This window comes from Podarcis vaucheri (assembly GCF_965113315.1).
Source record: "Podarcis vaucheri genome assembly, chromosome: 10".
NCBI lineage: Eukaryota > Metazoa > Chordata > Lepidosauria > Squamata > Lacertidae > Podarcis > Podarcis vaucheri.
The window spans coordinates 66,708,815-66,851,764 of NC_138748.1; the positions used below are offsets into that span (position 1 = coordinate 66,708,815).

Below are 142,950 nucleotides of genomic sequence, written 5' to 3' on the forward strand. Positions count from 1 at the left end.
TCCGGTTCCCAAGCGAACACTTCCCTTCCCCGCTTCTGTGTTGCGTGGCCCAGCCCCTCAGAACGCCTCTTGGGCTAGCGCGTCATTCCCCACTCGCATTCATTCTCCTGCCTCCCCTTGCCCCGAACGGAATCCGGAAGTGTGTGCGCGCGTGTTGTGCGTGCGCGCTCTCGCCCGCCCGCGTTGCGTGCCTGCGCGTTTCACCTTACCTCTAGGGCGCCTCCCTCTCCTGTTTCCCCGTCGCTGCTGCTACGGACGACAAGATGGCGGCGGCGGCGGGCCCAGGCTTCGGCCCGGCGGGCGCCCTGGAGAGCCGCGTCCTGGCCTACACCCTGCACCGCTGGAGCAGCTTCTCCTCCACCTACCTGCCCGAGTGAGTCTCCGCCGCCACCGGCTTGGCGGAGGCCAGAAGGGCCTGGCCGAGGGAGGGTCGCTTGGGGCTGCGGGGCCTCCCTCCTTCCCTGTGGTACTTATGAGGGAGAAGGCGGAGGAAGGGGGCGCCCCATTGAAGAGGGGCTCCGGGGAAGGAGGGAGAAAGCTTGGGGGGGGGGAGGCTTTCTGTGGGGTGGTGGGTCTTTGGGGAGGTTGGCCTTCAGTAGACGGGGGGATTCTTTTTTTCTTGGGGGGTGGCCTTCGGAGTTGTTCTTGAGGGGGAGTTCACATGGGGGGAATTAGCCATGGGAGTTGCTTTTGAAGAGGGGTGGTCTTCAGAGTTGTTCTTGGGGTGGGGGGTCTTGGGGGGGTTCCTTTTGGGGGGCAGGCGGCCTTCGGAGTTGTTCTTGGGGTGGTCGTCTTTGAAGGGGTGTTCTTGGGGGGTTCATATTGGGGGGTTCGTCATGGGTTTCTATTGGGGGGTTCGTCATGGGAGTTGTTTTGGGGGGTCTTTGATGGGTTGGCCTTCAGAGTTGTGGGGGGGCCTTTGAGATTGTTCTTGGGGTGGTCGTCTTTGAGGAGGTGTTCTTGGAGTTCACATGGGGGGACTGTCATGGGAGTTGTTCTTGGGGTCTTTGAGAGGGTGGTCTTCAGAGTTGTTCTTGGGGTGGGGTGGTCTTGGAGGGGGTTTGTGGAAGGGGGCCTTCAGAATTGTTGTTGGGGTGGTCGTCTTTGTGGGGGAGTTCACATTGGGGGAGGGGCTAGTCCTGGGAGTTGTTTTTGGGGTGGATTTGGGGGTTCGTTTTAGAAGGGTTTGTCTTGGGATGGGGCGGCATTTGGGCTTCTTTTTGCAGTTATCTTGGGGGTTGTTCTTGGAGGGGCTGGCTCTGGAGGGAGTTGGTCTTGGGGCTGGTCTTGCTTAGGAAGGAAAAGGCTGGTCCCTGCTGCAACAGGATGCAGAGTTGGGTCTCTCTGTGGTTAGGAAGCCTAAAGGTTGTCATTATGAAGGGGGCAATATGGTAGGGTGTGTTGGTTTTTTTTTGTTGGAGTGGGGGTCACATGGGGGCAGACATGGATGAGAGTACCTATGGGACCTATATGTGCTTCCTGGGCATAGCTGTCAACATTTTCCTTTTTTCAAGGGAAATCCCTTATTCCGAATAGGATTCCTCACAAGAAAAAGGGAAAACTTGGCAGCTATGTTGCTGGGTCTTGAGGCACCTAGAGAGTGAAGAGCCAAGGGAGAGGGCTGTTATAGGGGACTTGGGGTGGGGTAAGCCACCCACCCTTTCTTTCCCTTTTGTTATAGGAACATGGAAAGAGGGCAGGCTTACACCAAGTAGGAGCATTGGTCTGCTGCCTACCTCAGTGCTGTGTGCACAGACTGGCAGAGGCTAGTCAGGGTTTTAGGCCGGGAGTCTTTTCCCAGTCCTATCTGAGAGATGCCAGAGATTGAAGCTGGGGTCTTAGTATGCGAAAGTCCCACCAAAAAGAAGTGTGTCACAGGAGCAGGATTTGGAAAGGGCTTTTGTTGTTGACAGCACCCAGATTATGGAACACGTTGACCTGTGAAGTGTGGTTGGCCCCCTTCCTCACTTTTTTCTGCAGGTTATTGAAGACCTCCTTATTCTGGAAGTTTTTGACAATGGCCTTATTTTATCAGATAGTTGGTTTTTTTCAATGCCATGGTTGAACAAGGCAGCTTCTGACCTTGCTCCTTTATTCTGTAACAGTTTGATATTCTGTGAAATTGCAGTGTTATATATGGCTCCAGCTATCCTGTGTGGTAGTTTTACACCAGAAGTGAAAGATAGAAATGTTTATTAAAACAAACAAAATTGGGAAAATTGAGGGGCTTGGGCAAGTAATTCAAGCACTTGAAAAAGCTCAGTTGCAGGTCTGCATTTAGAGTGAGGCATCAGGTGGGTGGGTTTCATTAATGTCCCCCCTTTTCTCTCTCCATTTTTCTAGCGCTGGTGGAAGCTGTGTTTGGTTCTGGTTTCATGAGTCTCTTAAGGAAGGCATGGCTAAAGGTGGAAAGGAAGTGAGCTGGGCATGTGGTCTGTTGCCAGAATCCCCTTGTGATGTTTTGTTTTTAACTGCCATTTAATGGGGCTTGTAAACCCTGGTACTGTAATGGGGAAGCAACCTGCAAACTTGGTGCATTTGATGGAGTGAGCTTCCATGATCCAGGCCAGGCAGCTGAAGATCTAACAGTTAAGTTGCCTTTTAAGGTACCACAGAGCCATTGGTGACTCTGTGTATCTTTTTGCTCCCTGCAGCAGATCTAACATCTTTGTACCTCTGAAATGTGTGCATTGAAAACTGGCAAAAGGGGTAGTGCAGTATTGTGCTGGGGAGGTGAGAATGTTGGTAACCTTGGTTCCTGGTCCTGTATGAAGCAGATGCAAGGAGCAGTGAAGATGTTGGAAACCACAGGAGGAAACAGTGTCCTTGTGCTCAAATCCTGCTTGCTGGTTTCCCACAGGTACACAGTGAGAACAGGATGCCGGACTAGATGTGCCAGTGTCCTGGTCCAGCAGGCTCTTATGTTCTTAGGGCAAAATAAAGCAGAGTGTTCTGAGTAGGCTACTAAGGAGCAAGGAGCAAGGGATGCAATGGGGAGAGCTATGCAGAGATATGGAAAGACAGGTATAGTAGGGGTTGGTTGATGTGCAATGTGAGAGGAAATTTTGATTATGTGTGGGCTGATTTATGCAGACACAGGATGTGACAGAGTAGGACAGTAGACCTAATTAGTGGTTGTGGTGTGGGGAGTAGTGATATGGTGATATAGGGAGCAGAGGGCATGAAAAATGAAATCATGGTTTGCAGGAACAAATGGGCTGTCCTTGAAGGTCCCAATTGCTGCTGCAGAAATTTCACCTTGTTGCCAGAATACCCGTGAAGTGTACCACAGATGCACCATCTCCTTTGCACTATTCATGCATGAAATCTGTTTTGAATTTCTGCAAACGTTTGTTCTCTAAATATTTCTAATTGCTTTGCGAAATATTGTCTTGTCTCTTTGTTATGCCCAGTATGGCAGGTCTTGCTAGATCATTTGCAGGTTCAATTTGCTAGTCTGCCTTGAAGGGCATGTTGTTTCACTTCCAAGTTGACAAGGACCATGAAATTAGATGCTTGATGAAAACATAGGCTTCTCAACCCTATGTTTCCTTTGTAAGAGAAATGGGGGGGGGGAGGGCGGCGGCATTTTTTTAGGGGAACCTTGGTGGTGATGGTGGGAGAAGGTCGTTTAATCCTTCCCCTGCTGACTCTGTCTACAAATGCCAATCCAGGATGTTTTAAAATCATGCTGGATTCTGAAAACAATTGATTCCAGATTGTGGGGATGGGTGGACTGGCCTTTGAAGAAGGGGGGCATTTGCAGGGGACTGCTGATGGACGCAGGTGGGATTAAACTCCCCCCCCCTTCCTCTTGTTCCCCACAAGGCATTCCCCTCACCCACCTTTTGCATTATAATCAAACTTGGATTTGCTGATATGTCAACTTCCACTCTGAGCAGATGCTTTGGAAGTGAGGAGAGGCAGATGGGTCGAAAGTGTGGCAGGAGTGAGGCGTACAAGACAGAATCAGAGTTATCTGGTGTGTAGAGTTAAAGCAGGGGTCAGCAACCTAAGGCCCATGGGCTGGAAGCGGCCCGTGGAGGTAGTTTGACTGGCCCATGAGCCGTCCACGAACCGAATTGCCTGCCTGCGCACAGCGCTAAGCCGACACAGCACAGTACTAAGCCAGCACAGCGTGGCCCAGGGACTTGCTTCCACAGTGCCGGAAATTGCATCAACACAGACGCCGGAAATCACTCACATGTGCACACGATCCGGCCCACAGGGGGATCTCCGTGGGACCAATCTGGCCCAGGCAAGATAAACCTTGCTGATCCCTGAGTTAAAGCCTGATGAAGGACATTATAGGGTTATGAGTAAGAGTAAGGGTTATGAGTAAGATGGCAGGCTAGGTATGGAGTAGGAGAAATGAAAGGCTATTTGATGGTAGGGTAAATTTGTTTTGCTGTAGCAAAATTGGAAAAGTGATTGGTAAGGTTAGAGCCAACAATAAGAAATGTTTAAATTTTCTGGTGCCAGTTACCCTAGTTTGTGTAGGATTTCCCCCCTACACAAATTAGGGTAATTAGCATCAGAAAAATATCGGTTTTCATCATATCCCCCCCCCATGCCCTAGAGAGTGATCTAATTTGGCATGTTTATTTTACTTGTATTTCCTAAACAAAGCTAAAAACTTGGAAGCAGCCAAAGTTGCCTAATGTTTTGTTTAACCACCCATTCATCATTTTTAGTGAACTTATGAAATGGAAAGGTTTCCATGAAAAAATAAAGGACTGGGAATTTTTCCATCCTAGGCCACTGCTTAAAGCAAATGGGTTGGTGAATGGAATGCTAAGGGAAGAAATACAGATATAACATATGTGTAACCCCTTAGAGTCTGTCCCCAACTGAAATGAAATTTGTAAGATAGCTGTGCGAAAAGGTACTGGTTTTCAGAAGAGGACCAGAATGGATGCCTCTGACGCTGAGGCTCTGGGTAAATGGGGAACGAAGTTATCTAGTACTTTGACTTGTGCATGTAGCCTTTGCATGACTACTGCGGCTTGTGCATGATTAGTTTACATTACAACATAAGGGTATTAGCATCCACTCTCATTGTCTCTCTTAAAGCTGTTCAACCAAAGCAGGTGGTGAAAAAGGGGGCTTTTAACATTAATTAGAGCTTGATTCTCTCTTTAATATTTGTAGACATACTTTGGGGCTTGGGGAAGAGTGATGATTGTGTCCTTTTTACCACTCAGCTCTGCATGGGTGTTTGCGCATGAGCGAGAGAATGCAGAACTAGATTCCTGTGACATTAGTTCACCTTTCACTTTTGGACTCTGAAGTGAACTTGGACTTGCATGTCTGTGTGCTGCAAGTGTTTTCTTACTTGATGTTTACTGTTGTAAGTGAACTCTGGACTCCATGTGTATGGGATTTTGTCTTAGACAAAAGATGCCTTGAACTGGGAAGCTATTCCTATTTGTTTTGCTCACTTGCATGAAGGGAGGAGTGGTGGCGCTGAGTGCACAGTCAGAACTTTTATTCATATCTTGGCTTGTGCCTGATTGCGGCCACTCTCTTTTTCTATCCAGACTCATGTTGCATGACCGTGCATTTAGCACTTGCTTTTCAGGCCTTGCTCTTTAAAAAAAGAAACTGTTGTTCTATTTAATGTCATTGTACAGTTACTGAGCCTCAGTCCTTTTCACCATCAATCTTTTATCAGCTATGACGTTCAAGTTTCTGGAAGGTTATTGACAAATGCACAGTTGCATGGAGTAGGCAATGAGATACCCAGTGGAGTGCAGTAATGATCTCCCTTTGAGAGTGGTGGTTTGGGACGCAACTCAAACACAAACAATGCAAGTAAAAACAAGGTGTCTTGTTGCTTAGGCTGCAGAAAAAATATTAGCTCGCAAATGGCAAATGCAAAGTGCTAACAGTACGAGGGGGAGGCAGAATTTTGAAATGGATGTATAGGAACAGGAGATGGTGTGGTTCAGAGATGTTATTTAACTCTCCCGGTGCTTGAAGCTTACACAGAGTTAATGCAGTTCCCCAGGGACGCGTTTTGTTGGGAAATTTTGCAGAAATTGCATCTACGTTATCTTTGTGGCCTTGCACCACCGTGTTTGGGTTTGGTGACGCTCTGGAGGCTTCCTAATAATATGTTGAGGTACAGTTTGTACAGATTGTATTGGTTATCTCAAAGGGAATTGCTGCTGTACTGAGAGCCATGTAAAAGCTAAACCTGCTAGTACGGGTGACTGCCGTGGTCCACATTTAGCCTTTTACAGTTCTCACGTGAGCCATATTCTGCCCCCATAACACTGAGGGACCAGATTCAAATATGGCGTTGTCAGCACTCATTGGCTGAGCAAAGTGAGATTTTTAGTTGGGCTTGTTTAGCATCCTCTCCTTATTTTTTGTTAAGACAACAAATGGTGAGAGCATAGAATAGAATTTGGTACAGATATTCTGGAAGTACCGTATTTTTTGCTCTATAAGACTCACTTTTTCCCTTCTAAAAAGTAAGGGGAAACGTGTGTGTGTCTTATGGAGCAAATGCAGGCTGCACAGCTATCCCAGAAGCCAGAACAGCAAGAGGGATTGCTGCTTTCACTGCGCAGCGATCCCTCTTGCTGTTCTGGCTTCTGAGATTCAGAATATTTTTTTTCTTGTTTTCCTCCTCCAAAAACTACGTGCGTCTTGTGGTCTGGTGCGTCTTATAGAGAGAAAAATATGGTAGGTTTCGAGTACAAATACCAGCTTGATCTCTGCACTCTTTTTATTGGAAGAGGAGGAATGTTGCAAAACACACTGATAAAATTTCTGCCTTGAAAATGGATTTTAGAATGAAAACAATGTTTAATTTTTAGCAATTCTTAGTTTCTACTTCAGCTTAATATCCTAATTTCAAGGAGACCTGGGAAGGTGTTAAGCACTGCTATCTCCTTTGAGCATTGGGAACATCTTGCGTGGTGTCAGTCCTAGTTGTACCTTTGTGCTAAATTCCATGGTAATGGAGTTGGAGTACTGGACATTATAGATGGGTTTGGCAGCCAAAGAACATTTAGTTTGTTTCAGTGGTGTGGAGTGGAATATTTTTCCATTGCTTAATTTTTCTGCAGAAGACGTTAAGTTTCATGAGTGCATTGGTAACAAAGAATGGATTCCAGTCGCAAATAAATGTTACGTTGCATAAGCTTGTCAGGTCCAAAGGTTTTTAGCTTTGTTTATCAATTACAAGTAAAATAAACATGCTAAATTAGACCACTCTCTAGGGCATGAGAATTTTACAAAGCAAATTATGCTAATTTGCATAGGATAATTTCCCAGAAAATTTTCTAGTTCAAAATTTTCCAGACTTGAAACACCAGAGGAGGGAATATTTCAGTAAGAACTATCAAAATTGCTAGTGGAGGAACAACTGCTGTTTCTTGGCAAGCTGAATCACAGAGGTGCTTTGTTTCAGATGCATATTTGCTTTGTTTTACTTTTTCCATCTTGTATTTTTCAGCAGTGTGATCAGAAATTGCAAAACTTGAAATTATCAAGTCTTGTGTTGTCCTTTTAAATCTGTGGACAGGTTTCTGAAGGCTGTCATTTGGGGGCTGGTTCACTGAATACTTCTCCCTGCAATTTACCACCCTGTAATTTCTTGTCATTTACCTCCACACATTTGGCATGGAGAAACAAATAAGCACTAAAATGAGATAAATATTTGGTTTTGCCCATGACAATATCTCGGTCAGTGCCATGGAAGCTCAGAAACTGTCTATTTGTTTAGCTAGCACATTCCCCGCTTTTCTAAATGGGACACAGGGTAGTATATTTATCCTTGCAAAAATGATGCAAGGTTGAGGTAGATTAGGCTTAGAGCTTCATCACAGGAGTGAGAATATGAACGGAGGCTTCTCTGATCCAAGCATCTGTACACCTGTGTACAGGAAGGGCTGTTTCTTGGCACTTCTTTCTGGGATTTCCCAACACAGCATTCTGTGTTCCTCACTGTAATCTTTGTAAATACTGTATGGCGCCAATAAAAGGTAGAAGGAATTGAGGGAAGGTATTTTTCATTTTACTACTTGCACAAAGCCAGCAGAAGAATCCATAAAACAACACACAGCAAAACCTGCCTTGATGCCCTTAAAGAAGAGAAAAAAATTGTGTGGGACTGGCTACGGCTGTTGCCCCTTAGCTGATCTGTGTAGGTTTGCACACCTGAGACTGTCTTCTGGAAAAAGTTTTGCTTCTGTCAGTTCATACGTAATAATTTTAAGTTACTTATGTTAGACTAGAGAGTTAGATAAAGTGATGAAAGGGTGCATTTTCTGTTGGATAAATTCAGCTCCGGTCCTCCGAGCTGATACGGCTCATCTTGGCTTGAGCCCAGCAGAGTATAAAACACCTAGAGTCCGCAACAGAAGGATGAGGCAAGTATGGCTACATTGCTACGCTTTATTACTAAGCTATGCTGAGAGCATACAAATATACATCTTGTCTCTGTGTGAAGCAGAGAGCAACTCCAACAAAAAAACGACAGTACAAAGGAAACAGGAAACCAGTAAACGTCACATCCCGTCTCCCTTTCCCGTGGGAATCCAACTGTATCTGGACTGTGGAATGAAAACATAGTCCTGTGACTACCAGCAGCTGCTCAGTGAGCGAAACAGAAACCAACATTTTCCTCCTTGTTATAAACACATCTTGCTTTTCGGTTTTGGATCAAGTTTTTGCTCTGTGCACCTAAGCAAATCAAGAACTAAGGCAGTGGTTTCCCAACTTTTTGGACCTGGGACCTACCTCCAATCCATACCAGCGTTTGATAACCCATTTCTCAATTTTTGGCCGTATATTTATATGGTGGTAGTGGTGGTGTTGTGACCCATTTTGGTTTAGATTGTAGCCTGCTAGTGATTCCTGATCTGTCAGTTGAAGTCCAGTGCTGTAGGGTATTCTAGCAAGATTGGCCTAAGACCAGAGACCACAGAAAGTAGATATTGCATAATATCACAGCAAGAATACAGCAGCTGCTAGTTGATCTCTCAAAATGTCACAGAGTGTCTGGCAGTAAGGCTGTGTTGCTTTTGCTAGAACTTGAGATGATGACTCTGTGCCAGGAGCTATGAGACAGGGAAATACCAATTGCAAACCTGGCCTTACCTGAGTTGCAGTGTTGACTTTGATTGCTGTTTTCAGCCATGCTCCAAAAAACCCACCCTTTTTCTTTTTCTTGTAACTGAAAGTAACCCAGGTGCCATTATTTATTACTAATAACTAAAGTGCTGTGTCATTGGCATATATAATAAATATACAAAATTAAAATAAGCGTATAGGAGCTGAGGGAGAAAAAAGTTTTCTTGAAAATTGTAGGCTTCCTAACATACAGCTGTTGGTGTCACCATGTAAATGAGGAAGATTTATTTTTTCGGTCCTTGTTATGTATGGAAGATTTTAATGACTTAACGATTCTAATCAATTATGTCTGAGAACACCATTCAAGATTTTCAAAGGACAAGATTTGTTACTTGAGTGCTTCTTTAGTCAATTCCATTTCTTGTCTCCATTGCAAACATGCCAGTGTGTTTGAAAAGTAAGAAAATTGCAGCGATGCTGTTTTCTTCAGCTGTGCCTTCAGAATAAATGGTGAAAAGCTTATTTTCTAACAATTTAGGGGCCTCACTGGTCCCCCCCCCCAGTATTAAAAATGAGCACATTGACAGCTCTCTGCTTGGCACTGGGAGTTGCAGATGTTCCTGGATCATCTCATGTTTTTCATTTCTTCTAATAAGAATTCTATTTTATCCACGATAAAACCCTCCAGGTACATTAGACTGGGAGCTATGTAACTTGCCAGGGCCACCCTGTGGTCTTCACGGTTGAGAGAGAATTTGAATATTCTTACTAGGAGGGCTGCAGACTTTTCTTTTTTAAAAATGAGTTCTTGGTCTGGGGCACCTCCAGCTATGGTCACCATTTGAGGCCTTCATGGACGTCGTGTTGATGACCTTGGCCTGCATTCAGAAAAAAACAAATCAGGTTCAGGGCCAAGTAGAGATATGAACTACTGAGCCACAGCCTTTCAGCTTACCACCTGCAATTTCTTGGACCACAGTTTGAGAATCTCTTTTATATGCTGCTTCTGCTATGGCTATCTTCATTGCATACAGATAAAACTCACTAAGACCCCCAAAACATAACCTTTTAGTACATAAAGCATTCTTACAATTAAGAGTGCGGGATTTTTTTTGAAAATGACTGAAGGGTGTGTGGATCTTTTTGAAGGAGATGCATTACTACTTAGAAGGGTGCACGCTGATATTTTAGCAATTGGAAATCTCTGGCTCCCATGCGGATACCAGAATTAAGGCAGACTATAAAATGCCCCATAAAACAAATAGCAGTGATTTGAGCATCACGAAAGTACTGCATAAGAAGGCTTAAGAGCCAATTGAACATTGTTTGGCTTTTTAAAAATAAGATGATGTCTGTGTTGTGCTAATTTAGAGCTCTGTTGCGGATGCAAATGCCAGGCCTAAACAATTATCTGCGAGAGATGCTTTTATTAGGCATGGATCTTCCTGGAAACCTTGCCTGCATAGGTTGAGGCAAGACCTGGACGAGAGCTCAAAAGATCTTGCTGCAAACAAGACAAGCTTCACCCGCTCCTGTTGCTTAAGTCTTAGTTTATAGAATACTTGCACAATGCTGTCTTCTAATCTTGGTTGGCTGATAGTACTCTGCCCCTGTATCTGAAGGCCCAGGGTGGGTAGCAATCTGTGTTAAACCTTTAAAAATAATTATACATCTGTGTGTGGTTTTCTCGGACGCGGCGTCTTCATGCTTCTGCGTCTGCTTGGCCAGGTGCTTCTCCCTCTTCTACCCCTTTATATCAATGTTCGGTCTGAGCAATGTACATCTAGCATCACACAGGATAGAGGCACAGGCTATACTTCCTCATAGGTGGACTTGCGGCTCTTTGTGCTTATTACACAAAGTACTTTACCTCCAGTGTTAGAAACTCAGGTATACAAGCTAGGTGCCAAATGGTTCCATAACCAGGGTTATAGTCGTCAAAATGGAATGCCTGGTTGCCATTTTGGGGCCAGGTGGCTCAAAGGTCGTGTTTTTAATACGACTTTTTAGTTGCTGAAACACATTCCGATTGTGCGGATAAAATTCTGCAGGATGTATTGCTAGTGTAAGAAAACTGTCAAGATCCAAGGATTCCCCAAGCATGCACCTCTAGATGGTGGAGAGGTCAGGTGCCATCCTGGCAGCCAGGTATCTTCACTTGGTTTTTCTAAGTGGCCGATAACCAGGTGCAAAATGCTGGTGAATTTTTAATGCTGTTTACCTCCAAGGTGTTCAAACTGGCATGTTTGTTAGATTGGGATTTGCCCAAACGCTACTCAGTGAACTTCACAGCTGAGCAGAGATGTCAGCTTGGATTTCCAAGGCTTGCCACACAGTCAGTTGTGCAGACTCCAGAACCTTGGTAACTGGTGTCATAGATTGTCAGGGACCCAGAACTGGTCAGACTTTGATTCTTTTGCTGGTTCTTAGCAGTATCTTGGGCTGTAGTGTTTAGTTGGCTGCGAGCTTGCATTAATCCATGGGGGAACATCTTTCAGCCTGAGGTCCACATTCCCTTCTGGGGGCTGTGTGTCAGTGGTTGGTAGGACCAAAGCAGTCAGAAAACAAACAAACAAATGTGAACTTTAATTTGTACAGTAGGACAGTTTCTACACACTCTTGTACCCCCTACTCGGTCCCCCATCTGAGCAGTCAATAAGCTTTATTGGAGAGTGCACAGAAGGCCGGGAAGGAGTGTGTCCTGGGGAGAGTATTTGTATGGCTTGGAGGATTCTAAGGTTCAGATAATAATCGTAGAGATGGAAGAGACCAGGAGGGTCATCTAGTCCACCTCCCTGCAACACAGGAATCTTTTGCCAAGCTTGACACTCAAACCCACGACCCTGAGATTAAGGGTGGTGCTTTGGGTTAAACCACAGAGCCTAGGGCTTGCCGATCAGAAAGTCGGCGGTTCGAATCCCCGCGACGGGGTGAGCTCCCGTTGTCCGGTCCCTGCTCCTGCCCACCTAGCAGTTCAAAAGCATGTCAAAGTGCAAGTAGATAAATAGGTATCGCTCTGACAGGAAGGTAAACGGCGTTTCCGTGTGCTGCTCTGGTTCGCCAGAAGCAGCTTAGTCATGCTGGCTACATGACCCGGAAGCTGTGAGATCAGCGCTGAAACCCCAGAATCGTCTGCGACTGGACCTAATGTTCAGGGGTCCCTTTACCCTTTAACTTTACCCACTGTGCTCTCCCCCATCCTAGGACAGAGAAGCCCAGAGGGCCTGAGCTTCCCCATCCCTGCATTAAACAAAAACCCTTTCACCACTTTGAAAGAGGTCCGTGGTAGTTGAAAACATTTATGTTTCTAGTCCTACTTATATAAATTTTAGGTGGCAGGAAGAAAGTGCGTAGAGGAAGCGTGTAACGCATACATGCATGCTCCAAAGCAGCTGTGCTTTCTTTGAAATGTTTTTTCTTCTTAACTCAATTCTATATTGATTGACATTAAAAACAAACCAGAATGCTAACTTTAGTTGCATATTTTTAATGTTGTTTGTGCTTCTTTGAAAATAATCCCTGAGATGTGTGTTTACCGTATTTTTCGCCCTATAGGACACACTTTTTCCCCTCCAAAAATGAAGGGGAAATGTGTGTGCATCCTATGGGGCGAATGCAGGCTTTTGCTGAAGCCTGGAGAGCGAGATGGTGCGCACCGACCCCTCTTGCTCTCCAGGCTTCAGGAAGCTCTGCGCAGCCCTCGGGAGCCTGGCGCGAAGTTGTGCTGGGCTCCTGACAGCTGCACGGAGATGCCTGCATTCCGAAACCTGGGACGCGCTGAAGAGCGTGCCCGGGCTTCGCGCACCTCTCCGCAAGCCTGGGGAGACCGGTGCGACTTCGTGCCGGGCTCCCTAGGCTTGCGGATAGCAGGCTGTTCTGCGGGCTGGGGTTGGGGGAAGCTCGGGCTTCCCCCGCGCCAGCCCCGCACCTGGGGGAAAAATAATTTCCCCCCCTTTATTTCCCCCCCAAAAAACCTAGGTGCGTCCTATGCGGCGGTACGCCCTATGGGGCGAAAAATATGGTATATCTATGGTTAGCTTCAGCATAAGAGCAAAATCGTCGTGGCCAGTCCATCATGAAACAATTTGACCTATTGACTTAAAGCTCTCTGTGACTTTAGCTTTGCTAGATATTTATGATGATGCAGACTGCTACTTGGCAATGAGTAGAGCCAAAGGAATATGGAAATATGCCTCTTCAGGCCAGGATTGCAAAGCTCTGCAAATCATTTTCCTAGCTTGCTAGAAGCACAACACTTATTTGATTCTGTCTCAACGCTTGGGCAGTTTTAGGTAGCTCTTTGAGATTATAAGAAGCACCATCGAAATAGGATTTAAACGTTGAGAGTGGCTCACCAAACTGGAATAGTGTTTAGGTTTGGTGGCCTCTAACAGAGAATACAGCTATTATCATGTGTATTTAACATGTTCAACTGCAGTACAGTTTGCTCAGTTATGTGAAACAAAAGACAAGTCCCTAGCTTAGCAGGTTTGGCTGTGGAACAGAGCAAGTACATCTATGTATCTTGGGCCTCTCTTCCTCCCCCACCTTCCCTGGTTGCCAAATGTTATTTAAGACATGCAGAGTTTTCTGACATGGTGGGGTATTAAATACAGATGATACCTTGGCTGACATTTTGTGCTGTGTGTTAAAATTTCTAGAGCGTTCGCTTTATTAGTCTGTTACAGCAAACACCAGAAAGAGTGCTATGGCACCTTAAAAACTAATGTATTTATTTGTTATGATGTGGTCCATGAAAGCTAATGCTGTAATAAATACATTTGTTCGTCTTTAAGGTGCCACAGAACTCTTCGTTGCTTTTGTTCTGTGTGTATTTCAGCCGTACAAAAACTTGACAGCTGGGGAGAAGGGCTGTTGGAAGTTTGAAACCTAGGTTTGAGGTACCTCAAGACCTGTAGGTATAAACAGGTTCTCATCTGGTTGCTTGTGTGAGAAGAGTGTTTAGGTTCTCCAAGAGGCTTTAGTAAAGTTTAATCGCTCTGGTACCTTTTATATACAAGTTTAAGGGTGAACAGTGACTGTCTTGCATAGACACACCTCAAAGAGCCCATCCAGGGAAGGGCAATAGCTCGGTAGTAGATCATTTGCTTTCCATGAAGAAGGTCCCAGGTTCCATCCCTGGGATTTCCACGTAGGTTGGGAATGTCCTCTTGTGTGGAGCCTTGGAGAGCTGTTGCCACCCAGTGATCTGACTCTGAATCAGGAGCTTCCTATGTTCCATGGTCTTTAGTGGGGGAAATGACAAAGATTGAATCTTCCAGATGAAACATTCCACCTGTCTTGGCTGCCTACAAGTAGCCTCAGGGAGGATAGTGCGTCTTCAGACGGCCCTTGTGTATGTGGGTAAGGAAAAAAACTGCATTGGCTTGCGAAGTAGTTCTTATTCAGATTGGGTTTAAGGAAGGAGTTGCATTGACCTCTAGTACAGAGTATTAAGTGGGTAACATACAAGTGCTTTGAACCTCTCTTTGTGTATGTGTTTTTAGGAATATTTTAGTAGACAAGCCCAATGATCAGTCTTCGCGGTGGTCTTCTGAAAGCAACTATCCTCCCCAGGTAAGTGTTTGAATTTTCCCTCAGTATCTCGAACCCTTCAGTTACTACCACCACCAGTACTTCTATTATTTATCTGAATAAATGGTGCCATTGTTGCAAGACCATTCTTTCTGGGTTGGTTTTTCAGAGGGCCGGGTTAAGTTGGTGTTTGCATTTAAATTCCGAATGGTGTCTCACTGGTTCTGTGTTCTTACGATGAAGTCTTGGTGCTCTGCTCTGAGACCCTGGAGTAGAACAGGAAGAACCAGCAGGCTGAGGGATCCCTTGGAGAAGCAGGAGTGGTAAAATAGCTCTCCATAATACTACTGGAAATAGCCAGCTTTTCAATGTCTGTGCGTGTTTATTTACATTGGCGATAAGTATCAATACACTGGAACGAGGATCTATTCTAGGAATGAGACTGCATTGGGAAATTCTGGGTGCTTTGCCTCCCTCCGCAGTGTCAACGAAAATAGACATTTCTTCTCTATCTTGATGTACTTTCTCCTCTTCATGTTTTGTTGCAATTTCTTGGACATGGGTGTGTAGAAGGATTGGCAAGGTCTGATTGATCCTGTTGGGAAGGGGGCACTATTTCTGGAGAAGTAACCCAGGCTTGCTGCAAAAGGGCCTCTCCTAATTATGATTAAGACATACTGAACAGGTAAAACACCTCTGTAAGTGCCAGCATAACCTACCTTTGTTAGGCAAGTTCCAGAGACATTTACAGTAGCCTGTCTTTCAATTACTACTTTATTAGCTTTTCCTGTGGAGTATAGGAAGTCATGGTGCTGGGATAAGGGCACCACGGCGGAGGAAATAGCTCAAGCCAACATTAATATTATTGGGAATAAAATGAATCTGGATTCTCCTCAACCCCCACTCCCTTTGCCACTTGCAAATAACTCATCCAGTCCCCAAAGAAGCACTGATTTTAATTTCCATGGCACCTAAGCTACTGGCAAAATTCTAGCTTGTTTCTTTTTAGCATTAATTTTGAAAAAAAATAATCCAAAACTTCTGAACGTAGGTTTTCCTAAGCTAGTATTTCAGCTAAAAATAACCAGCTAAATAGTCATGTTCTGCTCTTCCTGCATGCGTCTACCAGATGGTCTTTAATAGTTCTTCTTGGCAGAGATTCCTTTTTATGATATTCAGCAGTGTAAAAATGATACGTTAACATTGTATTGAGAGTATAATGTAGTCTTGAGTTAGTATGATGCCCTAGAGGCCTTAAGTGAATTTGGTGGATGGTGGTGGTTGGCATCTCTTGATGAGTGGAATTTAATTTTTGAATGGTTGAGTGTATAATTATTAGGCTGGATCTTGCCAAAAAGAATGACCAGATGAGGAGCATACATCTTACTTCCCCTCTTACAGGGACCTGGCCATCTAAATTTTTAAGGCGAGCAAATACATTTTGTAAATCGGGCATTTTCGCATGATACATCTTGGTTCATGTTGTGAGGTAGTCTTTGCAGTGGTATTGACTATTAGAGCAAGTGGCAGACAAAATATTTTAATCTCAAGGCAATTTTCTTGGCCACAGTGATGCACTCAAGCTATGTACAAACAAGCATATTTATATACTGTGGCTCAGTGCGCACTTCAGGTCAAGCCACAAACCATGATTTTTGTTCATTGCTGGAACTATCATTTATGTTGTAAGTAGACTTAACACCCAAGGACTTTAAAATAATAATTTTTTTGAAATGCCTATCTTGCAGTCATCACCTTCAGGGTGGCTTACAAAATGTACAATTTTTTAAAAAATGTCCTAACCCAGTCTTGCAAATGAAATGCAGAACTGCATAAGTATAACAATCCAGAGCAGGCAGAAATTTCCCAATTAAAAAAAGTGAAAGCCTCCACATTAACATTTATATCTAAAGACATGATGCATGGAATAAGTTTAGAGTTGTGTATACACAGTCATTGCCTACTTGGAGCCCCCTCCCACAATGTTTTGGGCTACCACTCTCATCAACCCCAGCCCCAGTGGTAGTCCAAAACATCTGGCAATCACCAGGTAGGCTGCTGTATGCCATTCACATATACCCAGCTGTGAGCCAAGATGGTCTGGGCTGCATCTCCTTGCCATGGACATTCTCCATCACAAGCCTGTCTTTGCTGCCATGGAAGCTGTCAGAGACTTTCCTCCCCGTTTCTTTTCATTAGTGTGGCAAGAAACAGCGCAGAGCAGAATTTCCACACCGGCAAAACGCCTTCTGCTTACATCCTCTCTTGGTTTGTTTTAAGGTTCTACTTAGCTCTAGGCCTTGTTTGCGGTGTGATACACTTAAAACAAGAACAAAGACCCATGTGCATTCTTTTTCCATCCCCTATAGTATCTGATCCTGAAACTTGAAAGGCCTGCCATAGTCCAGAGCATCACATTTGGAAAATATGAGAAGACCCATGTCTGTAATTTAAAGAAGTTTAAAGTTTTTGGCGGGATGAATGAAGAAAACATGACAGATCTCTTATCAAGGTAAGAAGGATATTCAAATGTGCTTTGGGCATTTGCTTAATGTCTTCCATCGCAGGACTGATAAGGTGAAGTATAGGCAGCCGTGAGATGTGCTTTAGTCCACGATTCCCAATCTTTCCCCCTACAGACCACTTGAAAATTGGTGAGGGTTTTGGCAGACCTCTTAATTCCTTTTCTGCCTTCTGTAGCAATTCTAATGCACCGTGTGCTAGAAGCTATGTGCTTTTTTATTGTCATTGGTTGCTTCTTTTATTACATATTGCATTCCATAGAATTCAAATGGCAATATGGTAAAATAGAAGAAACAAAAGGAATGAAAATCCCTCTAAAAATAAAGATGAATATTTAATTTGACGAATGTGCTATCTCCCGTCTTCAACCACAGACCCATAGACCACCTGAATGAAGCTCATGGACCACTGGGAACTCCCTCCCTTCTGTCTGGTTTATGCTTTAACTCCCTCTTCCCCATTACTATTGGTGATAAAAATGACATTATTGGAGTGAGGCTGTTCTCTGTGTGCTTCCAGATACCTTACAGCACTGGTTTGGTGAGCCAACTATACACTTCCCCCAATGAATTCTTTTTGGTTTACATGGGACAGCCTTAGGTTCATCCCCGTTTCCATCTGAATTCCAGAAAAGCAAGCTAACTCATTTCAGAATGTTGGACAGCTCACTGCTTTGCAAGCCACTGGCAAGACCAAATCTGTTGCCTCGAGCAAAGCTTCTTGGCAGATCACAACACTAGCAGCCTCATAATATTTATATTTATACCCTACCCATCTGGCTGGGTTGCCCCAGCCACTGGACTGGCTGTTTCAAAAGGTGAAAGGTGGTTCTCTTCTGTGCTCATTCTGCATTTAAGCTTTCCTTCTCATCTCTGATTCCTTGCACTGGCTCACTCCCTCTGTCCCCGGCTCTCGCTTACTCTTCTGCTTTTCGTCAAATGAATATTTCTGTTCAGCTTTTCCATAAACACTGACCCCATAACATGACTTGGAGATAATAAAAAATTAGCATAAAAGCACAGCACCTGAGCAGAGCTAACAAACTTGTAAGCTTAAAACGAAAAAAGCAGAAGCAGTTGAGAATAAGCCATGCACACCCTCAAAAGCTTGATGGAAAATGATAGCCTGCCCAGGAACGTAAAAGGGAAGAAGCCAGGTGACTCTCCATGGGGAGAGAGTTCCAAATCCTGTACACCAGGAAAGAGAAAGCAGCATCTGGTGACAGGCAACAGTGTTGGTGCTGACCTTTGAAGCCCTAAATGGCCTTGGTCCAGTATACCTGAAGGAGTGTCTCCATCTCCATCGTTCTGCTCGGACACTGAGGTCCAGCACTGAGGGCCTTCTGGTGGTTCCCTCGCTGCGAGAAGCCAAGTTACTGGGAACCAGGCAGAGGGCCTTCTCGGTAGTGGCACCCGCCCTGTGGAACGCCCTCCCATCAGATGTCAAAGAGAAAAACAACTATCTGACATTCAGAAGACATCTGAAGGCAGCCCTGTTTAGGGAAGCTTTAATGTTTAATAGGTTATTGTATTTTAGTGTTTTGTTGGAAGCCGCCCAGAGTGGCTGGGGAAACCCAGCCAGATGGGCGGGGTATAAATCTATTATTATTATTATTATTATTATTATTATTATTAGTGTTAGTGTTTGTATCCTCCCCTGTTAAAAAACATTTATTTTCTATATAGAAGTATGAATAAATCACATTTTCACATATCTACATTCACTTGAGCTCCTCGGACTTTTCTGTGCCATGTGGGCTTTGTTTGTTTTTGTGTGTGTGAGAAAGGAAGCATTAATTTATGTGTTCCCATCACGTTCCCATCACGTTTATAAAGATAGCCGGCTGGCTTTCCTGTGCAAGACCTTAGCAGGTGGTGGGGTCTGGCTGCTAAAACTTGGCCACTTCTTGAACCTGAACTAGTAAATGGTGCAATGTGGCTTTAGGCGCCACAGCACTTAAAATCTCTGCTCTGACTACCTGCCATAGAAGAGAAATCCCTGTCCCTTGTTAAGCTCTCTCTACGCTGCAGAGCGTAGGTTCATATGGGTGTAGTTGGTCCCTGCCCTACAAAACAAAAAAAACAAAAAAACTTGCAGTGATTGGAGGGCCATTAGCAGTGGTCTCCTGATCCTTATTCCCCACTTATAAATGTTCCCTGAGGGTGGTGATGGTATATTTTGTAGCAGCATGCCTATTTACAAATTGAAGCGAAACAAAAATTATCTCCTACTTAGCCATAAAAAGATTTATTAACCTTGTGTCCTTCCCTCCACAGTGGCTTAAAGAATGACTATAATAAAGAAACGTTCACCTTGAAGCATAAGATTGATGAGCAGATGTTCCCTTGTCGATTTATTAAGATAGGTAAATATATCCCTCCCCCCCTAGTTTACGTGCTACCAGTTTGCTAGTCTCTGTTCAGGCAGGTTACCCACCCAGCGGCGTTATAAAGGGCCTCTGCAATGTCCTTTGTTTTGGACGAATCTGCCGCTGGTGCGAAATGTGGTGTCTCCCTCGTGTCAGGAGCAAATTCCCAGGGCCTAGTCTTGCTTTTTGAAGTCCTTACAATGCAGTTGGAGAGTGTGTTGTTTCAGCCTACAAACCTACCATTGGCTTGGGACTCGTGTCTTAGTGCATTCCTCTGCCTCTGGTATGGTATTAGCTGAGAGCATCCTGCTGGCAATTATTGATGAAGGGTGGTGAGGAAGACTCTTATTGCTGGGCTCAGAATGTAAACTAGTCATAGTTCCTCCATTTGCAGGGTGTGGACCAGCAGTCTGCAAAGTTTTTGTGGCGTGGGCCGGTTCACGGTCCCGCAGAGAGCCAGTGTGGTGTAGTGGTTAAGAGCAGTAGTCTCGTAATCTGGGGAACCAGGTTCGCTTCCCGCTCCTCCACATGCAGCTGCTGGGTGACCTTGGGCCAGTCACACTTCTTTGAACACCTCACAGAGTGTTTGTTGTGGGGAAGGAAGGGAAAGGAGAATGTTAGCCGCTTTGAGACTCCTTAAAGGGAGTGAAAGGCGGGATATCAAATCCAAACTCTTCTTCACGGTAGGCTGGAGTGTGCACACACGCATGCACAAATGCTATTTCTGGCGCTCCTTCTGGCACGGATGTGGTGTGCACAGCTTCCCATTGGCTGCAGGAGCTTCCTGCAGCCAATGGGAAGCTGGGCAGCATCGTGGAAGGCGGTCCCTGCTCTGTTCTGTGCCGGTTTAGCGTGGCTGACGGGAGCCAACTGAGCGGGTGGCGAGGGTCCATGGACCGCTTAAACGACCCCCATGGGCTGCTTGTGGCCCATGGACCTTAGGTTGCCGACTCTCTGTGTGAACCCTTAACTAGAGTGACTAGAGCCATTTCTGGGATTTGAGATCCTGATGCATAAGAAGAGACATGCTAGTAGAACAAAAGTTCTATTTCATCCAGCACCTTTCTGTCTCCAGTGGCCAACCAGATGCCTCTCAGAAGCTCCCAACCAAGGCATTAAGCTATTATCAGAAGTTTGTCCTCACCCTCTGGTAGTCACTGCTACCAAACCTGGAAGATTCTGTATAACCACCATGGCTGATGGCTGTTTATAGACCTATATTTCATTAACTTGATCAGTCTAAGCTAAGGGCTGTTGCCGTATTTGGGGGCAGCACAGTTCCATGGAAGCAGTACTTCCTTTTTTTTTTTTTTAATAAAATTTTTATTGGTTTTACAAAAGTTTTTATAACAAACAAACATAAAGAAAACAGACAAACAAACAAATATAATTTCTTAATGTCCTTTCATAAACTTCTTTCCTCGGACTTCCCCATACCTCCCCTTTCTGCATCCTCATGTCCAAATCTTATAGCAACTTATAAATGTTTTTTCCCGTCCTAATTCATCATAGTCCTTTCTTAATCTAATCTTATATTACTGCAACCCTTTCTCTCTATAAAATCTCGACATTCTAAGCTTCATCAAGTTTATAATAGTCCTTAAGATAAGTCTTAAATTTCTTCCAGTCTTCTTCCGCAGTCTCCTTTCCCTGGTCACGAATTCTGCTCGTCATTTCCGCCAATGTCATGTAGTCAATCACTTTCATCTGCCATTCTTCCAAGGTGGGTAAATCTTGTGTCTTCCAATACTTTGCGATCAGTATTCTTGCTGCTGTTGTTGCATACATGAAAAAAGTTCTATCCTTTTTTGGCACCAATTGGCCGACAATGCCCAAGAGGAAGGCCTCTGGTTTCTTAAGGAAGGTATATTTAAATACCTTTTTCATTTCATTATATATCATCTCCCAGAAAACCTTAATCTTCGGGCATGTCCACCAAAGATGATAAAAAGTACCTTCAGTTTCCTTACATTTCCAACATTTGTTATCAGGCAAATGGTAAATTTTTGCTAGCTTAACTGGGGTCATATACCACCTATAGATCATTTTCATCACATTTTCCTTTAAAGCACTACATGCCGTAAATTTAATACCGGTGTTCCACAACCTTTCCCAGTCAGCAGACATAATATTATGACCAATGTCCTGTGCCCACTTAATCATGGCTGATTTAACTGTTTCGTCTTGTGTATTCCATTTCAACAGCAAGTTATACATTCTTGACAAATTCTTAATATTGGGTTCTAACAATTCTGTCTCAAGTTTTGATTTTTCCACCTGGAAGCCAATTTTCCTGTCTTGTTTAAAAACCTCCATTATTTGATAATAGTGAAGCCAATCTTGTACTTTGGGTTTTAGTTTTTCATGGCTCTTTAATTTCAGTTTCTCTCCATCCTGTTCTAAAATCTCACAATACTTTGGCCATCCGACCTCCATATTGACTTTCTTGTGGGCCTTGGCCTCTAAGGGTGACAACCATCTAGGGGTTTTGTTTTCCAACAGATCTTTATATCTCATCCAAACATTAAACAACGCTTTCCTTACAATATGATTTTTAAAGGCACTATGCACTTTGATTTTGTCATACCATAGATATGCATGCCAGCCAAATGCATTATTGAAACCTTCTAAATCCAAGATATCTGTATTCTCGAGGAGCATCCACTCTTTCAGCCAGCAGAATGCTGCTGCTTCATAGTACAATTTTAAGTCCGGCAGGGCAAATCCCCCTCTTTCTTTTGCATCTGTTAATATTTTATATTTTATTCTGGGCTTTTTGCCCTGCCAGACAAATTTCGCAATGTCTTTCTGCCACCTCTTGAAACAGTCCATCTTGTCAATAATCTGCAAAGTTTGAAATAAAAATAACATTCTAGGCAATACATTCATCTTAATCACTGCAATTCGGCCTAACATTGACAATCTCAAATTTGACCATATTTCTAGATCTTTTTTAATTTCTGACCAACATTTTTCATAGTTATCCTTATACAAATTCAAGTTTTTAGATGTTAAATTAACCCCTAGATATTTCACCTTCTTAACCACCATCAGACCTGTCTCTTCTTGAAACTTATTCTTCTCCATATCTGTTAGGTTTTTCCCTAAGACTTTAGTTTTTTGTTTATTCAATTTAAATCCAGCTACCTGTCCAAATTGTTGGATTATTTCCAACACTCTTTTTGTACTAGTGTTTGGCTCTTGCAAGGTCAATACAAGGTCATCTGCGAACGCTCTTAACTTATAATGTTTAGTTCCGACCTTTACACCTTTGACTTGCTGGTCCTCTCTAATCATGTTCAGCAACACCTCCAGGACCGAAATAAAAAGCAATGGAGAAATTGGGCACCCCTGTCGTGTTCCTTTTTCTATCTTAAGCTCCTCAGTTATTACATTATTTACAATCAACTTAGCTTTTTGTTCAGAATATATTGCACCCACACCATTCTCAAATCCTTGTCCTACCCCCATCCCATGAAGATTCTTTTTCATAAAACTCCACGAAATATTGTCAAAGGCTTTCTCCGCATCCACAAATATCAAAACTGCTTTAGTATTTATGTTCACCTCTAACTTTTCCAAAATGTCTATTATATTCCTAACATTGTCTGAGAGGTGTCTCTTTGGGAGAAAGTACTTCCTTTTGTCATGCCTGCATCTACTTGCCAGTATATAAATAGAATTTTTGTGAGCGTTATTGAGAGCACCTTGGTGGGCAGTGGCCACCAAGAGTGTCTTTCTAGTCATGCTTTGGTTTTTTTTTTTTTAAAAACTTCCTTAGAGATGGTCCTGGGCCACAAGGGAGGAGGTGGGTTCAAATGTTAACAAGTGTTAAGTGTTTTGGGCCTTTGGGTTAAAACGAGCCCCATGAACTCTGCCTGGAATGCTTTGGGGAAAGTGGTTCAAACTTTGTAAAGTGTATAAAACACTTAGAGTAAAAAAGTGCTATATAAACAACCCCTTCGGAAATTGCAGTTGAAAGACAGGGAATAAATGTTGGATTGTAGCCAAATGAGTTCTGCTCAGAGTAGACCCATTAAAATTAACTGGAGTTACTCATGTCCATTGATTTCAACGGGTCTGCTGTGAGGTTGACTATCATGGGATACAGACCATTTAAAATAAATACTTAAACCAAGTACTTTTACTTTCCAAACATTGTCCTCAATTTATGGCAGCCTTCATTTTGGTCTAAAATAATGTGGTTGACCAAAACGCCAGTTGATGCTAGACTTGTATAAGAACAGAAATAACACCATGAATTCTTGGCCCTCCTGCTTGAGTGGGGACAATTCTTGCAGATGGGTATCTGTCTTGGAATCTGCGGGACGCTGGGCAGCAATCTCTGGATTAAGTGAATTAGATCTGTTTAATAATAAAAAAGGACATTTGCTTTGCCTTATGCTCGCTGGGTGGCCTTGCCTGTAAAACATTACAAGCTGGCAAGCTTTTTCCTAATCTGAGCTCATGTCCTGATTATGTTTGTTTTTTCTTTAAAAGAATTTGCGCAACAGATGAGCAACTACACCAGTACTCTTGTTTTGCTTTAACTTCATTGATTACTTGGGTATTTTGCTCATTAATCTTCTCATTTTAGAATCTTGATTCCCCCCCTTCCCCACTTTCACCCCTTATTCACACTTGCTTGAATGGTGAAGTTTTGTGTAGATTATCTAATAATAATAGATTGAGGGGAAGCAATATCTTGTGTGGAATAATGTCAGCATTTGCATGGAGGCTACGTATATAACGATAGTTTTCTCCCTTCCTGCACTCTCCCCACCCCACCCCTTGTCAAAAAATCCACTCTAGTGTTGGAGTTTGGTAATACAGAGTATATTAGCCTTCCTCCAGATGTTTTGGACTACAACTCGGAGCTACAATCTAAAACAACTGGAGGGCACAGGTTGCAGTTAGGTGAAATAGGCAGATCCAAGTGAAATAAATGGAAAGAAATGGCCACTCTGAGTGGCGCCATCATTCTTTTGAGTTCTGTTTGGTCATTCATTATTCTGGAATCTTGAATTCTAGAATCCTAGAACCAGGGCCACCTTGTTCAACTGCCTGCAATGCAGGAATCTCAACTAGATTGTGCATGACAGATCCCTATCCAGCCTCTGCTTAAAGCCCTCCAAGGAATTGCAGCTGTCCACACTGCAATGTGCCTACACACTGTGTTTGCAGCACCAAAGTGATCTCCATGGGCTGCAGGCCTGGGCAACGTGTGTGGAAGTCCTGGGCTACCCACATGACAAGACCGATGTCTTGGCCTCATTGATGTGGTCCAAAGGAAAGCTGAGTAAGATGTTTAACACCAACTTAGCTGCAGGACTTGCAGGGCGCCTCCCTAATTCACCAAGGATTTGAGACCCAGTGGCTACCCTCACCTGGTTTAGCCAGCCAGACGAAGCTGTTCCCGGGGCTGTCGCATGCTGATAACTTCTAGGAGCCACAGATGAGAGTTGAGTGCAGGTGGGGGGCTGGCTATGTCAGGTGGATGAGCTATCCAGAAGGAGCACGCCATGTCCCCCACCAGAGATATTGCCCCTTCCTTAACACCCCCTACGCCTCCCCTATACACTAGTGACACAAATATAGCCTAGCAGTGCTGTGCCATACCGGCCCCAGCCCGACCTGGCAGTAAACCATGATAGCTGAAGGAAGCATCCATGTTCAGGGGCTGTACACGTTCGTGCCAGATGCCGGGCGCAAGCAGGGAGAATTGTTGCTTTCATGCCCTGCTTTTGGAGCTTAGAAGCATCTGTCTGGATGACACTGGTGCTGGAACACTCTGGTGAGATGGACCTTTGGGTCTGCTCCAGCAGAGCAGCTGTTAGGTTAAAAGAAACTGAGATACAGTGTCTGGAGGGGAGAGGTCAGGAAGGGGGAGTTGGTTATGGAGAAGGAGGTTCTAAAAGACTGACGGAATGGATGATTCTGTGCTCCAGCGCTGTGGATTGAAGATGGCAGGGTAGAGATGATCCAAGCTCGAAAAGACCCACTTAATTTTCCGTGGATCTGAAGGTGTTCTCAGCCCGTGACATTCACAGCACAGCCTGTAAGCTGTCTACGTGCAGTGCGTGGGCTGTACTGGGAACATGGCTCGTTAGCAGTCGCTCCGTCTGTTCTTTTCATTCCAGGCTCTTGGGTCTAAAATGCTAAGATGTAGGAAATGCCCTTTCTGTTAGCCACTTGCCACTGGCAAACGTCTTTTAAGCTACTGGTGCGAAAAGCCCCTTTTGATGCCAGCGCGTGAATAGGAGTTCTGTGCAACTCAAAAGCTTGCTTTTGATTTTTAAGGTCGGCTAGTTCAGTCGGAGGGATTGCTGGGCTTGCATTGTGTTTCTCACTGTGTGGATCTGATGTGACTGCAGAGGGACAATTTGTGCATTACTGTAATCTCTGTGAAAGGGAAATTGTGGTGTACACACAAGTTTGAGTCACACGAAGTGCATTGCAGGCGTTTTTCATGGCAGGTACACTGTGTGATGGGGCTCTCATTCCACCCTGGAACCTTGATAATTATCCCTCTATGATTGGATGTTTATCTGGGCTAATGTCTTGGAAAAACTGCCATTGCCAGGATCCTTTCTAAGGGAGACATTGGCACTTAAAGCAGTCAGGCTTGTCAGGCAGAACACCAGACACTTAAGATTGCAGAACCAAGAATGCGGTCTAGAACACCTGCTAAATCTGGACTGCAGGGAAAAATCCATAGTGATGGGCAAGCTCTCCACTATTACCTTATTGATAACTTTATGAAACATGAAAAGCGACCACTCTGGACCATTTTAACTGCATTTGCTTATTGCTGATCCATGGGCAAGATTTGTTTTTCAAAGTGCACCGCTTAATTTAATTCTAAGCTTCCATTTTTGGAGCTGGGAACCACTAGCCTCCAGAACTGGGAACGTGGCCAAGATAAGCTGAGTCAGTGGCCCTTTCCTTAGGTGCCACAGAAGTACTTTACTCAAAATGATCAAAGGCTGGTGTCAGGAATATAATTGCTTCCATACAAAACTGTGCCTGTGCGCCTTCATAGCTACTTTTCACACAATACTGCATCTCCATTATTTCAGATTTATGCAGAACCTCCAGGACAGGTGTCTAAATGATGTATTCTTCTAAATGCTAATGGCATTCATTGGGTTTCGTTTGTATTTTAACTGCTTGTGCATCTGCAGATTCTAGACAGCTATAGTTTAATGACAGGAATCACAGGTCTCCTGGAGAGCTGGCTTTTCAGAGGATCCTCTCAAAAGATCTATCTGATTATTATTTTTTAAAAATCATTTCCTCCAAGGAACTCGGGCCCCTTTTAGCTTACATCATCTCTGTAGGGTAGGTGAGATTGAGACACGGTGACGGGCCGCTTCTAAAACTCGTAGTATTCTATTTCTTCTGCAATTTGAAAGTGCACTTTATGGATCACAGTTTATCCACCATTCTGCATATTCTGGAAGGTGGCCTTTGGCCACAGGTACTCAAAAGCTTAATTTGACGCAGAGGCTTAGTTTCGGCACTTTAGGCTTTAAGCCTGGGGTGTGTGGCGAAGGGCAGTGTGTGCAGTTAGCCCAAGCAGAATCTGCACACCTGGAAGTGAAAGTGAAGGGTTTTCCCAGGTGAGAGGATGTGACGCTTTGAGCTTATCTATGGAAACTTTCAAGTAATTCTCTGGCATCTAAGAGATTTTGAGGATTGACTGGGTAGGGAGAGGGAGAGGGAGAGAGCTCAAACAGAAGTGGGTGGAAATCTAAAGAAATCATAGCTGGCACACATGGCTTCAGTACCCAGCATGTAGAAGGCAATTGCAGAATACAGATGGAATTCAGAGGCCCTGAGTGACTGTGGGATGTGGTCTATAGGACGGGGCAATGGATTTCTATCTGTGGGATGTGGTCTATAGGACGGGGCAATGGTAGGGAGTATGCACACAGGGCACAAACCTTTCAAAAGGGGATTGGGCTTGCATGCACAGGTCATATAACCCATTGTGACGGGGGCCTGTAGAGTGGCACTTGTTTTTACCGTGGGAATCTATGAGTGAGTTCACTGTATTTGATGCACATTTAAGTGGTGAATAGTGAGATGGACAAAGCTACCTTGCAGGCCACTTGTCTTCAGTTGCTTGGCTTGAACTGTAACTCTCAATTTTCAAGGGTCCTGTGGATTCTGGTACCTCCTTCCCAGAGTGAGATAATGCAATGGAACTGGGCTACACAAAAACAGTCCATGTTGTCCTCCTACTGCTTATGCACACTTAACAACTGTTGCATTGCCCTATTTTCTTTAACGGCCCAGTGATGCTTTTAAATTGTCTGGGAGGAATGATGGCAGACAAGCCAGTGCCTGCCACCTGTGGTCAATAGAAACCAGCATGTCAGTACATAATGTCTTTTTCTCCTTTCTTGTTATTCCTCAGTTCCGTTGCTGTCGTGGGGTCCCAGCTTCAATTTTAGCATCTGGTACGTTGAACTTAACGGCATCGACGATCCGGATGTGGTGCAACCCTGCCTCAATTGGTACAGCAAGGTAGGCTGCAGAACTGCTGGAGGTTTTTGTGAGAGAAAGAAATTCAATTTTCTGGTTGGTGGATAAGTTACCCTGTTTGAATTCAAGCAGTCAACTATTGTATGACACTCGCAGCATCAATATCATTATTTCTATAGACATAGCTGTTTGACGTGGTGCTTTGGCCGTGTCTCTGTGAATCCCGGGAATGTGAAATGCTTTGGAAAAATATCCTGCTTTTTGTGAGAAGCGTGAGCATTTCATAATGGAAGAACTTTGACTTTTGTGTGACAGCATATTTATAGCTTGCCTCAGTTCCAAAAGAAGATATTATTTAATAAGAACGACAATGATATTGATATTATTGTCCTGGTTTGACCTTTCTGCAATTGAAAAAGATCCCAAGTACCTAGTATGGGGGGGGGGGGAGGAAGCCTATACATGCAATCTCTGAAAGCTTTTGGCATTCCGAGTAGTCAATAGTGGTTAGATACACCAACACTCTGCCTCGGTATATGGAAGGTTCAAATATTTCTGCAGGTAGTTGATGGACGTATCTTTTTGCCCAGTTTTTCTTTGGCCCATAAAATCAGCTCCTGCTTGATATGTTTGAAACCCTTGATTCCTGTTTTATATTGCCTTGTTTCGATTTTAGGCTGTATTTTTTAATGATACAGTTTTTAAAAATATTGGACACCGCTTGTAGATTTTTAAAACATGAAACAGTTTATAAATGCTTCTAAGCATGTGTGGTTAGGGCTGGTTTCTGAACTGTCTGACAATACAGAAGTTGCAATAATCGTTTTAGGATTAAAAATATGCATGATGAAAGCAGTATGGAACTTTTAAATTTCCTGGCTATTAGACACTACCGAGAGCTCTTCCTTTCCAAGGGCCCTCGTGGTATAGCTGATAAAGTGGTTGATGTCAACCCAGGAGATACAGATCCAAATCCTCACTTGGGCATGATCTTACCTTGCAAGGTAGTTGTGCAGATAAAATCTGTGCAAATCCATCAGCACTGCAGCTAAGCAGGTCTGAGCCTGATCGGCGCCTGGGTGTCTGTGACTGCCTGGTTCCATGGTGGAAGGCAGGCAGGATATAAATGTAATTTAAAAAGTAGGTAACTAAATCAGTAAGAAGGCATATGTGTAAAATTAAAATTGGGCATTGCTTTCTCTCATCTGCTCCCAAGGGCTTAGGTAAAGGTAAAGGGACCCCTGACCATTAGGTCCAGTCACGGCTGACTGGGGTTGCGGCGCTCATCTCGCTTTATTGGCCGAGGGAGCCGGCGTACAGCTTCTGGGTGATGTGGCCAGCGTGACTAAGCCGCTTCTGGCAAACCAGAGCAGCGCACGGAAACGCCGTTTATCTTCCCGCCGGAGTGGTACCTATTTATCTACTTGCACTTTGACGTGCTTTTGAACTGCTAGGTTGGCAGGAGCAGCGACCGAGCAATGGGAGCTCACCCCGCCGTGGGGATTTGAACTGCCGACCTTCTGATCAGCAAGTCCTAGGCTCTGTGGTTTAACCAACAGCGCCACCCGCGTCCCTTTTCCCAAGGGCTTACGTCCCTGTTTAATCCAACCCAGTGCCGGAGGTATATCCTGCAGCATTTGGCTGGGAGATCCACAGTGCTGTTCTCATAAATTTCCTTGTGTTCCAGTAGTACCGTGAACAGGAAGCCATTCGCCTCTGCCTGAAGCACTTTCGCCAGCACAACTACACAGAGGCCTTTGAGTCCCTGCAGAAGAAAACCAAAATTGCGCTGGAGCATCCCATGCTGACAGACCTTCACGACAAGCTAGTCCTGAAGGGAGACTTCAATGCCTGCGAAGAGTTGATAGAGAAAGCTGTGAATGGTAAGAGCAGAGCAGGGAGCAAGGGACGTTTTGAATTAGATTGGCAAATGAATGGATGTCTTGGCTGTAGCTGGGCTTTTTGGCATCCCTTTATATTCTTGACCTCTGTAAGTCGTCAGTGAAACAGGACCCCTCACCCTCCCAAGCTTCAGTCGAGGGCTGGGCAGTATATCAATAGATTGTCCAAAATCGGTTTGAAGACAATGTTGTGATAGCAGTTTCATAATTTTTCACCTGGCAATATATCGCGAATCTTGATGTGTGTGTGTGCATGTGCGCTGTGCAAAAATCAGAATGTGGGGAAAACCATGAAGCCAGCCATTGCTTCTCTCAGTTCCTGCAACCCCTGTTAACTGTGCCACATGCAGGGAGCATCGAATCACAAGAGCAAATATCACAATGCAGGAAAAACTCTACATAGTTCCATCCTTATTTCAGACATCGTGATATATTGGTACATCACAATGTTTAAAGGTAAAGGTACCCCTGCCCGAACGGGCCAGTCTTGACAGACTCTGGGGTTTGTGCGCCCATCTCACATCTATTGGCCGGGGGCCAGCGCTGTCCGGAGACACTTCCGGGTCACGTGGCCAGCGTGACAACGCTGCTCTGGCGAGCCAGAGCCGCACACGGAACGCCGTTTACCTTCCCGCTGGTAAGCGGTACCTATTTATCTACTTGCCCCCGGGGGTGCTTTCGAACTGCTAGGTTGGCAGGCGCTGGGACCGAGCAGCGGGAGCGCACCCCGCCGCGGGGATTCGAACCGCCGACCTTTCGATCGGCAAGCCCTAGGCACTGAGGCTTTAGCCCACAGCGCCACCCGCGTCCCTTTTATCACAATGTTTAGCCGGTGATATATCATAGTGTTGAAAACCAGATATCGCCCAGCCCTATGTCATTCAGATTATTGGCAGGGCCAAACAATTGCAAGTTGCTTTGAGACCCTTCCGAGTAAAAGAGGGATGAATGAATATAAATAATATAAATACAACCTTCTTTGCAGCTTGGCAGACAGCCAACCCAGAACAAACTTTACAGAACTAAATCTTCCTGTTAACAAACTCCCCACTTGCCCCGCTCAGAGGAGTGTTCCCTAATGTGGCTGCGTGTCATGTCCATCACGTCCAAAGTACTCATCATGTGTAAGCCTGGCTCTGGCTGACGCTGCTGCAGCTGCCCTGGAGGCAAGCAGTTGACTCTGGAGGGAATAGCAGGGGAATGCAGAGAGGGAGTGCCTACCTTTCTGCATCCCTCTGTTGTTCTCCTGATCTTATCTTTCCTTTAACGGCCAATTGTCCCCTAGGGTTTGTGTGAGGGGAAGGAACAGGGATAATTGGCTGTTAAAGGAAAGATAAGATAAGCAGAGAAATAATGCATGAAAGAAGGTGGTTAGAGGCTCCTGTTTCCCTGCATGCTTGCCTGTGATCCCCTCTAGATTCCTCTGTCCTTCTCCTGGGGATTGCCATAGTTACTGGACCTGGCTTGCACGTGGCTTCTTGTAATGTGACAAACGGAATGGGTAGCTGGGATCTTGGAGTTCTGGTGCAAGAGGAGCTCCACATTACTGACCCATCTTGCCCCGGCTAGATTTATTGCCATGGAGCCAGGAGCATTCTGCCTTTGGGAAACAATTTCCAGATGCAGCGCCTTGGAGGGATGTGATGCTTACATTTATGGGTTGACCGTTGAGTCTGGGAAACGGGGGGGGGGGTAGCCTCACCATCACAAGGGCGAACATTTTTGAAGCCTGCAAAATATAGTTCCCTGTAGGCATGGTAGGGGGGCACAAGCATTTGTATTCCTATTCTTGGAGGTATGTGGCCTGGTCCATAACGTCTCACTGTAATACAGGGGTAGGCAGCCTAAGGACCATGGGCCGGATCCGGCCCAATCGCCTTCTCAATCCGGCCTGTGGATGGTCTGGGAATCAGCATGTTTTTACATGAGTAGAATGTGTCCTTTTATTTAAAATAAATAAGGCAGCCCTGTTCAGGGAAATTTTTAATCTGTGATATTTTACTGTATTTTTTGTCTTTGTTGGAAGCTGCCCAGAGTGGCTGGGGAAACCCAGCCAGATGGGCGGGGTACAAATAATAAATTATTATTATTATTAAAATGCACCTCTGGCTTATCTGTGGGGCATAGGAATTCGCATTTTTTTTCTTCCAAAATATAGTCCGGCCCACCACATGGTCTGAGGGGCAGTGGGCCGGCCCACAGCTGAAAAAGGTTGCTGACCCCTGCTGTAATATATGGTATAGGCTGGCCACTTGTATCATGTGACTTATTCAATTTCTTCCTGGTCACACAGGTCAGGAGGCCTAAGCTAGCTTAGCAGTGTTGACTGCAGCCTTTGGGGTTTCAGGGCTGTTACCAAATGGCAGGTGTCTCCTCCCCTTCCCTCTCTGGTAAAGGAGCAGCGGGTGGCGCGCCAGGTGTGTGGGGGGGAGAGCCAGGGACAGGAGCATGAAATAGTCCCCCCAGTGAGAGTGCTCAGATTGCCTTGGAGTGAACTTTAAGCAAAGAAGTGTTTGTCAGTGGCTGGGACTGAGCCCAGGGATGCTTTTTCCACAGGTGACTCCCTCAACTGCATGAGCTAAATCCAGGGCAAAGAATGAGGCAGCTGTTTACCAGCTGGCAAAACCTGGGGCAGCTCATACATAAACACCTCCTTGTGGCTGTGTGCTTCCTTGAAGATCTTACCAGGATGCCAAAGTGCTAGCTTTCTTACCAAGTCCTCCTCCTCCTCCAGGGAATTTCTCAAGTTCCCTAGGCCTGCATTTCCCCCCTTGCCTTAACTGGCCAAAGCAGAAATGAAGCTTTCTGAAAACTAAACTGCTGGCTTTTGCACACATGGCTTGGAAATGGGTTTGGGCTTGCACTTGTGCTTGAAAGTGCCACATATTTATTTTTCTCACAATGTTGCAGAGGGTGCTTGATTGGGTGGAGAGAAGCGGTGAGGAACCCGGGACTAGAGTTGGCTGTAGCTGGGACCAGTCCATGGCAGGCTGACACCCCTTTGCCCTGCATCCAGATAATGTGTTTTCAGTGTCTGCTGGCCATCGGCCACGCGCGCTTCCTCCGCCCCCCTCCCCTCCGGTGTCTTCTGAAATTCTCAGAAAATGTGCAGATGGAAACTCAGGCAGCTGCCGGACTTCCTCTTTGAAATAATAATAAAAAAAGGTTTCCCTGAAACTCAGCTGTTTCGCAGCCGGGGCTTAAATACCTCATATTTGGATTCGTTCCTAGAGCTTCCAGGCAGCCTATATTCTGGCTAGCTCTCAAGAAAGTTCAGTCATATGGTAGAAATGCCAAATGCAGGGTTACCTTAATGGTGTTGCTTGGAAGCGCCTCCAGATGCAGGCACCAAGCGTTCCAAATAATTCATCTCGCCAGAGCTGCGAAAACTTGTAAATTCACAAACACCCCCCCGCTCCTGCCCCTGAGTCAAGACTCTGTTTGGATGACTTCTTGCCCATTTCCGATGACTGCATATCTGTTGGGAGAGGACTGCTAGGGGCTGATTCTGATGCAATGCTTTCCCTTTTCCAAGTAATACATGTGGAAAGCATACATCTGAATGCCCATTCCCTAGGCTTTTGTAGGAGAGGTTGGTCCCCAAGACTAGACAGGAAGTTAGCTAAAGCCAGGTGGGATTTCACCAATTCCCCACATGGATGCTCATCTGACGTATGAAAGAATTCTCTAAATTGGTTATAGGCAGTCCTTTTTTAAAAAAAGGAGCTTGTGCTGTTTGGGGAATGTGGGTATTGATTACAAAGTGATGACAATAAGGGAGACAGCTAGATCCTGGCAACTGGTTGCAACAGGCTCCATCTTTTCCTTAGCTTGGCACAAGTGTTTTGGTGCTCTAAGAGCTAGGGTTTATTGAGTCAGGCAAGTGTTGAGGAGGTGCCTTTGGATAGGCATAGAGGAGTGACACAAAGGACACGAGGGGTCTGGAGGTTTCTGCAGTGGCTCCCTGTCTGTGGAATTCTCTCCCTAGGTGGGATCACCTGGCACCTACACACCTTTAGGTGCCAGGCAGAAACGTTCCTCTTTATCCAGGCCCTTTGCCGATAGACATCCAATGCCCTTTAAAATGTGTTTTTGTTTTTATTATGTATTTTGTCTTTATATTGTGATTTTATGTTGTGACCACCCTGAGATCTGCGGGTACAGAGCAATATACAAATTTAATTAAAAGAAGAAGAAGAAATAAAATAGCCTTCATGATCTATAAGAAAACAAATCCCAGTTGGGCAATATATTTGCCGAAATCTTTAGTTCTAATAAAGTATGGCAAGCTTTTAAGTTCTCCAGAACACTTCCATCATGAAAGATGTTACACAATGCAAGCAGTGAGGAGGACAAGGAAAAACAACATGCAACAATTAGCTTTGAGGTCAACTTGCAAGCTTTGTTCCAAGATGGAGATTGCTGGCTGAATAAGTCTCAGATATCAGGTTGCACAACTAGTATTCTGGGCATAAAGAGGAAATGGCTGCTTCCCATCTCTTGAGAAATCATAAAGTCTGGTTTGTAACCCAGATCTGTGTCAAACCTTAAAAAAAAAATACCCTGCACAGGTTCCTGGGATAGGCAGATAGCAGAAATAAAGAGGAATGTGGCTGCTTTATTTTAACAAAGCAGCCAGACTTTAATTTACCAGGCTGCAATTTAGTTCGTTCCAATAAAGGAGGGGAAGAAAACCTCCAGACATTGCTGGTCTGTAGCTCCCATCATCCCTGTCCATTGGTCATGCTGGTTGGGGCTGGTGGGAGTTGGATAACATCTGGAGGGCCACAGGCTAGCCATCTCTGCAATAGACATATTGACCAGCTGGGGAAAGTGGTGAGAGTTAGTGGGAATACTCTATGGTCTATGAAGCAGAGGTAGAACAATAGAATTGTAGAGTTGGACGGGGTCACAAGGGTCATCTAGTTCAACCCCCAGCAATGCAGGAATCCTTTGCCCAACTTGGGGCTCAAACCCACCCTAATGCTCTAATGACTGAGCTATAGTTTTGTATAAGCCTATGGCACCCAGTATTCCCAGGCAGTCTCCCATCCAAGTACTAACCAGGCCTGACCCTGCTTAGCTTCCAAGATCAGATGAGATATCAAGTCTGTTCAGGGTAGTATTTTGACATAGGGTCTGCAACTTTTCTGTATTCTGGTTTTGGTAGCAATGTGGGATGGTCAGCGAGCTGTGTCTACCCCACTCTTGGTTGGTTAAGGGGGAGAACTGGCTCTGATGTAGACTTAACACATCATCTGTGACCCCCTGGCCTTCATTTCTTCCCTGGGTCCGAGTCCCACTTTGTGTCTGTGAGCCTTGGTAAGGCCACGCTGCCCCTGAACTCCCCACTTTGTAATGGGAAAACAAGCCTTGAACTGTTTCAAGCTTGCTATCGGGTCAGTGATTTTGCCTTTCTGAGCCTGCCAAACATCTGTTTCCAGCTCAGTTATGTGTACGCTCTTGAAAAGACTGCAGTGCATTGTGAAATGCTCGGTTAGCAGCAAGCTAAATTTATTTAGAACTGAAAGAATTGTTCTGCTTCTTGAGAAAACATGTGCTTAGTCTCAAAGTGGTAGGCAAGCAAGTTGCGACTTGAGGAACTGTCCTTACGTCGTGGAAGCTGGATAAGGGGGCATTTCTTTGCTATTTCTCCTCAGTTCCCGGCCTAGAGCCCCTTCCCCAACCGGCTGCCCTCCAGATGCTGCTGGACTACAACTCCCATCATCCCTGACTATTGGTGAGGCTGTCAATGGCCAATGAGAGTTGTAGTCTGGAATATCTGGAGGCCATCAAGTAGGGGTGCTGGTCAGGGCTGAATAGGACACAGTTTTTTGGGTGGGTGGGGGCGTCAGATGTTGGAGATCTGTGGAATGAGCTAGATTAGCAGGAGAGTTTCGGAGCTGGAGGGCTGCAGTTTGGTAGTAGAGCATCTTCAACCGTTGCTCATAATGCTTGGTTTCCTTGATCCTCTTGGTCACCCCCCTCTGCACACCTTCCAGCTTATCAACATCCTTCTTAAATTTTGGTGCCATGGATGAAACCCGTCCTTGGGGAGGCTTGCACAGTTCCCCCCCCCCACCCTCCTGCCCTTAGCTTCAAGATGTATGCTGGGATACTTGCAGTTTCTCCTGCTAGAGGTCTCCTCGAGCCATTCTTTTCTCTTAGCTCCTTTCTATCACTTGAATTAAAGGTAGGCAACTCAGCCTGCTTAAAAAAAAAAAAATGAAGAGAGTTTGTAGGCCATTTGTGCACATCCCAGAAATCCCCTGCTCTGAAGCCAAGCCACTTCAAGAGGCACCTTCTGTGAAATGATGAACTTGCTATGTCCCAGCAAGGTACATTTTGCAAAGCACCTAAAAGCCCCAACCCTGGCACCAGCTACCTTAAAAGTAACAGTCTGTCCCAAATTGCTGCTGATGAGGGCTTTGGAGACATGTTTTGGTAACCAAGCCGGTTGAGAACTGTTTCTAGAAATCAGCCGAAAGCCTTATTTCTAAACCGCCGCTTCGTTATAAGTGGACTAAACAGATGCAGGCTGGCTCCTTGGTGCAGGGGACGGAGGAATCCAGTGCATTGCGGTGGCATTTTTTCTTGAGCGGTTTGGCAGCGAGAGGAATGGGAGGAGAGGGGTCAGGTGCTTTCTACAAGATTGAACCAACTCACCCTCCCTCCCTCCCTCCCCTGGCCAGTGCCAGCTCAAAACAAGCCTTTGTTGGTGTTTAGCACAAGGAGATTGAAAGCGGAGCGGCTGCCAAGGGAGAAATATTTCTGGGAAGAAGCCTGGAAGAACTCCAGGCCCCAGCATCCTGCGCAAGAGAAGCCGGGTTATAAGGAAGTCACAAACACAGCTGGAGGCGGGAGAGCGTTGTATGTGACACAAGTCATCCTGGGGGGGGGGTGTTGATTGGAGATCCTGACCCGACCCTTTAAAAAAGCACCACGCTGCGTTTGGGTCTTAGGAGCTGCCAGGGGAATTCTGCAGCCATGAGATGCAAAGGCTTTTGCGCTTCGAAGCATTCTCGTCCACCCTCAAAACAAGGACAGGAACCAGCTTGCCTGAGCAGGAGCAGACATTCTGACACCCTGAGCCGCTAGCGATGCTCTCCAGCAGCTTCTCCGGCTGAGCTCCCCTCCTGTCTCCACATAGTGAGCTCTATCCTGGTCAAAGGGTATTATTACTGTTGCCATTTAATTATAGGCTGCTTTTCAGCCCAGAGGCCACCAAAGTGGTGAGCGACTGATTAAAAGGAAAAATGCAACGGGTGCAGTAAAATACCATAAATCAGGGGTGGAGAAACTCAACCCTTGGGGCCCAGTGTGGTCCTCCAAGCCTCTCTTTCTGCGCCTTAGGACTGCCTCCAGTCATGCCCCCTCTCCAGAAAACCACTAAGTTTGGCTCCCCACCTTTTCTGAGGAGGTATATCCTTCTTACCTGACATGCGCTTGATTGCGAGTGATACCTCATCATGCCACTTGGTGATTTTGCACAATTTCTGTTACCCATATTTCTGCTCTAAAATGCTCAAGGTGCCTTTTGATCAGTTTTTAATTAATGCTATTTACTTTTTAAAGGTATAGTATTTAGCACAGTTTATTAAATTATTATTTTTTAAAGTGATGTTTTTTGTGAAGCGGCTGGCTGCTGACATTTTCTCCTGTTTTTGTTTCCCCCACTTATAACAGATGGCTTGTTCAACCAGTACATCAGTCAGCAGGAATACAAACCACGGTGGGGTCAGATAATCCCCAAAAGCACCAAAGGTGAGACAATTGGATTCGCTGCAACGCAGTCTGTAGCAGGCTATTCCTGGACGATCTTAAGAAGCTAGTGCAGAATGTGTAAGAATCATGGTCCAAACAGGAGCTGACCGCAGGGATTTTAATGCCTTCTTTCACTGGCTGTATGTGCACTTCAGATCCCATAAAGGTAAAGGGACCCCTGACTGTTAGGTCCAGTCGCGGACGACTCTGGGGTTGCGGGGCTCATCTCCCTTTATTGGCCGAGGGAGCCAGTGTACAGCTTCCGGGTCATGTGGCCAGCATGACTAAGCCACTTCTGGCGAACCGGAGCAGCACATGGAAATGCCGTTTACCTTCCTGCCTGAGCGGTACCTATTTATCTGCTTGCACTTTGACATGCTTTCAAACTGCTACGTTAGCAGGAGCAGGGACCGAGCAATGGGAGCTCACCCTGTCACGGGGATTCGAACCGCTGACCTTCTGATCGGCAAGCCCTAGGCTCTGTGGTTTAGACCACAGCGCCACCCACGTCCCTCAGATCTCATAAGGTCATGAAAATAATATAGTGACATGGTCAGTGAGAATACCCTCCACCCTTTTCATTTCATTTTGTTTTCAGAAGAGGAAAATGTCCTTTCAAGATGCACATATTTCACATGGGGTTGATGGAGAAAAAAATTGCATTATTATCCCACCCTAATTCCCCAGGCTCTCAGCGTGGCATACATGGTCTTCTCAAGTTATCCCTGCAACAATCTGGGGAGGGACTAACTCAAAGCTATCTAATAACTTTGAATCCAAGTAGAAATTCAAACCTAAGTCTCCCCAGTTTCATTCCAACACTCTAGCCAGTACAGTGTATCATGTTGGATTTCAGCATTCTTCTTTTGACGCCTGCATGTTTTGTGTTACAATAGCCAGTGCTGTCGTTTTCATTCTTGGAATTATGTAAGTTTGCGCATCTTGAATCCAGTTAAATACGTGCGTCGGGAAACTCACAACCATGTAGAATAATGAGGATTTCTCTCCCTTAAACTTGAACAAGGTGATGGCGAGGACAGCAGGCCTGGAATGAGAGGCGGCCATCAAATGGTCATTGACGTGCAGACAGGTGAGCAGCCTTTAGTTTTTTGTTTTCTTTTTAAAAATAAAACTATAATTGGTTTTTGCATCTGGCTATAGTTCTGTGGATGACCTTATTTCAAGGTTCAGCTTAAACTGTTGAGAAACCAGTGAAAGGTTGCAAAAGGAGGACCATTGCTGAATTAGGCAGGGAGCTTTTGACCTCAGCTCCTTCCCCTTCCAGTGCGTTGGAGCAGACAGGTGGGTTTAACTGGAGGAATGCAACACGATCACAGACCAGAAGCAGATTCACTTAAAACAAAATTGTTCTGCACCATGCAATGTTGGGATCAGGCTCTTGGGGCTGGAGTTCTCGGGACCTGTCTTACTCAGGCCCGCCTAGTTTTGCAGCCTGAATAATTGCCAGGAGTCTTGCATAGCTTCATGGGAACTCCACGCAGACTTGGCACCAGAGGTTTCCAACCTTTCCCATGTGAGGCAGTTGGTTTAGCTCTACTAGGCTTCCTCTGCCTGTCTCTTCCTCCTTTCTTCCTGGCCCTTTTCTCTGCTTGCCTACATACCTCGTTTGCCTGGCCTACTGAACCTTTGTCCATCTACAACCCTGGCTGGTGGGTAGGACTGTGCCTGTCTGATCTTAGCCTGGAGTGTCCTGATTTTGGCTGCTTGATGGCCTGTGGTTCTTGAGCTTTCCTTCTGTCAAGACAGGTATGTTTGGGGCTTCATTCCAGGGACTGGTTCAGGTTCATGGCTCCGGGAATCAGTGTGTGGTCCCTTGCCCAGTGTACAAAGGAGGCTTGGTTTAACTGGTTATTTTTTAATTTGGTGGATCCGTTGAGGAGCCCCTAAGGGTCAGGGAAGGCTGGCTGCCTTTGCCTGAGGTTTCTGCGACTGTTTCGGCCAGAGACGTGATGTCACCGAGTGGGGTGGACATCTGGCTGAGGACCAAGAGAAAGTTCTCTTTGAGGTCCTTGGCGGATGGGGTTTTTACTTTGTGCTTTGGGGTCTGATTGCTGGGAGGAAACCTTTCTGCTGGGGAGATTGACTAATGGTCTGCAGTTATTTTTTGCTTTCCATTACCTCAGCCACGATAAACATTTTAAAAAGTGAATCCCAATTTTCTTTGGTGTTTGCATAAATAGCACTCCTATTGGGTGATTTCAGATCACCCAAATACGTTTTGGTATCCCAGAGCCATCTGTTTAAGAGGTTGCTCTGAAATAGACTCACTCACCCTTCTTAGTTTCATTGAACACTGAAGACTTTATTCAATCTTAGCTGCAATTTTTCAGGTCACTGTGGTCATACCAGCTCCCCAGTTTTGTAACCTGTTATAAGGGCTTCGAGGAGCACAGTAAAAAGTAAAAAAAATTCTGAATAGAAAAGCTATTTCATTTTGAAGTACAGCTTGCTTGCTTTTAACCTCTACCAGAGAGTTTCCAGGGTAGATATATGTGTACAAGGAATGCTGAATTAAGAGAAATGACCTAGAGTAGGCTTTAAAATACTAAAGTATTTCAGGCTGCGTTTGGGCTAAAATGATGGCCTGGATTTTTAAACTTTTGCTGCTCTCTGTTAAAAATTGTAAGCATTCTTTTATAGGGTCTAGATTCGGAATGGTCTTATACTGCTGTTTCAGTTTTAACTTTTTAGATACTGGTTTAGATACTGATTCTAAGCTACCTTGGACAAACTTTTGTTTCAAAAGGCAGCATATAAACCCTATAAATAAATGAAAAACAATTTTAAAGCAATCCAAGGGCTTTCTGGTTATATATATATATATATATATATATATGCAGGTTTTGGTGTCTTCCCGTGTAAGAGTCGGGGTGTCTGTGCGACGTTTCGACGAGGTCTCACTCGTCATCTTCAGGCTGGTGCTTTCGGCTTCTTGTTACTGGAACAGAGCAGAGTCTGGTGTTTGAGTTCCTATAAATACTGTTGAGGGGTGTGGTGTATAGCCTCCAACGTTCTGGGCAAAGAGGAAGTTCCTAGATTAGTGTGCCTTTTCTTCTTTTGTTCCTTAATTACTTGAGGGATATCTTGGGTGATTTCATGAGTGATATTCAGAATATCACTGGGTGGGTCATTAAGTGTAGATTAGTTGCTAAAGCTTTCGTGTCTTGACCTCTTGAGCTTGTGAAGAGTTTTTCTGAGAAGATGGCTGTGCTGCATTTAGTTGTGCTCTGGCTTGGCTTCGTGTATAGGGGCGAGCTATGGTTTTGTGCCTTGTGCCAGCCAGATCTGTGTAGGGATTGCAGGGGGGTGCAGCATCCGGAGGTGCCACTATAGTTTGGCTACTGGATGGAGTCTGTAATATGTCTGTGGAGAGGGTCTGGGTTTGGGTCTGGTGTGGTTGATTGGTGACGGCGTTCTGTGTGCCTCTGGTTCTGGTGTCGGTTTTTGTGGGGAGGGCTAATTTCCAGATGTCTGGCAGGCGGGACGTGTCGTCACGCTTGTTCATGTTGTGAGGGTGTTTCTCTATCTCGATGGCTTCCATGATTATTCTCTTGTGGTGATGTTCCATGTTAAAGAGCAATTTGGAATCTGCAAAATTAATTTCATGTCCTGTTTCTTTCATGTGTTGGAAAAGAGAGAAAGTTTTTTCTTCTTTTTTGACGGCATTCTTGTGTTCTGCGATACGTGCATTTATTCGTCTGTTTGTTTGTCCAATGTACGTGGCTGGGCAGACTTTGCAGGGTATTTCATAGACCCCTTGGGGTCTATGAAATATATATATATATATATATATATATATATATATATATATATATATATATTTGCTTTCGTAGATTTTCACGGGTATAGGAATGCAGGTTTTGGTGTCTTCGGGTGTCTTCCCGTGTAAGAGTCGGGGTGTCTGTGCGACGTTTCGACGAGGTCTCACTCGTCATCTTCAGGCTGGTGCTTTCGGCTTCTTGTTACTGGAACAGAGCAGAGTCTGGTGTTTGAGTTCCTATAAATACTGTTGAGGGGTGTGGTGTAGTGTATATGTTCTCTACCCAGAACGTTGGAGGCTATACACCACACCCCTCAACAGTATTTATAGGAACTCAAACACCAGACTCTGCTCTGTTCCAGTAACAAGAAGCCGAAAGCACCAGCCTGAAGATGACGAGTGAGACCTCGTCGAAACGTCGCACAGACACCCCGACTCTTACACGGGAAGACACCCGAAGACACCAAAACCTGCATATATATATATATATATATATATATGCCTCCTAACCGTTCCTCCTCATTTTCTTTCCTCCCTCATGGTTTGTTTTGTTAGTTCATAGTATTTTGTATGGGGACATTGTTTTATCATTTTTGTACAGCTTTTAGTTAACAGCCACATAATAAATAATAGTTATACCGTTAAATGCCAGAGGGATTGTTAATGCAGCAGGGAAGCGCCCTCTAGTGGACAGAAAGCGGAATACTTTTTAACGTTATTATTCTGGCAGAAATAGAATAGGAAATTGCCTTCTGACGTGCATGACAGAAGTTACTTTGTAGGGAGGCCAGTTTCTGGAATTCTGCAGTTTGTCTCAACAAATTATGACGTACACCCGCTGTCGTTTTAAAACTGCCACGTGTCCAGGGAAGGTACTGGTGACCAGTGGCTATTTGCCTGATTTTTCCGGGCAAATAGTACCAGGACATTTCGTGCTCCTGCTATTTCAAGCTCGTTTGACACTTTGGGGATGTGCAATCTGGAACAATCCAAGGGTGGCTTAGGAATTTTAAAGGTGTGTCAGTCGCCAGTCGCTGCCAGAATTTCAAGGTGGACTGCTCTTGTCGCTTGCTGCTCTCTTCTCAGCAGCCCCTCACCTGTATATTCAGTCTGTATTTCCTGCCAGCCCAATATTCAGTGGCTGTAAGTGATTTACCGGCCAACAAGAAGCTCTCCTCTGCTTGCTACCACATCCCATAAGTCTCTGATAAAGCTGAGCTACATAGCTTTCCATCTGCCGCCTTGAAGATGCATATTTCAATTATTCCAAGCTGAAAAAGTAAGTGTTAGTTGCCTTAACGTCATCTGGAAAACTTCCAATTTGCCACATGACCTTTGGGGCCTATTTTGAACACAGGACAGCTTCCCCTTCTGTCCCACCCCCATCCTAATTTTTCTACTGCCCAAGACTTACCTTGATCCATGGAACGTGACATTGGCCTTCTCCATCCTGAACAATCTTTTGCTAAATGGAAATTCTGTCTCCATTGCATCGGACTTAAGCTTCCTTTTTCTTTAGTTAAGAAGGGCCCAGAGGATTTTCCCTCGGAAATCTCACTGAGGAACAACACACCCCTGGTTTGCTTGAGGCAGACGGACACCTGTACTTTATTCCTTTCCATAAACATTCCCCTCCTCTTCTCATTATGGGCATAAATCCAAAAGACTGGTTCTGGCCAGTCTAGCGCAAATGGCTGCCTGGGGTCCCAGAGTTGGACGCAGCCTCCCACCACCACCACTGAGATAAAAAGTGACATGATATTTCTAAGCTATGAATAGCAAAGCACCTGGCGTGGGGATGAATCAGCACTTGGCCAGCTACCTGACGGAGGAGATCCCTCCTGCCAATTTATTGCATGTCTTGTGGGCATCCATTTTAATATTTTGCTCTGTGCCTCGCAAAGCCAGGAGACATCACTGTAGACGCTTTCTTAGGGGTAACCGTGTGCGTGTTTGCTCTCACAGTGCTATGGAATTGATGATAATTCCTGTCAGAGTAGGGTGGTTACGTAACCCGTCAGCGTCGCTGTAAGCAGCAATACGGGGATGTGCTTTCATAACCGGAGGTCAGGCCTCTTGTTTCTGATGGCATCAAGCAAGCTTAAAGCTTAAAATCTTAGGGAGCATCTCCTAGTCTATAAATCCTGCCCCACCTTCCGAATTAAGATCTCCTAATCAAGCCAACTCCCAAGTACTAGGGGTTTGTCTTTTTAACAAGAAACAGGGCTTCTAGCATTGTGTCTCTAGAATAAGAAATTCATAGAATCGTAGAATTCGAAGGGACCCCAAGGGTCATCTAGTCCAACCCCCTGCAGTGCAGGAATCTCAACTGAAGCAACCCTGACAGATGGCCATCCAACCTCTGCTTAGAAACCTCCAAGGAAGGAGAGTCCACAGTTTCTCAAGGAGGTCCGTTCTGCTGTCAAACAGCTCTTACTTTCAGAAAGTTCTTCCTTCCTCTCCTTGTAAGTTTTGAGGGTGTCGCCCCTTTCTTCCTCCCACCCCCCCAAACTGGGAAGCGAAGCTGCATTTGTTCAGATGGTGATTCTAGAGCAGGCATAGGCAAACTCGGCCCTCCAGATGTTTTGAAACTACAATTCCCATCATCCCTGACCACCGGTCCTGTTAGCTAGGGATGATGGGAGTTGTAGTCCCGAAACATCTGGAGGGCCGTGTTTGCCTATGCCTGTTCTAGAGAATAACCGCCACTAATTTTTCTGTTAGTAAAATTGGTGGTTCCTGTATTCTGCTGTGGTAATTTGGACTGCTGTTGCATGGCTTGATCACTGGGGGTTTAGTATTCCCGTGTTAGTATAGTTAAAGCTACGGTTTTCCCAGTAGTGATGTATGGAAGTGAGAGCTGGACCATAAAGAAGGCTGATCGCCGAAGAATGAATGCTTTTGAATTCTGGTGCTGGAGGAGACTCTTGAGAGTCCCATGGACTGCAAGAAGATCAAACCCATCCATTCTGAAGGAAATCAGCCCTGAGTGCTCACTGGAAGGACAGATCCTGAAGCTGAGGCTCCAATACTTTGGCCACCTCATGAGAAGAGAAGACTCCCTGGAAAAGACCCTGATGTTGGGAAAGATGGAGGGCACAGGGAGAAGGGGACGACAGAGGACGAGATGGTTGGACAGTGTTCTCGAAGCTACCAGCATGAGTCTGACCAAACTGTGGGAGGCAGTGGAAGACAGGAGTGCCTGGCGTGCTCTGATCCAGGGGGTCACGAAGAGTCGGACCCGACTAAACGACTAAACAACAACAACATTCCCGTGTTAAATGGGAGGAGTTGTAGCTCAGTGGCAAGAGCATCTGCTTTGCATTCCCTACCTCTCCAGCTGGAGCTGGGAACGGCTTCTGCCTGGAACCCTGGGGAGCCACTTCAAACCGGCCTGAGATCTTCTGATGAAGGGCGGTATATAAATCAAATAAATAAGTCAGTCGGTCAGCATGGGTTATGATCAGCTAGCTGAACCCGATGGCCTGATTTCGAATAATGCAGCTTCCTAATGTTCCTGTGTTTTACTGCTCTAAAAATGAGCTTACGTTTACGTAAGCAGCTGTGCTTTATGCTCCTATAATAGGAAAGCTTAGCTGGTTAGACTATGATGCTGATCATGCCAGGGCTGCAGGTTTGATCCCCGTATGAGACAGCTGCTTATCCCTGCATTGCAGGGGGTTGGACTAGATGATCCTCAGGGTCCCCTCCCCCCAAACTCTGTGATTCTATGAAAAGGAGTTGGCACATGTTCTGTTAACTCGGTTTCTTGGCTATATGCATGTTTTGCATTGCATTGCAGAAGCTGCTGGTTGTGATGTCAAAGTAGCTGGGGTGGCGTCAGGCAGGGACAATGCTTGAAAGGTATGTATTGGAACAATAGGCTTCGGAGACTATAAGTGGAAGACACGGGAATATTAGCCTGTTTTGAAAACGCTCCCTTGGGAGCAGTGCGTGTGTGAAGCATATCAAGCAAATGGTTAATTACGGACAAGGCTGGCCTGACTCTGAGTGTGCGAGCAAAGGTTGACTGTCAAAATACCTCCCTGCCACTTGGGCCTTTTTCATGAAAGAAACGAACGCTTTTCTTAGAAGGGGGAAATTTCCGAGGAGCGTTTTAACAGCCGTTAAATTTTCTGAAGATGTACCAGCAGAGGAGACGCAGGCAATCACCTTAAGGACTCATCAGAATGGCGTGAAAGGGCTTGAAGGAGAAAAGAGCTCTATCTTAAACATGGGGAAAGAGCTTTCTAATTAAGAGCAATTCACCGGTGGAATATTCTGCCTGGCAAGATAATTCTTCATAGGAAGCGTGGATGAAGAGGATGGACAGACACTTGTGTTTAAGGGGTGGTGGGAATAAAATGGCCTTCCTGCTTCTGATTTATTTATAAATGAGGGCTTTGAAATTTGGAATGGGGTGGGGGCTTTGTTCTACCTGTCAGAATGCTCCTGAATCCCACTTGCTGGAAACAGCAGGAGCAGAGAGTGATGTTGTGATCCGGTCCTGATTCCAGGCTTCCGATAGGCCCCTGGTTGTCCACTGAGAGAACAGGATGCTGCGCTAGACGGGCCATTGGGCCATTGATTCATCTAGGTTCTCTTTCCATTCCTATGGGGACTGATGCAAATTCTGGAGCGAGGATTTGCATCAAGATAATACTTCATTACAAAGGGAGCGCTTGTTCCGTACTTCTTAAGTTCAATTGCAGACCAAAAATAACTTTTGTTATTTATAGTATCAGCTGAGGAGACAAGAGGAGAGAGAGGCAAACGTTGCTCATTCCGCTGAGGAGGTATGGTGCCTCTGTCTTTTGAGCTGGGGGGCGGGCGCAGTTGCAAAGTGAGATGCAAAGCAAGCTTGCCTCTCTGCTGTCCCTTCTGCGATCTTAAGAGTTCAGTCTAGGATGGCGGTGGATCCAGTTCTTGTGCATGCTATTTCCCCCAGCTCCCACCAGATTCAGTTCAGGTTTGTGATCGATGCAGCCTCTCTGTGCTTTGCATGGCATTTTGCCCGAGGTCCAGTAGGATATCCACCGTGTGCCAAATCTCTGTGTTTTTTCCTCAGTTATCAATCGGACCATTGTGGCAAATGTGGGTTTTGTGAGCTGTGAGAACTTAGGCGCACAAAAGGACTTGCTCTTTGCAAGGAACATTGGCTGCCCTGTGCCCAGAAAGGAAGGGTAATTAAAGTTAATGACCCAAGGTAACCTCCTGGAGATGGTGCCAGTGGCAGCCACTAGCACTACTGCAGACAGGGGTCAATAATTCCTATCCTCCTCCTTTTAAAATCCCTTTCTAAAACAGATGCGTTGTTGCTGTCGGGTGGAAAGCTGCCCAGATGTCTTTGAATTAATATGTTAATATTTTATTTCAATAAGTAGTTTTGGCGTGGAATCATTTGGGTCGGCTTAAGCACCTACCCCGACAAAGCAGCCATTTCGCCCCAAATGTCTTTAGGGAACACTTTCCACACCAGCCTGTCTGCTAGGACAGAAGGCTCTGAGGCCTGCTGTCACTCTATGTGAACTGAGAAGAGAGCCCAGGAAACACCCAGCACTTTCTCTCCTGCGTCTGCGTGTTGCTTGAGCAGATCAGTTGTGGTAGGCAGGTGTTCTGCTGCCCTCTGGTGTTTTAGACTACAATTCCCATCAGCCCCAGCCAGCAGCCGGTCTAAATGCTATATTCTATGCCATCTGCATTGCAGTTGCCAAAAGATGCTAACTTAAAATAAAAATAAAAAATGGAGCAGGATTTCTTTTTCTTTACATTGCAGGGGGTTGGACTAGGTGACCCTCGGGATCCCTTCCGACTCTACAACATAGCTGTCAACGTTTCCCATTTTCTAAGGGAAATTCCCTTATTCCGAATAGGATTCCTCGCAAGAAAAGGGAAAAGTTGACAGCTATGCTCTGCAATTCTATTGTTCTTCTCTTACCACTTTCACCTGTTTTGTGGTAGTTGGGAAGCTCTTAACCGGTTACCTGGGCAGCTCTTGCGTAGCGTTTTTCATTTTCTAGCAGTAGGGGAAAAAGCAGCAGTGCTCTGTCTGAAGAAAGCATAAAGCCGTTGGGGAGCAGGTTGCGGTAGAAATTCCCTTGGCACAATAGCTCCTCCATCCGCCATCACGATCTCCCTACTCCTCTTCCTCCTGAGGTCCACCGGGTTTATCTGTGGTTGTGATTCCCCTCCATTGCTCTTTCCAAAGTGGTTTCCTTTTCTGATAGGTGTAAAACTGAGCCACACTCAGGATAAAGGTTTGGGAACTGGAGGAAATGTGCAACCAGGTGCCAAGTAACCAGTGACTAATTCCCCCACCACTTCTGGATAGCTGATATTTTACAGGGCCAAGTGCAGCCCTTCGCGCTTCTGTCTCTGCCCCTTGGATGTCTCCCCTGGCTATACTCCACTGCAGCCCTACTTTGTACCCCAATTGTTTTCACCTATAACACTGATAATGCTTCCTGCTTGTCTGGTTGGAAGATAGAAAGGGGTGTGTGTGTGTCTATTTGCTCTACAGCAAATATAAAATTTGCATTTGTTGCTCCGTCCACTTTTGCTTCTGGCTATAGCCACGTGCAGCATCTGGACCTCCAGTGGCTGCCTAGAAAGGAATGTGGCCCTTGGGCTACAAAAGGTCCCCACCTCCCCACTTGCTCACCTTTCTCCTCTCAGAGTCCTTTCTTTCCAAACCGCTTAAGAAGTATAGGAAGGGGATAACCATTTGGATGTCTCGGGAGGGCGTGTAAGCAGAACTGGCCCAGCTGCTACCACTTGCCAACCCATAATGTCTTATGACTGAGATGAACTCCCTCCAATCACTAAAGTATAGACTTAACTCGGAAATTGCAACTTCACTTTGCTCTTTGTGAAGGATCATAAGAGGTCAGGACATCTCTAAGGGCCTCTGTGCACTTACCCTGCTTGAATCCTAAGTGTGTAAGAGGTTCACTTGAGTGTTCATCTATCCTTTCTTTTTTATCTGATTGGACAGCATTGTTTACTCCCACCCCTCTTTGGTCCGTTAGAACTACTCAGTGCCTTTCTTAGCACAAAACCAGATCCTTTTCATATAGATAGTATCAAAGCCTATATGCTTCTAAAACCTCCAAACGGTTAGGGACACAGCCAACCAGGAACATCTTGACCAAGCCCCATTAGAATACAGCTAGCTTTTTACATTAAGTGTTTGCCACCAGCTTCCTAATGGATAAGCTATCATATTCCGAAGGAAGTGATACTCAGGCAAGTTTTCCTTGGAGTCAACCCGTTGAAATTAAGGAACATGACTAAATTAGGTCCATTAATTTCAGTAGGCCTCCACTGATTTAAACTTGGTTGAGTGCCACCCAGAAATTTGGAAAGTGTTTATAGATGTTGCAAGCAAACATTCTAACGATGATCTCATGCTTCAATCTGTTTTGTTCACAAACTAATGCCTTTCTTTCCTGAAATTTTGATTAGAAACAGTATATTTGTTTGGCGGCTGGGACGGGACTCAGGACCTGGCTGACTTCTGGGCCTACAGCGTGAAGGAGAACCAGTGGGCGTGTATATCAAGAGATACTGAAAAAGAGGCAAGTTTCAAGCATTTTCTTATGAGTGCGCCATGTGACCAAAGCCTGGTGTTTGCCAAGGCAACACAATTCTTAAAAACACCCTGATTGTAGCTCAGCCTTGAGCCAGCAGTGATGTCGGAAACTTAACATTCCCATCCCCTCCGTGCTTGTTCTAAGAGAATATGAAGTCATGACCCTTTTTGGATTTCAAATGCATTTCATAATAGTTGATGGAAAAGTTTGGCCGTTCCATTGCCGAGAAATAAACAAGATGCTTTGGCAGAACAGAATGATAAAAAATTTTTTAATGAAGAGTTTGGAGCTGATGGGAGACATCAGTACCGAAAGCTACTACTGGATGTCTCCAAATATACACGCAGAAGAAGCACTTAACTAAATGAAACTTTGGGAAGAGACGAGTATCTGGAAGTTGGATGATTTTTAAATGGGTTTTACTTGAGTAAAACTTGGAAGACTTTTCTCTTCTCCCCTCCCCTCTCCCAGGGACTGAACTGGTGCAGCAGAATGGCTAAGAGAGAGTGAGGAGTGAATCAGGGAGTCCTTGGCTTAACTCTCCTCCAGGCAGTCCAAAGGTGGCCTTGGAGAAGTCTCTCTCAGCCTTGGGCTTCTGTATCGGGGGTACAGTACTGGCCTGCCTTCCAGCATTGTTGCAGAAATGGCACAAAAAATTGTAGGCAGAATATGTTGGACATATTTGAAAGCAGCGTGTAAATGCTAAGGATTAGTTCCTAACCAAGCTTCCACTAGTGGGAGCATCTCAGGAGCAGAGTTCTGCTCATGGGAGGTATCTACCAGTGGAAGGTATAGAGGAAGACTTTGATCAATTTCCCCTTGTCCTTATACCCCTGGAGGGTCGGGTCACAGTGTTAGAAACTCAGATTATAAGCTAGGTGCCAAGTGACTGCTTAAACAAAGGTTGCAGTCTTCAAAACAGAATGTCTTGTTGCCATTTTGGGGCAAGATGGCTCCAAAGTCTTATTTTTCAGGCAATGGACTGGCTGATTGATCTGGCTAGTTCAGATGACAACTTTGAGCTAGGTTAAGAGTTTTAGAACTTAAAGAAGAAAAGTCACTTGATCCAGGGACAGTCCACATGTCCATCGACCTATTTCACCCTCTTTTTCTTAACGGTGACTGCTCCTGCTCAGGCTGCACAGAAAAAGCATTTTGCTTCTAGAAATTCATTCCGGGTGTGCAGATAAAATACAACTGATGGGGTAGTAGCATGTGAAAACAGTGCAGATCCAATGATTCCCCAAATGGTGATGTCAGGCACAATCCTGTCGCCCTGGCATCTTCACTTGGTCGCAAGTGGCTGATAGCTAGGTGCAAAATGCACCTGGCACCTGGCTAATTTCGAACACTGTTGGGCAGCCCTCTGAGTGCCACCTACTCTCTTGTATTCTCTGCTGGATCCCCATTACTTCTGCAAATGGAAGGAGGCCTCCTGATCATAGAGGGTTAGTTAAGGAGGAGATGTAAGTATATGCTGTGTGTGTTAAATCTGCTGTGTAAGCCAGTATTTTATTATTTTGAAGGAGGGTATGGTGTAGCTCTCCTCTTGCAGATGAGGAGCAAACTCCCTACAAAGAGCAGCCGGTGTGCTTCTGGGCCAGGAAACTCACGCTTCTGGACTGTGACAAAAATCTCGAGGCCAACTGCAAAGGTCACGGTTGGAACGGGATAAATAAGCTCAACAAGGGAGATGCTTCCAATGTTCTTGCGAGAGGAAGGGCAGCTTGTTCATAAACAAGCCACTAAAAGGAACAATCTGTTGTACTGAGTTGTTGAGAATATCAAATGGATTCTAAGAAAAAAAATGTTTTGCTTTTGAATTATAACATGTTTATTCAAATCCTGAACCTCGACGCTGGTATTGCATGTGAGGCTCGGCTGCAGTCTTGTTCAGTTATTTGTGGGGTAAACTCCAGTGAGCTTAGTTAGACTTACTTCTCAGTAGGAACAGGCTATTAATTGCCACTTTAAAGGCTGTGAATGGGGATCTTCTTGGGCAGGCAGCTACAGGTTACCAGAAAGCTTTAGAATAAGTTATTCTTTTGGTGTCTCCAGATTTGTAACGCCCTTAAGTGAGAATAGGTTGAAACCCTGCTCTGCATCACCTTGATCTTGGCTCCTTGCGCCAGCTTGCCTGCAGGATCAAAGCATGGGGCTGGGAAGAAGAGAAGAAGGTACATTTGACCAGAGTTTAGGTGGGTTATGTGCCCATTACTGTAAAGAAACAACTGAGACCAAATTGTAGCTAATCTTGAGGATGCTCATGCAAGCTTATTTCCCTATATTCGGTTAAGATCTTGCAAGGTTTGCAGCAGTCTGAGTTGGTGGCCCGGGCTGTCCTGTGGACAGGGTTGGAGAGAGCATGCATATTTGTATAGGAAACGAGGATGGTCTTCCTAAGACAGCATGTCAACTAAGATGGCACATACCTGTGCCTCTCAAACTATGCGATGTCCCAGAGCTGGGAGGAGCTAGCAGGGTGTGGCAGCATGAGGAAGGAGCAAGCATCGTAATAATTGGGGACATTTGAGATCCCAGGAGGGGTTGGGATTCCATCCTGCTGATAGGCTTCACATACAGTGAAACATGAACGGCCAAATGACACGTGCACCTTAAAAGAACTGACACTGGGACCAGAAACCTGAAAACTGAACCCAGAGCACGGAAGAACATCTTTCACTTGTTTATGGTTAATATCCACCACGTGAGATGGCTGTGCATGGCTATAGATGCAAAGCAGGCAGTAGTGTAAAGCGCTTTAAACAAAGGGACCAAAGGAAGTTCAGGGACAACAGTCAGTCCATCCTATTTTACCAAACAGGTGAGAGAACTTGGGGTAGAACAGGGCTTATATTGCAAGCCTGTTGAGTCCTCATGTGGAGAAACCTAGACTTGATCACTGATCAGCCATGAAATTTAGCAGATGACTTTCAGGCCAAGTCTCTTGATTGAGGACTTGTTCACGTGCGTCTCCCTCAATGCCTTAGGAAGACTTTCAGCTGCCCTTTGAACTGCCACCATGGTGTTGTCGGGTGATGTGAAAGCTTTCAGCTGCATCTTCCTAGTATATGCAGGTGATCGGGCAAGGTTGGGACCAAATGGAGAAGGAGTGTGTTTGAATGGTGATGTGTCTATAGCCTTCAGTTTGGTAGTGGCTCCGTTATAAACTTGCCTAATTTTTTGCTCTCAAAAAAATAAGCCAAGATTGCCAAGGGAGTCAGTCCATTGTAACAGAACAGCTGAAAAAGAAGCCGTGGGGACCATTGGTGAATCCTACCGTGATCTATTTTGCATTTCTTCCCTTTTGTCAGAGCTGACTGAAGTGGGTCGAGGGGTGTGGTACCATCCTCTTGGGATTGCGCCACTTCAAAACACCATTGAAGAAGAACTTAATTTTTGAATGCTCACCCCAGAAAACATAACACTTGGAAGAAGCCTTGGCTTAGAACCCTTTTCTCCCAACCATCTTGAGACGAACTTAAATCTTTCCTCATTGCAGCTGTTTGGTGTCCCTAAGGTCTTGTTTGAACATTTGGGTCTTTGGTTCTGCGTTTATCCTGCCCCGAGGATAGAAAAGTGAGAGCATGGCTGCTGGAATGTTGGAGGAGGATAAAAATTGTTGTCTGGTGACGGCTTATGATCCAGAAGCAAATGTTTGTTTTTGCAAGGGCACGGCAAAGGTCGATGTCATTGTATCCTGCTGGTAATGTCTCTCATGCAATAGAAGCCTCTTGTGTCCAAGACTTCGTGGTGCATCAGTCTCCAAAGGAGCCTGCTAGTCCTAAAGCTAGCTGGAATCCAGACATTGTGTAACAATGTGGTGTGACAATGTGGAGCCAGTGTGGTGTAGTGGTTAAGAGCGATAGACTTGTAATCTGGTGAACCGGGTTCAATTCCCTGCTCCGCCACATGCAGCTGCTGGGTGACCTTGGGCCAGTCACACTTCTCTGGTCTCTCAGCCTCACTCACCTCACAGAGTGTTTGTTGTGGAGGAGGAAGGGAAAGGAGAATGTTAGCCGCTTTGAGACTCCTTCGGGTAGTGATAAAGCAGGATATCAAATCCAAACTCTTCTTCTTCTTCTTCTAACAAGGTTAACCAGCGTAAAGAGGTCACAGTATAGTCCACAGTTTTTTAACCTTGGGTCCAGATATTGTTGGATTCCAACCACTCATCATCTCCAGCCAGATGAGACAATGGTCACGGATGATGGGAGTTGTAGTCCAACAATACCTGGGAACCCAAGGTTGAAGAAAGCTGATATAGCCAAATGTATGAAAGTAAAGCTTCTACACCCATGCACAGTTATTATGTAAGCTTTCCAAGAGGAGGAGATGGGTTTACTAGTCAAAAATAAGATTGCAGACTGAAATGGCAGCATTGTAATCATGTGTGATTTTTATAAAGGGACCTGGGCCAGGTTTACACATTATATTAAATGCAGTGCCAAAATTCTTCCCTCCCTTTCCGTAGAATCTAGGGTGACTTACCCACATATCTTGATGTTGAATGTCACCCGGGAAATTTAATGCAGCACAGCAGCTTGGACTCTTCAAATAGGTGCAGGGAATAAAACCACCACCCTGAGTTTAATTCTAAAAATGAGGCAACGCCAGCTGAAAGCCTGAAAAATATTTCAGATTTCTTGGCGGCAGCATCAGTTTAGGCAGTTGGGCAATCAGTCAATCAAGTTACGCTTGTCATCTCTTGGAACTATGGGACACATCTTTTGTGGTTATTCCTGAGCTGCAATTCATGGTGATGTTCCTAGAACGATTTGCTCCTTTTGGCTGTCATGCGATTTTTCATGCCATGTTGGTGGTCTGTCTGAGAAATGGTGGAAGGACTTCCTTTTTGCATTGATGGGCATAAAACCTCAAAACAGCCCTAGGACAAACTGTGCTGAGCACTTGGAGCATGAAGCAGTGCCCCCGCTTTGGTTTTGAGTTGTCTGGTCCCAGTGCTCTTCCCATGCTAAATCATAAATTGTATTTTGTTTGTTTGTATTAAAGGAAACACCAATAAAAAGCATTTAAAAAATAAATAAATCATAAATTGTTCATTAGCGTTTAATAGAAAAAGGTAAAGGTAAAGGTACCCCTGCCCGAACGGGCCAGTCTTGACAGACTCTGGGGTTTGTGCGCCCATCTCACATCTATAGGCCGGGGGAGATAGCGCTGTCCGAAGACACTTCCGGGTCATGTGGCCAGCGTGACAACGCTGCATCTGGCGAGCCAGCGCAGCACACGGAACGCCGTTTACCTTCCCGCTGGTAAGCGGTACCTATTTATCTACTTGCACCCGGGGGTGCTTTCGAACTGCTAGGTTGGCAGGCGCTGGGACCGAGCAGCAGGAGCGCACCCCGCCGCGGGGATTCGAACCGCCGACATTTCGATCGGCAAGCCCTAGGCGCTGAGGCTTTTACCCACAGCGCCACCCGCGTTTAATAGAAGCAGCACAATAAACAAATTACCGCCCTATAGGACGCACCGGCCCATAGGATGCACCCAATTTTTTTGGGGGGGAGGGGAATAAAGAAAAAAATTATCCCCCCCCCCCGCTGCAGCTTCAGCGCGCACTGTGCTCCGGGCAGCAAGCTGCTATCTGCAGCCTAGGGAGCCCTGCGGGAACTCCCGCGGGCTCCCCAGGCTTGCGGATAGCTTCCTGAAGCCTGGAGAGCGAGAAGGGTCAGTGTGTACCGACCCCTCTCGCTCTCCAAGCTTCAGCGAAAGCCTGCATTCGCCCCATAGGACGCATACAGATTTCCCTTCATTTTTGGAGGGGGAAAAGTGCATCCTATAGGGCGAAAAATACGGTAGTTCAACTGTTTTCTGCGTTGGGTTTTATCTCTTGTCCTGTTTTAGTAGGTGTCGCTGTGCCATTAATATTTTGTGGATTGGGTCCCCCACGGAATAATCAGAGGAGGTGGAAATGACTGACAAACTAATAAACAACTAGCTGTGCAAATAGTTAGACTTTACAATACATTTGTTGCTTGCCATCAGTGGTGACAGCCCTTTTTTACCACTGCATTTTGATTGCATGTCAGAATTCTGTGTGGGGGTGGGGGGAAGGAAACACAGCACAGACTTGTTTCTTGGGTCTTCTGACTACTTGGTCTGCCAAAGGAGCTAAAGGGGACGGACTTTAAAGATGCTGATCTCGAAGATAGTCTTGCTTCAGAAGGAATGGAAATAAATATTTTAAGCAGAGTCAAATACTTCTGGAACACAGAACAAAACGGAAGCAGTAAATAAAAACTTTCAGAACCAGTTCATGGTTAGGGCTTAAATTTTAATTAAAAGAGGGAGGTGTGGGGATTATTTCTTATTTCGTGACCCCATGGACCAGAGCACGCCAGGCACTCCTGTCTTCCACTGCCTCCCACAGTTTGGTCAAACTCATGCTGGTAGCTTTGAGAACACTGTCCAACCATCTCGTCCTCTGTCGTCCCCTTCTCCGTGTGCCCTCAATCTTTCCCAACATCAGGGTCTTTTCCAGGGAGTCTTCTCTTTTCATGAGATGGCTTTTCATGAGCCTGGCTTCGGCTGGGGAGCGCGGGATATAAATAAAAAATTATTTATTGTTGTTGTTGTTGTTGTTGTTATTTATTAAAGTATTGGAGCTTCAGCTTCAGGATCTGTCCTTCCAGTGAGCACTGAGGGCTGATTTCCTTAAGAGTAGATAGGTTTGATATTCTTGCAGTCCATGGGACTCTCAAGAGTCTCCTCTAGCACCATAATTCAAAAGCATCAGTTCTTCGGCGATCAGCCTTCTTTATGGTCCAGCTCTCACTTCCATACATCGCTAATGGGAAAACCATAGCTTTAACTATACAGACCTTTGTCGGCAAGGTATACTTTAATTTTCTTCTGAAGAAGTGTGCATGCACACGAAAGCTCATACCAAGAACTAACTTAGTTGGTCTTTAAGGTGCTACTGGAAGGAATTTTTTTATTTTGACTATGGCAGACCAACACGGCTACCTATCTGTAACTTTAATTCCTCTGTCTATGATTTGGTTGCTACCCATAAAGCAGGTGTATCTAACTGGTGGTCTTTTAGATTTTGCTGAAGAATTAAGAATACTGTATAAAGTGCAATAACGTTAAATAAATACAAATGAGACAATATCGTACAGTAACATTGTGATAGTCTGTCTGAAACTACTTATTTTTAAAGATTATGGATGAGATCCAAATACAACAGAGAAGACCCATTGTCAAGTCCATTGATGTAAGTGGGTCTGCTCTGACTATGCCTAACATTGGATTGTTCCCAAGGGGTAATTTAAATTCTTTAAAATCCAATTTTGCACTATGGTTGTGTTCACTCTATGTTTTCTTTCTGTGAGAGCTACATTCTAAAATGAGGAGGGGATATGAGTAAAGAACAGCAATCATATTCCAAAGATTTGACTTCTGAGATTTCAGAGCTGTCGCCTGCACATGAACTGTTCTGTGTTCTGCTGCACCTTTTAAGCTTGTTCCGGACAGAATTGTTATCTGTAAATAAGACCAACACAACACAATATACTTGCCCCCTGTGAAGAAAGCATGCATTCTGCCATTTGACAACTGCCTGTTTTTTGCCGCCTGTTCTTTTATTTTGAGTTGGCAGCAGCTCCCAGGCATGTCTCCACACAGCAAAGCAAACATTTGGCTGCACTTATTTTACACCACAGTGTCCTCAGGTGCTGCTCTTGTGGACTTGAGAAGAATCCTCCTGCACATGTGCTTGGTGTTATATTGTTTAAAACCCTTAATAAATATTTTATATAAAAAAAGAGAAGAATCCTCGTGAATCAGATGAAACCACCTATGCAGTTCACCATAAACACTGTTTTCAGTGCTGCACGTAAACCGACCCCTGTCTAAATTGGCACTGCTTTGCTTTTAATACTATTTCATTTCAAGATAGAAACTGCCACGAAGAACGCATATGAATATCGGACAGCAAAATGATTTGCAGCGTGTCGTCACAGACTTTATATGGCGTTGAAAAATGCTATGTTTGGATGTAGCACTAAAACGTAGTTGTCATCTGGAGAACAAGCCTCTCCTGTGAGCTTCCTAGTGACTGAAGTTAATTTGAGTTGGGGACTTTCCTAGTATACTAGCCCTCTGTCCTACATTTTCAGAGGGGGTGGGGAGAGTCCCGAATAGCACTGGAGATAGAGAAATGCCTTGTTATGGTCACTCCCATTTTCTCCATTTCCCCTTCACTCCTTTGTATCTGGCAGTTCTCAAATGTTCTGAGCGGAGCCAAAGTATTTGCAGTCGAATGCAGTCTCTGTTCCAGACTTCCTGTTCCTTTCTTGTGAAAAGCGCTACCAAGATCTCTCAGCAGCCCGGGCATGTAGCATCCTGCAGCATGTTACGAGATCAGGGTTCTGAAGAGCCTTTCCGCCTCAACTCCTTCGCAGGCAAAGCTCCTTAAGACCAAACATTTCGTTTGAAAGCTTGATTCCAAAATCGTGAAGGCAAAGATTCTGCCTCCCAAAGTTCAGTTCCTTTCTTATTCATGCAAGTGGTTCGGAGGGTGATGTGTTGTGAAGCCCACAGGGACATGAATTCAAGCTTTCTCTTCTACAAGCAGGGCTTAAGTCTACCATAAACACACACCACACCATTTACTACACAATCTTCTTCTTAAATAGGCGAAGGTAAACAAGGCATTTTGGCATGCTAGGAACTGCCTTGCTTTTGATCTTGTTCTTCCGTGTTTTGAATTATAACTGGAGAAAGGACCTTTGGTCACAGCAAAACCTGCTTGTTTGCATTGGCAGGGACTTGTTCATAGAACAGCCTGGACCAAAATATTGTGCTTGGGCGCAGGATACGTGACTCTTGAAAACGTGGTCCGTCCACTCGCTCTTGCATTTGGGGAGTTTGGTTTCAAATCAGGGAATTAACTGGAAACAATCCATATTGCTATTCTCCGTCAGGTTGACATTGTCTGGAATAGCGTCCTTAGTTGCTTGTTCTCTTCTAGCTCATGCTATATGAAATTTCAAAGGTGCTTTTTTTTTTTTAAAAAAAAGGTTCTGACTAAGATTTTAGCTCACTCATTCTTTCAGCCTCAAGCCTAAAAGAAGTATATTGCTGTAGTTATGAATAGATGTTTCTAGGGCTAGGCCTGCCAAAACATTCCCATGGGAAGGCTCTGGAGTGATTCCCAGGAAGGAATGAAGAATCAATTGGATTTTGCAAGGAAAGGTCACCAGGGTGTTCCGTGTTACGTTCTTCCATCAACCCAGTGCACTTCCATGGAAGGGGAAAAGTTGCGTCGGAATTGGCTTCTACTCTTGGCTTTTGTGGAAAGGCAATCCTAACACTTCATAAGTAGCTATGCATTGCGTTAACTTGGCTGCCTTGGAGCAAAGGCTTGGCTGTTTCTTGCAGAATTTCTTTTCTGGGGGAGGTTTTCCAGGCTCGTTCTGATGAGGGTTTTAGAAGATGAGTGAAAGCGTTAAAATTCCACACACTGTGCTTGCGTAGGGACTGATGTCACCCCAGTTCTCACAAAGTAACGTGCAAGGTGATAAACCAATGTGTGGACTGTACTCATAAAAGACTGTCCATGGAGGCTTGCGTTATCAAATGCATTGAAAAGGAAATACATCATTGCATATAGGAGGCTTGGCACATCAAGATTTTAATTCATAATCACCATCATTTTATGTAATCCCTTCCAACTCTACAGTTATATGATTTTACAACAAAAGCAGTCATAAACAATAAATAATACACATCAAAAAGTAAAGAATATTGAACAAGTTCAACATCAACCACAAGATCTAAAAGTAAAGATACAAAAAATTAATATCAACAACAGCAAGAAAAAACCATAAGCAATACCCCAGCCCAAGAGTCAGCTTGGGTGCTAATACATGATAATTCTTATTTTTATTTTACATCACATTTCCTTCAGAGTTCTCCTTGTTTCCTCAGCTCCAGGAACCCTATAATGTTAGCTGGACTGAGAAAAGTGAGTCTAGTCTAGTCCAGTCTAGTATTAGAAATTAAGTAGGTAAAATAAATATGGGGAAAGCAAAATGACACTTAGAGAAGGATCTGAAATATTTCCCTTGAAGCTTGAATTTGTTTTATTCTGGATTTGATGTTTTAATTGCCTTGATATTTCCCCCTCTAAGATATAAAGCGGTCAGTGTTAGAAACGGAGATTTGAAAGCTAGGAGTGAAGAAACTGCTCAGAAACCGCTCGCGCTAATGAAATTCCCTGTTGCAAAATCGCCTAGAACAATGGGAGTTTCGAACACTGAAAGTGGTATAGAAATGAAATTAACAGCAGCAGCAGCAGCAGCAGCAGCAGCAGCAGCAGCAGCAGCAGCAGCAGCAGCAGCAGCAGCAAATCTCACTGCTAGAAAGGCCCCTTGTCATTCCATTGTGGCAACCGTAACCCAGGTTTAAGGTGCCATTTGGCAATTAGCTTATATACATGAGTTTCTAACACCCCTAGGCCATGTTGGCTGTGAGACGTGACTGGCTTCCTGTTTTCTCTCTGCTCCGTAGAATGGCCCCAGCGCCAGGTCCTGCCACAAGATGTGCATCGACATCCAGCGGAGGCAGATCTACACGCTGGGCCGTTACCTGGATTCCTCCGTGAGGAACAGCAAGTCTCTGAAAAGCGACTTCTATCGCTACGACATCGACACAAACACGTGGATGTTGCTCAGCGAGGACACTGCTGCCGACGGAGGACCTAAGCTCGTGTTTGACCATCAGGTCTGCAGGTGTTACAAACTATGAAGGGCGGGGAGGCCCCTGCCCCAAGGGGTTTACAGTCAGGAAACCAACACAGACAGAGGATGGGAAGGAAACGTAATTTCAGTTAGGGGTTTGTTGAAGTAGGTTATCGGGACTGGGGGCTGAATGGAACGGAGGCTGTAGCTACTGTTCAGCAAGGCTGTTTTACTCGATTGGCCCTGTTAGAAGTTTGAATGGAGATTTGGTGTCTTCAGTACAGTGGTACCTTGGGTTAAGTACTTAATTCGTTCCGGAGGTCCGTTCTTAACCTGAAACTGTTCTTAACCTGAAGCACCACTTTAGCTAATGGGGCCTCCCGCTGCCGCCGCACGATTTCTGTTCTCATCCTGAAGCAAAGTTCTTAACCCGAGGTACTATTTCTGGGTTAGCGGAGTCTGTAACCTGAAGCAAAAGTAACCTGAAGTGTCTGTAACCTGTCTGCCCAGTTGTGGCTTTTTGAAGAAACAAGGGCCTTCTGAATCCAGTTATTCTTGGGCCAACTTCAGAGCACCAAGTCAGCTGCCTCATCGAGCACTACTTGATAATTCTAACCATTGATTTTGACATTGCATTTGTTATAGAAAAGCACACCATTAAGCGGTTGTTAAGCACGCTTCCTCTCCTTTCAGATGTGCATGGATTCCGAGAAGCACATGATCTACACCTTTGGAGGAAGGATTTTGACCTGCAACGGGAGCGTGGACGACAGCCGAGCCAGTGAGCCACAATTCAGTGGCCTCTTCGCCTTCGACTGCCGGTGCCGGACGTGGAAACTCTTGCGAGAGGATTCCTGTAATGCTGGCCCTGAAGACATCCAGTCCAGAATAGGGCACTGCATGTTGTTCCATTCAGTAAGAACTAGCACTAAGCCCAGGCACTATTCCATCACCCCTTAGCTTCAGTTGCATTGCAGCACTTGAAAACGAGTGCAAAGGCAGGGCTCACAGTTGATTAACCGACAGAGAGCCAAATTTTAATCTCCAGTATTGTGAACTAAGGGAATGTTGGCTTCCTTATTTCCAAATTGCTGTGGATCTGTTACGCTATTGTAATAGGAAATGAGAGAAAGTTTGAAAAGTTGCTTTTTCTTCTGAACAAGTGCCAGCTTTTGCTTGTTGAAAGGTGTCTCTTTTTTCTCTTAACTCAAAAATACATTGAGCAGCTGGGGATAACGTTGGGATTTTAATTTCATCTACGGAATCTTCCGAGTTAACACCAAGGTAGTGTAGCAATCCCTGTTACACACACTTTTGCCCGCATAATCCTTTTGAGGTCCGTTCTGTAGTGTTTTGCTCCATTTTCTAAGCTCCCAGAAAGCAGCCGCTGAGCCCTTCTTAACGTTCAGCCAGAATAGTAGGTTGGCCGTAACCTTACAAGTTAGCATAAATACATAACTTTAAAATTGGACCAGTTTGCTGTTTTAGCAGCTGAACGTCTGGCAGGATTCTGTGAATAGCAGATTGTAATAGTGACATTTAAAGTTCTCATTTCCCCCCCCCCCCTCTGCCTAAATTATGTTGGTCTATTGTTATCATATATGGTATGTATTATTAAAGTGTACCGCTTTGTGATAAATTCCTAAATTTAATCAACAAAGTAATAAATCAGTTATACAGTTAAAGGCAAAAATAACTTAACCACAGGGTCCATTTTTGAGTGGTTCCCACTAAGTTTCCAGAGAGGTTTGGCTTGAGAGCAGCTGAGGTGTGCTGCATTGGCATCTGAACTGCAAGCCGCATGCTCACAAGTTTCCTCCTGGTCACTCAAATGCCACCTTTCCTTTCCTTCAGAAAAATCGTTGCCTGTACGTGTTTGGAGGCCAGAGGTCGAAAACATACCTGAACGATTTCTTCAGTTACGATGTAGACAGCGATCACGTGGATATCATCTCGGATGGAACCAAGAAAGACTCAGGGATGGGTGAGTGGCTTTGCTGCATACGTTTGAATTCCTGTCTGTGCTAATGGTAGGCCTCCATATGATGTGGTACTTCAATGGCTCGTTTGCACAGCCAGAGACACCTAGCATTGTTTCAGAGGCAATTTGGTGACACTCTCAGGGTTGCAACACAGAATTGGCAGCCCTCCCCCTATTCCACAGCACCTCACATTGCTGTCTAAGATACTTGTGGGGTCAGATCATGCAATGTGTTCATCGCACAAAAGCAAATGACATGTTAAATACCTTATGCGGAGTCCCTTTGTAGGATCAGGACTGTGGTGTGTGGAGCCGATGGAAACTTCTCTACTGAAGGTAGCTTTGGTTTGGGGTGGATTTTTGTCGGAGCTGCAGAATGAGGAAAGGATTAAACCCCACCCCCATGCTTTCCACATCCCTGAGCCATCTGAGCCCCTGCCTGTTCCTCACACCGTGGCAGCTTTTTGCATTTTCAAAACTGCACATATTAATTGCTTTCGTGCAATTGAAGGGAATAATAATAATAATAATAATAATAATAATAATTTATTATTTGTACCCCGCCCATCTGGCTGGGTTTCCCCAGCCACTCTGGGCGGCTTCCAACAGAACACTAAAATACAATAATCTATTAAACATTAAAAGCTTCCCTAAACAGGGCTGCCTTCAGATGTCTTCTGAAAGTTTGGTAGTTGTTTTTCTCTTTGACATCTGGTGGGAGGGCATTCCACGGGGCGGGTGCCACTACCGAGAAGGCCCTCTGCCTGGTTCCCTGTAACTTGGCTTCTTGCAGCAAGGGAACCACCAGAAGGCCCTCGGAGCTGGACCTCAGTGTCCGGGGCAGAACGAGAACACGTAGTCCAGCCTCTGTTCCTAGAAAAGTAACAGTTTTCATCATTGTAAATGGCACAGTTGTTGATCCAGAGAGAGGGAAAGAGGGGGTGAAATGAGAATTATTCCAAAGTTGTATTTTGATAACTAGCTTTACCATGCAGAGAATTATGTATATAAATGAGCAGGGCTGCAAACAACACTGCTGTCGTTCCTGAGCCCCACTTAGATTACAAAGAGTTGTGCTGGTCTTTAGGTGGCAGATGCATGAATGGTCTCTCACTGGATCATAGTGATGATTGTTGCTGAAATAAGGTGCAGAGGGCTGTCAGATTCCCAAAAGAAAAGTGTGAGTTAGGTTGGGTGATGTCAGGTGGACGGCTTAACCCTTGAAGCCTGCCTTCCCTACCACACCACCAGGAGTGAGTGCCAAGGTCCCCTTTTGAAATCACACCTCCTTTTGGTACGACAGCATGTGGCTTCTTGTTTTTAGCAAACACCTGTGATGAGTTCACTTTCCATTGAAAACAGACCCCGTCTTATGGCTAAGCACGTTCAGCCAGCCATGTTCTCCTGGCCAGATACATTAATTGCATGTTCCAGTTAGACAAAGGAGAACGACATAATTAGCCTCTGCCATTTTTTTTAAAGAAAAACTGTCCTGCTTACTTTGAATAGCAGACTTTGTTATTGAGTGACTCATTTAGAAATCATGAATGAATAGAACACCAGTTTTACCGTCCTCGTGTGTCTAAGAAAGTAAATAAACAGCTCTGAACATTTCCCTTGTTTGTGAAGGGAAACGTTAGAATTAGCCTCCCAACAAGGAAGAACAAAAGCCCATTATAGTCCAAACTGCAAATGCTGACGACAAGTTGCTTTCGTTAGAGGGGCTTGGCTTTCAGTGATTTTGAACACAAGCAGAGGTCCCTCTTCCCAGCCTCTCCCCTAGATTGACACTCCTACATGAACCAGTAATCCTAATTATAACTCATAATTGTTGTCTGAACGCATGCGCACTTGCATGCACTTCCCCACACATGTGTGTCTGTCTGTCTCAGCAATGCTCGCTGTGTAAACATTCACAGATTTCTCAGTTTTTGAAACATTGCAACCAAGTACCTCAAATTTCCCAAGGGTTGCAGAGGGACATCATCTGGTTAGGGCATCTGCACATAAAGAAGATACAAAAGCATGTCTGGCACATCAAAATTCCAGACTGGCTCCTTTGGCATCCAGACTTGTTTTCTTTTGTTTCCTTACTGTTCGTTTTATCTGTTGCTGTAACCTGCCCCAGTGTTCTGAGTTTTTAATTTCCATGGATAAGGCTTTTTGGTTTCACAACACCTTAACAGCTTTATAAATAAAATAAAAAATAAAGTTGCCATTTCACAACTGTGGCTCCTTTTCAAGAACAACATGCTTTGTTTTGGTTCATAGTTGGGACTGGAACCTAGAATATTATCATACAGCCAGCATTATCAAGCAACTTTCTGTTGTTAAATGTATGAGGAGTTCAATGCCTTACAGAAAATCATAATTATCGTCGGGTGTGGGGAGGCCCTGCAAATTGGCTGTACGAATATTGTGGGCACCTGCCCCAAACCCAGTTATTTAAGCTCTCGCCTACTGATCGGAGAACAGGGAGGCTCTAGATTTAAGTCCGTGCGCTCAGCACTTACTGCACAGTGCTGAACGTTAATCCCCCTACCTTTTCCCTTTTGGTTGCCAGCAATAAGACTGTGGGTGGGAACATACCTAGTAATTTTAACGGGTAAGCCAGAAAAATAGCTGGCTCGACAGCATCTTAATGAGGGAAGCAGCTGTGACCCAGACTTGTTCAGGAAATAGGTGCCATTTTTATGTTGCTCCCCTCTCCTTTCTGGCAGTGCTGTTTCATGTATAAAAGCTGGACTTGAGAGCATTTGTGGTTCTATCCAGCTTTGGTGGAATGCATCATAGCGTGGATAGCTTCAGTTAAGAGGCCAAGTTTTGCATAGTCATGCCATGCAAATTGAGAAGAAGGAAAAAAATGAGAGGAGAGTTCTGCACACGCAACATAAACTTCTGTACTTTTGTGCCTGGGGGACCCCTTTATTTTCTTATAAAGATGGCGCCTTAAAATTTCAATAGCTGCCAGTAATCCAATTAAAGAAATCTTAATGGATTAATCAGATGAGGTTTGAATTAACGGATTAAATCTGCATACATTTGAGTCTAGAGTAAAACGGTCTTTAAGAAGAAGCATGCTTTCTATGTTCTTTGATATGCACATGAACCACTCACGTTACCCCTAACATATATATTGTAAAACAAACCTTAGGAAAGTAGTTTCCAAACTGAGGACCCACCTTTAGCCCATGCATGCAGAGTGGCTGGGGAAGCCCAGCCAGATGGGCGGGGTATAAATAATAAATTATTATTATTATTATTATTATTATTATTATGGACCCATTTCTTAATTTTTTTTACCATATATTTGTATGGGATTTGTGCTGCTCTTCTGACCTATGATACATCAGGATGTGACCCAGTAAGTGAGCCCTGATCCACCAGTTGAAGGTAAATGCCTTAGGAGGAGAGGCATTTTACCTTTGGGCAATTATTTAAATTGAAAAACAAAACATTTGAAACCTAATTGGTTGCTCAGTTCATTTTTTTTTAAAAAAAGTTTTACATCAAAAGATCTAATTGATCACTTAAAGGCTGCAGGATATTGGACCAGCCTATGACAACAGGGGCACCCTAATGAAAAACCATGAGACCGTGTCCAGATCCAGGCCCTTGAGCAGCTGAACAGCAGCTGCCAAGAGCTTCTGTCTGGTATACCTTGCTGTAACACCTTTGTGGAAGAGCTTGCACCCCCTAGTGACCCACAAAACTTGTTTAATAGCCCAATAGACTTATCTGACGTGGCAGACGATGGACTATAATGGACCCAAGCCCAGTTTGTAAAACGCTTGCTGTTTCTCTCTGCTTTACTGAGGCAGAGCTTTTAACTTCATGCAGCAGCAGCTTCTGTTTCAGTGTCCTTTGTTAGGGCAGCGGCCCCTATGTCTTGACAGCGACCCTGGCTAGAGTATTCCCGAATAGGACTGTTTTAACAACAGTTGGTGCAAGGCATGCATGCCTTACCCTTCTGCTGTTGCAAAACAACCCCCATTAAAACTCACAAACGTAGGTGTGTGTGAACCAGCAGGCTACACAATCATAGCCTCTCGGTTGAATTAGTTGCACATACTTTTTTTTGAGAGTAGGGTCGGTAAAGTTGACTAAATCCCTGAAAGACAGAAGATCTTGGCTCACGTCTTCCTTCTCTGCTGCACCAGCTTGCAGCCTGGCCAGCTTAATTGCTGTGAAGTACTTTCTGTTCTGGTACACCGGGCTGCCCGTCAAACTCCTGCAGGGCGACCCGTTGGAGTTTGTTGATGTGACGTTGCTGTGAACGTGGCCTCTTCTGTCATGCTGTCGGCCAAAGTTTTGGCAACTTAGTTCTGCATAAGGCAGCTTCCTGAGATCGCTAAGCGCCATTGCTTGTCTACCTTAATGGAAGCAGGGCCATTCCTGTTTCCACCACCTGCTCCTGACCTGATTTAGCCGTAACCAGAGGTACCGCTTCTGCGCACGTGCACGGCGCGATAGAGCGCTTCTGCGCATGCGCAAGTGGTGAAACCCGGAAAAATACTTCCGGGTTTGCTGCTTTCGCAACCCGAAGATTACGAATCCAGAGAGGTACGTAACCCGAGGGTCCACCGTATCACTTTATTTCTTTATAATAGAAAACTTTTCAATAAAACATTAATACCAAATAGATACTCGGTATTGGCATGTGCAGAAGGACGCATGCAGGGAGTAGTAGCTTTTTAAAATGTTCTCCCTGTTAAGTATGTTGGTGCAAGAAATGGGCTTGCTTATGGTCTGCATGTGGGGTAGTTAAATTGGAGCCCTGGGCCTAGAATAAACCAAGAGAATCTTCAATAAAAATTATAGATAGATAGATAGATAGATAGATAGATAGATAGATACACAAATAGATCATGCTGTTATTCCAGTGTGACTGGGGGTACTCTTCCTTTGGGAATCTGTTCAGATGCCCACTTGGGGCAGGGATTTCATAGCAGTGGGTGCATTTTGAAATCACGTCTGGACTGATTCCCAAGTTGTTAATCTTTGCAAATAATGCTCTTTAATTCGCCTGCTGTTACAGAATAGTTTTTATTCCTTAGGGCTACTCTTCTGGCATTTGTGTGTGTGTGATCCTTCTTTGTTTTTAAAATTCAAAGCGTGCTTTTGCTAAAAGGGAAAAAACGCCTGATTTACAGTAACATTTAATCTGAGACGCTTCGGTGTGTGGGAGGGGCCCCCTTCCTGTCTCTGGCAGGAGATTGATTGTCCTGCAAAGAGGAGGTGTCCATTTAAAAGCAAGAAGGAATGCCCATCCATTGTGCTGTTTTGATACGGCTCAGCCCACATGGCCCATGCGTCATATTCCACTTTGTCACACTCTCTATAAACAACTTCCTAAAGTCCTCCTGTGAACTCTGAGCTCCGTTTCTCGAGGCAAAGTTTAACTCCCACCCTACATGCTGTGTGTAACTGGCTGTGTTTGCTTATGCCATCCGGCTATTTGCTGGCTGCTTGGCTCGGTAAAACTTGTTTTGATAAAACTGCGCATGGGGCAGAGGAAGTGGACAGACTTTCCCCCTCCTTTTTCCTCCCATAACACTAAAACTCCCAGGGTCATCGAATGAAATTGGTTAGCAGGAAATCCTTGACGGACAAAAGGAAGCCGTCACACTGGAGTTACAGAATTAGCTTCCACAATGTGTTGACGGTCGCCACTACTTTTGATGGTTTTCAGAAAAGCATGAAACTACCTTTTTTCAGGGCAGACGTAGCCCAGTGGTACGGATTGGCTGTAGCTCCCATTTATTCATTCAGAAGGTCCCAGGTTCAGTCCCCTGCATCTCCAGCTACGGTTGGGAGAGACCCTCATCTGAAACCCCGGGGACTTGCTGCCAGTCAGTGTAGACAGTACTAAGCTAGATGGAACTAATGGTCAGATTCGGGGGAAAAGCCCGATGTGTGAAGGCCAAGAACCGTTAAAAACATCCCTTAATGAAAAGAAGATTTTCCCATCCAGTCTGCATCTTTAGTTCGGCCTTGACCGAATTGCACCGCATCCCATGGCTGCTGTTTTTAACACCCTTGAAAACCCTGGGAGGTCTAGTTCATAGCTGTCAACTTTTCCCTTTTCTTGCAAGGAATCATATTCGGAATAAGGGAATTTCCCTTAAAAAAGGGAAAACATTTACAGCTATGGTCTAGTCACAGGTCTTTTACTGACCCTTCTAGTTCGGTCTTAAACCAAGGATAAATGCAACATACCAAATGTTGAGAACAGCTTAAAGCCCCTTTCTTTGCAGCATCCGGACGCATCCCTTGTTTCGGACGCCGGCCTTGGGCCATGCCAGTTTTTTAATGCTTTTCTTGGATCCCAAAAAGCTCAGGGGGATAACCCTATTTTCCACTGCCGTGCTAATGAGGTAGCGAATTTGAACCAAATGGAAGGCAGATGGGTTTCGATGAGGATTGTTCCCTCCCTCCGACGAGCCACGTGCTGCTTTCTCTTGTTTTGTGGGGGAGCCGAGCATTGTCTAGAACTGCTTAGTCACGGCGCAATGTTTCCCCTGCTTTTAAGAGGAGGAAAAACAGCAGCAACCGGCAGAGCTCGGCTGCTTGCACGCTGTGCTCCTTTGCATGGAAACGGCCGTAAACCAAGATTATCCGCAGACCGAATTTTCGCTCCTTGGGAAGGGGCCTTCTGTGCACAAAATTACCTTCTTGCAGGTGGCTTTCAAAGTGTTAAGTTGTGTGATTTGGCGGCGTCTGCAAGCCGTGTCTTTTCTGAGCAACGTGCCTCGGATAACCAGGTACTTTCTCCCGGGCGTTTCTCCTCCGGCCCCTACCTCGCAGCTCACCCCAAACAATGCCTGTAAGCTGATCCAGAAGGAGGGGGAGAGAAAAACAGAACCAGCACACAGAGATCACGTGCTGGTCACACATGCCTGCTGAAAGCCTGGTTGCCCAGGGAAACAGGAGCAGGGACTTGCCCAACAAACAACGGGAGCGGCCAATTATTTGATTATGCTTTTATGGGAATTAAAGAGAAACCTCCAGTAATCCTCTGCGGGGAAAGCGGAAGCGGGGGCAGCTTTGGTATGCCCCTTTCGTGGTTTTCGTGAGAATTGTTGCAAGAGGGACCTTTCGTTTTAAATACCTGTTCAGGTTTTTTTTGGGGGGGGGGGTGGAGGGGGTGGAATAGTACAGTGAACAGCATGCCAGCGAGCTCAAAATTTCTAAGGCCAATGGCCACATTCTAATGATCACATCTTACAACTTATATGTAACTTACAATGATCACATCTTACAACTTACATGTGAGCCTTGTGCCGGCAGGTGTGGCCACTTCCTTCCCCTTTCTGGCAGGCCTGGATGCGATGTGGAAGTCCCTAATCAACTGTAGTTTCCCATTTCACCCAAAACATTCTGCCCTCTGCTTTCCTGTTCACTGAGACATAAAGGTCCTGGAGATTAACCGAACCATGAAATTGTGTGGTTCCAGTCAATTTCCATTCCAGGTGGAGCAGATCTGACGGTGGGGATGGAAGAGATTGTGTTGGGGGGCGGGGAGAGAAATGACTCTTGATAAAATAGAAAATCTCCACGCAGTCGGTGTCTGGTGCAAGGCAAAGGATGTGCAAAAGGTCCATATCTGTGCCTTTGGATTGCATATTGATTTTGGAATAAGAATTGCATTCCTGGATTGTTTCTGAACTTTTTAAAGCTTTGCTGTGAAGTTTAAAGCAATGCCATCCGTCGTCCCAAGCTCCATTTAGCACCCTGTCTCACACCAATTGACTTTGATAAGCATGAATTTAAAAAGAGCAGATGCAGTAAAATTAGTCCTAAAAGGAATTACTTTTGCAAAATTTAGCATACATGAAGGCACAGCTGGCTGGATTGCAAAAGGTTTTGTGGCTGGATCTGGAGGGTTTGTCGATCCTGCACTAGGGCAAGAAATTTGGAGTAGCTTCTTTGGGTCTCTTCAGGTCCTGTGATTTTCCTGCCATCTAGTGGTTCATTTTCTGCAGTTCAAATAGCCATGCTTAGCAAGACGCCACCAGCAGCTACCGCCGTACACTGACTGTGTTGCTTTGCTCTTCTCTCCCCGCAACCAACAGTCCCAATGACCGGCTTCACCCAAAGAGCTACCATCGACCCGGAACTGAATGAAATCCATGTGTTGTCTGGACTTAGCAAAGACAAGGAGAAAAGGGAAGAGAATGTTCGGAATTCCTTCTGGATTTATGACATTGTACGGAACAGCTGGTGAGTGGCAGAAGATTCCTCTCCGCCCTCCTCCTGGAGTGAAATAGTATTTGCCTCTTCATGTTAATTCGCAAAGTGTGTGTATTCCTGTAGCCGCATGTAAGCGGAAGCGATACCAGGTTTTTTAACCCCAGGCCTGAGAAAGTGGCATTTTGTCCACACTCCTCAAACATCACTGCCATTAGTTACTTCCCTGGAAAGAAACGTCAGATCCTTGCAGGGAAGCAGTGTCCCGTATCTACCCCATAAGCTGCTCTCAGTCTTGCAGACAAGAGACCCAGTAAAAAGTCTGGTTTTGCATATATTTGTAAACGTGCACCAGGAACAGGTTCATTTGCACTTCCTAGTGTTCTTCAGCACTTTCTGTTCATACGAAGTAGAGGTTTTAGAGGAGTGAGAGCCACTGTGGTGCAGTGGTTAAGAGCGGTGGACTCGTAATCTGGTGAACCAGGTTCGCTTCCCTGCTCCTCCACATGCAGCTGCTGGGTGACCTTGGGCCAGTCACACTTCTCTGAAGTCTCTCAGCCCCACTCACCTCACAGAGTGTTTGTTGTGGGGGAGGAAGGGAAAGGAGGTTGTTAGCCGCTTTGAGACTCCTTCGGGTAGTGGTAAAGCGGGATATCAAATCCAAACTCCTCTTCTTCTAGAAAAAAATGCATTGAGGAAGAGCTGATGGTCATAAAAATTCAGCCTTCCGACAGCTACCCTGATGAAACGATCAAAAAGGAGTGAATGCTTTTCAAAATGTGGCCGGGAACAATTACTTTTAGTACAGTGGAACCTTGGTTCTTGAACTTAATCCATTCTAGGAGTCCATTTGACTCCTGAAACTGTTCGAAAACCAAGGCGCGGCTTCTGATTGGCTGCAGGAGCTTCCTGCACTCAAGCAGAAGCCATGTTGGATGTTCGGCTTCTGAAAAACGTTCGAAAACTGGAACACACGCTTCCGGGTTTTCAGCGTCCGGGAGCCAAAACGTACGAATACTAAGGTGTTCGAGAACCCAGGTATAACTGTATTCACACAGCATCAGCTGTTAACTTGTAACATGAATGCTAAGTAATCTTCTGCCGCTGTCAGAAAGAATATCACAAACAGCAGCTGTGATAGCTCAGTCATTGAAGCGTGAGACTTTTAACCTCAGGGTCATGGGTTCGAGCCCCGGCTTGGGTGAAAAATTACTGTATTGCAGGGGGTTGGACTAGATGACCCACATGGTCCCTTCCAACTCTACAATTCTCTGGTTCTGCTTGGGGGCTTTCATTGGCCACTGAGAATAGGATGGCTGCCTTAGATGGGCCTTTGGTCTTGTCCAGCAGGGCTGATTTCTTAGACCTACTCGGGTGGAGGGATGGGAGTGTCACAGCTTGCCAACACACACACACACACACACACACACACACACACTGGTCGCCTGTGCTTTTGGGTATAGCTTTAGCATCACAGCCTGTGAATGTAGCGTCAGAGGTGTGTGGGTCCCAAGCCACACCGCATTTTCCCTTTCTGGTTTTGTTGTGAAGTGGTTGGAAATTTGGGGCCTCGGTGCCTTTAGTCTCTGAGCATGTAGGTTCCTGTGTGGATGTGAGGCCCATCACACAGTGACCAAGGAGCAGGCAAACCCAAGTTCTCCTAATTCCTCAATTCTTTCCCTTTGTTTGGATGCCTGTATTGGGGGCATTTCTGAACAGAACCCGCTGGTGGCATTTGTTCTGGATGTCTTAATCCAGACTTGTGCTTTTGTGACTTGGAATGTGCCTCCCAGATAGTTTCTGTTGCAAGACCAGGACTTTGCATATTGTCTGTGTGGATTCTGGCATAGCATCAGGAATGCCGAGCATCTCGGCACTTTTTGAGAAGGGGGAAAATGTTCTGGTGCTGATGGGTTGCCGAGAAAAACTCAAAGGGGACGGCGCTGGCAAAAGGAGTTACGAATGCCGGGCAGTTAAGGGCCAATTTTCCTGTAGGGAATGTTTTTGCCGTGGTGTCTGGTTCAGCAGCGGCCTCTGAAAGGGGAGCGTAGGTGCTGTTGGATATTTGGAATTGCTCCATGTATATATTATACATGTTAACAAAGATTAAATAATAATAAACCAGTTTCCTTACATGATTAATAGTCAGTGCTAAAACCATGGTAGGCCTTGCTTGGAAGTGATTCAGAGGCCATCTATGCTCTGATAATCTCCAGTATAGAACACTGTAAGGCACTGAATGTGGAGCTGCTTTTGAAGGCGACCTGGAAAACAAGAACTTCTCTCCTTTTGAGAGCCCTGAATGGGCTGGGAACTGGATATCTTAAAGGATGATCTGAGGAAGAACAGTCATCATAGTGCAGACAGACCTTTCTCTGAATAAGATGGATGGTGACTGGGAGAAAAGGGGGTGGCTTTTCAGATGTGACCCCTTCCAATGTGGAATTCTGTATGCAGAAAGGCTCATTTGGGACTGAAGTTTATGTGTTCAAGGTGCCTGTTGACTCACACAGGTTTTCCAGCAGGTCAAAGATGGATTTACTGAGATGAGTTTTTTTGCAGCACTGCTGCTTTTATCCCTGCTTGCATTTTACGGTTCTGCTGCGTGCGGCATTCTTACCACTGTTAAAGAGCTGCCCTTTTGTTAAACCAGCGAGTGGCATTAAAATGTGTTGAAGCATATGGGCAAGTCTACAACGTGGGAGGGGGCGGGAAGGGCAGGAATTGTTCCCAGTAGTGATGAGTGGGGATACCTGGAAGCATAGGAGGAGTCAGCAAGGGGAAGCTTAAGGTGTTACCTTGACAGATAAAGGCCATTCAAAGTACAAGGGGGATGAGAAAAGTGAAGATGGGCAAGCAGGGAGTCGGTAGACTTGTGCTATATAGATTAGCATCCTCTGACACTTCTTAGTCATTTAACGTTCTCTTCCAGGGCTGGTCAACCTGAGGATCTCCAGCTGTTGCTGGGCTCCCATTATCCCTAGCCAGCATGGCCAACAATCAGGACTGCGGGGAGTTGGAGTTCAGCAGCATCTAGTCAGCCACAGGTTCTCCAGCCCTGATCCCTTCTCACCTGCTCTAGCATTTCGCTTCCAACACTGGCCAACTATTATTCTCCGGACAAAGTCCACGAGCAGTGTGCGAAGTTTGCAGCCCTCCCTGTTGCTTGCAACCAACAAATGCTATTTCTGAGGTACAGTTGTACCTTGGAATTCGAACTGAAACCATTCCGGAAGTCTGTTCAACTTCCAAAACGTTCGAAAACCAAAGCGTTCCTGCAACCAATCGGAAGCCCTGTTGGACGCTCAGCTTCCAAAAGAACATTCGAAAACCAGAACACTCATTTCCGGGTTTTGATTGTTCAGGAGCCAAAACATTCAAGAACTAGGCTATTTGAAAACCAAGGTACGACTGTATTCTGCAATTCTGCTTCTGAAGTTCCATTTAGTTATCATGCCTAATAACCATGGATAGGCACCACTCCTCATCATCATCCATGAGCTTTGTCTATTCCTAGTTTTCGTTTCTTCCTCTTGCCTGAGAACCATCCTGGCATCGTTCTTCGGTATTCTGGCTCTTGTTCATTGTGGTTCACAATAGCTCCTTTCATTTTTCAGAGCAGTTTTTTTTTTTTAAAAAACCAAGTGCTTATAAATGCTGCAAGTTTATTACAGAGGGGTTGATGACAGCACCCAGGTAGTCTTTATTTGGCAAATAGATAGTTTGAATCCTGATGGCGGCGGCAGTGCAAGCCACTGCTAAACAGGTGCCAGCTAGCCATGAGTTGATGCCTGGCAACTCTGAATCGCTTCATCTCATATTGTATTGCAGGTCTTGTGTCTACAAGAACGACCAGGCCGCCAAAGAGAATCCAAGCAAAAGCCTTCAAGAGGAAGAGCCCTGCCCGCGTTTTGCACACCAGCTTGTGTATGATGAATTGCACAAGGTAAGCCTGTCTGGACACAGGGTGGGAATCGGGGTCAACCATGCTAAGTGTGTTGGGGCATTTGCAAGGGTGCCCATCCCAGTGCCAACGGAATGTGCAAAAGACCAGAGAAACGCCCAGCACTTCTAAAAAGATCCAGTTGCTTTACTGGCAGTAATTCAGTTCCAGGAACATACATAAAGCATACAGTTGTAGATACAGCCTAGAGCCTCATTCCAGCATACATACTGCGCTCTGGCCCAGAGCAAACTTGCCTTAAATGCAATAGCCTTTATTATGTAGATTGTGCAGAGTCATTCTCACATGATTGCTGACTCATTCTCACACGTTTAACTAGCTACAGGTGCAGGCAAACACACCCAAATTAAACAGCGCACCTAAAGTAACTCTTCCTTGTCCCTTTTCTCTGCATACATAAACATACATTTACAAAGCAAGCATCGAGTGCAGGATAAGGTGGGCACCATGGCACCAAGAGGAGCAAAACTGGGCTCCATTTTGATGCATCGGAACATGCCCTTCTTTCTCTTTGCTGCTGGTGGCCTGGAGCTCCGGGGGTGGTGGGGTGAGCATCAGGTTAGTGCCTACGTGAGGATGAGCTGTGCCATGGACCAAAAGTGTCCCCCTCTCTCCTCTTGTAAAGCAAGTCCTGCCTATCGATGCCTGGCTTGTCTCCGGGAAGCCAAGCCAAATATAATGGCCGCCAGGGGGCTGAGGCTTGAGTTCAAGCCCTATGTGGGCCTTTTGATACATGTGTGCCCCCTAGAGGACAGGTGAGCACGTCACGTGACTGGGGCCCCAGAATCCAGCAGCTGGTTTCATATCCGATTCATTGGCATAGTGATTTTCAGCATATGTATTGGGTCTACAGGGACACGGGTGGCGCTGTGGGTAAAACCACAGAGCCTAGGACTTGCCAATCAGAAGGTCGGCGGTTTAAATCCCCGCTATAGGGTGAGCTCCCGTTGCTCGGTCCCTGCTCCTGCCAACCTAGCAGTTCGAAAGCACGTCAAGGTGCAAGTAGATAAATAGGTACCACTCTGGCAGGAAGCTAAACGGCATTTCCGTGCGCTGCTCTGGTTCGCCAGAAGCGGCTTAGTGATGCTGGCCACATGACCCGGAAGCTGTATGCCGGCTCCCTCGGCCAATAAAGCAAGATGAGCACCGCAACCCCAGAGTCGGCCACGACTGGACCTAATGGTCAGGGGTCCCTTTACCTTTACCTTTATTGGGTCTACAGTCATCTCTCTTTTCATTGAACTCATTGCAGTTTATCTCTTTCTTACTGCCCAGCTTGCTGTATAGTTTCTCATTTGACCAATGGTGGTTTGCCAGAAATAGTTGAACAGACAGAGGGTTTGTGTCTGCGCGTCCTTTCTAGATGCTGCATTGTCCTTTACACCGCTTTACCACAAAGTAGGTGATTCAGAGCAGTTGCGGCTTTACTTCTCTGCACCTTGAGGGGAACTCAAGAGGCATGCGGGATAAACCAAACAACCTGGGCACGCATCACCCCACCCCTCGTTTCCCAAGCAGCTGCTCAGGTGGAGCTCCTTTGGGGGGGGGGAGCACATCAAAGGTTGGGCTGGCTCACCCAGCCGCCTTGATTGAACCACCCTGGCGTTTATGACTCGACATCTCAATTCTTGTCTTTCAAGGTCCATTATTTGTTTGGAGGGAATCCAGGCAAATCCTGTTCTCCAAAGATGCGGCTGGATGATTTCTGGTCCCTGAAGCTTTGCCGGCCTTCGAAAGAATACCTTCTACGCCACTGCAAATACCTAATTAGGAAGCACAGGTACAGGCTTGCAAGGGACTGCAGAAGCGAGTCCCTTGGCATTAAGAAGCAAGAGTGTGTGGGAGTATGCCAGAAACCCTATGCGATTATTTTTTTAAAAATGCTCAGCCTTGTTGCTTTAATAGGGCTCAAGGTTCCTTCCTATTGTCATCAAAATGTGTGTATTTTTTTCCTCTTTAGAAAAACACATACACTTTTTTTAAAAAAAGGTTCCCATAATCATAAAATCATAGAATTGTAGCGTTGGAAGCAACGGTCTCTAAGCATCACCTAGTCCAACTCCCTGCAATGCAGGAATCTCAGCTTTTGAAATCACAATTTAGAGGCCTTAAGGCACATGGTTGGCAGGTATAGAACTGGCTCTGTGGAACTCGGCGCTCCCTGTGTCTCAGCTCCCCTTTGCAGCAAAGGTGCACCATTTCTCCACGACCCCAAGGGAGGCTGTCCCCTATAAATATATGGTTACCAGCCATGATAGGTGGATGACTGCTGCCCCGCTGCCCAGCCATTGCAGTCCTTTCCAGAAGGAAAACTCAAGCGCTGCCGTTTTGTTTGAGTGTTGCTTCAGTGGGCTAGGGATGCACGACACAGCCATGCAGTTCCTTTTCCTCCCGGCCATCAAGAATGATAGTGCAGCTAGGGGCTACCTGGGAGTAAAATATTTGCATTTGTGGCACGCATGAGCTTCAAGGTATGGGTCGTTTACGTCTGCAGCTGGAAGCGAGCGTAGCAGTTGGGAAATGAATCTCAAGAAGCAGACTACTCGGGATGCACTGCTTTCCCAACATACACGAGGGACGACAACAGTGGAACATGGCTGTAGTCGATGAGACACCCCTGAGCACTGAAATTTCACCAGACTGCTCAGATATTGCTGCCACGAAAAGAGCGACACTGGCTCACCTGGATGGTGACCCCCCCCTTTAAGGATTATGCGAAGGGAAACAGGGCTACTTCTTTGACTCTGCTGGCAGGCTTCTCTTAATAATAATAATAATAATAATAATAATAATTTTATTAATACCCTGCCCACCCCATCCAAGACCGGGCTCAGGGCGGCTAACACCAGGTATGAAACAATTGATTAAAATACAACTTAAAAAACAAGATTAAAATATAACATTAAAATGCAGCCTCATTTCAATGGAAACTCAAATCAGAAACTTCTTGACGTCAAATCTTCACCAAGGCCAACTATCCAGACTGGTCCTACGTGGGCCAGAAAAAAACCCAAGGAAGTCCCCAAATAAGAGTTCCTTCACAGAAGGAGAAAGGAAAAAAGGAAAGAGGGGAAGGGGATCAAGTTGATTCCAAGCCAAAGGCTGGGCGGAACAACTCTGTCTTACAGGCCCTGCGGAAAGAAATCAGATCCCGCAGGGCGCTGGTCTCATGAGACAGAGCGTTCCACCAGGCCGGAGCCAGTCTTGAAAAGGCCCTGGCTCTGGTTGAAGCTAATCTAACTTCCTTAGGGCCCGGGACCTCTAGGGTGTTGCTATTTATGGACTTTAAGGTCCTCTGTGGGGCATATCGGGAGACAGCTTCCATCCCCGCCAGCCCTTAGAATAACTTTCTAACTGGTGCCTGTCTTTGCTTGGTGCCCCCCATCCACCCCCCTTTCCCCCCTCTGTGTCTTTTAGATTATAAGCCTGAGGGGCTGGGACTGACTTGGACTTTAAATGATCTGTATAGTGCTCTGGGAGCTTTTTTTGGCTGAAGAGCAGGATAAAAATGCTTTAAAAAAAGATAAGATCACAGCTGCAATGCGCTTGTGCAATGAAGAGCTGGAGGCATGGCAGCTGAATGCCTTTCTGGTCCAGCATCCATGTCTCATAGTGTCCAACCAGATACCTGTGGCAAGTCTGGAAGCAGGACCCGAGTGCAGTAGCACTCTTCCCTCCTTGGGATTCCCATCCTCTGGTATTATTCGGAGGCATACTGCCTCCAAGAGCAGAGGGAGAACATGGCTATCCTGCCTAGTAACTGTTTGCTTATAGGGTGGAAATCCAGCGTAGTTCAGTGAAATGATCTCCTCTCTAATCCACCCGCCCTCTTTTTGGCTAGCAGGGAGAGGGATCCTTTCTTTCTCATAAATCCTTTCTCTTTCTCTACGTTGTGCCCCATCATTTGAAAAGCTAAACTTTCCCATGATCTATACTCACACATGTCACATGTCGCAAGCCTGAATTCAGATACGGGGAGCCTATAGCTGCCGTAGTAGAATTAAGCCCAGCAGGACGTGGACGTTTGAGGCTGCTGCTCTTTTCTGGGGAGGAAGGGAAGAATCTTGTAGTGTGTCAACAACAAGGGGATATGGCCCATTTTAGTACTTTCTGCTTTCAAGGAGAAGTTAACATTAGAGCCACTTGGATTTCGGAATTGGGAATTACTACAAGTTGTTGACATGTATAGCCTCTCCTCTGAGCTTGTTAGACTTTGAGGTGGTCCCTCGCCACATGGAAACTCATATTTTAAAGCAGTGTTTCTGGAACTTGGGTCGCCAGCTCTTGTTGGACTACAACTCCCATCACCCCGAGCACTGGTCCTGTTAGCAAGGGATGATGGGGTTTGTAGTCCAGCAACAGCTGAGGACCTAGTTTTAAAGCATGATTTTTGTGCTGATTGCACTGTTGCCTGCCTGTCTAAATGTGCCCCTTGGTGTTCCAAACTACCCATTCAGACCCCAGTCTATGCACTCTGCCATAAGTTGAAGGACACTATCGCCCAATTCCTTGCAAAAAAGTGCTTGTCCGTGTAGAGGCAAAGTGCCTGATGTTTTACCCCACTACTTACTGGTTTGCCCAGTTTGCAAAGACTTTAAAGCAGCCTTGTTCAAAGATCTACATCTCCCAGTTGAGAGAGCGATTCACTTTTTAAATTATTATTATTAGAGGGCAGTTCCTCCCTATACCTCTGAAAAAGAGGCCTGTTTTGCCTTTGGAGAGGCATGTTGAGCATCAAGGTTTGTGGGGATGATAGGTTAAATTCCTCAGTGGAGCAAACCCTTATGCGATAGAACGCCTGGTTTTTGTAGTTATTCTAACCCTATAATGTATTTTATTCTGCTTTATGCGTTCGTTATTTGCTGTGGCTTCGGTTACACAAATGAATACCATAATCTTTGTACAACAACAAGGCAAACCTGAAGCTACCCAGTAAAATAATGAATCAAGGTCGGCATTCTATCTTCCTCTCGCTGCCCCACAGCAAATCCTTGTTGTGGCCTTGTTTTGCCTCTAAGGGAAACATTGCTGTTGCAAAGCACCCTGATTAAAACTTGTTCAGTATCTTGATTGCAGGATCAGCAGCCTGCGTCCCTCCCAGATGTCTCTGGACTCCATCTCCCATCTCCCATTGAACTCTAGCCATGTTGGAGTTGAGTCCATCAACATCCAGAGGACTGCAGGTTCCCCATCCCTGACCAAGGCCGACCTTGCATGCTGGGTTGCCAAGATTAAAATGGGTGGGGGATGCTTGCCTTCCTGGGTTCCTTGCAAGGCGGCGAGATATAAATTGAAACAGTTTTGCTCAATAATTTATTATTTACCAAGTAATAATCATGGAGAGCTTGTCTTGTGCATTTTGGGGTTTCTGCGCCTTTCTGAAGACAGTATTTCTCAATGAGTGGCTTCCTGTGACATCATAGAGTTGGAAGGGACCCCAAGGGTCATCTAGTCCAACCCCCTGCAATGCAGAGGAATCTCAGCTAAAGCATCCCTGACAGGTGACCATCCAACCTCTGCTTAAAAACCTCCAAGGAAGGAGAGTCCACAACCCCCGGAGGGAGACTATTCCACTCTCGAACAGCTCTTACTGTCAGAAGGTTTTGCCGCATGTTTAGTCGGAATCTCCTTTCTTTTGTCACTTGAAGCCATGGGTTCGAATCCTACATTCCAGAACAGGAGAAAACAAGCTTGCTCCATCTTCCACGTGACAGCCCTTAAGACAGGCTTAAGCAAACTCGGCCCTCCAGATGTTTTGGGATTGCAATTCCCATCATCCCTGACCGCTGGTCCTGTTATCTAGGGATCATGGGTGTTGTAGTCCAAAAACATCTGGAGGGCCGAGTTTGCCTATGCCTGCCTTAAGATATTTAAAGATGGCTATTGTATCTTGTGCAGAGTTGGAAGGGATTCTAAGGATCATCTAGTCCAAGCTGCTTTGCCTTGCATGAATATGCAGCTGCCCCATATGGGGATCAAACCTTCAACCCTGGTATTATCTAACCAATTGAGCTGACTTTAAGAATGAGGCTTGGCCTTGCCTTACCATTCCTGTAGCTAAATTTCCACAAGGACAGATGGCCCTTAAAAATAATTCCATTTTGGAAGCTGACACTAACATCTCTGGCTATATTTCCTTCCCCTCAAAAGAAGAACCCTTTCTGGGTGCAATGATAAAAGTTTTGTTTGCAACCTCAGTAGTTTGAAAGCACTATGGAGTGGCCGGTGGAGGGGGGGAAACCTTGTTTTGAACTGGATTGCCCCTACTGTTTCATATTGCTTCAGTCAAGCCAAAATCCAAGTAAATCCCCCCTGATCTAGCCTTCTCCCAAACACCTTTAAACTTGATCCCCTGTTTCGCACGGAGGCCTGATCCTGAGCTCAGGCTTTCATCAGGCAGCCTTGCAGAAATGACCCCGGGTAGCTTTGCATCACTTAAGTAGGTGATAGGCTATTTCTTTTTAGCAGCCGAGCTTTTCGAAAGAAAGATCTCTTAAGCCGCCTCCAGCAATCTGTAAACTGTAAACCCTTTGCCTCGCATGTCTCTCCCCAGGTTTGAAGAGAAGGCCCAGACAGACCCGCTAAGTGCCCTGAAATACCTGCAGAACGACTTGTTCGTCACCGTAGACCACTCTGACCCAGAGGAGACAAAAGAGGTAAGGGGTAGGGAGATTGGCTAGCTTTCTTCGATACGATACGATAATCTTTATTGTCATTGTCCCATACAGAACAACGAAATTGGAAAAGAAAAGAAAAATCTACATAAGACATTCAAAACCAACAAGCCTGCTATCCCTGTTATCCCAACCCGATTAGCCCCCTTAAAAACTTTGATACCCCATTTTTAAAATACAATATACTCCCATAGAGACTCCTTACACTGCATTTAAAACCAGATAGAACCTGTTTGTCGGGCGGCTAGTCCTAGTCCTGTACCTTCTTCCAGAAGGCAGAAGCTGAAAGAGATCATTTCCGTGGTGTGCACTATCCTGCGCTATCTCTGCAGCTTTCTTATGGCACCTGGAAGCATAGATTTGATCCATGGTGGGAAGAGTGCACCCAGTTATTCTCTCCGGAGTCTTTACAACCCTGGACAGCATTGTTTTTCCCCTGACCGTGCAGCTCCCAAACCACACACACAGACCATAAGTCTTCCCATTGATGTAGGAAGATTCATGTTGCGGAGTTCTCAGAGCGACCTGGCTGCCTCCATGAATTTGTGCCTGCAGATGCAAAAACAGCTCAGGGCCAAAGCCCCTTGGTGCCCTGGCTCACGTGGTGGATGAGTGTCACAGTTCCATCTCCTGAAAAGCTAAATATGCTCTGCATTTGGATGGATTGATATATCAAGGCTCCCTTTTGAAGTAGTTTGTCCTAGATCTCTTGCCCTTACATTTTTTATTTTTTCCATCTTCAGCTCCTGACGGCAGAAAGGCCTCTTTATTAATCTGCAATGTGTCGCATGCATTGAAAACACACTATATATTTTTTAAATTGTTGGTTTCTATAGCCTTCTTATGGGATGTGGGTGGCGCTGTGGGTTAAACCACAGAGCCTAGGGCTTACCGATCAGAAGGTTGGCGGTTCGAATCCCCGCAATGGGGTGAGCTCCCATTGCTCGGTCCCTGCTCCTGCCTACCTAGCAGTTCAAAAGCACGTCAAAGTGCAAGTAGATGAATAGGTACCCCTCCGGCGGGAAGGTAAACGGCGTTTCCGTGCGCTGCTCTGGTTCGCCAGAAGCGGCTTAGTCCTGCTGGCCACATGACCCGGAAGCTGTACGCCGGCTCCCTTGGTCAATAAAGCGAGATGAGCGCCGCAACCCCAGAGTCGGTCATGACTGGACCTAATGGTCAGGTGTCCCTTTACCTTTACCTTTATAGCCTTCTTAATCACTGGTGCACTGTAGCCTTAGAGCCCGATTCTTGCTGTCACCTGCACTTGACGGTTCAGTTACTCCCGCCGGTTTGCCCCTTTTCCTCTCCTGCTTGCCACTTGAGCTTCCTTGTTCCTTTGTTGCGAGTGGCTCTTCATAACTCATGGAGCAGCTTTCTATTCGCAGTTCCATTCCTCCTCACCACGAGCCAACAACCCCCATTTTACAGGTAGGAAAGAGGAGCTTGGACCTGTGATATCTCCAGGATTTAAGTTCCAACTTCTTGGAGCATGCTGGGGCCTCATGCTTTTCTAGCAACCTTGTTCAGTAGTGCAGCATAAATGCCACAGCTTTGACATTAAACGTCTATGGGATATGTAGTCCTCCGCAGAGGCAACTTCCTGTAAAAAATCACCCTGTTATCTGAACTGGACGCATGGGATAGGTTGATGCTACACTTTCAGGGCAGCCTAGAGGTTTATGGGAGTTGTAGTCCTGAACATCTAGAAGTCACTGAGGATATTGTAGGGAAGTGCTTCCCAAACTTGGGTCTCCAGCTGTTTTTGGACCACAACACTATCAGCACTAGCTAGCAGGACTATAGGTCAGGAATGATGGGAACTGTAGTCCAAAAACAGCTGGGGACCCAAATTTGGGAAAACCCACGCTAGGGCAGTTGAAACTCTCAGGCCCACTTCATATCAAGGGATGACACTTTCCTTGGAATGTACCATTTCAGGCTGCAGGGGTTTGTGTGTGTGTGTGTGTGTTTTCCAATGCTTTATGGGGAAAGATGTCGGGGAGAGAGGTTCAGTCTAGCCCTCTCCCTGCAACACCAGTTTTCTACATGCAGGCGATTAAAAAACAAAACATGGGCAGAAGTTGGACCTGTGATCCTCCCACTTTCATCCCAGAGTGATATATTGTAGTGCTGGGGTGGGGAACTCCAAATGTCACTCAACTCCCAGCTCCTGCTGTTCTTGGCCATTGGCCAGGCTGGCTGGGGCTGCTGGGAGCTTCAGCGCAACACTGCCTAGAGGGCCACAGGTTTCAGGGAAAGCTTTACGGTGCAATTCTGAGTGAGCGTATTAACCAGGGGCCAGAGAGAAGCTTTTGCCTCACTTGACACTCGCTTATGTTTCTCCTGGGAGGTCTGCCTTGCAAATTGCAAACGATAACTGCAGAAAAGGTAGAATTATGTATCGGAGAGAGAGAGAGAGCCTGACGTTAATAAATGGAAACTAGTTCAGCGGCTTGAGGCCACGCAGCCAAATGAAACAAAACGCCGTGTTCTGGACAGAACAGTTTTTGGCCAGGCACCTGATTAGTCTAATATGGTGCAAATGAAAGATCCCAGAAAGAGAAGGCAAAGTTGTTTATTTAAAAAATGAGTATTAAAATGCAGCTCTGAAACAGGTCCCATTGAGTTCCATGGGATATACTTGCCAGTCCACAGTTCCTGGAGAGAACTTGCAGACACCCCTGTAGCCCCTGATGGTTGATGGTTTTGAATCCTCTGTTCCTGGTGATATTTAAACCCCTTTGCTGACTTCAAAGAGGCAAAGCTTCCTGGAAGCAACTAGGATCTCACCTGGGGATGTCTTGAAACTGCTGTGGCCATTCAGTGGGGACTGAAGCAAAGGTCCTCCTAATCCAGTGTCCTGTTTCCTTTGGTGCCTTACAAAATGCCCTCTGGGTGCTGTCAAGCAGAATATGGGCCAGCAACATTTGGTATTCAGATGCTCTGCACAAAGCTATTGATACGGACTGTGCAGTTGTCCTGCCGTGTGTGTGTGTGTGTGTGTGTGTGTGTGTGTACGTACACATGTACACACACACACAATTTTCAAAAAGCTGGCTGTCAACGAAGCCCCTCTTGGTATGATGTACATCTGAAGGCAGCTGGTCCGGGAACATCCCTCTGCCATGTGGTCTAGCTTTTAACGAGTGCAATCCAAAGTGTTGGTGCTGACCTTTAAAACCCTAAATGGCCTCAGGCCAATATACCTGAAGGAGCATCTCCACCCCCATTGTTCAGCCTGGACACTGAGGTCCAGCTCCGAGGGCCTTCTGGCAGTTCCCTCACTGCGAGAAGTGAGGTTACAGGGAACCAGGCAGAGAGGATCTTCTCGGTAGTGGTTCCCACCCTGTGGAATGCCCTCCCATCAGATCTCAAGCAGATAAACAACTATATGACTTTTTAAAGACATCTGAAGGTAGCCCTGTATCAGGAAATTTTTAATGGTTGGTCTTTTATTGTGTTTTTCATATTTTGTTGGGAGTCGCCCAGAGTGGCTGGGGCAACCCAGTCAGATCGGTGGGGTATAAATTATAAAATTATGACTGTACAACACATTTTTGGGGAGGGGGCACCAGGTTGGGAGAGGCTGATTTCAGCTGGCTTCCTCCACAGCCCAGGGAAGTCTGCCATCTGCATAAAACTCAGCAAGAGAGCAAGCCATTTCAAGGCTTGCATTAAGGATGCATAAATCTGTCCTCCTAGCTTTTGCCTGACAAGAGCACGGGTCTTTCTTTCCGTCGTAATAGCTGAGAGAGTCCTCATGCTGCGACTGCCTATATATCTCCATTCCGACGAGAATCGGGCTTCATATTTTAGTCTGGCTTGCTTGCAGTGAGCAGTGGTTTTTCTTGAAGGCTCAGCCGCGTTTGTGAAATGCCAAAGATGACAGCGCAATAAATTGATGCGGTCAGAAAGACCTGGTTTTAAAAGTAGAATTCCTTAGCAATAGAACATTAATCCTCCGTGTGGCGGCATTAGATGTGTCAAGAAACATTCCCCCCACCAAAATAAAAATTTAAAAAAATGAACCACCCCAACCTTCAACCAAAGTGATTTCATTGTTGTTGATCAAGAAGCCTTTATGCCCCTCATGGGAACATGTTGAACCCTTTAAAAAAATAATAATAACATCTTGTTTGTTTTCCTCTCCAGTTCCAGTTACTTGCTTCAGCTCTCTTCAAGTCCGGCTCCGACCTGAGCACTCTGGGTGAGTATGCTTCAGATCAGCAGGAATTGGTGCTTTTCAAAAGCCTCAGTCCTAAATCCCCAGAAACGCCATGGGGATCAGTTTCAGGCTGTCGGTACTCCAGACATGGGAAGGTGGTGTTAGCCACACAAGCGCGGAGGGACCGGCCAGTGTGGTGTAGTGGTTAAGAGCGGTAGTCACGTAATCTGGGAAACCGGGTTCGTGTCTCCGCTCCTCCACATGCAGCTGCTGGGTGACCTTGGGCCAGTCACACTTCTGTGAAGTCTCTCAGCCCCACTCACCTCACAGAGTGTTTGTTGTGGGGGAGGAAGGGAAAGGAGAATGTTAGCCGCTTTGAGACACCTTAAAGGGAGTGAAAGGCGGGATATCAAATCCAAACTCTTCTTCTTCTTCTTCTTCAAAACAAATTAACTTGTGCCATGTCACCCTGGCAGCCACCAGCAAGCCTTGCCTCATGGAGATGGGGGCAGAGACTGACCCTCTTCTTGCTGTGGCAAAGTGTGTCACTCAAGTGCATGAGCTCAGGCCGTTCTTCCCAGTCGTGGGCACGTTTCTCTCCTCAGGCAGCGTGTCAAGGGAAACAGCAAAGTTTTAAAACTTCCCAGAACCAGAAAGTCTGGAGTTGAGCTCCCAAAACTATAATAATCCCCTGTTCGCATTCCCTCTGCCACGACCCCCTGAAGTGAGCGCTTTTTATAACAGCAACTTGAGTGATAGCTGGGCCTCTTGCCGGGGGTGGGGGGGGGGAAGAGAGGTGAGACCCCTGCTGTAAAAGCAGGGTTTGGACTGCTTAAACCACATCTTCCTCCCCTCCCATGAATTGCTAATCTGCAAGGTAGATCAGAATTGAAGGCTTGTTGGCAGTGCCGGATTTACGTATAAGATAAACAAGCTATAGCTAAGGGCCCCAGTCTCTTGGGGCCCCCGCAAAAAAACTAAAGAAAAAACAAACCTGGATGTACATTTCCAAAATATAAGATAAAAAACAAATAAAATAAAACTTACATACAGCAACAGTGTTTTGTGTTGTGTAGGCTCCTATTTTGTTACGTGCAAATGGCTTTAGATACCTATTAGGTCCATAAATTACCATGTAGCTTATATTCAACACAAAAAACAGCGACCATTTGTTGTTGGCAAAAGGACAGCTGGACATATAAAGGGCCCCATTACCTTCAGCAGCTTAGGGCCTCATGAAACCCATATCCGGTTCCGCTTGTTGGCATCGAACTTTGAAATGGAATGTGAAGACGAGAGTCAGCCTTCGAAGCTCGATCCCCGTTGGGGTCCTCATTCCATCAGGCTCTGTTTAAAGTGCTGTGGGAACTGCTGTCCCTTGGATTCACCCCACTGTGCTGTTGCCTGTGTTGTGTTACGAAAGCCTGCGAACTACTTAGGGGGAGCACAAAGCCCTCACCTCTGGTTCTGGCTGGCTTACATTTGGCCTTGCTCCTGCGGCTGCAGGGCAGTTGCGTTCCACCGAAGCATTTGTGGGATGAACAGGCAGGATGAACTTGTAGCTCTTACGTTTGGCTACAACTCAGCCTTCCCCGTCCTGGCCTCTCCTCTGGATATTTAAGGCTGCAGGTTCCCCTTCAGCCCCGGCCAGCGTGGCAAACCGTTTTGCAGTCCAAAAATACAATAATCAAAATTCGGGAAGCCTGGTTCAACATTTCAAGGTTCAAGGATAAGTTTGTTTACAGCATTTGGTCCCTTGTGCGATGTACACAATGTGCAAGCTAGCTGTTCCATCTTAATTAATATTCCACTCCCCTCCCCCTCTATTTTTGGGTGGTGGGGGAGGGGGGGTAAAAGTGGTAGTTTAGTCCTGTTTAGACAAACTCTTGGAGAAGGCTCCTAAGCATTTATTTGGACCCAAACGCTTGTAAGCTTTTACAAGCATAGTTGCATAGTTTACAAGCATGGTTGCATAGTTCTGGTGCACATTCCTCTGGCTACAAACTATGCAGCCTTTTGCTAACTCAGCAGTAGATAAAAAAGAAGTTACGATTGTGTATAAAACCCATAATTTGTTGGACTGTACAAGATACGGGTGGCGCTTGGGTCTAAACCACAGAGCCTAGGACTTGCTGATCAGAAGGTCGGCGGTTCTAATCCCCGCGACAGGGTGAGCTCCCGTTACTCGGTCCCTGCTCCTGCCAACCTAGCAGTTCGAAAGCACGCTAAAAAGTGCAAGTAGATAAATAGGTACCCCTCCGGCGGGGAGGTAAATGGCGTTTCCGTGCGCTGCTCTGGTTCGCCAGAAGCGGCAAAGTCCTGCTGGCCACATGACCCGGCAGCTTTACGCCGGCTCCTTTGGCCAATAAAGCGAGATGAGCGCCGCAACCCCAGAGTCAGACATGACTGGACCTAATGGTCAGGGGTACCTTTAACTTTTTTACAGGATATCTGCCTAACAAGCCACAATATAATTCCTTCAGATTGTATCTAATAAAAAAAATAGCCATATATCTTAAAAAACCTTGAAACACTCACCCTTCTTTGGCTCTGCAGAGCCCAAGTTGGATATACGAGGCTGAATGTTTTCTTTTTAAAAAATGATTTTTGATTTCAAGTAGCAAAACATACTCATGCAAGGGAAACAGAGCTTAGTAGTTGTAAGGGAAAGAGACAGAAACAGCTCTTGATGGCTGTAGTTTCCTATGTTCCAAGAAAGGCAGTCAAATGAAAGTGTCTCTCCATAAGGTTCCATGAGTCGTTGTCAGGTGAAAACCATGTTTGATTGTGCTAACAAAGTCAATAAAAGGATACCGTATTGTATAAAAGGTGTGAGTCTTCCTGCCCCCCCCATCAATGTTCCTTTCGTTAAATGCTTAATCTGTCCGTAAGGACCATGTCCCATACTTGCGAAATCCAGGCTTCAGAAAGATATGTGTTTAAAGGTTTCCCATTTTTTTGCAACCGCTGATCTAGCAGCAGTTAATAAATGCAGGACGAAGTCTTTAATGGCTCAGTTCTTAATCTGAGATAGCAGGGCTAATTTAGGCTCCGGTTGTCCTATTGTTTGAATGGGGCTGTATTTTCCATCTTTGCAGTTACCTTGTGGGCTAGGGCAGGCGCACGTGTCCCAAGACAACCAGTGGGCTGCATGGCTGAGGAAGGGCTGAAGATACGCAGAAGATCTCGGGTGTGGCTGGGATCAGTCCTTGCCTGAAACCTTGGGGAGCCGCTGTCAGTCACTGGGGACCCAGGGTGGGGAACATCTGAGCAAACAGGGCCCTCCAAGCCTGCCCATTTGCCCTCCCCACCCCTGAGCCATTTTCAGGGTGTCACGCCCACTACAGGGTTTAAAGGAGAAGCACAGAGGCTGTTTGTGTTTGAAGGAACACTCCCCCTCTGTCAGCTGATGGGTGATCAGAAGTGTTTGAATGCAAGGGTGCTTAGCAAGAGCTGTTTGAACGCCCTTTGCAGTCCCAGCAGTTGGGATTTTGAAGCAGATCATCACCTGTTGGCAGGTGGGCAGCGCTCCCACCTTTGGTCCTCCAGGAGCGTGGGAGATAAACATCTAGAATACACACCTGGGCCATGTTTCCAATGATTCTTTTCTTCCTCATCTCCAGGGTTTTCTGACGTCGACCATATCTACGCCCAACGGACTCAGCTCTTTGATACCTTAGTGAACTTCTTTCCCGACAACATGACGCCGCCCAAGGGCAACCTGGTAGACCTCATCACCCTGTGACAGGGGCACTGGCTGGACACGTGGAAGGAGGAGGGGAGGGCAGCAGGGTGGGGGCCGGGAGAAGGACATTTTTTGCTTTTCAGTATTTTTAATTTTTGTGTGTGTGTGTGCGCACGCCTGCCTTGATTGACTGAGCGACTGGCGGACTGCACTATAATAAGAGTTATGTGGTTTCAGAGCAGAGAGGGGAGGTGGCTTCACGGATAAATACCAAATGGGCTAATAAAAGGCAACTGATGTACTTCTGATGGAAATACATACATAGATATATTTTCTGACCTTGGCTTTTTAAAAAAGTGAATGAACGTTGATGAGAAGAAAGCAAATCACATGGTCACCTGTGTTACGTATACTTACCAGTACCCCTTCCCTCCCGCCACTTGTTGTGTGTGTATGCAAAATGAAGTCTTGGAGAATTTTTTTTGGGAGGGTGGTGGGGGGTCGTTTGGGTTTTATTTGGGGCCTCATTGTAATTTTGTCCCAACGTTTGTCTGGCTGAGTTTAGCGTTACTTCTCGGCGTTTGTGAACACCGGCAGTGGGTTCTGGTGTACGCAAGGGGTCTGTGTGTGCGTCTCTCTCTCTCTGTGGGCTTTGATCTCATAAACTGCAGCCGTGACCTTGTCGGAGGAAAAGCGAAATCCAAGAAAGAAGCTTAGCCCCCTCTAGCGGACAACTTTTAGATCTTGCGAAGAAGAAACAAATAGGAACATAAATACAGTTCCGGGAGGGAACTACTCTTCAAACGCAAACTCGTGTGACAAAATGACAACAGCCCCACTTCTGCCGGGAAGAAGATACGAGTGGGGAAGTGGGTAGCGCTTGAATTTCCCCCCACTGCCACAGCTTTTGTGCTAGAAATACGCACACACATACCTCTTTCCAGGTACACGTTGGTGGAGATAAACATGTTGATGGAGGGAAGTGGGATTTGGGGCAGTTTTCAGCAGAGGGGAAAGTTTGAGCAATTTGCTCCCCTTCCGAAGTAGCTTCCTTCCCCCTTGTTTTTAAACAAGAAGCAGCTGCTGCAGTTTTTGCATTCAGTTCATGTATGATGAGTACAGTGGTGCCTCACAAGATGAAAAGAATCCGTTCTGTGATTCTCTTCGTCTAGCGGTTTTTTCGTCTTGTGAAGCAAGCCCATTGACAGATTAGCGGATTAGTGCTATTAGCGGCTTTTAGCGGCTTATCTGCTGATCGGATCAGCTGATAAGCAGCTTAGCGGCTTAGAAAAGGGGGGGGGAAAGGGGAAAAAAACCAGCAGGAACTCGCAAGACATTCTCGTCTTGTGAAGCAAGCCCATAGGAAATTCGTTTTGCGAAGCACCTCCAAAACGGAAAACTCTTTCGTCTAGCAAGTTTTCCGTCTTGCGAGGCATTCGTCTTGCGGGGCACCACTGTAGTTCCATCCGTTGCTTGGTGCTACCACAGTTGCCTGGCTTCTGGGGTTTTTATTGCTTTTTGTTTTTAATGCAGTCTGATCCCACCTTAGCCACGTGCCATCCAGAAACCTCAAAAGTGAAGAACACTGGCTACACCTGCATTTCGTGAGCTTTGTATCCATTCTGTTTTTCAAACAGAATCTTGTAAGTAGACGTTGGGCAGAGCTTGGGGCAGGTGTAGCCGATCTGCTGACCTTCCAGATGTTTGGGGCAACATCTTCCATCATCCCTACTATGCATTGGCTTGGCTGACTTGGGGTTGATGGGAATTGTAGTCCGAAACGCTGGCTACCCTCTGGTTTAGAGCTTCTCTCTTCTACGCCCCACCTCCCTGCAACTTGCACAGGTCCATCCTAAGCTCTGCTGAATTTGCCTCTTTGCAAACGCAGGTTGTAGCAAAAAAAAAAGTTTGCTGTTTTCACCAGGTGTTTGTATTGATACAGGCTGGTTGCTTTTAAACCCCTCCACCTTGTTCATCCACTCAGCGACCTGTTTCCACAGGAAATGCCTGAGTTAACGCCTTAGCACTGGCCTGAAAAGTTTGAGAGCAGGAATGGGGCAAAAATCCCACACCAACACTCTCCCCAGCAGGCTGTGCAGACAGCATAGTTCATGTATATCCTGTAGTCATAATGCTGGGTGAGTTGAAGGGGGCTGTGCACTTGTTGGATGTGCATTTACCTCGCCTTTAGATGCTCATGCAGGTTTGCCTGTCTTTAGACACACTTTTGATAACATAAACACATGAATTTGAAAGCAGCTTATTCCTTCCCTTCCACCTCCCCCAGGCCTTTACACTAAAACTTCAGTACTAAGGTGTGTATTGCTAGGTTTTCGGATGCTCGCCCCATGAGTAAGAATGCGATCCCCAAATACATGCAGTTTAAGTAGACTGGGTTAAAGGCACGAACGTGCTTTAAGAATAGGTTGGTGCTCGAAATCCCCCAGCGGCCAGTCACCTTTTGAGACTGGCAACCGACCTTTTGCGAGCAAGTGGAGATGTCTTGTTGCCAGGTTTGGCTGCTGACACCTCTCTCTAGTTGGATGGTGCTGCTGCGATGCCATGTCAGGCAGCTGGCTTGCGGAGCAGTGCAGCCCCAAAAGAGACACTTCTTTTGGTACTGAGCTGCCCCACAAATCAGCTGGCTTGTGGAGCACCAAAAGACCTGCCTGCTGATTCGTGCAAAAAAGGAAAGAAAAGACTAGATATTTGGTTGTTTAAAGGGCCATTTGGGGAAGAGCTTGCAAATCTGAGTTTCTAATACTGCTTCTACCTCCCCCAGGTTTTACACCAAAACTTCAGTACCAAGATGTGTGTTGCTAGGTTGCAGGATGTTTGCCCCCTAAAGTAAGAATGTGATCCCCAGATACATGCAGTTTAAGTAGACTGGGTTCATGGCAAGCAAATTAAGAAGATTAAGCGATGTGATAGCTTGGGAGGATGAAGGTAAAAACCAGGTCACAGTCCCCACCACCACCTGTTTCAGCAACAGTTCTCATGATGGGAGGGCCATCTTGGTGAACAGGGCAGAGATGAAAACCTCATGCCCAGAAGCCTTTGAAATGGAAGCTGCGGAAGGTTAAGCTGGCATGCTAATTCCCTGTGCTGCACCGTGCAGCCCTTTTGCACAGGGGAAATGTGGGGAGGGAGGGGGCTGGGGAAAACGCAAGGGGGTTGATCTTTAACTATTTCTAGGTGCTTGTATCCAGCAACTTCCTAGGCCTCTAGAGCCCGTGTGGTGTAGTGGTTAAGAGTGGTGGACTCGTAATCTGGTGAACCAGGTTCGCTTCCCCGCTCCTCCACATGCAGCTGCTGGGTGACCTTGGGCCAGTCACACTTCTTTGAAGTCTCTCAGCGTCACTCACCTCACAGAGTGTTTGTTGTGGGGGAGGAAGGGAAAGCAGATTGTTAGCCGCTATGAGACTCCTTTGGGTAGTGATAAAGTGGGGTATCAAATCCAATCTCCTCCTCCTCCTCTTCCTATTCTTCTTCTTCTTCTTCTTCTTCTTCTTCTTCTTCTTCTTCTTCTTCTTCTTCCGAATTATTCTGGTCTTCACAAAGAATGCACTTCCCCAACTTAGTTATTTGTATCACACACCCCCCAACATAATTTTTTTGAATTTTTCCATTTGTTTCGCCTTCAGCCTGCATATGTTCAATATTTTCAGCTCTTGGGGAAGTTGTAGAGTTGGAAAGGGCCATCTAGTCCAACTAAAGAATCTCTGGCAGACGGCTGTCAAACCTTTTGTTTAGGATCCTCCACTGAAGTAGAATCCACCTCCTTCTGAGGGAGTCCGTTCCACTGTTGAGCAGCTCTTGCCATCAGAAAGTTGTTCCTAATGTTTAGTTGGAAACTCCTTCCTTGTAATTTGAACCCACTTGTTCAAGTCCTACCTTTTGGAGCTGCAGAAAACAAGTGTTCCACTTGATACACTTTTAGATATTTCATAGAATTGTAGAGTTGGAAGGGACCCTGAGGGTCATCCAGTCCAGCCCTCCACAATGCGGGAATTTCAGCTCAAGCATCCATGACAGATGGCCATCCAACCTTTGCTGAAAAACCTCCAAGGAAGGAGAGTCCACAGCCTCCCGAGGGAGTCTGTTCCACTGTCAAACAGCTCTTACTGTCAGAATCTCCTTTCTTATAACTTGCCTCAAGTCCCACCTTCCAGAGCAGTGGAAAACAAGCTTGTTCCATGTGACAGCCCTTCAGATATTTGAAGATGGCTCTCATATATCCTCTTGGTCTCCTCTTTTCCAGGCGAAACATACCCAGCTCCTTCAACCGCTTTTCATAAGGCTGGTTTCCAGACCCTTGATCATCTTGGTTGCCCTCCTCTGCACATGTTCCAGCTTGTCAACATCCTTCTTAAATTGTGGTGCCCAGAATTGGACCCAGTATTTCAGGTGTGGCCTGGCCAAGGCAGAATGGAGTGGGACTATCACTTCCCTTGATCTGGACACTATACTTCTGTGGTTGCAGCCTAGAATAGCATTACCTTTTTTGCTGCTGCATCACATTGTTGACTCAATATTAAGCTGGTGGTCCACCAAGACCCCTAGATCCTTTTCACATGTACTGCTAGTAAGCCAGACGTCCACCACCTTGTATTTCAGCATCTGCTTCTCCCTGCCTAAGTGCAGAACCTTACATTTGTCCCTGTTGAAATTCGTTTATGAAGATGGCTAGCATCTCAGCCTTCTCTTCCATCTATATCAAGCTCCCTCAATCATTCCTCATAAGCACTTCCCAGCCACATCAGGCTTGTAAAGTGCAGGAAACCAAACAGCACATCAGTATCAGGCTTTCGTTCCATAAATTAAGTGGTTGAGGCTATGTAACGGGGAGGGAAGAGGAATATAAAATCTGTATTAACCTGCTCCGTGGTATTTGCAATATCATAAACATGTCTCTTAAAGGTTTCTTTTGTGTTGGAGGAAATGTATTTTTGCCTCCACAGATTTCCCCCTTGGAATAGTGAACAGTAAAACGCCTACAGGTCTCAAATGATTAGGATTCCTTTTGTGCACGTTGCTCCGTCGTCATGAAAACTACAGCTCCCGGCTTGTTAAGGTGCTGCTGCTTCCTTGAACCTCACATGCACACACTGCTGTGGATGCCTGTTTCAGGAACTTGTCTTACTGTCGGCTTGAAATCCGAGTTGGTTTCTTAGACGTGCGTTGCACGTTGGCTGGGTCTGTACTAGTTCAACTCCTCTGTCGCCCCTCCCCTCTCCCCAAAGAAAGCGTTAAAAGCTGAAGTCCCAAGTGGTGGGTAGGGAGGCAGTTATTTCCAATTCTAAACACTACCCCAACTAAAATCCTCAAGATTATTTGGAAGAAACTGCCATTATGAAGGAAGTGGCGTGAAGTTATCAAGGCTTCTCCTTGTAGGGCGTACCTTGGGAGAACTTGCCCATCAGCGAATCTGCTTGGTCCACTTTTATGGTCTGCTATCTGAGGGCGTGACCATAAGGGAGGTGTAGGGGTATAAATAATAAAATTATTATTATTAAAATGTCCTGCAAAGCTGAGCTAAGCCTGCTTGTGTACTTTTGGGAAAGGGGTCCTGCTAGATGCATTTTAGAGCTAGGATGGGCAAGAGGTAGATGGGGAACTGTTGGCTCTTGGTGATTTTTCAGTAGAGGGGGAAAGGGTTTCTGACAGCAGCAACAAGAAGGCTCCTCTCTGCAAATTAGGCTGCTAAGAACATAGGAAGAGTCCTGCTGGCTGTCCAGGTCAACATCTTGTTTTGCACAATGGCCAACCACATGCGGGACACAGCGCCCCTAAGAACAGTTGTGGGAAAACCAGGACAGTGTCTCTGCCCAAAAAGACTGCAGTCAGTTCTGAGACCGAAAGGTTTTTTGTGGTCTGCGCAGATGCTCGGCAGAACCTTGTTCCTTCAAAGTGTTTCACAGTGTTTTGCACTTAGCTCCTGAGTTTCTTTGTGAATACCACAGTTCTTGTGAGCCTGAAGATGGCTTACACCTGGCTTTAGAGACTCCCAATTCTGGTATGGGTGTGTATACATGTATGTGGAAGAAAATGGATATTAAAAAGAAAAAAAACTGAATTGGGGAACACTTTGGGATCAGAGACAAGGTGGTTCCAAGACATGGTTCCAGAGGCACAAAAAACCCCAAGAACTGCCCTCTCCCATGTGCCCATCTGGATTGAAGTTTACCACAGCCCCCCAAACAGCTGGTGATACCATTTTTGGGGACTGCAGCTGCAGGTATGCTGTCTGGGGCTGATGGCAGCTGTAGCCCAAAACATCTGGATTCACCAGCTTGGGAAATAAATGCCAATCTTCCAGGAAGTTCTCTTGGAGAAACCTCACTGGAGTGGACAACTCCGATTCATTTTCAGCGCAGTTGATGGAGGCAGGCAAGGGTTTATAAGTCTGTGCCCCAGTGGAGTCAGACATACCCATTTCCTACTCTGTTCCCCATAATTAGCTCCCAATCAGGCCACCAGCAGGGATCGGAGGCAGCGGTTTGGTGACGCCTGTGGTTAGGGCTCTGGACTACTGATTCTGCCTGCATTGCGGGGGTTGGACTAGATGACCCTTGGGTCCCTCCCAGCTCTACAGTTCTATGATTCTGCCTTCCACGCCAGGAGAGACCTGGACTGCACTTAACACGGGACGTTTTGCATGACTCGAAATCTTCCGCCGGGTGAGCCGAGAGTTAAATCCTTCTTTCCTTCCTTCTACAGTGACGTCTTCAGGGGAGGGTGGGATTTTTGGAGCTGAGTTGTGTCATATACTGTGCTCACTGCTGTTGGCTGTTTTCGGATACTTCCTCCCCGTTTTCTCAGCCTGCAGTATAAATTTCCCCTTGTGTTCTCCCCCCGTCCTCCCTCCTCCTATCTCGGCATAAGGAAAATGGTTGTGACCCCAGGTTGAAGTATTAAGGATTGCTTTGGAATGATATGAGAGCATTTACCAATGTAGAATTATGCTGTATGTAATGTATATACGGAGAGAGAATGTATTTTGTTCATTTTTTTTTCTTAATAAAAACAAAAATCAATACCCATCTTGTCACGGGAATCACTTCTTGCAGCGCTTCGGTAGAAATTTTGGTTTTGCTGCTTAGTTACCTAGCGAGATTTAAAACACGAACCTTGATTTCAGAGGAAGAGAGGAGAACTAGCCCCACTGTGGCTGTGTGGAGAGGATCTCTTCCTTTAAATTCCTAGGAGTTTATCTCAGTGAAGACCTTACTTGGAAAATAAATACAACCCAGGTGGTTAAGAAAGCCCAACAGAGACTCCATCTCCTCAGAGTATTGCAAAAGAACGATGTCAATCAACATTTGATGATCTTCTACCGGCCCACAATAGAAAGAGTCCTTTCATACTGCATCACAGTGTGGCACGCTGGTTTGACATCAACTGATAGGAAGTGCCTACAGAGGGTGGTGAATACAGCACAAGATATTATGGGCTGTCCCGTGAATCCGCTGGCTGAAATAGCGGAAGAACGTTGCCTCAGGAGAGTGAGGAAAATTCTCAGGGATGATTCACACCCTGGCCGGCACTTTCTTGATCTCCTGCCCTCAGGCAGAAGATATATAGAAGCGTGATTAGTCGCGCCAACAGGGTAAAGAACAGCTTCTATCCATGGGCTGTTAGGCTGCTGAATGAAAAGATAACAACAGGGCAACTGACTTTCGGGTTTGGTGGGTGTGCGTCAGTAAACGAGGGGAATTAAGACTAAGAGAGCAGAGTGGGAGTTGCTTGTGTAATCTCACTGTATACAAGTTGTACAAGTGACAATAAAGTATTTCAATATTTCAGTATGTGAATGTATCACAAATCCATCCAGTTGGCTCTCCTCTTGCAGCGACTGCTGTCCAGTGTTAAAAGTCACTTGAGTGTAGATCCATTGAAATCACTGGACGAAAACCTTTCACAGGCTGAGGGCCACATTGACTTCTAGATCATGTGCTAGGGGCCACTGGCCAGTGAATGGGGAGAGGGAAGCAATGGGATATAAATTTTATCTTTGCATATCAGGCCCCTTTTTGTAACCACACACCCTTGCCCACATGTACATTCTGTCCCCCCCACCCCTTATAAAAGGAATCTTTCATTTCCAGACACTGCACTTCCCAGTTTTGAGATGCAGATATAAACCAGTTTAATCAGGCAAGTTTAGAAACTGGAAAAGAGATTTTGCAACGTGAGAAAGTCGTAAGATTTCCCAACCACCGCCAACTCGTGTGACCGGGGGGGGGGGGAGAAAAAGAGGGGCCACCAGCCCTTCACAAAAGAAACTTTTATTGACAGAAATAAGTGGTGTCTTCAAAATATACTTTGTAGGAAAATGCAACGATAATCTTTACAATCCAGTTCCTCTGTTAAAATCCCAGTGTATATCAGACTCCTGTTTCAGCGCAGTTAAGTGCGCGCTGAGGAAGCTGCACAGTGCATAAAAAGTAGCATTCAGATGCATTATTACACAATCAAAAGGGGCTAGGCGCACATTGCAGTCCATTCGCAAACGAAAACTTGCATCGAGGACCCGTAGGGTACAGTTGAAAATACATTGGCTCTGGATGAGGGAGACTTGGTGTCAAATCTGGGGGCGGCTCTGCCTTCTCTCCCCCCACTTTTTTAAAAAATAAATTTTTATTAACTTTCTTTTCTGTCATTACAAACATATCAATAACATAGAAATTACACATCTTCACTCCTCCTCTCTCCCCTCAACCTGCTTCGCTGTGTGGTTTTAAAAAATAACGACATCAGAATCCTGGAGCCACCAGAAAGTACGATTTAACAAAAAATAGTAAATTGCAGTAGCAGCAATAAAAAACAAACAAACTGGGCAATTGGCGGACCTAGCAGTGTTCCCAAATTGCTAGTACCTTCGTAGTGCCATGTTGAAGGGGTAATTAGAATTCTCAAAATTTAAACTTTGCGGTCGCTTTTGGGTCCTTGTCTTAACCAGAAGTTCACATCTTTCATTTGCATGAACCGGGTGTGTGTGTGTGACTTATTTTTGCAATCTCGGTCTCCTTTGCAACACATTAAAGCACCCTTTCGAGTAACAGCACACCTGAGAAATAGCTGGAGCAGAGCAACTAACATAACCAAATAACCCGATCTAACTTTTTTTGGGACTGAATTGTTGATAGTCTAGTTGTAGAGGAAGAAAATCGGGGAAGTTGCAAGAAAGTCTGTTTTCCTGTCCCCCGTCCCCTTCAGATTGTCTTATATCTCCACAGACTAGTAACTGGAGGAAAATCTATTTGCAGTACTTTCGTATTTTGTCCCCCTGACCCAATATCAGAAAGAGGTGCATATTTTTGGGCGTCTGAATAGGTCTGCTCTACATTATATTAAAAAGAAGGGTTGTAAGGCAACCCCTGATCTCTTGACTTACTCTGCAGATCTGACAAACAGGCAAAGGACTCTCTAACGCCCTCCGTTTCCATGGTGACAATAGCAAAGTGCCCTTTGTCCTTTGGTGGAGCCCTTTGCCCACAATGTGCACCACAGCTGCTCCCAAGGCACATAATACAATAGGAAGGCTCTCCTGCAAGGATGGAGACTCATAAAATCAAGAGTGCAACCCTGGGCAATACAGGAATCTCAACGCATCCAATGTGAAACTATACCAAATCCTGCTCTGCTTTGCAAATGTGCGAGCTGTTTTATTGCTGCACCTTTTATTGCTGGGGGTGGTGGACTAGATGACAATTGGTCCTCCCCCGAAAAAAACACTACAATTCTAATTTCTGTGACCTTTGGACCACACCAGCCAGGCTGAGGATGGGCGTCTTGTCATCTGGGTAACCCTTGACCTCCACGCACACTGCGCAGGTTTGCGTCCCAGAGAGGTCATTTTGGTGCGGCTAACACAGAGGTTTGATTTGACCCCCGGAAGCGCACTCCATTGTCTCTCGAGACAAGTCGGGTTCCAGCACCAGCTAGGAGATAAACCAGTGGCACTTCTACTGGACTCCAGCTCCCATCAACTCCAGCCTGCAAGGGATGATGGGAGTTGTAGTCCAGCAACACCTCGAGGGCCACATTAGCTTTGGCTGCTTTGTTGAGGAAACGACGCTTTCACTGGAAGGTGAAGTAAGTGGGCTACTGATGTCACTGCCCCATCCCAGAGCTGGTACCCACTTGAAAGATCTGAGCTGCGCAGAATTACACTCCGATCTCCCCCATGCCATTACTACCTCGGTCCAGTATATCTGAAGGAGCATCTCCACCCCCATCGTTCTACCCGAACACTGAGGTCCAGCTCCGAGGGCCTTCTGGCGGTTCCCTCACTGCGAGAAGTGAGGCTACAGGGAACCAGGCAGAGGGCCTTCTCGGTAGTGGCACCCGCCCTGTGGAACGCCATCCCACCAGATGTCAAAGAGAACTACTACCACCAGACTTTTTGACGACATTTGAAGGCAGCCCTGTTTAGGGAAGCTTTTAATGTTTGAGGCCTTAGTGTATTTTAATATTGTGTTGGAAGCTGCCCAGAGTGGCTGGGGAAACCCAGCCAGATGGGCGGGGTATAAATAATAAATTATTATTATTATACCTCTTGACACACCTGGCTAAAGCGAACAGGTTCCTCTCCATCCACTAGCAGCCATGCACTAAGGAACAAGGGTCTCAGAAGCCCTTTCCTTGGAATGGGAAGGGTGGGTGAGTGATGGAGGCAGAGATTGGGATAAGGAGACGTATTACCATATTCGGCCCCCTCAAAGCTTCCAGTTGCCAGTCTCTTAAGAAGAGACCTTGGTGTGAGCCTACAAGACAACATTAATTTTCTTATGGCTATAGCAGAATGCCAGAAATAGTTTCTTTAAAGATAAAAAATCCGTGTGGCACAGCCACACACAGTCACTCTAGTATTTATCAATGAAGATAGGAAAACGTTACGCTGATCTTTTCTGCAAAGGCAAGGTATTTAATAGGAGCTGCTAGAATCCCCTTTTTCCTGGAATCTCCCTGGGCTGATACAGGAAGATGCAAGGACTGAGCACTCTGACATTTGAACGCTTCCTTCCTCCTGCGCCGAATTCAAGCCGGGCCAGTAAGAGACTCTAAATTCACAGCCTCTAAATTTACATCTCCTGCCCAGAGAATGGCTTTGCCAATGTTTGGGAGTTGGGAGTTCCTGTTCAAATGGATTAGGAACCTACCGATTTTTGACGGCGGGTTCCAAAATTATATTTGACCTAAGATACAATCCAAATAGCTGTCATAAATCTGCTTTTAAAAAAGAGGGAGGGAAGGAAATATCGAAGGATCCACCCATCTTCCCATTGTCTCTCCTCAGAGGACCCACAGCTGAGGGAAGACAAAGGGGCAGATTCATCAAAAGCCATCACATTGTCTTTTATTAATGGGACTTAAGGCATGTTTTATCTCATTCTTAATCTTTGTCTTCTGAATAGGACTAGGACAGGGTCTCATTATTTTTTTTAGCCGTTTCCGTTCCTATAACTTATCTCGAAAAGCATGATGAGATGTTCTCAACAACTTTCCCGTATCAAATGTGCAAGGGGACGAAGAAGGGACTTGCGATGGGTTCAGAACAGTTGCAGGGTTGGTTCCTTCCGCCCACGGCGATTTGTATAAAGTCCATAAGAGCATCTCATTCGATGATTGTGAAATCCAATAACTAGGCTTAAATTAATCGACGCTTTGGAAAGGTCATGCTTTCCAAAGCATGACAAGAACAATGTGGGATTTTTTTTAAAAAAGGGCAAATTTGGGAGCACGAAAGGCTTTGGGCCATCATCCAATTCCCTTTCCACAGAGATACAAGCTTCCCTTTGCAAACGTTCCACTGTTTCAGACCCCCACAGCTAAGATCCCCTATTGCACATGCAAGTTAGCTCACTCGGTAGCTTTACACCCTAAATTGCACCATTAAATGGGTTTATGGATCAACCATGCATGTCAAAGGCACAAAACCCTCCACCTTCTCTTTCGATAAAAGCAACGGGTGGCTGTTTCAACTTGCATTGACTAAATATTGCTATAGCTATTATTAAGAAGAAAAACATGAGATGCTCTTGGAAGGGGAAGTGCGCAGATTAATGCTGATCCCTTTAGCTCAATGCATATTATGTCCTCCCCTCTTTTTCTCTTTTTGATATTTAGTCCTGGAACAGTTTTCAAAGTGGGCCTATAAACCTTGCTCCGCGCCTTGCCTTGCTCCCATGTACAAGGCGACGGCCCACAGCTTAGCGGTAGGACATCTGCTCTGCATGCAGAACGTCTCAGGTGCGATGCCCCGACATCTCCAGGTAAAACTGGTCAAACCCTGGAGAATCACTGCCGCCCAGTGTAGAACAGTATTGAGCTAGATGAGCCCAGTGTCTTCTAGTCAAGTATAAGGCAGCTCCTATGTTCCTGCATAGAAATCTCTCTCCTGAAATCTGAAGTTGTGCCACTGGGCTAATGCTCCAGTCGTAGTCCGTTTGGGTTTTGTGGTGCTTCATTCTCACAGACACAAAAACCCCGGGCCCAAATTTGCATTCTACAGGAAGAATGCAAAAAACCCTGAATCCTCCTTGCATGGCTGGCACAGATTCACTGCAGGCGCCAGCTGTTGCAAAATGCTCACGTACTGGAACGGGCTAGTTAATGGCCTGATCCTGACCTACGAAGATCGGGAGAATGTTTTTTAATGCGTGGAGAAAACAAGTGGAGTGATAGGACGACCTGGGGTGGGGCAGGTAGAGAGAGACAGCCTTTTTTAGCTGTGCCCTGTTGCCAATATTCAGAGTCTCCTGTACGCCGGAGCCCAATACACCTCGGGTTTTGCATATCTGGTTGAGTTTTTGCATAATGCGCCCCCCTGCGGCCGCTAACCGTGAGGGAGCGATGCCTTGTCAAGCTGCCTGCAAACGGCAGAAGTTAAGCTCCAACTCTGTCCTCTGAACAGGCGCTCCTACCTTGTTCTCTGCAACCATGAGAACTAAAACCTTGGCTCCTGTTAAAATGAGCATCACATCCAGCCTTGCTCTCATGGTCCCTTGGCATCCGGAGGGGGAAGGGAGCGGGAGAATCTCCTGTCTGCCCTGCTCAACACTTAAATAGGAGGCACAGTCATTAAAAATATATATATATGTACACATATACACACACCAACACATAGAATTTGCTTAGAAAGCTAATGGGATTTTAGACAACAAAACCAAACAAACAAAACAAAAAGGATTTGGCCACGGCAGATGCCCCCTTGACAAATCCTCTCGCCCAATAACCGCGAGGCCTCTTCTGCATGTCGGCACTTGTGGCTGCAAGTTTTGAGTTTTCCGTGTTTTTGAAATTTTTGCTTAGCACAAAGTTCGTTCTCTCTTTAAAAAACGAAACAAAAAGCCCCAAACAATTATAAATGTGTGTCCTCTTCGTCCTCCAGATCCTCTTTCGTTAGGCTGTCCATGGGGACGATCCAGCTGTCTCCAAGCTCCCCGTTCAGGTTGACCTTCTTCTCCTGCATCTCCGAGGAGGTCTCCATCACTTCCAGGGTCGGGTTGTCGTGGTAACCGTTCTCCATCGTCTGAAGTTCCTCGGTCAGGCGCTGCTGTAAGGCGGGGACCGGGGGGTTTGGGTAGGAGACATATGAACAGGGACTGAAAAAAGCTGAAACCATAGAGTTGCAGTAAGGTAAAGGTAAAGGTTTTCCCAGTAGCGATGTATGGAAGTGAGAGCTGGACCATAAAGAAGGCTGATCAGTGAAGAATGGATGCTTTTGAATTATGTTACTGGAGGAGACTCTTGAGAGTCCCATGGACTGCAAGAAGATCAAACCTCTCCATTCTGAAGGAAATCAGCCCTGAGTGCTCACTGGAAGGACAGATCCTGAAGCTGAGGCTCCAATACCTTGGCCACCTCATGAGAAGAGAAGACGCCCTGGAAAAGACCCTGATGTTGGGAAAGATGGAGGGCACAAGGAGAAGGGGACGACAGAGGACAAGATGGTTGGACAGTGTTCTTGAAGCTACCAACATGAGTTTGACCAAACTGTGGGAGGCAGTGGAAGACAGGAGTGCCTGGCGTGCTCTGGTCCATGGTGTCACGAAGTGTCGGACATGACTAAACAACAAAGGTAAAGGACCCCCGGACGGTTAAGTCCAGTCAAAGGCAACTCTGGGGTTGTGGTGCTAATCTCGCTTACCGGCCAAAGGAGCCGGTGTTTGTCCACAGACAGCTTTCCGGGTCACTGTGAGGGAAGCCAGAGCACACAGAAACACTGTTTGCCTTCCTGCCAAAGTGGTACCTATTTATCTACTTGCATTTTGTCATGCTTTCGAACTGCTAGGTTGGCAGGAGCTAGGACAGAGCAACAGGAGCTCACCCCGTTGTGCGGATTTGAACCACCTGTTACGATATTGAAGCAATGCAACCGCGAGCTACTGCTAGCTTGAAAGCAAAACATAATGGGAATGTTGGGACTGTTCCGTGGGAAACAGAGGGACAGTCAATTCACAGTGCAGAGGGCACCGGAATTAGCTCAGAGTGTAATATGAGCTGTACAGGAAGTATACGAGGAGTTTGTCTCTCGGCTGTTGGAGTTTGAAGAGAGCAGTCATGTTTTCTGTAACGCTGCAAAGACAGAAATAAAGAAATGTAAATACGTTTCTGTCTATCTCTTTCCCCTGCCGGGGGTGGGGGCAACAAAGGGTGTGTGTGTTCTTCTCATGCTGAGAAGGATCGCCTATCGCGACCTCTGCCTGGATCTTGTCGGGAAAGCAGACAGGGAGGTCAACAGGAGACCAAGCCGGGTGCCTGGGAGAGTTGCCACTTTCTCCTGATAAAGGCTTGATTTCCGACACCACCAACCTTCTGACCGGCAAGTCCAAGAGGCTCAGTGGTTTACACCACAGCGCCACCCACTTCCAATAGACTTTACCATAGAGTTGGGTCAGAGGGAGAAGGCTGGGAGGAGGAGGTGTCAGAATCTAGCAAGGCAATAGGGCTTAGTGAGCAGGGAGAGTATGTGGCAGAGAGAAGTCCAGAATCAGAAAGAGAAGCTGAAGAGGCAGATATGAGTCAGGCTGGTGAAGATGCCACGAGGGTCTACCCTCATGCTACGACTAGCTCTGCTCCTCCCTGGTCTCCCAGAACCAGAAGAGGTATGAAGAGGGCAGAACAGAGACAAAGCGAGGAGTCTCAGATTGCTTGGGAAAGACCCAGGTGAGGAGATGACTCTGGAAAGGCAGAGACTATTGGTCCTCGCCACTGTCCATTGGGGCAAGACCTACTGGGAAGAGCTGCTGTGCTAACAAGGCCTGAGCAGTTTAGTTTCACTGATGCACTGTGAATTGTGACAGATAGGCTACTGACACTCTGCAATGCAAAGGGTTAGGGTGAGCATTGCCGATGCCTGCAAGTGAAGTGGGATATGGGAGACCCTGGCTCGGAGCGGATAACTCAAGGGTCAGGGGTGTGAAGCTTGGCCCTACAACTCCTGCGAGGCCCATTTTGATGGCGCAAAATGCAAAAAGCCTGTTTACCTGGTCCTTCCTTTGAGAGAGGCGTTGGTGGCAGCAGCCGTAGATGGCGGCGCCAAGTAGCAGAGAGGCAGCCATGCAGACAATGGTGATGATCAGAGGCATGCTGAAGCGGTCCTCTATGTCGGGGTCCCTGCTCCTGCCACCGTGGGTGATGTTCTTCACTCCAATCTGTCAAAGGAAGAGGGAGGTGAATGGCTGGGAGCAGAGGAGTCGCCACGGAGAGAGGGGCATTGGCTGGGCTACTGCAATACAAGCTACATGGGTCTGCCCTTGAAGACTTACCTGAAAACGTCAACGGGCGCAAAACGCCGCGGCCAAATTACTGGCCAGGGTTCCAAAACAGCAAAAGCCCTGTTTCAAAACACCTACGCGGGTGGCCACTTTGTCCCACGGCCCGATTCAAGGTGATTAAATCCCTAAAAGACTTAAGCCCCCAATATCTGAAATACCATCTGCATGGCTACTGACCTTCTTAAGGTGGGCAGAGGGGCTCTGTGTGTGGTTCCTGCCCTTGGAAGCGTGGGGGATAATGACCTGGGAGAGGATTTTCTCTGTGGCAACCCCTAAATTATGAAAAGCCCGCTCCACGTTGGTGCATTTAGCATCTTCCTCGTACTGCTCTGGAAGAGCGCTGCAAACGGTCATCAGTTATCTTCATTTTGTGGGAACCTCCTCTTTTACAGTACAATGCTGTATTGTTTTTAACACTCAATTGGAAGCCGCCCAGAGTGGCTGGGGAAACTCAGCCAGATGGGCGGGGTATAAATAACAAATTATTATTATTATTGAGAGTCCCATGGACTGCAAGAAGATCAAACGTATCCATTCTGAAAGAAATCAGCCCTGAGCGCTCACTGGAAGGACAGATCCTGAAGCTGAGGCTCCAAGACTTTGGTCATGAAGAGTCGGACACGACTAAACGACTAAACATCATCATCATCATCATCATCATCATCATCATCATTATTATTATTTTTTACTGAATCTGTCCTGTCCTGGTTGCTGCTGTTTTTCTTAATTGTAACTCATTTACTCTAATTTCTGAAGTATTAGAGAGATGATGATGATTATTATTTTGCACCTCCTTGGATTGGCACCCTATATGCAGTCACCACCACCCTAAATTGGACACTGAGGGGGAGAACCACTTGGAGCTCCTTGGAGAGAAAGTTAGCATAAAAATGCAATAATAATAAATAAATAAAATTTTCAGGAGCGCTACTCCCCAGAGGATGTGGAATTTTACTACTTTCAGGAGACACCGGGGGCCTGTCCCTTAAAAGACTTTTTTAAATTATTAAATTAAAAAACCAAGCTGATCATCTGACTTCGAAGATTAGATGACTGAAGGGAGCTTACCGTGTTCACCACATTTTTTTAAAAAAAGAAGCTCCATTGTGGTTGCTCACACAATGACCCCATCAAGGCTCTCCACCCTGCCAGTTGCGTTTCCTAGACTAGCAGGAAGGGACAGAATGTGCCTTGTTCCCAGGGCATCCCAGACCAGGAAATGCAAACTTGATGGAGTCAGCTGTGGTTGCTGTAAGAGCAGTTGCAATGGGTGCAGCAGTGAAGATCGTTGGACTAGGACTTGGGGAGACCCGTGTTCAAATCAACACTCGGCCATGAAGCTCAGTTGGTGACCTGGGGCCAGGCACTGTCTCTCGGCCTAACCCACCCCACAGGACAAAATGACTGGAGCGGGAGAGCTTTGCATGGTGCGCTTTGCACTTCTGGGAGGAAAACTGGGATGCAAACGTATTAAATAAGGCTCTTTTTCCTTTTTAAGTGTGTGCGGAGAGGAGCGGAGAAGCGCCATTGGGTGTTATTCAACTAAGTTTTGCTCAAGTGTAGGCCCACTGAAATTGACAAACATGCCCGAGCTAGGTCCATTAATTTCACAGGGCTTAAAAACATAAAGGGGCCCCTGACCATTAGGTCCAGTCGTGACCGACTCTGGGGTTGCGGTGCTCATCTCGCTTTATTGGCCGAAGGAGCCGGCGTACAGCTTCCGGGTCATGTGGCCAGCATGACTAAGCCGCCTCTGGCGAACCAGAGCAGCACACGGAAACGCCGTTTACCTTCCCGCCGGAGTGGTACCTATTTATCTACTTGCACTTTGATGTGCTTTCGAACTGCTAGGTTGGCAGGAGGGACCGAGCAACAGGAGCTCACCCTGTCACGGGGATTCGAACCGCCGACCTTCTGACTGGCAAGTCCTAAGCTCTGTGGTTTAACCCACAGCGCCACCCACATCCCTCTTCACAGGGCTTTCTCTTGAGTAAAACTTAGCCGAGTACCACTCATCTGCCCAACCCCTTAGACCCCCATCTAATTCTGCTATTCAGTCCCCTCAAAACTCAGGGTTCATGTGCCCTGATTTTGAAGGGGTTTCCCTCTAAACTCCCCCAATTTCTAAATACAAACTAGGCTAAAAATATAGCACCATGTTTAAATCCCCTTGGCTCTTCTGTGTTTCCGAAGAGGCCTCAACCTTCCTTCTTATCCCTTGGGGGATGTCTGACATCTTGGCTCAACTGTTACTTGCTTTATTTATTAATTACATATTCCCACCCTTTTCTCCAAGGACCGCCTCCCCCCCATTTTATCCTCACAACGACCCTGTGAGGTAGGTTAGACCAAGAGGCAATGACCGGCCAAAGGTCACCCAGTGAGCTTCCACTCGGGGATTCGAACCCAGGTCTCCCAGGCCTAACACTCTAACCACTGCACCACACTGCCTCAATGTCAACTGGACACAACATCAACTGGACCACCTCTATTCATCTACTTCCTTTGCCCTCTGAAAGGCGAGTGAGGCACGGCTGACTTGCCCTTGCAAAATCTCCGCCGTGTCTACTTCGCCCAAACCGGTTCCTGTTAATTCTATCTTTAATCATGATTTCCACTCGTTTCCCCCAGAACATGCGTTAAGCTAACTGCCCTGCAGTTTCCCAAATCACCTTTGGGTTCCTTAAAAATAAAATAGAAAAGCGTTCCACTGACCACTTTCCTAGTCCGACACTCTAACAACTAGGACACACTGTCTCTCTGCTGCTGATTTAAGAGGGCTTAAATCAGCCCCCCCCCCCACAAGGGCACCACCTCACAAATAATATTGTGAGGGGCAAGAGATAGGCTTCCAGGTGTCATAAGAAAGTGCAGAGATAGTGCAGGATAGTGCGCACCCCAGAAATGGTCTCTTTCAGCTTCTGCCTTCTGGAAGAAGTTACAGGGTTATAAAGACTAGGACTAGCCACCTGAGAAACAGGTTCTCCCCAATTGCGATTTTGGTTTTAAACGCAGTGTAAGGTAGTTTCTATGGGAGTATATTGTATTTAATTATGGGGTATCTGAGTTTTTAGGGGGCTAACCAGGTTGGGATAGCTGGAATAGCAGGCTTGTTGGTTTTTGAATGTCTGATGTAGATTTTTTCAATTTCGTTGTTCTGTAGAGAACAATGACAATAAAGATTTTCGTATCGTATCGTATATGGGCAACTGCTTTGCTTTCCTGCCTCTTTCAGAGAATCACTCAGCAAAGCATCCTTCATCCTTACACACCTTGAAGGGCTGTCCTTGAACCCCAGTTGGCGATGGCCGGTTGCCAAGCAACACTTCAAGCTAAAGATCTGAAGATGCCTGACTGAAAAGGCGACAAACCGAAGGAATGGGACTTCCTCAAACATTCTCCTTACCTTTTCCAGCTCTTCCATCTTCGCAGCCAAAGACTCAAACAGCTCCTTATCTGCAGAGTTTGCTAACAAAAGGAAACAAAAGGTGAGGAGAATAGAAACTATTTATTTACCTTTTTAAGGTGGTGCAGAAAACTGTGTGGAATAGCAACACACTCGGCTCAGTCATTAAAGCATGAGACGCTTTATCTTGGGGTTGTGGGTTCCAGTCCAATGTTGGGCAAAAGGTTTCCTGTGAGCTGGTGTGGGAGACTCCCTAGTCCTGAATGGGGTAACTGTGCCCCTGAAGGACCAGGTGCAAAGCCTGGGAGTCATTTTGGACTCACAGCTATCCATGGAGGTGCAGGTCAATTCTGTCTCCAGGGCAGCTGTTTACCAGCTCCACCTGGTATACAGGATGAGACCCTACCTGCCCACAGATGGTCTCCCCAGAGTGGGGCATGCTCTAGTTATCTCCCTCTTGGACTACTGCATTGCGCTCTACGTGGGGCTACCTTTGAAGGTGACCTGGAAACTACAACTAATCCAGAATGCAGCAGCTAGACTGGTGACTGGGGGCGGCCGCCGAGACCACATAACACCGGTCTTGAAAGACCTACATTGGCTCCCAGTCAGTTTCCGAGCACAATTCAAAGTGTTGGTGCTGACCTGTAAAGCCCTAAACGGCCTTGGTCCAGTATATCTGAAGGAGCGTCTTCACCCCCATTGTTCTACCTGGACATTGAGGTCCAGTGCTGAGGGCCTTCTGGCGGTTCCCTCACTGCGAGAAGCAAAGTTACAGGGAACCAGGCAGAGGGCCTTCTCAGTTGTGGCACCCGCCCTGTGGAACACCCTCCCATCAGATGTCAAGGAAATAAAAAACTACCTGACCTTTAGAAGACATCTGAAGGCAGCCCTGTTCAGGGAAGTTTTTAATGTGTGACATTTTAATGTATTTTTAATCTTCGTTGGAAGCTGCCCAGAGTGGCTGGGGAGACCCAGCCAGATGGGTGGGGTACAAATAATAAAGTAAGAGCTGGACCATAAAGAAGGCTGATCGCCGAAGAATTGATGCTTTTGAATTATGGTGCTGGAGGAGACTCTTGAGAGTCCCATGGACTGCAAGAAGATCAAACCTATCCATTCTGAAGGAAATCAGCCCTGAGTGCTCACTGGAAGGACAGATCCTGAAGCTGAGGCTCCAATACTTTGGCCACCTCATGAGAAGAGAAGACTCCCTGGAAAAGACCCTGATGTTGGGAAAGATGGAGGGCACAAGGAGAAGGGGACGACAGAGGACAAGATGGTTGGACAGTGTTCTCGAAGCTACGAACATGAGTTTGACCAAACTGAGGGAGGCAGTGGAAGACAGGAGTGCCTGGCTTGCTCTGGTCCATGGGGTCACGAAGAGTCGGACACGACTAAACAACAACAACAAATTATTATTATTATTAGACTGGTCTGCAACTACCAGCGCAGCAGAGCACAGGTATGAAAGTTCCTAGTTCTTACTCACGGGAAAACATCATCATCCCAGTGCCGTCCAGATGCTCTGGACCACAGCTCCCATCAGCCGCAGCCAGCACATCTGGAGGGGAGGGCGCCAAGTTGGCGAAGGCTGCCCTAGGGGCTCCCAACAACGCATGTGGTACCTACTCAACACAGCCACCTCGAGGACAGCCAAGTACTTGGGGTCGTCTTTGGAAGCCAGCCTCGCCAAACACCCATCCCGGCTCTGGTTGAAGGTGGGCTTCACCGCTTTGCAGAGGACATTCAAGAGAGCCTCTTTCGCGGCGCTCTTCTCCAAACTGTTCTGTAGAAAGAAAGAACAAAATTCGCCACGGTTAGGGCTTTGCCCAGGGCAAACTTGCTGGCGGCTGCCACCCTGCTGGGAATCGTTTCCTAACACAGGGGCAGTGCCAATCACAGTCTTCAAAGGAGAGAAAAGTGTGGGGTTCACACAGAAACCGGGGCGGGGAATCAATGGGATGAGAAGCCTCCAAGTGACTGTAGCAGCTCTTCAGTCTCCTAGCTGCCATGGGAAAGCCTCCCTTTCAATGCATGGCATGAGAAGACTCGCAATGTTAATGCTGTGAGCCTTTCTTTTTTATATAAATATAATTTTTATTAAATTTTGTGTTTTGCGATTTAAAATACTCATTTTACATCCTCAAGATATCAATGACTTCCCTTCTTCTCTTTCTATGGTTCATTTTACATATCATAAATCCCTGCATATTTTACAAAAACTATACCATTCAGTATTCCATTATTGCATCCATCTAAACTTGTTTATAATAATAATAATAATAAAATAATAATAACAATTTATTATCTATACCCCACCCATCTGGCTGGGCTTCCCCAATCACTCTGGGTGGCTTCCAACAAAATATTAAAATATAGTAATGCATCAAACATTAAAAGCTTAATGTCCCCCCACGGCAAGAAGCGAAGTTACAGGGAACCAGGCAGAGGGCCTTCTTGGTGGTGGCGCCTGCCCTGTGGAACACCCTCCCAGCAGATGTCAAGGAAATAAAAAACTACCTGACCTTTAGAAGACATCTGAAGGCAGCTCTGTTCAGGGAAGTTTTTAATGTGAGACATTTTAATGTATTTTTAATCTTTGTTCGAAGCCACCCAGAGTGGCTGGGGAGACCCAGCCAGAAGGGCGGGGTACAAATAATAAATTATTATTAATTAATTTATTATTATTATTATTATTATTATTATTATTATTATTATTGAGAGACAATGGAGTGTGCCTCCAGGGGTGTTAACCACTGTGTTAAGCAGAACCAAAGTGACCTCCCTAGGGGGGAAAGCTTGGGCAGGGTGAATGGTCTGCTTTCCAGCGATATCTCCCCTTGTTCTTCAGGCTGCTTAGTCCAGGAGGCAGCGAGGAGTTCAAAAGCCGCCTCTTTTCAAAACCACGAGCCGGACCAGGCTTGGCCTCCATCCCTCCGCCTGGTCCCCTGCCATTCTTTATCTGAAGCCTGCAGCTGGGAGAGCGACAGGAACAGTAACTCCCACAGGGTCCCCTCGCGGGACGAGGGAGGGGCTGCTTTCTGCCACCCCTGCAAAGGTCGCATTTCCGCCCCCTAAAAAAGGGATGCAAGAGAGGGCGTGGACCCCCACTCAGTATCACAATAAACCCGACTCTCCCTTCCTCCGTCCACATGGTAACAGCCCGGCTTCAAGGAAGCTACAGTTCTGAAATGGTTCAAGGATGCTTGTTTCATGTAAAGTCAGAACGGATCCACACCCTCCGCTGCCTTGTGGAATATCTTTGGATCCCATCAGGCAGGCCTAGAAAGGGGTCTTGTTGTCTGAGCAGCCCAGGACCTCCATGCTCACTGCCCAGGTTTGCGTCCCGGGGAGGTCATTTTGGTACTGCTGACGCACTGGTTTGACTTCATCCCCCGAGAAGAAGAAGAAGAAGAAGAAGAAGAAGAAGAAGAAGAAGAAGAGGAGGAGGAGGAGGAGGAGTTTGGATTTGATATCCCACCTTTCACTCCCCTTCAGGAGTCTCAAAGCGGCTCACATTCTCCTCTCCCTGCCTCCCCCACAACAAACACTCTGTGAGGTGAGTGGGGCTGAGAAACTTCAGAGAAGTGTGACTGGCCCAAGGTCACCCAGCAGCTGCATGTGGAGGAGCGGGGAAGTGAACCCGGTTCACCAGATTACGAGTCCACCGCTCTTAACTAGGTGCACTACAATGTCTCTCGAGAACCACAGCCTGTCAGACATATCAATGAGTGGCAACTGAGATGCCAATTGATCCTACAATGACAGTGAAGCGAGGGAGAAGAAGAGTTGGGATTTGCTATCCCGCTTTATCACTACCCGAAGGAGTCTCAAAGCGGCTCACATTCTCCTTTCCCTTCCTCCCCCACAACAAACACTCTGTGAGGGGAGTGGGGCTGAGAGACTTCAGAGAAGTGTGACTGGCCCAAGGTCACCCAGCAGCTGCATGTGGAGGAGCGGGGAAGCGAACCCGGTTCATCAGATTACGAGTCCACCGCTTTTAACCACTACACCACACTGGCTCTTGATGCACAATATCTGGACATATTAAAAAGGTAAAGGAGCCCTGGATGGTTAAGTCCAGTCAAAGGCGACTATGGGGTTGTGGCACTCATCTCGCCTACCGGCCAAGGGCGCCGGTGTTTGTCCACAGACAGCTTTCCAGGTCATGTGGCCACCATGACCAAACCACTTCTGGTGCAACAGGACACTGTGACGGATATCAGAGTACACGGAAACACTGTTTACCTTCCTGCTGCGGTGGGACATATTTATCTACTTGCGTTGGTGTGCTTTCGAACTGCTAGGTTGGCAGGTGCTGGGACAGAGCAACAGGAGCTCACTCTGCAGTGGGGATTCAAACCGCCAACCTTTGGATCGGCAAGCCCAAGAGGCTCAGTGGTTTAGACTAGAGTGCCACCCATGTCCCAGAAACATTAAAACGGCACAGTCTTAACCCACAAGGTTGTAGCAGCGTCACTTAGCTTCAATTAATAAGAATATGAGAAGAGACTGCTTGATCAGGATAACGGCTCTTCCTGTTCTCGCAGATTTAAGATGATATTAATAGATAGGATTGTAAGTTGTTTTTATATGCAGTGACAGCAGCAAGAATATTATTGGCACAAAAAAATGGAAGCAAGATGAAAGAAGAATGGCGGATGAAATTGATGGACTATTAAGAACTGCATAAATTAACAGGAAGGATTCAAAACCTGCGCGACCAGAAATTCTTAGGAGACTGGAGTAAATAAATGAACTGTTTGAAAAGTAATTGTAATGAACGGATTCCACTAGTAGAATTGCAAGAGGTTTTGTAAGGATGGCTATTTGAAATATTGCAAGAAAGACCATGAGGATAATTATTAGTTAATGATAATTAAGAGTAATAGAGAAATTAAGGAATGCAGAATAAGTGATAAAGAACAGAAAATCATCAGAGGTGTTGACGGAAGTCTAAAATATTGTATACGACAAGAAGTTATGTTGGAAATGATATGTTAGAAAACCCCCAATAAAAATGTACACACACACACACACATATATACATACATAAATTATATATATACATATACATTATATATATATGTGTGTGTGTGTGTGTGAGTGAGAGAGAGAGAGAAAGAGAAAGAGAGAGAAACAGCAGATTTAACAGAATACAGTGGTACCTTGGGTTAAGAACTTAATTCGTTCTGGAGGTCCGTTCTTAACCTGAAACTGTTCTTAACCTGAGGTACCAGGGGGGCCCCCCTGAAGCAAAGTTCTTAACCCAAGGTACTATTTCTGGGTTAGCGGAGTCTGAAACCTGAAGCGTCTGTAACCTGAGGTGTCTTGTAACCTGAGGTACCACCGTAATCAAAAAATAGATAAATGAATAGTTTTTAAAATAAATATACGCATAAATTTATCTGGGTAGCTATACAAAGAAGTGTTCAGAAGGCACTGACAACAGGACCAACCAAGGCAACTATGTAATGTTAAGAAGCTGGGAGTTGCAAAAGATAGGTGGGAACGCACTAAAAGACTGGTTTTTTTCCTTTGCAAATGCAGAGCTCACTTTATGTGGTAGCAGTTACGTCTGTGGGCAAAATGTCTGTGTCCTTCCTCCCCAGCTGAAAGCCGAGCAAAGCTTTTTCTCCCTTTCTTTTCCTGGGTGGGTGGGTAAGGCCGAAGGGGGAAATCTATGTCCTGGATTGTTCACTGCTTTGTCTAAATATTTGGAGAAAGACTCTTTGGAGGTGCTAAGGGATGGGGACAGGACGCCGCGGCCTGCCAGACAGGAAGGAACGGTCCCTGGGCGTGGAACGGCATTGTTAAGATGGATTGTTAAAGGGGAGGGAGTCAAGGTCTCCGGGAGAACAGAGCTGCGCCTGAACATTGCCTCCCCTCACTCAAAAAAAAATAAAATAAAAAATCTAGATCATATCCCTTTCCCTTTCCACAGTCAAAAGTGACTCACTGTGGCAAATTTAGGATTTTAAACAAAGCTGCTCAGGGACAAAATGTGAGGATAAGGAGAAGGGGCTGGAAGAGGACAGGCTGAGATGGGAGGGGGTTTGAGGGAAACCAGGATGGGGAAGGGGTGGGAAAGGGAGTGTGGTCTCTCTCTCTCTTATTGATTTATGAGGGAAAGAACTCTGTGCATGCTCAGAATTGCTACTACCAACTATTTAAAGGGTTCTTCTGAACAGGGGGCATTTTTGCTCTTTTTTATTTAATAACATTTTATTCATTTTTCCACACATGAAAGTTACATTTGTTACTCGACAATTGCCGTATTTTCCCGTGTATAAGATGCCTCCAAATATAAGACGGCCCCTGTTTTTTTTAACCCAAAATTAAGAAATTAAGTTGTTTAGCTTTTTTGGGGGGTGGGGTGGGGGAGGTTGCTTCCACCAATCGCTCGCCTGCCTGACCACCACTGCCGATCGCTTGCCACAGCCACTGCCAGTCGCACACCTCGGCGCAGCCGCCAATCGCCTGCCCACCTCGCCACAGCCACCAATCGCCTGCCCAATTGCCACAGCCAATCACCAGCAGGCCTTGCCGCAGCCACCAATCTCCCGCCCAATCGCTGCTGCCAATCTCCTGCTTGCTGCCGCTATTAATCACACGTTCCGCCCCCCTGCATTCACTATCTGTGTATAAGACGAAACCGAATTTTTGCCAATTTTTTTCTTAGCAAAAAGCACTGTCTTATACACAGAAAAATACGGTATATTCCAATGCAAAAAAACTAGCGACTTCCTGCTAAGCCAACACTGATGTTTCTAACCCAAGTGACATACAGATGCATTTTAAGGTTCCTTCTTGTCTAATTTCGTCCTCTCTAACATGTTTGCTTAATACAGTCTGCTGTTTTCTTACACTGCTGTGGTCCTCAGGTATGGGAAATAGCCTTTTTTATATAGACTAGAGAGGGTTTCCAGTCTTCCTTAAAAGATTCTAAATTTGTCTCTTTTATCAGTGCTTTAAATTCTGCCACCTCTGCATATTCCAAGATTTTCATCAACCGTTGTCCCTTTGAAGATGCCCACTCCTCCTTCGATTTCTATGTACAGAGAATCCTTGCTGCTGTAGCCACATACATAAATGCTGTTGAAGCTTCCTTTGGGATTGCGCCGACTGGATGAGGCCAGTATGGTTCCCTCATGGGGTACCCTCCACCCACCCCTTCCCCCCAAAAAAACCTACTTTGTACCCCTCTATGGCCTTTCAAGCATTGCACATTCTTTGGCGAGACTTAACAGGCCTGGACAATCTGAGCTAATCGAATTCCCACACTAGCAGGAATCTAAAACTAACATCCCTTCCCCAGAATGAGGTAATGTCACTTGAATCAACAAACCGAGCACCAAACACATGCTGAATCAGAGAGAGAGATTAGGGTGGGGTGGAAGGAAGAAAACCCCTACACTGACCCCAAACGGTCAGACATCAAACCCTGAGCATGTTGGAGTTATAGCAGGAATTTGGTTCCTGGGTTTTCGGACCAGGTTGGTACATTAAAGGCTCATAGTATCATAGTATTTTAATATTCTTTTGGAAGCCGCCCAGAGTGGCTGGGGAAACCCAGCCAGATGGGCGGGGTATAAATAATAAATTATTATTATTATCAGGAGACAACTCCCCCCCAGCAAGAAAGAGAGAATACAGTCATACCTCATGTTAAGTTTGCTTCATGTTACGTTGTTTCAGATTGCATCTCGTGACGACCCGGAAGTACTGGAAAGGGTTACTTCCGGGTTTCGCAGCTTGCGCATGCGCAGTAGTGCTAAATGGCGCTTCGTGCATGCGCGCAAGCACCAAATCGTACCACACACCTGCACAGATATGGCACTTCAGGTTGCGGGTTTTTCACGTTGCGAACGGGCCTCCGGAACGGATCCCGCCCGCAACCAGAGGTACCACTGTAATCTGAGATTCCCACAAGTTTAAGGCTGGAACTAAGCAGCCTTTAGCTCGGCTAAAGACGCACGTGAGGTACAATGGCAAATTGGCATAAGGGGCATTTGGTAATAAGAAAGAGGCATGCTTCACCCTCACCCTCCCACTGATTCCTTATCTTCTTTATCTATCAGGGCAGAGTTTGGAGGAGAAGAAGAAAACTTCCAGAAAAAGGCTCCCTTGCAAATGTCAACTCCACACCCAATTTTGGGCGTCACTAGGCAAACGAGGGAAACCATTGTAACTTTGCCATTTCCTGAAGGGAAAAGTATAGTGAAGGCAGGTGTCAACAGGCAGGGAGTTCCAAAGTGTTAAGTGATGCCACATGAAAAGATTGAGTCCTAAACATTAGGAAGAACTTCCTGACAGTAAGAGCTGTTCGCCAGTGGAATTTGCTGCCAAGGAGTGTGGTGGAGTCTCCTGCTTTGGAGGTCTTTAAGCAGAGGCTTGACAACCATATGTCAGGAGTGCTCTGATGGTGTTTCCTGCTTGGCAGGGGGTTGGACTCGATGGTCCTTGTGGTCTCTTCCAACTCTATGATTCTATGATTCTATGATTCTATGATACAAATGCAGAACAGGGATTATGTGACGCAGGTGGCACTGTGGGTTAAACCACAGAACCTAGGACTTGCCAATCAGAAGGTCGGTGGTTCAAATCCCCGCGACGGGGTGAGCTCCCGTTGCTCGGTCCCTGCTCCTGCCCACCTAGCAGTTCGAAAGCACATCAAAGTGCAAGTAGATGAATAGGTACCGCTCCGGCGGAAAGGTAAACGGCGTTTCCGTGCGCTGCTCTGGTTCGCCAGAAGCGGCTTAGTCATGCTGGCCACATGACCCGGAAGCTGTATGCCGGTTCCCTCAGCCAATAAAGCGAGATGAGCGCTGCAACCCCAGAGTCGGCCACGACTGGACCTAATGGTCAGGGGTCCCTTTATCTTTACCTCAAATGGGAGCTGTTGGTTGGGCATACATTGGGCAAGGCAATACCTCAAGTAAACTGCACTCAAGCCATTAAGGACTTTATATATATATATATATATAAATTATTATTTGTACCCCGCCCATCTGGCTGGGTTTCCCCAGCCACTCTGGGCGGCTTCCAACAAAGATGAAAAATACACTAAAATGTACCAATTGCAACCCTGGAAAAGACCCTGATGGTGGGAAAGATGGAGGGCACAAGGAGAAGGGGCCGACAGAGGACGAGATGGTTGGACAGTGTTCTCGAAGCTACCAGCATGAGTTTGACCAAACTGCGGGATCCAGTGGAAGACAGGAGTGCCTGGCGTGCTCTGGTCCAGGGGGTCATGAAGAGTCGGACATGACTAAATGACTAAACAACAAAGCAACCCTATGCATTTACTAGGAGCAGGAATGTTGCAACAAGGGTTGAAAACGACCCCAAATGGAAGGTGTCTTTGTGATCCTCGTGAAGAGGAACTTGGAATGAGGCAGGTGGGTCATCTGAGCCCTCAAGGAATGTGTTAGGAAAGACCCAAATCCGGGTTTGGCTTTCTTTGCTGACTCATCCACCGAAATTGCTTCCCACCGATCTACATGATCTGCTGCTGCTTTCAATGTGGGGTGGAACGCCTCAGGTAGGACTTGGGGGAAGGGAGGAAAACAAGCTCTGTTTGAATTTTGCCGTGAACCCAATTTGCCCTTCCTGGAATGACACAGGGGCTGAAATGCAACTATCCTTCAAAACGAACACTTTACCGAAATGTTGCAATGCAAACGTCCAACCACATTTCAAGAGGAAGTGTGCATAGGTTGGTGAAAATAACAAAAATGCACATTGCAAGCCAACGTGCACAGACAAATGTTTATGTGAGGGGAAATGCACACTGAGGCATTTTTTTAAAAAAAGAAGTCAAAACAAATTGCAAAACTGACACCTATGTGTGGAAAACTAAAATTAAGACTGAAGAAACCCGGGAACTGAAAGAAATTGACGTGTTTGTCTACTCCAAGCATCAGAGGGTCTTGTTATCTGTTGAGAACCACCTGGGACAAAGGAGGGTTATTTTATTCATTTCTCCTCCTCCTGCGAGGGAAATTCTGCTCCTAAGAGAGGCCTGACGGAAGACACCCATTATTTCACAGCTGAATCTTGCCCTGCAGGGGAGCGAAGGAAGGTGAGGGAAAGGAAATTGCTATTGTGATTGTGGGAATACCCCCAGAACACCCCAAATAACTGTGGGGTTAGACAGCTCTGGAGGATTTCAAAACGCAATTGGCGCTTGTCGTTAGCGATTATTTCCGACAATGGTTATGTCCCTGCGAAAATCAGACCTGCAGACTTCCTGACTTGGCTGCCGGAAAAGATGATATCACAGCTGCCGTAATGAGCTGAAATACACTCGATTCACACGCTTGCAACTCAACTCACAAGGGACAGGGGCAGGAGGGAGGGTACTGGAAACTGGGAGCCCCCATAACTGTACTTTACCCGCTGTCTATTTTTAGCTGAATTGTAGGACTAACCTGCTGGGCATTGCATCAAGCACTTTGCAGAGTGCACCCTGCAAATATTTAAGTCCTAAAAATCCCAGCCGGATGGGATTTTTTTAGTCGATACCGACAATTCAGAGCTTGTTCTGGCAGCTTTCAAACCACCCATTTAAAGTTAAAATGTGAATCCATTCCCATATGCAAATACAATGGCTGAGATAGGTACCTGACCGCTGTAACCACACCCAGTTGGATTGCTGCAATTGTGTGGCATGCGGGGCCATCTTTGAAGAGTGTCTGGAATCTGCAGAATGCCACGAGCAGTTTGCTATCTGGAGTAGTGAGGAGGTGGGATCTCGCTGATTCAAGGTGCTGGTACTAGCATGGACAGCTTGGGACCAACTAGTCTGAGTGTTAAAATCCACTCAGGAGGGTTTGCTGGTGTTCAGGCATAATCAGTAAGCTTTGCGTACTGATTTCCACATTAGTTGAACTTTTAAAGGTCACTTGTAAGAATATGCATAAGGTTTTAAAACTGCATAGTTAAGGGTGTGAGATTCTGTGGACAAGTATAAATAAGTAAAAAAAAATTGGAACCAGGAGGAGGAGTTGGAGGGAAGTCAATTAAGATGTATGATTTTGATTGTGATGTTCTTTGGGGGGTTTTTTATTGTATTTTTGTTATCATAAAATTAATAAATTGTATCCAAAAGAGGGGGTGGTGGTTGCTTTTTCCAGGGTAGTGGAGATGGCAAAGAAGGGACTCGTGGCCAGGTGGCGGCAGCAGTGAGTAAAGTATGAGGCCAACCGGGGAGCTATCACAGCCTAACAATTTTAAGAAACTGAACGCTGAGCATTGTTTAAACTTGAGGGTCTGCAGAAAACGATCCAAAAGGGAAAGCACTGTTATGTACTGAAGTTCTCACCCTGGGCCAGCAGGGGGATACTGTAGATAGTTATGCAAATGAAGGATCGAAAGTGACGTTCAGTGATTGGATAGTTACAGAATATGGTTACTGTTGCATTCTAGTGGAGCTCTATATATGCAGGCTGACTGAGCTCCTCAGTTCAGTTCTGTTCCAGCTTACAAATAAAGAGCTGCTTTGGAAGAATCGCTGTGTCGTCTGATATGTTCGCCCACAACTTAACACGCACTATTTATCTCCCCAGGATAAATAGTGCTTCCCCCCCCCAAGGAGAGGAGCTCCATAAAATTCTAATCATATGAGACCACCAAAAAGAGACGCCTTGGGAGGTACTTACACATGGCGTGGATTGGTTCAAGGTCAAAATGATTGCCTGGTCTTCTGGTGGCACCGCTTTTTCACAAACAATCTAGGGAAAAAACAGACAACAAAAAGACTGAACAAATTCCCATGGAATGGGGGGGGGGGGAGAGAAACAGCATCTCTAGCGAAAACAAAGGCTGTCCACAAATGCAAACCTCTGGCCTCACCCTCGTTCGGCTCTGCAGGGAAATAACGCAGGTGGAGCCCAGATAGAAAAGTCCTGAGAGCACTTTACTGAGCAAGCTGAACAAAAACGGTGTATAATTTGAAGGGGGAAAGGAACGGAAAGGTTTCACCTGTCTTCCTCCCGGCCTTGTACATAGCAGGGAGACCTTCAGCCAAAGCACACAGGGGAAAAACTCCCTCAGAAGGAAGCAGAGAGTTAAAGGATATACTGCTTTGGGCTGAGCCCTGGGTACCTTAGTCTGGGCTACGAAAGAAGTATCGGGAAACGCGACGGGGGGCTGCGGAGAGGCTGAGGGGGTCTTCCTTGTGACTGAAGTCCCAGAACTTGAACTGGGCGGTGGTGGAACCACTCCCGCCGTATGCGTGGCTGTGCTGCCCGCAGTCCCCCCAAGTTCTTTCGTTGTCGCTGTTCTCGTTGTTGACTCGGCTTTCTTTGGCTTCTCTGTGGGCATTGCAGCAGGGACGACGGCCTTGATTGTAGATTTCTCTGTTGTAGAAGCAACAGTGGTGACGCTTCCTGAACCTGGCGTGGTGCCTGAGCTCTTCCCTGTTTAAAAAGAAAAAAGCCGGGGAGAGGAAAATCAGCACTCCCTCCTAATTATTATTATTATCTAATTGATTTTTGAATTTTGTTATTCATGTTTTCATACTTGCAGATAGGTAGCCGTGTTGGTCTGCCATAGTCAAAATAAAAAAATTCCTTCCAGTAGCACCTTAAAGACCAACTAAGTTAGTTCTTGGTATGAACTTTCGTGTGCATGCACACTTCTTCAGATACACTGAAACAGAAGTTGCCAGATCCTTCTATATAGTGAGAAGGTGGGGAGGGGTATTACTCAGAAGGGTGGTGGGAATGGGAGATTGGCAGATAGCTGAGATGAGCCTGTAGACGACTCTTAACGACTGTAATAGGTCTTACAGGAAAAGGCAAGGGGTGAGAAGGTGAGAAATGGCTTAGTCATGTATAATGAGATAAGAATCCAATGTCTCTGTTCAGACCAGGTCTCTCCATGGTTTTAAGTTTGGTAATGAGTTGCAATTCAGCAGCTTCTCTTTCCAGTCTATTTCTGAAATTCCTTTGTAGTAAAACAAACATACATACTTTGTAGTATGTTTTCATACTGTATTTAATGCTGCTTTTATAATTGTTTTAAAGTGTTTTAAATTTGTTGTTAGCCAAACAACCGGAAAGGGCGGGGTATACATAAAATATTATTATTAGCAAAACCACAACTTCCATGGTCAGTTTTCTTTTTCACCCGAGAACGAGGCAGGGATTTTTCTGAATAAAGCACCTTGCAGTCTGGGCTCACAGCCACCTTTCACACTGGCATCTCTTCCGCTGCACCTGTTGAACTTTCAGCCTCATGGGAGGTCCACAGGGTGGGCGCCACCACCAAGAAGGCCCTCTTTTGACGAAGGGTGGTATATAAATTTAACTAATAAATAACAACAACCACCACCACCACTGCTGCCAGCCAGTGTGGACAGCACTAGACTAGATGGGCCAAGGATCTGAGTACAATACCTGGAGTGGCAGCAGCTGAACTGCCTGGCTTCAGAGTCAGGGCACTTGTCGTCACAACGCCAGAGTGTGTCGTCGAGGCCACTGCTTTTGACCCAACGCCTGTCAAGGACGTTGTCGTCTCTCGGGGGGCCGCAGGTGTAGTTGTGGTCGACGCCGCTACAGTTGCAGAGGGCGGTTGGGGGGTGGTTACAGCAACCGTGGTGACAACCTTGACTCCACTTGAAGTTGTGTCTGTGGGTTTATTAGTGGTCCCCGTGGGCGTACTCAGTGGGGGGCTTCCTGCAGTTGTCAAGACAGTGCTTTTGGCTATAGTAGCAGAGATGGTGGTCTTCAGGGTCGTCGCGGTCGCCGGTGGAGGAGCGGTACTTTCGGGGGTTACGGTGGTGGACTTAGCACTGCTTGTGGGCGTCGCCGGCGTGCCACTCACGGTTCCAGCTACGGTAGTTCCTAAAAAGACCCAGAGAGTTAGGCATGTTTTGGAAACGGTTAACTTGTTCTCTTTCCCCCACCCCCACAGCCTTCTGAAGGACATAATCATCACTAACACCGTTTACTAAGCAGAGGCTGGGTGAGCCTCTGCCATGGATGCTTCAGTCGAGATTCCTGCAAAAGATCCTTGTAGGATTAGGCCAATGGCCATCTAGATCCTGCTTCTACAGCAGCCAACCAGGCATCCCTGCGAGCAGGACCTGAGCACAACAGATCTCCCTTGGCGTGCAATTCCCAGCAACTGGTATAAACAATTGGCTTACATGCTGCCAGCTAGCCTGGGATAACCGTTGCTCCCAAGTTCTAATTGGTTCATCTATTCAACATGTGAGCTAGAGGCTGAAACAACAAGCTATGAGCCAACGCACAGTCAGTGCAAGGAGAATTGTAAACCACTTTTTCTGTCTGAGGGCCACGTGGACAAGCACCCAAGGGCCACACATGCCAGGGGTGGGTAGGGCCAGAGGGGAAAAATGGGCGGAGCAATGGATGCAAATATTGCATACACACTCTTTATCCCCCATCCAGCCAAGCGGCAGCTAAAAAAGCCAATGCAATTCTGGGCTGCATCAATAGGAGTATAGCATCTAGATCAAGGGAAGTAATAGTGCCACTGTATTCTGCTCTGGTCAGACCTCACCTGGAGTACTGTGTCCAGTTCTGGGCACCACAGTTCAAGAAGGACACTTACAAACTGGAACGTGTCCAGAGGAGGGCAACCAAAATGGTCAAAGGCCTGGAAACGATGCCTTATGAGGAACGGCTAAGGGAGCTGGGCATGTTTAGCCTGGAGAAGAGGAGGTTAAGGGGTGATATGATAGCCATGTTCAAATATATAAAAGGATGTCACATAGAGGAGGGAGAAAGGTTGTTTTCTGCTGCTCCAGAGAAGCGGACACGGAGCAATGGATCCAAACTACAAGAAAGAAGATTCCACCTAAACATTAGGAAGAACTTCCTGACAGTAAGAGCTGTTCGACAGTGGAATTTGCTGCCAAGGAGTGTGGTGGAGTCTCCTACTTTGGAGGTCTTTAAGCAGAGGCTTGACAACCATATGTCAGGAGTGCTCTGATGGTGTTTCCTGCTTGGCAGGGGGTTGGACTCGATGGCCCTTGTGGTCTCTTCCAACTCTATGATTCTAAGCAAGGAGCATGTTCAAGGGCACATTCCAGTCAGGCAAAAAACATTTGGGGTGCAAAGGAGGGTCAGTGGGGGGCCAGTTAGACGGGCTGGGAGGCTCAAATCTGGCCCCTGGGCCTCTGTCTCCCAAGCTTTGTGCTTGCACTTTGAATTTGATCCCGGCCTACGAGACACACAGATTTCCTCTAGTTGCGATTGAGATCCTGAACTGTTGGTTGCGAGTCAGGATAGAGCAGTTATACCTAGAGGCAAGCTTTCACTATTGGTTTGTTTGTTTGTTTGGGTATTTTATTAGAACAATCTCATCCAGAAAGAAATTAGTGATAAAGGAAAAGGAAAAACAAATTCTGAAAAAGAAAGGGGCAAAAGTGATACAGTAGGTAAAATCTATACATTTCCTATAGAGAAAAATGTTATACTCCTGATACAACTCTGGTTATTCATAACGTATTACATTCTGTATAAACTCATTCCAAATACAGTGGTACCTCGGGTTACATACGCTTCAGGTTACAGACACTTCAGGTTACAGACTCTGCTAACCCAGAAATATTACCTCGGGTTAAGAACTTTGCTTCAGGATGAGAACAGAAATCGCATGGCGGTGGCGCAGCGGCAGCAGGAGGCCCCATTAGCTAAAGTGGTGCTTCAGGTTAAGAACAGTTTCAGGTTAAGAACGGACCTCCGGAACGAATTCAGTACTTAACCCGAGGTACCACTGTATTATAAATATTTCTATTTAAGGCCATATTGGAGCAGAACACCAAAGACTTAAAAACAAAACAAAAACAAAGGCAAGAAAGGAAAAAAGACTCGTCCCATTCCTTCCGTCCCTCCTCCAGCTTCATCTGAGCCATTTAGGGCGGTCCTCTTGCATCGCGCTCCTGATTCTTGTCTTGGGGCCATTTCCTATCTGGGCAACTTCCTTCTACGTCCAGCCACCTTTGGTGACACGGTGCTTAAGGCTGGCTCAGAGTCTATTAATAGCAGGAAAGGGAAATGCAAAAGAATAACTTCGGGAGGAGCAGGAGGGGGGGGGACACACTCTGCCCAGCCCGTCCTGAGCCTGCTTGCGCCAACGTCAGTGTTATGGAGCCATGGAGGTGGTGGGATGTGAGGCAGAGCTGTCTGAGGAACCACTGACACTCCTGAGTGTGGGGACTGCAAGCCGGGCTTTGGGAAATCCCTCCCCCCCCCCTCTGCAGCCTTTTCCGATTAAGCGGGAGCAAGGGGTTAAAGGAATCAAAGGCTTCTTCGTGGACTCTCTCAAGGGTAGCTGAGGTATGAGGGAGACTGTGAAGAAGAGAAGGTCCCAGAGTTGTATTTCTCTACTCCCTGGATTTTTAAAAAAATTGTTTGCCGTAAGCAAGGGAAGCAATGAATCTCACCAAAATCAAAATCCGGTCAGAAGCAGAACTTTCCTGCTGTTGCAAACAAACCTCCAAGTTGTCTGAAGATGCCTAGTTTTTTCTCAGCACAAATTGCCTACGTAAAAATGCATCGTTTGAAGGGATATTGCGTTGCAAAAATGTATGCGCTTGCGAAAATTGCAGGCAGAAATGGGCGTCTTAGGAGAATTTTGCACTAAAACGGTGATGACTTTTCAGGAGGACTTTAAAAAGGCAAATAAATCATAAACCGACATGGAAATGTTAGAGACTGGATCTAAGGTCAGAAAAACGGGAAACCGAAATTAAGATATTTGCGCATCTCTAGGTCCAAGTTTCATTCCTCCCTTGACGGGTCACCAGGGCAGGGTTAACTGACGGTGCTTTGGCCTTTGAGCTGAAGATAATAAACGCTTGTCTTTGCCGCCAGGGAGAGGTTAAAACCATTCTCAAAACCCACACGCAGTTCTTGCTCCCTATCGCACACAAACCTCTGAGGGGACAAGCTGTTTGAGGATGTGTTGCTTGCTCTGCTCCCAAGGCGCTGGCTAGATAAAAATAATTTTCTGGCTCGGGCCAAGCGGATGGAGGAACTCTGCCTCCTGCTCTTATCAACCCGGCCCAGACGTGGCCAAGAAGGGTAACAGGTTCGTGACGGGCCTCGCTCTACGAGATAGCTGGGCCAGAGGGCGGCTGGGGCAAAGGCTCCTAGCCTAGTCTGGGACGGGATCGATGGCTGGCAGGGAAATAAACGTTCACAAAAAGCACCATATGGTAGCCTTGGAAACCTAGGGCCCGTTTGCCAGGCACAGAGCTCTCATTCTCAGTTGAAAATGTCTCGAGGAAGGGCCTTAGTGGTTGAGAAGAAGAAGAAGAAGAAGAAGAGGAGTTTGGATTTGATATCCCGCTTTGTCACTACCCGAAGGAGTCTCAAAGTGGCTAACATTCTCCTTTCCCTTCCTTCCCCACAACAAACACTCTGTGAGGTGAGTGAGGCTGAGAGACTTCAGAGAAGTGAGACAAGCCCAAGGTCAGCCAGCAGCTGCATGTGGAGGAGCAGGGAAGCGAACCCGGTTCACCAGATTACGAGTCCACCATTCTTCACCACTACACCACACTGGCTCTCTAAGCATCTCTTGAGCATCCCCCAGCAACTCCAATTAGAGCTGGGGACCCTGTCTGAAACCCTGGGAAGCTGCTTCCCGTAGTCATGTAATGTCAGTGTCCTGTCAACATCTAGGAGCCTGTGGGTTCTCCATCCTGACTTGAAGGACCATCAGCTTGCAGGGCTTGGAGAAGTCTCTGCTTTGATAATGGGAAGAGTCGTGGTGCATCAGAAGGGACAATACTGATGGTCTTTATAAAAGAGGCTGCCTTATCATGAGTCAGAACATGGATCCAGCTAGTTCAGTATCTCCTACACCTATTGGCAGGGGATGTCCAGGATTTCAGGCAGGGGAGCCTCTCACAACCCAACCTGGAGATGCCAGGCGCTGAACTTGGAGAGCCAGTGTGCTGTAGTGGTTAAGAGCGGTAGACTCATAATCTGGTGAACCAGGTTCGCTTCCCCGCTCCTCCACATGCAGCTGCTGGGTGACCTTGGGCCAGTCACACTTCTCTGAAGTCTCTCAGCCTCACTCACCTCACAGAGTGTTTGTTATGGGGGAGGAAGGGAAAGGAGAATGTTAGCCGCTTTGAGACTCCTTTGGGGAGTGATAAAGCGGGATATCAAATCCAAACTCCTCCTCTTCTTCTCCTTGTACATGTCAAAGCAGATGCTCTAACACTGAACTGCGAACCACCAGCAGAATTGCAGTGTGGCATCTTCCTTTAATGGCAGCTCAGTCCCTGCTGATTTTCGCTTCCAACAAAGCTAAAGGATGTTCCTATAAATTACCGCTGGGCAGGGCTGATGCCCGAAGCTGAACAAAGAGACCCTCTTTTTTTTTTTTTTTTGCCAAGTTCTTCCAGGCTGCCAGAAACAGATTTGCAAAGGTTGAGCACACCATTTAATTTGAGAGATTTGAACCACAAAAGATGCCCTTTTAGTGCTGGGTTAGCTTCTCACTCTGCATACCTTTTGCTTCAAACCTGAAAGCCGGTGAGGGGGGGGGGAAGAAAGATTACTGTTTTTAAAATGAAGCTAACTATTGACTTGCTAGTGAGCCATGCCTATAATATTGGCCCTAACGTTGACCTCGTATATTCGAGTCGCAAGAAAAAAACCTCTCAGTCATGAGTCTTATGAGACAATTGAAAATATACTGTAGTAAAGACCAGATGTTTTGGCTGGCAAATTCATAGTCACGTAAAAAATTTGCCCCTTCCTTATTTCAAGGAAAGTTAAAGCTATGGTTTTCCCAGTAGTGATGTATGGAAGTGAGAGCTGGACCATAAAGAAGGCTGATCACCAAAGAATGGATGCTTTTGAATTGTGGTGCTGGAGGAGACTCTTGAGAGTCCCATGGACTGCAAGAAGATCAAACCTCTCCATTCTTAAGGAAATCAACCCTGAGTGCTCACTGGAAGGACAGATCCTGAAGCTGAGGCTCCAAGACTTTGGCCGCCTCATGAGAAGAGAAGACTCCCTGGAAAAGACCACGATGTTGCGAAACATGGAGGGCACAAGGAGAAGGGGACGATGGAAGATGAGATGGTTGGACAGTGTTCTCGAAGCTACCAGCATGAGTTTGACCCGGAAACTGTACGCCGGCTCCCTCAGCCAATAAAGCGAGATGAGCGTTGCAACCCTAGAGTCGGCCACGACTGGACCTAATGGTCAGGGGTCCCTTTATCTTTACCTCAAATGGGAGCTGTTGGTTGGGCATATATTGGGCAAGGCAATACCTCAAGTAAACTGCACCCAAGCCATTAAGGATTGCAACCCTGGAAAAGACCCTGATGTTGGGAAAGATGAAGGGCACAAGGAGAAGGGGACGCCAGAGGACGAGATGGTTGGACAGTGTTCTCGAAGCTACCAGCGTGAGTTTGACCAAACTGCGGGAGACAGTGGAAGACAGGAGTGCCTGGCATGCTCAGGTCCATGGGGTCACAAAGAGGCGGACACGACTAAACGACTAAACAACAACAACAACATTTCAAGGAGCGCTTTTTCATGAAGGGTACTTCCTGATAGTTCGTTGTGAAATTGGTATCTATTTATTTTATTTAATTCTTCTGTATACAGTCATACCTTGGATCTTGAACGCCTTGGCTCCCAAACAAACCGGCTCCCGAATAATCGAAACCTGGAAGTGGCCGTTTTAGTTTGCGAACTGTTTTTGGAAGCCGAACATCCGACCGGGCTTCTGATTGGTTGCAGGAGCTTCCTGCAGCCAATCAGAAGCCACGCTTTGGTTTGCGAACATTTTTAAAGTCAAACGGAGTTCTGGAATGGATTCCGTTCAACTTCCAAGGTACGACTGTACTGCCTTTCACTCGTAGATCTCAGGGCAGTTCCCAACATAGAATTACAATACAAAAACCACAAAATATGTAATAAAAACAAGAACTACAGCAGCAAATCAATACCCCCCCATCACACAAAACATTTAAAAGGGCATAATTCTCAAAATGCTAAGGCGTACTCATTTCTCATTTCAACTGGATTTCCCCTCACCACACAAAATCCAATTAATTCAAAATAACCCGCTATGCATCTGCAAGTTTGCTAAAGGTAAAGGTAAAGAGACCCCTGACCGTTAGATCCAGTCGTGGGCGACTCTGGGGTTGCGGCGCTCATCTCTCTTTACTGACCGAGGGAGCCAGCGTACAGCTTCCGGGTCATGTGGCCAGCAGGACTAAGCCGCTTCTGGCGAACCAGAGCAGCGCACAGAAACGCCGTTTACCTTCCCGCCGGAGCTGTACCTGTTTATCTACTTGCACTTTGACGTGCTTTTGAACTGCTAGGTTGGCAGGAGCAGGGACCGAGCAACAGGAGCTCACCCCATTGCGAGGATTCGAACCGCCGACCTTCTGATTGGCAAGCTCTAGGCTCTGTGGTTTAACCCACAGCGCCACCCGCATCCCGCAAGTTTGCTAGTGAACTTTAATTTCATATCTTTGGTGGGGGGTGATGTTTCGTCGAGGGTTCTATGGGAAGGGACAGCTAAGTCAAGCTGCAACATCTGTTTTGAACAAGCCATCCCTTCTCTTCCTGCCCAACAGTTCCTCTCTCATTTCCTGAGCTCTGTGAGTTGGTTTTTTCCATATCTCTCACCGCGGACGATTTCCCAGGTTTTCCTGGAAAATTGTTCATGGAGAAGAGCTTGCGGGTGGGGGGCAAAAGGTGTATTTATCCAGCGTGCTCCTTTTGAACAGATGTGCGAGAAGTTCTTCTGTGTGCGCTGGACAAGCTTTCTGGGTCGCCCCCCCCTTGAACCACTCCATTGGGTGGATTTCAGATGCCGCCTTTCTCTGCTGGAAAAACGATTTGCTCTGTCACCTTGCCGAACTTCAGCTTCCCCTGCCTTACTATCTCATGAAGCAAACAAGATTATCGTGAGGAAAGAAAGCGGCTCGATGGAGAGAGGCTGCAGCCTTGAGGCCTTTTTAGTTCGTAAAATTATGCCTGGCCTGGAAAAAGCGGACGAGGGAAGTTTGTCTCCCTCTCTCACAACGCTAGAAATTGTGGACGTCTCATGATGCTGAACGTCAGAAAGATCCAGGGCAGTTAAAATAAAGTCCTCCTTTATGTGGCGCGTAGGAACTTGCTCCCACAGGAGACAAAGATGGCCACCAATTTAGATGGCCTTGAAAGAGAATTAGACAAATTCATGGAGGAGGGGGCTACAAGAGATGACTGGGGAGATCTGGCCAGATGGGCAGGGTATAAATAGTAAAATTATTATTACTACTACTACTACTACTACTACTACTACTACTATGCTCTGCCTCCACAGCTGGAGCTAGTACTGCTTTCACCCAGTGAACTTCATGACTGGATGGAGATTCGAACCCTGATCTCCCAGGTCCTAGTCCAACACTCTAACGACGACACCCCCCTGGCTTCCTGGAGTCCTTCTGCTGGGGGGGGGGGCAGCTCCATAAACTGAGCAGGTAAATAAATACGGGGAAAGCAAAATGTCACTTGGAGAAGGATGTGAAATATTTTCCTTGAAGCTTGAATCTGTTTCATTCCGGATTGTTTAATGTGTTATAAACTGCTTTGAGGTTTCTTTTCTTTAAAATATAAAGCAGTACAGACATACTTTGGGTTACAGATGCGCCAAAACCCAGAATTACTGAAACTGGTTACTTCTGGGTTTCGGAGGTTGCGCTTGCGCAGAAGCGCCAAATTGCAACCTGCACGTGTGCAGACGTGGTGCTGTGGGTTGCGAACGTGCCTCCCGCACGGATCACGTTCGCAACCTGAGCGTCCACTGTATATAAATGAAATAAAGAAGAAGAAGAAGAAATTTAACTGAGAAAAAAACAGTGCCTAGATATTCCGTTGCGGCCACCGCAACCTAGCTTTAAGGTGCCATTTGACAATTAGCTAATACAGTGGTACCTCAGGTTACAAACACTTCAGGTTACAGACTCCGCTAACCTGAAAGTAGTACCTTGGGTTAAGAACTTTACTTCAGGATGGGAACAGAAATCACATGGCGGCAGCGGGAGGTCCCATTAGCTAAAGTGGTACCTCAGGTTAAGAACAGTTTCAGGTTAAGAACGGACCTCTGGAACGAATTAAGTTCTTAACCAGAGGTACCACTGTATATCTGAGTTTCAAACACTGGTGTGCTCTAACAATGTTTTCGAATCCCTTGTGGGGCAAACCTATCCACCAGCCCTTTGCAAAACAGTGCAACTTATTTTTGTGTTCTGCAGAGTCCTGTTCCAATACAATGCAAGGGGAACAATACAACGTCGCCCAGTTATGCAATCATATCTCTGCCATTGGCTCAAAGGCTTTTTGTGTGAGATGGTCTTTAAATAGCTTTGAATGGGAGAAAGCGGGGAGAGCTGGCGTTCTCCACCCTTAAAAGAATGGGAGACTCTCCCCCGCCTGCCAAACCTCCCTTCTCGTTCGTGGATGCTGGGAAGCTCCACCGTGAATACCCTTTGTTTAAATCAATGCAATTCTTGGACAAATGAAAATAGGAGACCCGGTTGTCAAAGGGTAAGGTGGAGACCCACAGGGGCTGATACGACCTCTTTCTCCCAACTTAAAGGCAGTCTTGGGGTTCCCCAATTTGGGAACAGAGGCACAGGGCTGGGAGACAGGAATAATTAGGAAGAACTTCCTGACAGTAAGAGCTGTTCGACAGTGGAATTTGCTGCCAAGGAGTGTGGTGGAGTCTCCTACTTTGGAGGTCTTTAAGCAGAGGCTTGACAACCATATGTCAGGAGTGCTCTGATGGTGTTTCCTGCTTGGCAGGGGGTTGGACTCGATGGCCCTTGTGGTCTCTTCCAACTCTAGGATTCTATGATTCTATAATTCTCTTCCTCATAGTGCCCCCAACAATTTAAATCCCCTTCCCATTGGGCAACGGGACAGGGAAGATAGGTGCAATATTGGGATGAGGAATCACAGAATTGCTCACTTGGAACGGGCTCAGAGGGTCATCTAGTCCAGCCCCCTGCAATGTGGGAATCTCAGCTAGAACACCCCTGACTAGAGAATAGAACAGAACAGAATTTATTATTTATACCCCACCCATCTGGGTGCTTCCAACAAAGCATTAAAATACAGTAATCTATTAATCATCAAAAGCTTCCCTAAAGAGGGCTGCCTTCAGATGTCTTCTAAAAGTCTGGTAGTTGTTCTTCTCTTTGACATCTGGTGGGAGGGCGTTCCACAGGGCAGGTGCCACTACCGAGAAGGCCCTCTGCCTGGTTCCCTGTAACTTGGCTTCTCACAGTGAGGGAACTGCCAGAAGGCCCTCAGCGCTGGACCTCAGTGTCCGGGCTGAATGATGGGGGTGGAGACGCTCCTTCAGGTATACTGGACCGAGGCCGTTTAGGGCTTTAAAGGTCAACACCAACACTTTGAATTGTGCTCAGAAATGTACTGGGAGCCAATGTAGGTCTTTAAAGACCGGTGTTATATGGTCTCGGTGGCCGCTCCCAGTCACCAGTCTGGCTGCCGCATTCTGGATTAGATGTAGTCTCCGAGTCACCTTCAAAGGTAGCCCCACGTACAGCGCATTGCAGTAGTCCAAGCGGAAGATAATCACAGCATGCACCACTCTGGCAAGACAGTCTGCGGGCAGGCAGGGTCTCAGCCTGTGCACCAGATAGAGCTGGTACACAGCTGCCCTGGACACGGATTTAACCTGTGCCTCCATGGACAGCTGTGAGTCCAAAATGACTCCCAGGCTGCGCACCTGGTCCTTCAGGGGCACAGTTACCTCATTCAGGACCAGGGAGTCTCCACACCCACCCGCCACACTTGTTTCACCTTCAGATATTTGAAGATCAAGAAGGGCATGGGTATCAGGCAAGATTCGAGCTCTGTTACTTCTCACAAGCCCCTTTCTTGTGTAAACGCTAAAGGTAAAGTAAAGGCAACTAGGGGTTGCATCGCTCATCTCGTGTTTGTCCAGAAAGACAGCTTTCTGGGTCATGTGGCATGACTAAACCGCTTCTGGCACAACGGGACATAGTGACAGAAATCAGAGCAGCACACGGAAATGCTGTTTACCTTCGCACCACATTGGTACCTGTTTATCTACCCGCACTTTGTGCTTTCAAACTGTTGGCTGGCAGGAGCTGGGACAGAGCAACGGGAGCTCACCCCATTGCAGAGATTCGAACCGCGACCTTCCGATTGGCAAGCCCAAGAGGCTCAGTGGTTTAGACCACAGTGCCACCCGCTTAGGCGTTTTCCCCCAAAGTCATTGTGCAGCCCAAATCCTATGCTTATTTACTTAATGGGACTGGCTTCCTAACAACCCAGTCCTCTGCAAAGGCATGCTGAAGCACATGCAGAATCCTGCAATCTCATGCTCAATGACCTCAGAGTATGTCCCACTGACCACAATAGGGCAGAAAAAGGTAAAGGGACCCCTGACCATTAGGTCCAGTCGTGACCGACTCTGGGGTTGCGGAGCTCATCTCGCTTTACTGGCCAAGGGAGCTTCCGGGTCCTGTGGCCAGCAGGACTAAGCCGCTTCTGGCGAACCAGAGCAGTGCACGGAAATGCCGTTTACCTTCCCACCAGAGCGGTACCTATTTATCTACTTGTACTCTGACGTGCTTTCAAACTGCTAGGTTGGCAGGAGCAGGGACCGAGCAACGGGAGCTCACCCCATAGCAGGGATTCGAACCGCCGACCTTCTGATTGGCAAGTCCTAGGCTCTGTGGTTTAACCCACAGCGCCACCCGAGTCCCACAATAGAGCATACACAGGGAATAATTGTGATATCAACATAGGGATGAATTATAAGGCCAACCAGATGCAGCCTCTCTCTGCTGCCTTCAAGCTGGAGTTTGCAAGAGGGGTGGAAGACCACCAAATTGGGGGGGGGGAGGAAAGGGAACATCAGTGTCCCCTTCTTTTCATTTTTCCAGCTCTGCACAAAGGCTCCCATCTGGCCCTTGTTGTTGACTCATGGCTCAAGGTTGGGGGTGACTGGTGGCACCAGCTTCAAGAAAGCATCCGAACAATGTGGCTTCGGGGATGCTCGACGTCTCGTTCCCACCGCTCTGCACAGCAGTGGGATGTTGACACAGTCTCTGTTTGGGCATTTCCCGTCTGAAGCTGGAAGGAATGTAGGGGGCAAGACTCTGGCAATGCGCTAAAGGAGGGGGAAAGGGAGGGAGGCGGCTGAAGAGTTTCCAGGCAGATGTCAGCCCAGGCCAAGGTGGTCCTAGAAAAAGGCATTCCTGGTGGAGTTTGCAGAAGGTGGCAAAGTCTGGTGCGAACTGCGCACCCATAGGACACATAATCTGGGGACTGCATCATCCAGGTAGGGCAAAATTACTGGATGGATGTGCCGCCTTCAGAGAACATCTCTTCCCCTGGTCAAGGGTATAAAAAATTCTGAGCACCTTCAGCTAGAACAGCTTGCAAAACCTGCAAGAGATGCTCTTTATAGCAGCACGGAAAACGTGCCTCATTAATAAGAGGGGGATATTTTACAAACCGGTTTATCCTAATGGCATATAAATCACAGGTTCGGACAAATGTCAGCCTGGCTTGTTCAGCAATGTCTAGGCAACATGGTGACCATGTACATACGCAACAGACAATCTTTATAGAATCATAGAATCATAGAGTTGGAAGAAACCACAAGGGCCATCGAATCCAACCCCCTTATGGTTCCTATTTATTAATAACTTATACACACAGACACCCCAACCTGGATTGGAGGGGGTTGGACTAGATGGCTTCTGAGGTCCCAACTCTAGGATTCTACAATTTGGAAGCCTGCCTGTCTTTACAGTCCACACAGATGCTTTCAATCAACGTGAAACATGCTCACAATGGTCGACTCTTGCAATACACACAACAAGCCAGACAGACACTTGTCCCAGCTCCCCAACACTAACAATCTCACAAAGGCTCCATCAGCCCCTCTGCACTGTACAGGAGCTGATAAGAGGAAGCAAACACAGTTGCGCCCCTGGAGAGCCTTGTTAATTTGGGCTTGCTGATTTTCTGTGCAGACAGCAAGATAAGCCCTTCAAAGGCTGTTGGCTGAGATGGATCAGAAGAATGCCCACCCCTTTAAAAACAATAATAATTAAAAGGAGGGAGGGGGGAGAGCCAGCTGGCCACCGGTCTCATAGCCTTCCTACATCCTAGACACCAAGAGGCTGAAGACGAAATCGGCTTAGCGCCCGAGGCTAATGAGTCCTCTTCCCAATAAGGCCAGAGGGCTTGTTCCATTTCACACGTCTACAGACGAGGAGGGAAACTGAAGCAGGAGAAGTAACCCCAGGAAAACAAAGAGAAAATCCAATTCCTTCTGCCCTGCTTCAACACACACAAAAACAATATGGCTGGCATCTCTTTTACTGTAGACGTGTGAAATGGAACAAGCCCTTTTACAGATATCCTGGAGCCATTGCTAAGGCAGGAGGCGACTTGCAAAGGAAGCATCCGACGCCAGAGTTGTGTAATAATAATAATAATAATAATAATAATAATAATAATAATAATAATAATAATTTATTATTTATACCCTGCCCATCTGGCTGGGCTTCCCCAGCCACTCTGGGCGGCTTCCAACAAAACATTAAAATACAGTAATGCATCAAACATTAAAAGCTTCCCTAAGAAGGGCTTCCTGGCTTTTCCAAGTCCCTGGAAGAGTCCAAGGATGTGTGACACAGCTCCCTGCAGAAGCTAAGCAGCTCTGGGTGGCGGCCAGTGCTGCCTGCACTGACTGGCAGCAGCGCTCTAGGAGTTTCAGGCAGGGAGTCCCTCCCAGCCCTGTACATGGAGAAGCCAAGACTCAGCCTGGCAACTTCCACATGAAAAGCAAATGCTCTGCGCATGAGTCACGGTCCTTCCAGGGCCTTGACAATGTGTGCATGGAAGACAGATGTGTTAAGTCAGACCACTGGTCTATCTAGCCCAATACTGTGTACTCAGACTGGCAGCAGCTCTCACCAGTGTCTCAGCCAGAGGTCCTCTCCAGCACTTCCTACTTTATTAATTTTCAAAACTATGAACATACAACATAAAGGTAAAGGTAAAGGGACCCCTGACCATTAGGTCCAGTCATGACCGACTCTGGGGTTGCGGCGCTCATCCCGCTTTACTGGCCAAGGGAGCCGGCGTACAGCTTCCAGGTCAGGTGGCCAGCATGACTAAGCCACTTCTGGCGAACCAGAGCAGTGCACGGAAACGCCGTTTACCTTCCCGCTGGAGTGGTACCTATTTATCAACTTGCACTTTGACGTGCTTTCGAACTGCTAGGTTGGCAGGAGCAGGGACCGAGCAATGGGAGCTCACCCCGTCATGGGGATTCGAACCGCCAATCTTCTGATCAGCAAATCCTGTAGTTTAACCCACAGCGCCTGTGAGAATTAAGTATTAAGAAAATATGGACAACATTATAAGATTCCGTTGGAAAAAGAGTAACGATGGAAACCACAGAAGGTGTGGAGGGGAGTCTGGGGATTAAAAGAATCCTATGTGTATATGATTGTGATTTATTTGTGATGATATTTGTTAAAGGCAGAAATATATATATATATATATATATATATATATATATATATATATATATATATATATATTAAAGAAGACATACAGAGAGCAAAATGAGGGGAATGGGAAGCTTTGCAAGACGGAAGTTAATGCAAGATAACTCGCTTGATCAATGCCACACCCCCCCAATCCCCTCACATGAAGCCTGTCTAGGTGAGAATCGATCTTCCCTCTTCTGTTTGCTTACTTGTATGCACTTTGCTGGGTTTGCAGAAACAAGACGTATTAACGCTGGCGCTCACCATGTGTGCACTTAAGCCGCGAGGAGGGGAGAAAGGGGCTCTCTGAATAATTCAGAGGAAAGTGCCAGAATGACCAGCTAAGCAAAGAATCCTAGACAGCACAGAACTTCCCCTTGACCTGGGAGTAATCGCTAATGCGTCATCAATATCTAGTAATGGCTAGCCAAGAGTCTCGCTCAGCCCAGTCTCTCAGCAATTTTATTTCACAGGCTTAGGTCTTCCTCCACCCGTTAGGATGGTAAAGGTAAAGGGACCCCTGACCATTAGGTCCAGTCGTGGCCGAATCTGGGGTTGCAGCACTCATCTCGCTTTATTGGCCGAGGGAGCCAGCATACAGCTTCCGGGTCATGTGACCAGCATGACTATGCTGCTTCTGGCTAACCAGAGCAGCGCACGGAAACGCAGTTTACCTTCCCGCCGGAGCGGTACCTATTTGCACTTTGAGGTGCTTTCGAACTGCTAGGTTGGCAGGAGCAGGGACTGAGTAACAGGAGCTCACCCCGTCGTGGGGATTCGAACCGCTGACATTCTGATTGGCAAGTCCTAGGCTCTGTGGTTTAACCCACAGCGCCACCCACACTCCTTGTTAGGATGGTACAGAGGCTGAATGGTGTGATTGTCTTAGCTGGACACGGCATTATGGCCGCAAGGCTGTAGATCAGGGTTTTCCAAACTTTTCCAGTTTTTGGCTTACAACTCCCATGATTCCTAGGCTAGAAGGACAAGTGGTGAGGGATGATGGGAATTGTAGTCCAAAACCAGCTAGAGTAGAGTCCCTAATTCTGGGAAAACCTTGTCTAGATCAAGGCATTATGGACCCCAACTCCAATCAGCCCAAGCAAGCATTGCCAGTGATCAGGGATGATGGGATTTGTAGTCCAAAACCTCTGGAAGGCACCACACTGGATTCCCTGATGACGGGCATTACAACAAGGCAACTGAAAGTCAGTATTGTTTAAAACAAAGGAAAAGGAAAAATAAAAAGAGGGGGAGGCAGAACAGACTTATGGCATGGAAAATGAAAAGGTGGTCTAGCCCTTCACTTATGCAGACTAGGGTTATAGCAATATAGTGGTACCTCGGGTTACAGACACTTCAGGTTACAGATGCTACAGGTGACAGACTCTGCTAACCCAGAAATAGTATCTCAGGTTAAGAACTTTACTTCAGGATGAGAACAGAAATTGTGCGGCAGCAGCAGGAGGCCCTATTAGCTAAAGTGGTACCTCAGGTTAAGAACAGTTTCAAGTTAAGAACGGACCTCCAGAACGAATTAAGTTCTTAACCAGAGGTACCACTGTAATAACTCTGTACAGTGGTACCTCAGGTTACAAACACTTCAGGTTACAAACTCCGCTAACCTGGAAGACTTTCCTCGAGTTGAGAACTTTGCCCCAGGATGAGAACGGAAATTGTGTGCTGGCGGCACAGCAGCAGCAATAGGCCTCATTAGTGAAAGCACACCTCTAGTTAAGAACAGTTTCAGTTTTAGAACGGACCTTCGGAACAAATTAAGTTTGTAACTAGAGGTACAGTGGTGCCCCGCAAGACGAATGCCTCGCAAGACGAAAAACTCGCTAGACGAAAGGGTTTTTCGGTTTTGCGTTGCTTCGCTAGACGAATTTCCCTATGGGCTTGCTTCACAAGACTAAAACGTCTTGCGCTTTTTTCTTAAAGCCGCTTGAAGAGGTGCAGTTGCGACAGACAGTGCTTCGCAAGACGAAAAACATCACAAGACGAAAAGACTAGCGGAATGAATTATTTTCGTCTTGCGAGGCACCACTGTACCACTATATAGCGCCACAACACTACTAGGCAGCCCAAAAAAACCCCTCACTTTGGGACCCTAGAACATTAAGGAGGTTCTATTGCGCTGGTTGAATTCAGAATTCATCATGCGAAAGGCTGGGCTACATGAATCCCAAGCCGGAATTAAGATTGCTAGAAGAAATATCAACAACCTCAAATATGCAGATGACACAACCTTGAGGAGGAATTAAAGAGCCTTTTAATGAGGGTGAAACAGGAGAGTGCAAAATATGGGCTGAAGCTCAATATCAAAAAAACGAAGCTCCTGGCAAATAAAAGGGGAAGAAATGGAGGCAGTGAGAAATTTTACTTTCTTGGGCTCCATGATCACTGTAGATGGTGACAGCAGTCATGAAATTAAAAGACGTTTGCTTCTTGGGAGAAAAGCAATGACAAACCTAGACAGCATCTTAGAAAGAAGACATCACCTTGCCGACAAAGGTTCATATACTGTATTTTTTGCTCTATAAGATGCACCAGACCACGAGACGCACCTAGTTTTTGGAGGAGGAAAACAAGAAAAAAAATATTCTGACTCTCAGAAGCCAGAACAGCAAGAGGGATCACTGCACAGTGAAAGCAGCAATCCCTCTTGCTGTTCTGGCTTCTGGGATAGCAGTGCAGCCTGCATTCGCTCCATAAGACGCACACACATTTCCCCTTACTTTTTAGGAGAGAAAAAGTGAGTCTTATAGAGCAAAAAATACAGTAGTTAAAGCTATTGTTTTCCCAGTAGTGATGTATGGAAGTGAGAGCTGGACCATAAAGAAGGCTGATCGCCGAAGAATTGATGCTTTTGAGTTATGGTGCTGGAGGAGACTCTTGAGAGTCCCATAGACTGCAAGAAGATCAAACCTCTCCATTCTGAAGGAAATCAGCCCTTAGTGCTCACTGGAAAGACAGATCCTGAAGCTGAGGCTCCAATACTTTGGCCACTTCCTGAGAAGAGAAGACTCCCTGGGAAAGACTCTGACATTGGGAAAGATTGAGGGCACAAGGAGAAGGGGATGACAGAGGACGAGATGGTTGGACAGTGTTCTCAAAGCTACAAACATGAGTCTGACCAAACTGCGGGAGGCAGTGGAAGACAGGAGTGCCTGGCGTGCTCTGGTCCAGGGGTCACGAAGAGTCGGACACGACTAAACAACAACAACATTGTGCTGGTTGTTCGGACTTGATCGGCCATTTTGTTTCTCTTCTAAAGTTAGCATTTCGAAGGGTTTTCTTTTTTTAAAAAAAGAAAAGCATTGCTTTCATTGTATTCAGGTGCAAGGAAGGGTGGGGCCCCGCCTCAAGCCCCTTTGGCCTCTGCCGGAGGGAAAGGCATTATTGTCTCTGTGTTCCTTCTCCGCCGAGACTCCTGGCTCCCTCTCTGACCTTGGGGAGTAGAGGCAGCGCTTTCCTCCTGGGCCTCCGCCTTTTGCTGGCTATTAATACTGGACGCTCCAAATCGGCCCATTTCCTGGCTCCCTGCCCTCGTTCAATTGTAGGCCCTTACTTACCGGCAGCCTGTTACTCACAAGGAGACCTTGCTTGGGCCCAAGGGCTCATTTAAGGCCACCTCAGCGAGTGTGACTTGCTCCTAACTCCTCGGGGGTCAGATCACTGGGGAACATAGCTGTCAAGTTTTCCCTTTTCTTGCGAGGAATCCTATTCAGAATAAGGGAATTTCCCTTTAAAAAAGGGAAACGTTGACAGCTATGCTGGGGAGTGTGGAGGGGCAGATCTGTCAATTTGGGGTTTTTTCCTCCCCAGTCTTATGTCCAAGTTCTACATCCACATCAGCTTGCGAATTCGTCACCCCCTAAAAAAAAGGTCCCCGTGAAAATTCACTAGCTTTTGACTGCACACCTCTCCAAACACATTTTTGCAAAGCAGTTTTACTGAACATAATGCATGTTTATATGCTATTTTACATGAATCCCTGCAATTACAGGCACACTTTCCTCTAGAATACAGTGGTACCTCGGGTTAAGTACTTAATTCGTTCCGGAGGTCCGTTCTTAACCTGAAACTGTTCTTAAGCTGGAGCACCACTTTAGCTAATGGGGCCTCCCACTGCCGCTGCACGATTTCTCTTCTCATCCTGAAGCAAAGTTCTTAACCCCAGGTAATATTTCTGGTTTAGTGGAGTCTGTAACCTGAAGCATCTGTAACCTGAAACGTCTGTAACCCGAGGTACCACTGTATGCATTTTTGTGCACTTAGCCTGGCTGGCGTACTGAAATTGCAAAATTTGGAGAAGAGCGAATTTTGAACTAGGGCCATGTTTCGGTTCACATACTGTTTTGCAAAGTGCAAATTAGGTACATTTGCTTTTAAATGCAAACTGGGGCTCTTTTCGCTCCCAGCCAGTACGTACCACAACTCAGTTCCTGCACCTCTCAGGTGGGTTTAATTGCCATTATAAGAGAACAAGGGAGGCATTCATGGTGAATGCCAGCACCTCTTTCTCTAGAAAAATAGCACTCATGCAAACTAAATCGAATTTCTTCTCCCAGGCCTACTGTACATGGCGGGAAGAGTAGTCTGACTGACTCCTCCATCTCAAAGTTTCCCATTTTTCCTTGATCCCCCTCTTTGCACTATATTTTTCCTCCAATCCTCAATCTGGTCATGGCTCCCCCCTTTTAGGACTGTCTCCGGAGAGCAGCAAGGTTGGATCTATGCTAGGATCCCCAAACCAGCAGAGGATTTTGCAAATCTCTTGCAGCTGGTGGGCAATGCAAGCTAGCCTCAGCTCCCAGCAGGTGATGAGGCAAACTGTATTGTACATCGTCTCTTAATCTTAAGGGCCAGAAGCCCTACTTTGTTTCCTTTAGACTTCTCAGACTTCACAGGTGTGCCCAATAAAATATCTAGCGAGAAATCTTTTTTGTAAAAAATAAAGAAAACAGATGGTCAAGATACAGAGCTGGGACACCAGTGCAGTTAGGGAAAATGTATAAAACTAGTTCAAATGTATGTTGGAAGTGTAAGGAAAAGGAGGGGACATTTTATCATATGTGGTGGGATTGTAAGGTAATTAAAAAATTTTGGGAAATGATATACAATGAATTGAAGAAAATGTTCCATCTAACATTTGTTAAAAAACCTGAAGCACTTTTGTTAGGGACTGTAGGGAAAGACATGCCAAAAAAGCTGAAAAACATCTTCATGTATGCGACAACGGCTGCGAGAGTCCTAATAGCACAAGGATGGAAGACTGAAGACATTCCAACTAAAGAATCATGGCAAGAAAAATTGATGGACTATGCAGAACTGGCAAAATCGACACATAAGTTACGGGACAAGGATAACTGATTTTAAAGATGAATGGGAACCCTTTACAAAATATTTGAAGACACAACAAAGTGAATTGGACTCCTTGGCAGGTTTCGAATAAACATTCAGACACTTTTTATTAACAATAATTAGTTAAATAATTTAAGGATTTATACAACTTTGTAACATGCAGAGAACAGCATTCTTAGAGAAACCAAAGACTGGAACTGAGGGAAGTCGGGAGCAGGGGGTTGTGTGGGAGGGTGGGGGGAGGGAAAAAAATTAAGGATGATATGGTTTGGATAATACGTTTTGTTTAAATTTTCACCCACGGATGGTCCAGGAATCAGCGTGTTTTTACATGAGTAGAACGTGTCCTTTTATTTAAAATGCATCTCTGGATTATTTGTGGGGCATAGGAATTCATTCATTATTTTTGCCAAAATACAGTCCGGCCCACCACATGGTCTGAGAGACGGTGGACCGGCCCACGACTGAAAAAGGTTGCTGACCTCTGATCTAGCCCTCTGGCCAACTCTGACTGGCACTAGCTATCTGGGGACTCAGGTAGAGAAGAGCCTTTCCCATCCCTTGCTATTTTACCTTTTCAACCTGAGATGGGACGGACTGTATATCACAGATTTTCTGCATGCAATCCATGCGCTCTGCTACTGAGATAACGGCCCTCTGGAAAATTCTGCCAGGAGATGTTAAAATATCCACATGGCGCAGTAAGCAATCACCTGCCTTCTGCAAGGTCATTAGCAACCACAGGGGTATCTGTAGCAGCAGAGGTGGAAAAGGACTCTGCAGTATTTTTCAACTTTGGCTCCGAAGGTATCCTATCATATTTGACCACTGCCGTCGCTGGATGGCAATTACGTGAGCTGTATTTTTCCAACAGTATCTGGGGACCTACGTTTGAAGAACCCTGTGCTAGAAGAACCCTGTCTGGGGGAAACCTGACTCTTGGACAAGCCAGTCGAAGACCTTAGAAGGCTACTCAGTGTTGGGAAGTCCAGATCAGGGAGAGAGGAATCTGATACCCTCCAAAAGTTGTTCGATTGCGGATCCCATTATTCCTGACAACTGGCCAGGTTAACTGGAGTCCGGTAATATCTGGAGGGACACAGGTTCCCCCACTCCTGGCTTAAAAGAAGCATTTAATTAAATAATCATCATCTGAGAAATGGTTTTTTGAGGGAAGGAGACTGGCTGCATGTTCTCAGCTTTTACATTTGATCTTTAAAATCACTCTTTGCATTGTACTCCCAATTTACCGCTGGGTGTGTTTTAATTGGCACTGTTTTGAAGCTGCAAGCAGGCCCAGGTTAGCGTTCTGCGGAGCCATGTGGCAGGCTGTTTGCTTCAATAAATAGGTCAAATCAAAGAGAAATCTTCTGGGGCCTCTGCGGAAAACAGATCCCCAGAACAAACGGCCTAGGTCCTGGTGCAGACTGACTGCTGAGAGTTGCTGGTCAGAGGGGGTGCAAGAGAAGTGAAAGAAAGTCTTGGAAAAACTACTTGGTGTAGACCAATTTCACAGATCAGTGAACACGGTGGACTCCTTCGCTGCAGGAAAAATATGAGAGATGCTGAGCATCAGCCCTGCTTCGGTTTCATGGTCCACTCCTGCTAGCAAACTCACGCAACCGAGTCATTCCATTGGGAAATGGGGAACCAGAAATGATTCACTCTGAAGTCAACGGTACTGCAGAAAATACACCAATTGTGTGGGATAGGTGGCTGGAGTCAGACAACAGTTCCAAAGGTGTTGAAGAAGGCATGTAAACGTAAGGGGTGCATTTGGGCATGGGGATTATTTAGCTTTCCTGGCCACAACGCTAGCGATCCTGTTATTATAATTTCCAATATTCCTTTCCCACTGTGCTACCCATTGTGTGATGAAACACAGGCTTTTGGACCGACCTCCCAGCATGCTGTGGGCGTACCATGGCACAACGAGGAACGTGATTGGACGACACCAATCTCCTCCATCCTTCCCACACCTGCTGGCTTCTGTTCCCCCATGACTCATCCATGAAAATGGCGAGAAAGGACTCCTCCTTCCGTGTAGCCATGAAGAGCTGAGAGCATCTGCCATCATCAGAACTGGGAACCGTGGTAACGTCAACTATGGTTAGCTTAAACAACCTAACCCAAGGAACCATGGTTTGACGCTGGCTTAAGGCTGTCACCCCAGGCAACACGCCAAACCACATTTAAGGGGAACTAAAAGGAAAACCTTCCATATTCCTCCACTGGGTCGTGCAGCATTTTTGGGGGAGAGTGGGGAGTGTGAGAGCCCATGGTTTGTTCCTACTGGTTCATGCGGCGCTTGCAGCATGATGTGTGAATTCAGCCAGTTTCAGGTAAACTTTCGTCCACACTTCCTACAGCACTCCTACATAATGCCCACAAACAGCAAATATTGCACTTATCCCACTA

General features: G+C 46.2%; 2 protein-coding genes and 2 long non-coding RNA genes across 6 annotated transcripts in view; 3 read left to right on the plus strand and 1 right to left on the minus strand.

Annotated features, from left to right (window-relative positions):
* The first annotated feature begins 224 nt into the window (after window positions 1-224).
* On the plus strand, window positions 225-88,792 carry MKLN1 (muskelin 1). 2 transcript variants are annotated; one of them, XM_082238861.1, is made up of 18 exons: window positions 225-373; window positions 14,595-14,664; window positions 16,992-17,134; window positions 19,422-19,510; window positions 27,936-28,045; window positions 29,694-29,886; window positions 37,591-37,668; window positions 38,693-38,758; window positions 48,914-49,026; window positions 59,578-59,790; window positions 60,441-60,662; window positions 61,602-61,731; window positions 69,804-69,951; window positions 73,750-73,864; window positions 75,523-75,662; window positions 80,436-80,538; window positions 84,709-84,763; window positions 88,345-88,792. In XM_082238861.1, the coding sequence occupies exons 1-18, from the start codon at window positions 264-266 to the stop codon at window positions 88,464-88,466; spliced, it is 2,220 nt and encodes a 739-aa protein (XP_082094987.1). In that variant the 5' UTR covers window positions 225-263; the 3' UTR covers window positions 88,467-88,792. The 2 variants fall into 2 exon arrangements, with proteins under 2 accessions (XP_082094987.1, XP_082094988.1); XM_082238862.1 differs by lacking the exons at window positions 225-373; window positions 14,595-14,664; window positions 16,992-17,134; window positions 19,422-19,510 and having other exon boundaries at window positions 29,691-29,886.
* A 1,076-nt stretch (window positions 88,793-89,868) lies between these two features.
* Window positions 89,869-95,447, plus strand: LOC309541489. Its single transcript, XR_014223743.1, has 2 exons — window positions 89,869-93,169; window positions 93,205-95,447. It is a non-coding gene; the product is annotated as an uncharacterized lncRNA (long non-coding RNA).
* A 1,231-nt stretch (window positions 95,448-96,678) lies between these two features.
* Window positions 96,679-142,950, minus strand: part of PODXL (podocalyxin like) — a 74,400-nt gene continuing 28,128 nt past the window's right edge. The window contains exons 2-8 of one of the 2 annotated variants that reach the window (XM_082239097.1): window positions 121,004-121,450; window positions 119,709-120,022; window positions 119,264-119,335; window positions 109,230-109,386; window positions 107,598-107,659; window positions 103,901-104,068; window positions 96,679-101,964 (exon numbers count right to left, since the gene is read on the minus strand). In XM_082239097.1, coding sequence (XP_082095223.1) covers window positions 101,773-101,964; window positions 103,901-104,068; window positions 107,598-107,659; window positions 109,230-109,386; window positions 119,264-119,335; window positions 119,709-120,022; window positions 121,004-121,450 — 1,412 coding nt within the window. In that variant the 3' untranslated portion in view covers window positions 96,679-101,772. Of the gene's footprint in view, window positions 101,968-103,900; window positions 104,069-107,597; window positions 107,660-109,229; window positions 109,387-119,263; window positions 119,336-119,708; window positions 120,023-121,003; window positions 121,451-142,950 lie in introns of both variants that reach the window. The other variant, XM_082239096.1, reaches the window with a different exon arrangement.
* LOC309541513 overlaps window positions 107,540-142,950 on the plus strand; it is a 53,624-nt gene continuing 18,213 nt past the window's right edge. The window contains exon 1 of the long non-coding RNA XR_014223781.1: window positions 107,540-107,679. This is a non-coding gene — a long non-coding RNA (uncharacterized lncRNA). The remainder of the gene's footprint in view (window positions 107,680-142,950) is intronic.

Excerpts from the sequence above, each read along its gene's own strand:
- MKLN1 (XM_082238861.1), top strand. The coding sequence starts at position 264 with ATGGCGGCGGCGGCGGGCCCAGGCTTCGGCCCGGCGGGCGCCCTGGAG. Across the intron at positions 19,511-27,935 it reads TTGTCGATTTATTAAGATAG|TTCCGTTGCTGTCGTGGGGT; the intron begins GTAAATATATCC and ends GTTATTCCTCAG. Across the intron at positions 28,046-29,693 it reads GCCTCAATTGGTACAGCAAG|TACCGTGAACAGGAAGCCAT; the intron begins GTAGGCTGCAGA and ends GTGTTCCAGTAG.